Source organism: Malania oleifera, chromosome 10 (assembly GCF_029873635.1).
Source record: "Malania oleifera isolate guangnan ecotype guangnan chromosome 10, ASM2987363v1, whole genome shotgun sequence".
NCBI classification, from domain to species: Eukaryota; Viridiplantae; Streptophyta; class Magnoliopsida; order Santalales; family Ximeniaceae; genus Malania; species Malania oleifera.
Genome location: NC_080426.1, coordinates 40,499,446 through 40,643,624, shown reverse-complemented (window position 1 = coordinate 40,643,624; position 144,179 = coordinate 40,499,446). Strand labels below are relative to the sequence as shown.

Below are 144,179 nucleotides of genomic sequence, written 5' to 3'. Positions count from 1 at the left end.
AATTATTTTAAACCTATTTTACCGAGTTAACCACGGTAAAAAAATAAGTCCAACCCGAAAGCACCGGTCGACTAGGTCAAGTTTGGTCAACTCAAGTTCTTGGGGTTTGGTCAACCGGGCCAAAAATGAACTGCCCATTCGGTCGACCAGACATATATGTCTGAGGCAATTTTTCAATATTTTTGAGGTTTAGTCGACTAGGGTCAATGTGAACTAGACAGCTCGGTCGACCAGACCATTGGGTTCCCACACATGGGAACTCTGTCGACCAGGTTGGTGCAATACAAAAATCACTCGATCGACCAGGAGCTCAATAAAGTTGACTTCCTAGAGGTTCGGTCGACTAGGGTCAATTGAACTATAGAAGTTCGGTTGACCAGGCTGTGGTCAACTGGTTGACCTAAACCAGGTTCAGTCGATTGGGCTAAAAATATACTTGAAAGGTCAGTCGACCGAATGTGCACATTTTGTGCATTTTGGTCCTATTTCATTCAACAAGCACCCTATTCAAAAGTCTAGTACATACATGTGCAATAATAAGTGTCCTAGGGTCTTTTCTAGGTCTAGTTTCATTTAAGTTTCAGTTTAATCTTACCTATTAGACCATGCATGTGATGTGTGTGATTATTACAAACCAAAAACCCTAATTACTATTACAAACCCTTTACATAAATGAAATATATTACAACATAAAAAATTGGGTCTTCAATCTTCACTTTCTCTATGTGCATTATGATCTGTCAATTTAAGTTCCTACACATAACCTCAAACGCCCATTAGATATAATGAGTATTTGTCATTATCAAAATCGGGCGTGACCTATGAGGTCAATAGAATATTTTTTATGTTTTATGGCAAGCACTATTTTCAAACTAAACTTTGTATCTCTTGCCTTATTATTTTTAATATACATACATACATACATACATACATACATACATACATATATATATATATATATATATATATATGTTTTTAAATTCCATAACTGGTTCAATAACTACACATGAAAATACATACGAACTAGTTAGACTTTTTTATGCTCAAACCTTCTACCTGTTATCATATGTCGTATGTTTTAAAACCAAATCTTTTACGGGTCTTATGATATGATTTAAATTGTTATGATTTGTGGATAATTCTGGTCTAATCATGTTTGTTATGTCATTTTAAATTTGAATGACCAATTATACTATTTGTGTGCTCAATTGCCATTCTTTTCAAAAACAGTTATATTTTTTATATGCCCAAAACTCTTCTAAATAGGGGATGCTCTCTTAAGTTAAATATTTTTTCTAAATGCTCAAAATGTTTTACATAGCTTAACCCTTTTTACTGATGCCAAAAGGGAGAGAAATACACTTGCTAAAATTGGTATGCATATTCTTAGGGGGAGCTTTATTTGACCTATTTTCGCATTTGTATTTGTCATCATCAAAAAGAGGGAGAATGTTGACCTTATAAGTCATACCCTATTTTGATTATGACAAATACTTTGATATTCAATATCTATCAAGTTTGTGTACAGGTTCATATTAGCAAGATCGTATGATGACATATGTTATCTTGAGGCAAAAAAAATCGAGAAGATTTATTTGTTGTAATTTTATATTAAGTTTAATTCGGGTCTATAATAGTAAAGTAGGAATGGTCTGTAATAATTAATGTGCATCATGCATGTAGGAACTGATAAGCTCAAAGACCTTAAAAAGACCCTAAGTCCTTGCACTAGCACTTAGAAAAGTCCCCATTTTCGTATATGCTTTCAGGGGAAATCATTTTTTAAAAAACAGGACTTAGATGTCAAAATACTAAGGTTTCATACGATCGAACCTTGGCGTTGAAAACGTCTCGGTCGACTAAACATAGGGAAGTCAAATTGTTGACCTGACTTTGGGCGACTGAATCCAAATGAACGTAGTGTCCTCGGTTGACCGTGTTGACCCCATGGATCATACCCTGTTTTGATTATGACAAATACTCTGGTATTTATCTTTTGCCAAGTTTGTGTGCAAGACTATATAAGGAAGATCATATTGATGGCACATGGCAACTTGAGGAAAATGAAGGCCCGAAATGTTTTTTTTTAATTGTTGTAATCTATGTTTCATTTCACTAGGTCTGTAATAACAACTAGGTATATCGGTCTGTAATAATCTCTGCATGTCATGCATGTAGGTAATTATAAGCTCAACAAGACTGTAGTTTGACCATAGGAACTGAATGACCTTAGAGCAGGTCGACTGACGCCGAATTTTTTCGATGTCCTCATAAACCCTAGAAAGACCCTAGGTCCCAGCACTTAGCACATTATCCCCAAAATCACATATATTATCTGGGGAATTAATTGAAGTAAAATTGGGCAAAATTGCAAAAATTGAGAGAGGTCGGGCAACTGAACCCTAGGAGTTCAAAACTCCTTGGGGGCCTAAATTGCTGGAAAGTTAGTAGTTTGACTAGGCTTCGGGCGACCGAACCCAAAATGACCCTATCGCCCTCAAGCGCCGAACCCTTAGAAGGTTACTTTTCACCAACTCAGGCTGCCAAACCTTCGCATTCAAATCAAACCTCAGGCAACCGAATTGGTTAGTTCGGTTAACCAAACTTTACACCGGGCACCCGAACCTACGAACAAATGTTTCTGACTTTTGTTTGGGCTACCGAACCTTCACTCGGGCTGCCAAACTATTTTTAAAGGCTTTTTTAAATAAGTATGTTCGGGTGATCGAACCATGGTTCAGCCACCCGAACCTCACTGGGTTAAAATTATTTTAACTATGGTAAAATTGGGTTAATGAGGGTTAATAGTGCTTAAGCTTTTTGGAACTTTTCTAATAATTCCCTATGGGTCCTAAACGGTTATAATTTTACCCTAGCATATAAATATGAGTTCATTTGTATGGATTAGGGTGTGATTAGCAGAAAATTATTAACAAAAATCCTCTCAATTTCAAAATCCTATTCTTGCCCAAATACTCTCATAACTCTATTCCCTTGATATATTGTAGTAATGTGAGAGCATAATGGTTGTGCTAGTGTATATTAGGTATTGCTAATACTCCAATTGTTCTCGTTTGATTGATTGATTTTAGGGGAGTTTAGTTAAGTTTGTCTCATGGATTTCAACATCATAAATCGTGTGTTGGGATAAACTAACAAGCTTAAGGGTCTTTGCATTGTCATTGCAAGATTCCCTTAACTTTGATTTTGTTGTGCAAAAACATTTTCAACAAGCTATAATATTTTTCAAACTACTCTTAAGCTCATTACATTGAAGGAAAATATTTTGAGTTAAGTTTGAATATTTGATTAACATCTTTGAAACCCTGATTTTCTATTGAGATTTCATTTAACTTGTTTCAAAGATACAACTTGTTTAAAACACTCTTGAGCATATTAGCGATCATATCTTGTTAAGTGTGGCTTGCACAAAAATACACATCATTGAGCTTACATTTACCTACATTGTTGATGTGTATGTGATTGCGCGTATTGGGTACATATGTGCTTTACATGAAAGCATAATCACTGTACCAATCTTATTGAGAAAATACTGTTGTATTTCCAGACGTGGCCTGAGGGGGCTTGATCTATCCCAGAAGGATCAGGTTGGGGTCAGTCCTGTGAATTTGACCTAGGGCCTTCTCTGCCCTGCAAGGAGAATTTGTAAAGGTTGAGGTCAGCCCTGTGCTAATTGACCTGGTTGTATTAGGTGCCGCTCCACCCATTAAGTGAGCATTAGTGGAATCCTTGGGCTTGCGAGTTAGAGGCGGGGACGTAGGCACTGCTGGCCGAACCCCGATAACATATCGTGTATCTATTTATATTTTCGCGCTTTATATTTACCGGGCGTGTATGTTATAGTGTGAATGATGTGCATAATTTAAATTTTAGCATATTATATTTATCTGCGCACTTGGGATTACATAGAAAGACCCTAGGTTGTGATATTCTACTAACATCTGGTTTAACCTAGGAATAAGTTTCAAAATTCCAATTCACCCCCCTCTTGGGAATACACCAAAGCTAACATTTGGTATCAGAGCCTCGTAGCATTGACTTAAATGTTTTTGCTAAAAGATTGAGATGGATCACATTGGTGTATCCCCATTCGGTGAGGGACAGTCACCTTCTAGTCCTCCATTGTTTTGTGGTGTAAACTACACCCAGTGGAAAATTCGAATGAACATTTTTATAAAATCTATGAACTGGAGGGTCTGGCAGGTGATTGATAAAAGAATTTGTGTGCCAATAGAAAACAATATTAATTTAATGTATGCAAATTCACATGCCATGGACTTATTGTACTGTGCTTTAGATATTGATATTCTTCATGAAATTATGGCATGTCATAGTGCACAGGAAATCTGGGATGAACTAGAAAAGAAATATGGAGAATCCCAGGAGAAGGAGATCGTAACTCCTCCGAATGCTCCAAGCTCAAATGATTAGGAGGAGGTAAATCATGAGTTAGAAATCAACGAGGAGGTATATGATTCTCACTCTAACTCGTTTGATGATTCTTGTGATGAATGTTGTGATGTGTCATATACTGAATCATATGTTGATAATATTCTAGATGATTCATGCGATGTTTACTGTGAAAAATCTTGTGATGAATCATCTGATTGCTCATGTGATGTTTTGGCTAAAAATTCATGCACTAATTCATATGATAATCCTTGTGTCAAATTGTGTGATGAATTATGTGCTAATTTGATTAATGAAAGCATCCCCTCGTATGAAAAGCTAGATAAAACTTTATTGAAAATGAATAAATTTCTAGCGAAGTTATCTAAGCAAAAATCCATTTTGAAAAAGGAAAATAAAAGCATGGCAAAGCAATTAAGAAAAATAAAAGATTATTATGCCATCTTACAAAAGAGAAAGATTAAGAAGATCTTGAAATTTATCTGCTTAGAAAAAGAAATGGATGATTATTCTAGAGCTACACTCGAAGTTAAAAATGAAAAGAATAATCATAATAAACCCTTAAGAATTAAAAAGAAAAACATTTTCAAGAAGGGTTCAACCTTTAAATCCAAAAGCTATTTTTGTGCCTCATCGAGCAAAAATAAGAGCAATAAGCATAATCTTTCACGTATTTACAAAACCTGCTTACACTGTAAAAGAAAATGGCACATTCTATCTTCATGTCCATCTAGTTGTGCCAGAGGCCTGGATAAGAAAATGAATTGGAATATCATGATGGTGAATCTCTCGAGATCTAAGGAAGATCGAATTCCAATAGAAATTGTATAAATATTTTAATCTTCCCTTAGTTCCTAGGTTTAGGGATTGTGATGACTGTCGGCTTAGGAAGTGGTTTGTGCTTAAAATGAAAATTCTTAATATATGTATTCACTATATACTTTTTCCATTCTAAGAAATTGAATAAACTTCACTTCCATAGGTAAATATTTCCAAATGCTTAACCCATGATTAAATATAGTACTTTAGGTTAAGCCACTATTGTCCATTGCACAAAATTGAGTGTTAGAGTTCCATCTTATATCATATATCACTATACCCTAAAACTCACTTATAAATATGAAAAGCCTAAATCAAAATCAAGTCATCACTTTAAGCTTAAAGCACTATTGATCATAAATGACTAATATATATTGAATGCTTCTCATAGCTATAACCAAATTAGGGGCATCCTCTAAGGGAATTGAGTTTTCATCTAGATATCATAAAACTTTTCCCTTTGAGTTTAAATCATAAATCCTCTAATTCTGGCTTATCCCATCCACAAGAAATCTCTACCACTTTATGATCATATCTGGTAAAGTATTATCCATCCATGGGCTCGTATCCTTAACTTAACTGGTCAATTATGCTTCAACGAATACCCTCCAGCTATGGTTGATTTGAAATTATCAAAGAGCATCATTCTTTAAATATTCATACACTCTATACTGCTCTTTTCTAAAACTAGTTAGGACATATTGGTTGGCGTGCTCATCATTCATATTGTCCCACTACTACCTAAATACTCTTCTGAACTTATTTAACTGTTAAGAGTATTTATTGTTTTCTTCGTCTCATAAGCTCTCAAAACGTTAAGTCATATCCTTTAGAGCTTCATATCCTTAGAAATAAGTTAAATGGCTAACATGATTGGTTTAGGTTTCAACATATATGAAGATGCAAAATTTCAAGAAACCTATGCACGATTCTTAAAGTTTAACGCCATTTGAACTTGTGCCTCTCACATTTTGAAGATCATAAGAAAAGAGGTAGTTATAGACTTTATTCACTGAAGAAAATATTGATTGTGACTCTTTGGTCCTTTAAAGCCTATGCATCTACCGCCAAGATATAAATTGAAATCTTAAAACACTTGGTTAAAGAATTTGAAAAATAGAAAAGGCATGATTTAGTTGTGTGCATAACTCAGGGGGGGCGTTTATCCTTCATATCTATGTAAATTAAAATGCTCTCTGTATCTCGTAACATTTATGTCCATATGCCTTAATGAATAACAATACTATAATAAACTCATAACTATCCATTGTTGTTTATTGTTCATATTATATCTTGATGAATAGTGATTTGTAATTTTTTAGTATTGTGAATTGTTATTGAATATATTATTTGATAATACTGGATTGCATGGAACGCCAACTGTAATGACCTAAAGAATAATGGCATTTATTTAATAAAGAGAAAGGGAAATGGAGATAGAAACAGAAGGAGGCAGCAGACTTCATTGACGAACGCGACGACATTGCACTTTGGGAGTATTAACCGAGAGAATTCATCAGGTCCTCATCGACGAACATAGGGGATTTGTTGATGAGGGTACAAGAGGGCCTCGTCAACGAAGATGAGTTTCGTTGATGAGAAGTTACCGAGAGAGGGTTTTGGGGAAAGTCTGAAATTCGTCGATGAGGTGACGTGTCTTGCCGACAAATCTAACCCTATAAATAGCTGAAAATCGGATTTTTATCGTAAAAAAACAAAGAAATCTCTTTCTCTCTCTCTCTCTCTCTCTCTCTCTCTCTCTCTCTCTCTCTCTCTCCCTACGATTTCTCTTTCCTCTCTATTCGATTTCGGCTCCGTTGTTTTTCGGATCGACAATCTGAGGCCACCACAACGCTCATAGGGATGTTCTCTCTAAATCTGTCGGAGCGAATCGTTGGTGGAAGCAAGTTGAAATTCGTCCCCGAATCAAGGTAAGACTTTTTATGCCGAATTTGGTCCTACTGCAGTTATAAGAAATGATATTCACGTGAAAATACTGAAGTTTAGTACTGGGAGTTTTCATTTTCAGGGTATTGATCAGGAAATCCTACGGGTGTGAGTCCAGGAATTCATAGGGGCTTTTTAGTTGCCAAGTAAGGGAATAAAATAAAGCGGTGATTTTCCACACGTATTATTATTAATCAGTAAATTAATTTTTAAGGAAGCATGCATGATATTTGAATATTGTTGAGAAAATGTATGTTATTGGAAAAATATTGCTATTATACGGAAAATGTAATTTTAGAATGAAATGTACGGAATTATGCAACTTTGTGTGGCATGAATGTTATTTTTCATGAAAAGTAATGATATGACAAATTTTACGAATAAAGCATGTTTTCAGGAGTTATGAAAAGATATAGTATATTATGATGATTTTGATAAGTACATGATAATTGATTTATTTTCAGAATGATATGTATGAAATGATTTCGGCGCGAGGCTGTATATATATGAAATGATTTCGACGCAAGGCCGTATTTATGATGTAACGACCTGCTTAATAAATTGATTTTTTTTTTATATTATGATTATCTACATGCTCTGATACCCTACTGAGATAAGCCCATCCATAAACCTAAACAGTAAAAAGCAGAAACTGAATAAAGACATCCATATACGTTATGTACAATACCAGAGTGCTAGTATGTAACCTCTGAATGCACATGTATCACTGTTCCCAAAATAACCTCAACTGGTAAGGGCTACACAAAAATGCTCTCAAAAATGATACTCACCCTACTGACAGGGCACTACAGACGCCCCCCTATTTGCAAGCCCGATCTGCTCGCCTACCTAGATCACCTGAAAAATATTTCAACACTGGAATGAGCCAATGCTCAGTAAGAAGAAATATGCTATTACTAGTATGTGGTAAATGAGCTACTATATATATATACATATATGTATATATATATATATATATATATATATCATGAAATCTGTTTCATATAAACATGAATAAGTGAGTACAACAGTACAGCGCAAATAATAAAGTACACCACCCCTTTGTCCCTATTGCTTGACATATCAGTATTATGGTTATAATTCAAAATACTTCTAATGTATATAAGTAGGATCCCCGTTTCTGTAAACCAATACGTAAGTAATAGTAACTGAAACTGTTCCCTGTGGCTATCTGTGTCATGACATGCCCCTCATGACGAGGTTGTGCGGCCCGTAGGCTGGATTTACCCTGGCTGGCCAACCAGGGATAAATCACTGAACACAGTCAGTCGACTTGCCCACCTCAACCCATATTTGGATTGGGAGCCTAACCTCTTCAAGGGCCTAGGTGGTCGACCTTACCACGTATTATCTGAATAAGTGGTTGCACTAAATAAGTAACATAGTATCTGTAGCAATGGTACCGTGCTCTGTAGCTGCAAGTCTAACAGGGTCTGATATCATATAATATTTTTCTATACATATTTATCTGATTTACCATGATTCTGAAGTAATCATAATAACCATGATGCTGCAAAACGTACTGAAATCTGAATAATCATAACATGGAACTGCATATTCGTAATACTGGAATTCGTATAATCATGGTACTGAGATTCACATAATCATAGTACTTAAATCTGTAAAATCATGGTACTGAAATTCATAAAAATCATGAAACTACAACTCGTAAAACATATCCCCGTACTACATACATATTCACAAGCCACATCATAATTAATACATAATTTTCGTAAATAAATACACTGTATAATGTTTAGAAATTTCCTAGCATAACATATTTCCCTTACCTTAACTTTGAAAAGCCCTTAGGGAATACAAGCCTAACACCCGCAGGGCCTTTTACAAAACACCCTGAAACCAATATTTACCAGAACTAAACATCAATATTTTTCTGCCTGTATCATTTCCTATAACTACCATAAGGCCAAAAGGAGACTAAAAGGCCTTACCCTGAATTTGGGATGATTTCCAACTCCAATTTCCCGACAATCCGCTCTGGTAGATGCGTGGAAAACTCCACCAGGAGCGTCGTAGTAGCTTCGAATCATCGATCCGGCAACCAGTGGGGCCGGAAATGAAGAGAGAAGGGAGAGGGAGTCGTAGGAGAGAGAGCGGCGAAAGAAATGAAGATTATTCCGGATTTCCACTATTTATAGAGCCAGGCTCGTCGATGAGACCCTGTGTTCGTCGACGAGCCCTTCACAAAATTCATCGACAAGGCCCTGTGTTCGTCGACGAAATTCTGAAGACCTTCATCGACGAAACCCTGTGTTCGTCGATGAAGCTTGGAAATTTCTGAAATTTTGATTATTTAATATTATCTCCAAAATGCAATGTCGTTGGCAAACGCTCCACGTTCGTTGATGAAGTCTACGGCCCCCTTCTGTTTCTGGTTCTATTTTCTCTCCCTCTAATATTTAAAATGCTATGATTCTTCGGGTCACTACATATGAAATGTTCGGCGCGAGGTCGAATATATGAAATGATTTTGGTGCGAGGCCGTATTTATGAAATGATTTTCAGCGCGAGACCGTATTTATGAAATGATGAAAAATGTTATAATATCATGTATTATATGTTATCAGAACCCGGATGTTAGTTTACTTCAGATCAAGAGCACGGTACCGTAGCTTATAGAACAGATATCTATGATCAGATTGGTGCTAACCACCCCACGAAGGGGTGGGAGATGGATAGTTGGTGTGGCTTTCAGTGTAGAGTGTAGACGTTCACCTAGGAGTCCGAACTAGGGTGTGGCGAGCCCATCATACTTACAGACATTTTTGACTCGGCAGTGGTCGACCAGCCATTGTTGGGTCCCGCCTTCGAGCTATACAACCCGTCATAGGAGGTAATACATGACACCAGCTAGCTATTCATCTTGGGTATGTTTTCAGTATTATCAGCTATAATAGACGTTTTATGAGCGATATGATATATTAGCAAATATGAAAGTATATGATTATTCAGTACGATATGATGAATGTTTACAGATATATATAAAATGTACTGTATATGTATAATTGCATTAAATGTTCGTGTTGCCACACAACTGTATTTAGTTTATTTTCCCTTACTAAGAAGTGTCTCAGCTCTCGAATTTAATTAATTTTTCAGGAGACCCTGAGAGACCGGCGGGTCGTGGCTGTCATTGAGTTTATTGAGTTACCCCACTAGGAGGGTAAGATTTTGTACTAGGATCAGGATTATTTTGTTGTGAGATCCTAGTTATATTTGGAATGTTATGGGAGATTGAAAATAAATGTATGATATTTTGGTGTAAATAGACTTTGGTATTATGATTTATGGTTGGATGGTTGTAATTTTATACTTACTGCTGCTTAGGTTTATGCTGTGAATGACAGGTGTCCCCATTACCTACGGGTTCGGGTTGACTATTTTATTTATTGTGTTTATATATATATATATATATATATATGTTAAGATAAGCAGGTCGTTACACCAACTGCATGGCTGATGCAGTATGTTGTGTATTGCATGCTAGTAGTGGATATAGGTTCTCGTGTGCCTTGAATTGAGTCATATATTGCTTATTTGAACCTATCAGGTATAGATTTTATGGGAAAATGACCGATTTATAAATGGCATGCTACCGAAATTTCGAAAGAAATTTTCCCAAAATAAAACCTTGTGCTAAAGATGATTATGATAAAATTAATGTTAAAACATTTTTGAAAGGATGAGTGAAACCAAATAGAAAATTAAATTTCATCATTGCATAATCATCGAATAATTAGGGGAGCCCAACTCCATCCCTATAGAAAGAACTCAAAGAATCCATATGCATCACTTTCATCCACTGTAATATTGAGGCTCTTCTGAAATCCCTAAACATTATATCTTGCTCTTAAAGCTTTGTGTTTTGATATGGAATGTTCGTGGGCCATGAACTCTATTGCATGCCTTAATATATATATTCTGATGCATCCATGGTCTATAGGGAAAACTATACAAATCAAGTGATAATATGTAATTGACAAATACTCTATATATTGTTTTTAAAGATTTGGATTAATGACTTATACTACTAGGCATAATAAAATAATTCTCTATCTAGTATAAGCAGCCTATTGTATCTAAGCATGAATTCCAAACGATAGGAGGAGCATCTAAAATTAAATATTCATTTTGTTTTGCTCACAAATATCTTTAGCTTAGATCTATTGTGAACTCATTGTGGCATGTGATTAAATGAAATGTTTTTATTGAAAATCATAATCTGAAGCATGTTTATATTTGCCACAGTTGTTTGTGTTTGCCATATGATCTTGCATGTGATTGTTGAATTTTTAAGATCATTATGGTTTTGGTTTTCTAGTTATATTATGAATTGTACTTAAATGCTAAAACCAGAAAAATGTTGCTTGCTTGTTTCAAAATTAAAGTTTCTTTTTCAACAAGCACACCCCTAGTATCTCTTGACAACATCCAAAAGGGGATATACATACATATATATATATATATATATATATGTTTTTAAAATTGCATAATTGGTTCAGTAACTTCACATGAAAATGCATGCAAACTAGTTAGACTGTTTTATGATCAAACCTTCTATTTAGTATCATATGTCGTGTGTTTTAAACTCAAATTTTTCACGGGTCTTATGATATGTTTGAATTGTAATGGTTTGTGTATGCTTATGGTCTAACCTTGTTTTCATGTCATTTAAATCATTTAAATGACCAGTTATATTATTTGTGTGCTTAATTGCTGAGGTTATCTGTGTCATTCTTTTTGCATTGTATGGCTATTATATTTCTTGAATGACTGAAAGTTATACCTTTATTTTATGTGATGAGAATACTGGACTGTTTGAGTGAGTAGTTGTGGATATATTGTCAATATATTACTCAATCAAATCACTTGTATACAAGTATTTTTGGGAAAAATGCTCTGTTTTCAAACGGCATGAGGCCGAATTTTCTAAAAACCTTTTCCCAAACATATCTTGTATTCAAATGATTATTTGCCTATATACGTAAATGTTTATTTAGGTCCTTTTTGTTGTTTCCAAAACGGGGAGAAGTAGGCAAGTATTTGTCATCATCAAAAAGAGGGAGATTGTTGACCCCATGGGTCATACCCTGTTTTGATAATGACAAATACTCTGGTATTTATCGTTTGCCAAGTTTGTGTGCATGACCATGTAAGGAAGATCAGATTGATGGCACATGGCAACTTCAGGAAAATGAAGGCCCGAAATGTTTTTTTTTTTAATTATTGTAATCTATGTTTCATTTCACTGGGTCTGTAATAGTGACTAGGTATATCGATCTGTAATAATCTCTGCATGTCATGCATGTAGGTAATTGTAAGCTCAACAAGACCATAGTTTGACCATAGGGACTGAATGACCTTAGGGCAGGTTGACTATGCCGAATTTTTTCGGTGTCCTCACAGACCCTAGAAAGACCCTAGGTCCCAACACTTAGTGCAAATTGTCCCCAAAATCACATATATTATCTGGGGAATTAATTGAAGTAAAATTGGGGCAAAATTGCAAAAATTGAGAGAGGTCGGGCGACTGAACCCTAGGAACTCAAAACTCCTTGAGCACCCGAACTGCTGGAAAGTCAGCAGTTTGAACAGGCTTCGGGTGACCAAACCCAAAATGATCCTATCGCCCTCGGGCGCCCGAACCCTTAGAAGGTTACTTTTCACCAACTCAGGCTACCGAACCTTCGCGTTCAAATCAGACATCGGGCGACCGAATTAGTCAGTTTGGTTAACTAAACTTTGCACCGAGCACCCGAACCTACGAATGAATGTTTCTGACTTTTGTTCAGGCTACCGAACCTTCACTTGGGCTGCCGAACTGTTTTTAAAGGCTTTTTTAAATAAGTCTGTTTAGGTGACCGAACCACGATTCAGCCACCCGAACCTTGCCGAGTTAAAATTATTTTAACTATGGTAAAATCGGGTTAATGAGGGTTAATAGTGCTTAAGCTTTTTGGAACTTTTCTAATAATTCCCTATAGATCCTAAACAGTTATAATTTTACTCTAGCCTATAAATATGAGTTCATTTGTGTGGATTAGGGTGTGATTAGCAGAAAATCATTAACAAAATCCTCTCAATTTCAAAATCCTATTCTTGCCCAAATACTCTCATAACTCTATTCCCTTGATATATTTTAGTATTATGAGAGCATATTGTATTAGGTATTGCTAATACTCCCATTGTTCTCATTTGATTGATTGATTTTAGGGGAGTTTAGTTAAGTTTTCCCACGGATTTCAACATCATAAATCGTGGGTTAGGATAAACTAACAAGCTTAGGGGCCTTTGCATTGTCATTGCAAGATTCCCTTAGCTTTGATTTTGTTGTTCAAAAACATTTTCAACAAGTTATAATATTTTTCAAACTACTCTTGAGCTCATTACATTGAAGGAAAATATTTTGAGTTAAGTTTGAATATTTGATTAACATATTTGAAACCCTGATTTGCTATTGAGATTTCATTTAGCTTGTTTCAAAGATACAGCTTGTTTGGAACACTCTTGAGTATATTAGTGATCATATCTTGTTGAGTGTGGCTTGCACAAAAATACACATCACTGAGCTTATATTTACCTACATTGTTAATGTGTATGTGATTGTGCGTATTAGGTACATATCTGCTTACATGAAAGCATAATCACTGTACCAATCTTATTGAGAAAATACTGTTGTATTTCTAGGCGTGGCCTGAGGGGGCTTGATCTAGCCCGAAAGGATCAAGTTGGGGTTAGCCTTATGAATTTGACCTAGGGCCTTCTTCGCCCCGTAAGAAGAATTTGTAAAGGTTGAAGTTAGCCCTTTGCTAATTGATCTGGTTGTATTAGGTACCGCTCCACCTGTTAAGTGAGCATTAGTGGAATCCTTGGACTTGCGAGCTAGAGGCAGGGACGTAGGCACAGCTGGCCGAACCCCGATAACATATCATGTATCTATTTATATTTTCGCACTTTATATTTACCGCACGTGTATGTTATAGTGTGAATGATGCGCATAATTTAAATTTTAGCATATTATATTTATCTACGCATTTGGGATTGCATAGAAAGACCCTAGGTTGTGATATTCTGCTAACATCTGGTTTAACTTAGGAATAAGTTTTAAAATTCCAATTCACCCCCCTCTTGGGAATACACCAAAGCTAACAGACCAAACCTTAGAGCGATCACTTTTCACCTTCCCCGGGCGCTCGAACTTCACGTTCAAAATACCCTCGAGCGACCGAACATGCAAGTTTAGCATACCAAAATTGAGACCAGGCAACCGAACCTTAGACAGAATGGAAAATTTCCTTGGTCAGTAGGCCGAACCCTCATTCAGGCACCCGAACATTCAAAATTTACTTTTTCTATTGTGTCTGTTTAAGCAACCAAACTTATGGCTCGGTCGACTGAAATTCTTAGGTTGACCAAAATTTTACCGTGATTAGTTGGGGTTAAACTAGGTTAGTTTAACTAAACTTATTTAAAACTAGTTTAATTATTCCCTATGTATCCCCAACGGTTATCATTTTAGCTATGCCTATATATATGGGTTCATTTGCTCAAGTTTGCAATGAATCAACAATTTGATTAGCAACAAAATCCTCTGAAATTTTTCAAAGCTCATTCTTTCATACAAAGTCTATGCACTCACATACTACTATTCTTTTGAGAAATCAAGCCTTGTAAGAATATCCTTGAGTGATTATTCATTGTTTGTTGTTACTAAAAACTCTTATTGCATTTATTGTTTGCTTGATTTTGAGGTTGAGAGTTGAGCATAGTTTTCCCCTAGATTTAAGATAATAAATCTTTTGTGTGAAAAAACTTAAAACTTGTGGGTCTTGGCATTCAAATTGCAAGACACCATAGCTTGCATTTTTGTTTGAGCAAAATCGTTTTTCACAAGCTTACTTTTGAATATCTCTTTGTGATTGAATATTGAGAAAATATTTTTGAGATATTTTGATTACACTTGGAGAAAATCTTTGAAACCCTAAACTGTGACTGAGATATACATCTTACGTAGTTTCAAAGATTAGCTTGTTGATACACTCATCACACTTGATTTAATATGTACTTTGAGTGTTAATTGCACACATATAGCACTAAGCTTATAGTTCTTACATTATTGGTGTGCATTAATTATACTGTGCTGAATTGTTGTACAAATCTGCTTGTTTTAGAAGCACTTCTCATTGAACGAAAAAGTTTATGTGTTGTATTCCAGGCGTGGCCTGAGGGGGTGTTAATCTAACTCGTAAGGATAGGTAGGACCTTTTCCACCCTGTAAGGAGAGTGTGTAAAGGTTTAGGTCAGCCCTAAAAATTTGACTTAATTATAACCGGTGTCGCTCTACCCGTTAAGTGAGCAATAGTGATAATCCTTGGGCTTGTGAGCTAAGGCGGGGATGTAGGCACAGTTGGACGAACCCCGAACAATATCGTGTGTGCACTTTACATTTTCATAATTTTTTTATTGCACGTGTATGTTATATCATGAATGTTGCGCATTATTTAATTTTCGCATCTTACATTTATCTGTGCATTTGGGTTTATGAGTATATAGACAGACCCTAGGTGGAGTATTACTGCTGCTGATTTGGACATACCTAGGAATATATTTTAAATACCAATTCACCCCCTCTTGGGAATACACCAAAGTTAACAATGACTGCTACGTGTATATGAAGAAACTTGATAATGGTTCTCTTATTTTCTTATTGTTATATGTTGATGACATGTTAATAGTTGCGAAGGATTTAACTAAGGTAAATCAATTAAAGGATTTGTTGCATAAAGGGTTTGGCATGAAGGATCTTGGTCCAACTAAGAAGATACTTGGGATGGAGATTCGTCGTGACAAAATTGTAGGGAGGTTGTGGCTATCTCAGGGCAGTTATGTGGAGAAGGTGTTGGAAAGGTTCAGCATGGCTGATGTTAAACTGATATGTACATCTCTAGCGAGTCACTTTAAATTTTCTACTATTGAATGTTCAAGTACGGATGATGATATCCTGGACATGTCCCCTATGCTAGCGGCGTGGGGAGTTTAATGTATGTCATGGTGTGTATAAGACTAGACTTAGCACTTGTTGTGAGTGTGGTGAGTAAGTTTCTCTCTAATCCAGGTAAACAACATTGGGAAACCTTCAAATGGATTTTTCAGATACTTACGATGTACTTCAAGTTATAACATCATGTTCGGCAAGCAATATGACAATCCATCAGTTGTGGGGTTTGTTGATACTGATTATGCAGGGGATATGGATGACAGAAAGTCTACAATGGGTTATGTATACTGTAGGAACCCGAACCCAGAAAATGTAATAAACATTAAAATATTAATTAAAGAATAAGAAAAGAATGATATCGGTTTGGCAGAGGACCAAACCATCGACGGTTTCGGAGAGTACAGGAAAATTGTTGATGATTTTCTAAAGGATCAAACTACCGAGAGCTTCTTACAAAGGAAGACGGTTTCAGGAAAATCGTTGACGGTTTCGAGAAAACCGTCGATGGTTTCGTGCAGGCCAACTTACTTATAAAAGGAACTTAAGTCATTTTTGTTTTAAAATTTTCTCTCCTCTCATCTCTCTCTCTAGGGTTTCACCCTCCCGGACGTTCCTCGCCTTCCTGCACGTCTCTCTCGTTCCCACGATTTCTTGGGTCTTCTGCGGTCCCTTCGATCATATCTCTCAGCTTGTCGGCAACCTTCTCCTCATCGTATCTAGGGTCGTGGAAATTGTTTCGGGGAACGGGATAAGCGGTTTTTGCAGGATCAGGTAAGGGGAATACATTAGTTTTTTAAAAGATTTTGAACTGATTAAATTTGAGTATATTATACGTATACGCCGTATTTGAAGTTTTGTATGATTTGGGCGTATGGAATGGTCATTTTTGGTATTTTACTTATTTGGGAATAATCAGAAAGATGGTTCGTGTGCCTCCATTTTAGGAAAATGGTACATTTCAATTAAATAGAATTTTGGGGGAAAACAATCGGATCAAATTTTAGAAATATGTGTTTTTCTAGTGGATTGCCTAAACGAGAGTTTTAACATACAATTGTGTGGCATGGGATTAACTAACAAATAAGTTTATATGTGGAACTATTGAGTTGTTATGGTATGTTATGGTGAGTATGCGACATAGTACTGGGTTAAGAATATATGTATATAGTGGGAATACTGTGAAATTATTTATATGTATATGGAGATGTTACTGTTCAATCCTATTGAATGAAAGGGTGATGCTCGGTATAGAAACGTTGTGTGAAGTCTATACCGATGCTAACTAACCCGTGTGGCCTATATGTATGTATATTGGGTGCTCTGTATAAAATGTTGTGCGAAGTTTATGCAGATGCGGACTAGCTTGTGTGGCTTATATGTATGTATTTTGGGTGCTCTATATAGAAACGTTGTGTGAAGTCTATACAAATGCGGACTAGCCTATGTGGCAAATATGTATGTATATTGGGTGTTCTATATAGAAACATTGTGTGAAGTCTATACAGATGCGGACTAACCTATGTGGCATATATGAATGTATATTGGGTACTCTGTATAGAAACGTTGCGTGAAGTCTATATAGATGCTGACTAGCTTGTTTGGCCTATATGTATGTTTATTAGGTGCTCTATATAGAAACGATGTGTGAAATCTATGCAGATGTGGACTAGCCTATGTGGCCTATCTATTATTAGGGTGTGTGTGCCTATATAGATGCTAAGGCGGATGGAATGACTATAAATTGTGGCGTTGTGTTACTTACTTTATCAACTGTTTGTAATTATTGCCTTATCAACCATCTTAATTTGCTATCTTATATACTATTTATATTTATTGTTCTATTAATTGTTTATTATTATCTGTTTATGCCGTAACCCTTATGTTAGTAGATTTACTAAAGCTGCATCATATTATCGATACCATGGGCATATTTATTTAGTAACAGTATAAGAAATTATCATAAATAAAAGTATAACACGATTCCTCTGCCACACACTGACAATAATGTTTTTCGTTTTACTGAGAGGTGTCTCACCCCATTACAAATGTGAACTTTTAGGACCCTCAGGGGGTCGAGCCTAGGAGCTCTAGTGCAAGAAAGTAGACGATCTCGTTGAGGGTGAGTGTGAGCGGGATGTTATTTCCTTATTTGGGTTTTTGTGTTGGTCGAGTTTTTATTGGGGTGGATATATGTATATATTCTAAAAACTCTAATTCCAGGCTGGGATAGTACTCTGGTAGTGTTAGTGGTAAAAATGTTTTTGTTTCTGCTGTGACTTTGTTCAACTATGAACAGTGATGTATGGACCCCACGTGTTGTTGATATCTTTTATGCATAGGAGGTATTCCTTTGGGAATGTTTGAATGTGGTATCATAGATGTACAAATGATGGTATTAATTTATTTAATTGTGAACATGATAGCACTCCAGGCCCTCGGGCTTGGGGCGTTACATATACACCCTTGTGGGAGGACCTATATGTTTGGAGGTCCATGGTACAATCCTTGGTGACATTGTTTACAACTGAATCTAAATATATGGTAGTTGCCAAATCTGCAAAGGAAGCCTTATGGCTTACTTGTTTGGTCAAGGAGCTGGGTATACAATAAGGTGGAGTTATGCTGCATTGTGACTATCAGAGTGTCATTTACTTTGCTAAGAATCAAGTATACCATGCTAGAACCAAGCATATTGATGTAAGGTTCCACAGTGTCCAAGAATTTATTACTTCGGGTGAACTTGTATTGGAAAATGTTCACACATCTGAAAACGCAATAGACATCTTGACAAAATCGGTTACTACTGATAAGTTCAAGCATTACTTGGACTTGCTTTATATCTCCAAGTGCTAAAAGGGAGACGGACCCAACCTAACGTTCTAAGGTCAAGGTGGAGCATCGGGCTATGTTTTTTGAGTTCTCCTAAGGGGTAAAAATTCGCCAAGGTGGAGATTGTTGTGTTTGGTGGCTCATTTCTTAAGTAGTTTACATACACAAGGAGGATAACATAGTTAATATCAGCAATCTAGGGGAAATGGTCGACAATTTCACTAAATCGTCGACGGTTTCACTAAACCATCGATGGTTTCACTAAACCGTCAATGGTTTGACTGAAATCTCAGAATTTCTGCTCTTGGTATCTGTTGGAATTGGTGTATTCCCAATGGGGTGAATTGGGTATTAAAAATTTCTTCATAGGTTCAATTCAAATTGTAGATAATATTACACAACTTAGGGTCTGTCTAAGCATTCATAATTCTCCCAAATAAATCAAGTATGCAAATATTTAAAACAAATAAGACAATTTAAATATTTGCATACGAACATCGCATCATATCTCATTTTAATTAAAGTGTGTATGTAAAGTAATTAAGCCATGTGTCCATACATACACATGCAACTAATCTCATTTAATTCAAATGTGTACATGCAAATGATTGTAAATAAGCAAGCATACTCATATTAAATTTAAGGTACATAAACTAAATGAGATAGGGAGAGAGACACACACAATATTTGTTATCGAGGTTTGGCCAAACCAGCCTACGTCCCCGCCTTGGGCATACCCCCCAAGGATTCTACTAACCCTGCTCACTTAAAGGGGCGAAGCAGAAGCCGTTACAACCTTTCCTTACAAGGCGAGGTAAACCCCAGCTCAATTACCAGGCTGAGCCCAACTGGTCTCCCTTACGAGGTGGAAACACCCTAGTTCAATTATCGAACTGAACTTAATTAGTCTTACTTACGGGATTGAGACTTCCCAGTTCAATTTACGGGCTGAACCCAACCGATCTCTTTTACGGGGCAGAGACTCCCCAGTTCAATTAATAGGATGAACCCAACCGATCTCTGAAAAATAATTTTTGTACATATTAAAAAGCTTCTAAATATAAGCATGGATGTACACATTAAAAACTCAAATACATGCACTCTCTTATGATATGATATAAGCTCAATAGAGTAAGGGTGTTTTTCTTAAAAATAATTTTTGCACATAAAAGTTCATATGATTTTGACTTCAAAAATGAAATATGCAATAAGTGTTTTCAAAGATCTAAAAATGAAAAAAATGTTCTCCAATAAAAATCTTGCAATAAAATGTTTGGAAAAGTTAGGAGTTAAGCTTAAAAAAGTTTGTGCAATGAATACTATTTGAGCATTTGAATCTTGCAATATAAGTGCAAAGATTCAAAGGCTACGAAAAGTTTTTCCACAAAATATTTATCAAAGAAATAATGTGGGAAGAACTCTAAACCTTCTCTTAAAAATAATTTTCAAACTGAAAGTTCAAGAGAGTAAGTGATTTTGAAAAAACGAAATGCCCAAACAAAAAAAAATGCTCCCCTTCAAGAGATTTTCAAAGAGTGATAAAGTGAGTTTAGTAGAGTATAAAATTTACCTCATAAATATTTTTGCAATGAAAAAGTAGTTGGGGGAACTTTGATTAACAAGAGATTAAAAATATTTGAGAGAAAATTATTTGTTAATCAAAGTTGCTAATCTAAGATTATGAAGGGGTATTTATAGAATTTCAAGAAAATATGACCATTGGAGATATGCTTGGTATTATTAGAAAAGTTCAATTAATTTTAATCGCATTTTTAACATTTAAAAATGCTGGAACTTGAGAGCTTCAGTCGACCAAGGGCAAGGGATGGTCGACTACTTTTATAAGTTCGGTCGACCAATGCTATTTTGAACTACAAGGATGGTCAATTATCTCAGGGTGATTCTGAACCCTTCGTGGGTTCGGTCGACCAAGGTAAAAGGCCTGATTGATCATTTATGAAATTCGGTCTACCATGGTATTTTTGAATTGTAAGTTCGGTCGACTAAGTAGTTAGAAAAGTAGATTTTTATAGTTCGATCAATCGAGGAAGGTTAGTTCAAAACAGGTAGGTCAACCAAGGCAAGTCAAACTGTTGACTTTCTCCCTGTTCGATCAACCAAGGCATTCAACACACCTAGAGATCGATCAACCGAGCATTGGTCAACATTTTGACTCCAAGCAAGTTCGGTCGATCGAGCTGATTAAAACTCGAACTAGTTGGTCAACCGAGGGCATTAACAATTAATATTTTGCCCAAAAAATCCAATGTCAGTTGATCATTTGTCAAAATCATTTTAGTCCTAATTTTTTACCTTAATTTATTTTGAAAATCTTTGTGTGATTTAGGCAATTTTGAAAAAGGTTTTATGTGAATGGCTAGGTCCCTAAGGTCAATCAAAGGTCGTCCGAATAATCAATTCATATCATGTAGATGCATGGATTATTACAAACCAAATAATAAAAGAACTTAAATGCAATACAAATAAAAATGAATGTCTTCGTCTTTTTGCTCTTCAATTTTCATGGAATATGCCAGAATGATGATAAGTTTGAAGTTCCTCCTGGCTTTCAGACCTATTCAATCACTAAATGCACACATAAGCGACTTGAACTTTGTTAGCATCAAAATAGGGATCCAATTTAAAAAGTCAACAGTATCTTCTTGTCGAAAAAACTGTCGATGGGTCTCTGAAACCGTCGTTGGTTTTGTTATGGGCAACGAGTCTGAATTCAAATTTTGAATATGAACATTAAGTTGGTTGGGATATGGAAGGAAACTTTCGAAGGGAACTTTATTTATACACTAGTTTGAGTGTATTTTGTCAAGAAGATCATTGTAAAAGTATTGTATTGTGTTTTTGTGTCACTTATATAATGAAAACTTTGCCGATTGCTCCTGTGGATGTAAGCATTAACCACATAAATCTTTGCATTGTTATTCTTGCTTTCAGATATACTGCGTGTATGTGTTCCATATTTGTTCTTCATTGGTTGTTGTGTTTAATTTCTACCGTGCAAATCTGAGGAGAGAAAATCCAAGCACAACTATCAAAGATTTGAGTATTCTACCATCAAATATGATACTTAAAAAAACAAAATTAACTAGCGTTATTTGTATAAAAGGATTTTTCAATTGAGAAAAATATACTTACACCCCTTGGATTAACAATTCATTAAAAATGCTTCTTTAAACTTTTAAAAGTGACACTTATACCTCCTAAACTATCAAAGGAATAATAAAGTTACATCTTTTAATAAAAGTAATAAAAACATTTTTATACATTTCGTTTTAATTTCACTCCATTTAATTTGGTAATAACTTCTCGACATTAAGAATCTTACATAAATGTCAACTTTGTTGGAAAGTTTTAAATATCATTTATATTCACTATATGTATAAAATACATTAAATTTTATGAATAAATAAAAATATTTAATTTATTATGTATAATTATTTATTAAAATAAGTTTTTTTGATAGTATAATGTATTTTGGTCATTTGGAAGCTCATATTAAATTTAGGGTGTGCAATGGAAGGTAGCCATCTTTCATTCCATCTCTCTTCCATCCCTCCCAAATCTAACACTTCCAATAGGGTGTCTCAAGTTTTGACGACTAGATATCCTATAGGAAATTTTGTAATAGTATAATGTAATTTCATAAAATATAAGTTATATGAATATGTAATATACCATATATAAAAAATATAATTTTATTAGTACTATGCTACTCATGTTATGCCGATATATTTTATTGAATTAATTATTTAATTCCTTTAAATTTTACCCCTTTTTTATTCTTACAAAAGTTCAATTAAATTTTTAATTTTAAATATTTATTTGTTTTATTTTTTCAGTGTCCGAGTCCAAAATTATTTATTGTCTTCTCCACCCCTCGCCGGCTCGCCTACCCCTATAACCCAAAACCCCGACCTGGGCCCCGGCCAGCGCAGAGCGGGCACACACCCTACAGGCAGCAGCCATGGCTTTCAGATCCTCTACGAAGCGCCTATTCTACACACTCTGCACCGATCCCTTACTCTTCCCTACCACCACGTCGTCGTCGTCGTCCCTCGCTGTCCTTCTCCTCAGGCGGCGGCTGTTTTCCGCTGGAAACGCCGCGCGAGTAAAGGAGGAGAGAGAATTATGGTCGAAGGAGTCCATGGAGAAGCTCCGAAATATCGGAATCTCGGCGCATATAGACTCCGGCAAGACGACGCTCACGGAAAGAGTATTGTATTACACGGGACGAATTCACGAGATACATGAGGTCAGAGGGAAGGATGGTGTTGGTGCGAAGATGGATTCCATGGATTTAGAGAGAGAGAAGGGTATCACCATTCAGTCTGCTGCTACTTACTGCACTTGGAAAGGTTATCAGGTGACATGACAACTTCTTTTCTGCTTGGTTGACGACAGAATTTAGGGAAATAAAGAAGAGAGTAATTTCTTGGATATTTTGTTTGGTTTGAAGGAAAAGAAAGGAAAATGAAGATTTGAATGCTATGTTTTATAAGGAATCAGTGAGGTCAACTATCCGTAGTATCTTGAATTTTAATTACATTTTCATCATCTATTTGGTTATTGATATTCTGAAAGAGTTTGGTCAGAAAAGGTGAAATTTGGAAGATATATGATCTGTTGGCTGATGAGAAAATGGGAAACGGAAAAATGAGGATTCAATTCATATGCTTTTAGATGGAAATTTGGTTAAATTAACTTAAGAGATTGTTTGAAAGCGATTTAGAAGCATTTTGAGTTTTTTTATTGCTAGAAGCAAAAATTGCTTTGATTTTTTTTTTCTCTCTTTAGTATAATGAAGTTCCAAAATGCCTTCCATTTACCACGAGTGTTAATTTATGAGTTCTTATATATTTAGACATGTGGTGTTGCAGGTTAATATAATTGACACTCCAGGTCATGTTGATTTTACCATTGAAGTTGAAAGAGCCTTGCGTGTTCTTGATGGTGCCATTCTTGTACTTTGTAGTGTGGGTGGTGTGCAAAGTCAGTCAATTACGGTTGATAGGCAAATGAGAAGATATGAGGTGCCAAGACTTGCATTCATTAACAAACTTGATCGAATGGGAGCAGATCCTTGGAAAGTGATCAACCAGGTAACTTTCTATAACTAAAAGTAAAAAAAATTAAAAATCTATTTTCTAATTTAATTTGCTGGTATTGAATAATAAATTTGGTACATTACATCTGAGGGAAGGCATTGCGCATGACTAATGTATGCATTGTTTATGGTGCACAAGTTGTTAATTAGGAGCAGGAACTGTTTAGTTCATCTTAACTTCAGTGTCACAGGCCTGCATCATGTGAATTAATAATTAATTTCACGCTTGCACACAATCTAGAATAGTGTTTTCCTGTGCAAAATGTGCATTGATGCAATTATGCAAATCTTTGTCTGAATCATATATTATCCTGTGTCTGTGTTCGCAAGAAAAGAAGATCATCCTTCTTGAAATGATGGATGCCTTTATCGGTGTTTGCTATTTAGGAAAATATATAATAAAGTGAAACAGGACTTATTAAATTTATTTATCTCTATTGATGCAAGACACATGGCATTATCAAATCATACAAGTTTAGGAAAAATGAAATTTACAATGAACTAGAGTGCTTTTTCTGTTTTATGATGGAACGTTATCCTGTTAGTTTCAACTTTCAAGAGATCATATTGAACTCTGGTTTTTAACTTTCTACCTGAGTACATTTTGTAGGCAAGGTCTAAGCTTCGGCATCACAGTGCTGCTGTGCAAGTTCCAATTGGGTTGGAAGAAGATTTTCAGGGTCTTGTTGACCTTGTGCAGTTAAAAGCTTATTATTTTCATGGTTCCAGTGGGTGTGTTTCATGAGACAGATGGGCTGTTGATTTTCTATTCATCTTTTAAGTACTTGTAGATAGAATATCTTTTGCTAATAACTTTATTTCCACTTGCAGGGAAAAGATTGTAACTGCAGATGTTCCTGCCAATATGGAGGCATTAGTTGCAGAAAAGCGACGTGAACTAGTAGAAATGGTTTCTGAGGTTGATGATAAACTTGCTGAGGCTTTTCTCAGTGATGAGCCTATATCCTCTGCTGATCTTGAGGTATGTTGAGGAAAATGGAAGTTCTTTGTTTTCAAAAGGGTTGTAGAGATGATTTTAAAATTAATACCATTCAGGCCAGCAATTCATGCTAGTGCGTTGATGAAAATGGAAGTTCTTTGTTTTCAAAAAGGTTGTAGAAATAATTAAAATTTTTACCATACAGAGCAGCGGTTCATACCAGCCTGCTTTTGTAAACTCTTTCTTTTCATTTTTCTTTTGATAAGAAAAGAATAGGATTCAATAAATAGAAGGGTATATGCAAACTAGAGGTTAAGAGGTCCTCCCAATGCAAATTACAGAACAAAAGAAATTGAACAAAATCACAATAATGAAGCCTCAGAAACCCTCTGGAAATCTGAGAAAAATGTTCTTTTGAAGCAACAAACGGCATAAGCCCAAAGAGAAGCCATAACTTCGATCGTATTCCAAAGCAATGATATAGGCATCTTCTTTCTGCTGAGGATACGTGCATCCTGTTCCAGCCATAATCCCCACAAAACAGCCAAGAAAAAAAAAAAACTGCACACATCCATGACAAATATACTTGCATCTCTATTGCTTCACAACTCAAAAGCCTCTAAAGGAAATAGATATTAATCTTCCATGGATTCCAGGCAAATCCAATTCTCATCCAACGACCCAAGCAATCTATTCCATGCACCCTCAAGCAAATTTACAGTCTAAAAAGATTATGGGAGCTTGACTTAAAAATAATCAAAGCATAAAGTGCGCATATCTAGGGATAATGCCTTACAGAAGGACCCTTACTCTGCAATAGAATGTGGGTGCTAACTCTATTAAACACAACTAATGCAGTTAAAGATTTAACTTTGAAGGTTTAGGCTTCTAAATACAGCAGCAAAGTGGAAAAAGACATTAGGGCGAATTAAATGATCAAAGAAACATTCAACCTCCCCCCTCGCCCCCTGGCGTGCCCTTACCATGGTTGTTAAAATTATGATCCAGAGATCCTACATTACTAAAATGATGCTGATCCTACCTAGAATCGCAAATTGGTAGGATCGTTGTAGGATTGGTGGGATTGGTAGGATTGTAAGATCCTACATTATTTCATATTCTATCTTTACTAAAATACTTTTGACATAAGTCTGGTTTTTTGTCGTGTATAACTTAGACATGAAATGGACAACTTAGAAAGTGAAGTTAGTTTATACATTATACATTAACAAAATTACAACTAAAAAATTTACTTTTTGCTTCACTGGTGATTATTAAGTGGTGCAAACATTAAACATGAAGAATAAAGACAGGTAATAACATGTTGATGCGTTTAATAATAATAATGTTAAATAATAATGTTAATGATAGTGATGATTTTTATGATGGCCTTGATTAAGTCATTAATGATAGTCTTTAAGGATATCAATGAGACAAATGGTGACTTGGATGCTGACATTTAAGGTAGAACACTATTTTTTTTTTTTATGCAGGAGGCAGTACGCAGGGCTACAGTAGCTCGGAAATTTGTACCTGTATTTATGGGCAGTGCATTCAAAAACAAGGTGCTTTGAGATTTCTCTTTTTGATGGAATATGTGTTTTTAGTAGTATTTTAGTTCCTATATCTTACACTGGACACCAGTTTGACGGCTGCTTCTCGATCTCTTAAACTCTCTTAACTTGTGTAACTTCAGACATTAGTTGGGAGGGCCATAGGTTTTTGTTTGGTGAAGTTTGTGTGCATACCATCTCCCTCTCTCTCATTTTGTTTCCTTTCTTGTGCATGTTATGGTGGGTACATTCTTATTTAAAAGAAAATTCAACCAGAAAATTATCAAGAGATGAGTGAGGCGTACAGGCCAATGGGGAGCATCCTGTGTGAGTGTGAGAGTAACCAAAACCAATCTTTCTTCTCTTCTTTCTTCTGCTACCTTTCTCTTATCTTTAGTTGTGTTAGAGTACCACTTTAGCTAAAAGCTTAAGCTATTAGGTTGTGGGCCAATAATGTACATTAGGCTTTAACACTCCCCTGCATATGCAGCCCAACAGCACGTGGAGAGATAAACACATAATAAATAACACCAGTGATAGGGAACCCAATAATATTTTTTAAATACACAGTAAATGCAGGCAACAAGACTAGAACCCAAGACCTCCTGGTAACCAGCTCTAATACCATGTTAGAGTACCACTTTACCTAAAAGCTTAAGCTATTAGGTTGTGGGCCGACAATGTATATCAGGATTTAACAAGTTCTTTGCAGTTGAGGAATTAAAAACAACCATCTAGTCGAAACCTCATGGAAAAGTCATAGTATTTGTACTTATGGCACCACCCACACAAAGAAATGATTAAGAAATATAAATAAAGAATTAAGATGATTAGTTTAATCACTCCAAATTTTTTATTATTATATAAGGCATGTTGTCATTGGTTCTGTACTTTAAATAGCCTTGAGAGTATGTAAGAGGTAGAGCATTCCCCACATAGAATCCTGCTCTTCATGTGTGAGATGACTACTAGAAGAATATGATTAGTCTCATTTGCGTAGCAGCTCTCCATATTTTTAAATCAGTTCAGATTTTTTTAATAATTATTCTATATCTCATTTTGTCATTGATTTCTGTATTTTAGATATCCCGGAGAGGTTGTTGGAGGAAGAGATCCTCACTCTATGTGTAGAATCCTTTTCATTTTACATGAGTGACTGCTGAGATTATTATTAATTTATTATCAAACTTCTATGTGAAAATTGTAGTCCTTTTTAGTTTTTAAATATTCATAGTGTAGTGTGGCTGTTCCATGCAAAATGATGGAAGTTAGGACCTATGCTGCCAACCCACACCCAGACCATGCTTTACTGGACCAACATTGGGATATTAGCCATTAGCAAAAGATCTGGGCCCCACAGGGTGTGGGTGGAGGTTGAATGTGTTGTGGTTTCTTTGGTCCTTGTATTGCTGCTAGTTAACCATGCATTCCATTGTATTGCTTAGAATAATGTTCTTCTAATGTTGACAAAACATACATCATTCGTTTGTGGGACCATAAGATGCCAATTTTCCTTATTGTTCTTTGCTATTTCTGGATTACAGGGAGTACAGCCGCTTCTGGATGGTGTTCTCAGTTATTTGCCGCATCCAACTGAAGTTAGTAACTATGCTCTTGATCAAACCAAGGGCGAGGAGAAGGTGATGATCTGAGACAATATGACTTGGAAAGTTATTATTTTTTGCATAGAATATGAATGAATCTCTAAAATTTATAGTTCCTACTGTTAGGTTTTGTTGTCTGGAACTCCAGTTGGACCTCTTGTTGCCCTGGCTTTTAAATTGGAAGAAGGGCGCTTTGGTCAGTTGACATATTTAAGGTATGTCTAATATTCAGTTATTTTCTGTGGTAATGCCCATGCAAATTGTCTCATATATGCTTTTATATCTTGTGCTGTAAGAGAATAAACAATGTATTGATTAACATTATTGATTTTGCTTTTCTGTTAATGTAGAGTTTATGAGGGTGTCATTCGGAAGGGTGATTTTATAGTAAACATAAACACAGGCAAGAAGATTAAGGTAAGTTCATGATCTGGTGTATAATGTTTTGAGTTGATGTTTTATTAGTTTAATTTGCGTTTAATCTCCTGTTAGCTGCCCATTCATTGTTTATCTTCCTTGTATCAAGGAATCACTCTCTTTAAATTTGCTAACTTTCTTCAATGATGTGAAATGAAGAATGGCAAGCAAATCCATGGGAAGTTTTATTTCGTAAAGTTATCCACTGAAATCATTTAAAAAGATACTCTTTAATGAGAATTTTTTTTTAATGATTAATTCCAGTCCATCCCAATGCAAAAGTCAATAGTCTGCCAAACTAGGCATATGGAGCCTTTGTATTTCAGTATTTCTATGCATGGAAGGATATCCTGGTACTTAGCTCTACGCAGCCAATTTTAGAGCATAAGATCATCCTGTTTTTCTAATTGCTGGCGAGATTACTTGAAAATGACCCTATAATTTTTTTACTCTAATTTGTAAAATCATGTGCTCTCTGAACTGAACAATCACAACGATGTGAAGCAGCTGCATTATCTATTTATTTACTTATAATTTTTTATATAGGTCCCTCGTTTGGTGCGGATGCATTCTAATGAGATGGAGGTTAGTTTTTGCTTCGCATCCATAATTTCGTCTTACTTATTTGTATCTTTATGTTATTATTTTATCTCTATTTGGGGGTGGAGGGGGACAGCCATCAAAATCAAACAATGTTTAGATTTCTTGTATTGGATGATTTGATAACCCTTACATATTTTGTCAAGGTTACAAATTGCTCCTAAAATATTCTATTAATATGTTGTGAAGAAAAGAATATTTTGTATTTTTTATTTTACAGGACATTCAAGAGGCACATGCTGGGCAAATTGTTGCTGTATTTGGTGTAGATTGTGCTTCAGGTACCACCTCAATTTTGTGTGCTTACGCAATGACAGGATTTTATATTTTTGCATTATTTTCTTTAGTTGTGCAAACAGCAAAACCACATGAGTGATGAGCAAATGTATGTTTATGGCTTTAGCAAGGATTCAAGTTTTAAAACATTTGCAACTTGGAGCTGGATTAATATGAGGCCGCAGACATTGGCGATTGGATTCTGTAACTGATAATTGTGATGTACTGTTCAAGTTGTTTTTGCTGCTTTTGATTCATTTTCTGTAATTAATGTAGATAGTTGATGTTACCAGGAGATACGTTCACTGATGGGTCAATCCGATACACCATGACTTCTATGAATGTTCCTGAACCAGTGATGTCTTTGGCTGTTTCACCAGTATCCAAAGATTCTGGAGGTCAAGTGAGTGATTTAATCAAGCTTAAACATGCGTGCAACATACATTGATTGCTCAATTTGATGGTGATCATCCTGTTTCCATTTTTGCAGTTTTCAAAAGCTTTGAATCGTTTTCAAAGGGAAGATCCTACTTTCCGTGTTGGTTTGGATGCTGAGAGTGGACAGGTGTGATTTTTCAGTCTTTTTTGTCACTTTATTTATTAAAAAAAATTTGGCTTGCCTCAACTGTTCCCATACAGCAAATTGCTTTCATGAGCAGACAATCATTTCTGGAATGGGGGAGCTGCATCTAGACATTTATGTTGAACGCATTCGGAGAGAATACAAGGTGCCCAACTCTTTTTGTCCTTTAATGCATATTAATTTTGTTGCTAATTGACAAGCATTTTCTGTTTATTTAAGTAGCTCTTTTTTTCCCTTTTTGTTTGCCATGTGCAGGTTGATGCAACTGTTGGAAAGCCTCGTGTTAATTTTAGAGAAACCATTACACAGCGTGCTGAATTTGATTATCTGCATAAGAAGCAAAGTGGAGGGCAAGGTCAATATGGAAGAGTGTGTGGGTAAGTATAGATGATCCTCTTTTCATGAGTAGATTGTCTTGTAATGTGTTTTCTGGCTAGCCCAAAAGAAATATAAATCCTACATGTTTGTCAAATGGTTTGCTAAAATTTATTGAATATATTTTTGAACCATTTGCTTTGAAGTAGATTCTTTTTCTTCTTTTTTTCTCAAAAAATTTGACAGGAAATTTCTTTAGCGAATGCATGTTTTCTTATTTTTAATATTTGGAAGCCAACATGCATATTTAAGAGAGGAAACTAGTCAGAAGAAGAAACCTAGGTAGTTTTGCCAATTTTTCTATTTCATCTCATCATAAGAGGCTGGATTCATTTGATATTTTAGAAAATGCTTGTGTTCATGACCTATGTTGAGTAATTTGGTAAAATGGAAGACCTAACCTCAATGATAGGTCTCTCCCTCTATTTATAATATATGTAAGTTCAATTGGAATGACCATAATACCCTTACTAACTCACACTTATTACTAACAAAACTTTGACACAATAATAATAACAATGCTAAAAGACTAAATAACCATTAACACTCCCCTTCAAGCTAGGAGCATATATATCATATGCTCCTAGCTTGTTACAAATGAATTTAACACGAGCACCTCCCAAGGTTTTAGTGAACAAACCAGCAAGCTGAAACTCGAACTTCACATAAATGGTCGTAATGAGGCTTTGTACAAGTTTCTCTCGAATAAAGTGGCAATCAACTTCAATGTGTTTTGTTCGCTCATGGAAGACAGGGTTGGAGGCAATATGAATAGCAGCTCAATTATCACACATCAACCCCATAAGCTGAGAATGTGGAAACCCCAATTCTTTCAACATGTTCTTCAGCCAAACAAGTTCACATGTAGTGTGTGCCATGGCCCTATACTTTGACTCGGCACTCCACATCACAACCACAATTTGTTTTACTCTTCCAAGACACCAAATTACCATCAACAAAGATGCAATACCCGGTTGTGGATCTTTGATCGGAAGGTGATCTGACCCAATCTGCATCTGTATATCCTTGAATATAAGCGTGACCCCGATCTTGATATAAGAGACCCCTCCCCGGTGCACCTTTGAGATATCTCAAAATGCAAATTACTGCATCCCAGTGACTTGTTTTTGGGGTATTGAGAAACTGACTCAAAACATGTTGCGAAGGATATATTTGGTTTTAGTGACCGTGAGATCAACTTTCCAACAAGCCTCCGCCACTAACCTGGGTTAGGCAACAAGTCACTCATATCTGGTATTAACTTACTATTGGGATGCATGGATGAATCAACAGGTTTGGATCCCAATAACCTCGCCTCGTCTAAAAAGATCAAGAACATACTTTCTCTGTGACAAGACAGTTTCCGTACGAGATCGTGATACTTCTAGACCCAAGTAGTACTTCAATGGTCCCAAGTCTTTGATCTGAAGCTTACTCTGTAGAAAAGACTTTAGGTCCTAGATGCCATGATCATCATCACCAATGGATCACAATGTCATCCACATTTACAATAAGCAAAATATTGTTGATGGAGTACGACGATAAAATACAGAGTGATCTGTTGCACATTAATGAAGACCAAACTCAAGTACTACAACACTAAAATGGCCAAACCATGCTCTTGGAGATCTTTTTAATCCATCAATGACTTCTTGAGCCGACATACTAAGCCCGACTCCCCCTGAGCAACAAACCCTGGGGGTTGCTCTATATATACCTCCTTATGAAGATCACCATGTAGAAAAACATTCTTCACATCTAACTGATGTAGAGGCTAATGACAAGTTATGGCTAAAGAAATGAACAAACGTACTGAGGCAAGTTTAGCAATCGAGGAGAATGTGTGAATAATCCAAACCATACACTTGAATGTACCCCTTAGCAACAAGGCGGGCCTTCAAACGAGCCACAGAATCATTAGGATTGACTTTCACAGTGTACACCTAGCAACAACCAACCACAGATTTATCAGGAGGAAGAGGTGCCAAATCCCAAGTATCATTATTATGTAGTGGACGCATCTCTTCAACCATTGTCGTCGTCCACCTTGAATGGGATAGGGCTTCAAAAATAGATCTTGGAAGAGCAACAGAATACAGAGTTCTAACAAAACAGTAATAAGAGGGTGAAAAGAAATCATAACAACAAAATTAGAGATCGGATGTTGGGTACAAGTGTGTTTACCTTTTTGAAGAGCTATTGGAGGATCAACATCATGAGATATAAGATCATTTGACGAGGGAACTAAGAAGCTGGAGGACACTTCCCCCTTGAGTTGCCATGTGTATACCTACAAATTGGGATGATTTAAGCAACGAGAAGGACTCAAAACTGGATGAAGATGTAGGAGGATTGGACATAGATACTAGGTTTGGATTTGGATGGTGAGGCAGAGGAAGAGACTCATCAAGGTCAACAGAACTCAAGGAATCAGAGTAGTATGGTGTAGACTCCAAAAAGGTGACATTAGTAGAGACAAAGAATCAATGTAAAATAGGACTATAACATTGATATCCCTTTTGAGTATAGGAATAGCCCAGAAAAATACATTTGATAGCACGGGGATCCAACTTATCCATTCTTGGAGATAACTGATGAACAAAGGACACATAATCAAATATGCGAGGAGGAAGGGAGAACAAAGGAGCCTTAGGAAAAATAATTGAATATGAGATTTTACCACTAAGGAGAGAGGATGGCGTTTTATTGATGAGGGAGCAAGCTGTGAGCACAACATCACTCCAAAAGACTTTGGTCACATTCATTTGATACAATATGGTATGAGTGACTTCAAGAATATGTTTGTTTTTCCGCTCTGCAACTCCATTTTGTTGTGGAGTGTGGGCACAAGAGGACTGATGGATCATGCTTGAGTTAGTCATATAAGTACTGAATTGAGTACTGAAGTACTCTTTAGCATCATCACTATGAAGTATCTTGATTGGCATATCAAATTGAGTCTTTATTTGGCAATATAAAGCACAAAATATATAAAACAACTTGAAATGATCTTTCATTAAATATAACCAAATCATCCTAGAGTAGTCATCAACATATGTTACAAAGTACCGAAACCCCAACTTTGATGTTACATGACTAGAACCCCAAATATCAGATGGACAAGCATGAAAGGACCAACCGCCCGTTTGTCAACCTGGGGAGCAAGGGGAACACGATGATGCTTGCCCAATTGACAGGACTCACACTCAAGATTAGACACATAACTCAATCTAGGAACTAGCTGTTTCAACTTGTCCAAGGACGGATGACCAAGGTGACAATGGATTTGAAGTGGTGTAGCTATGCCTGAATAGGCAATGGGCGGAGAAGGCGATTCAAAGTAGTAAAGTCCACGAGCCTCACGCCCTGTGCCAATTGTCTTTCTCATCTTCAGATCCTGATTAACCACATAATCAGGAAGGGATGTGACAAAACAATTTACTGACTGGCATAAGATTGAAAGGAGATTTAGGAATGTATAAAGCAGATGAATGTGAGATAGAAGGAGTAGGATTTACTGTTCCTATTCCCTTAACAGCAATAGTGGAATCATCAACAAGGGTAACTTGAGGGAGATATTTAGGATATTGGAGATCAGAATAGAAGTTGGTTGCACTTGTTATATGGTCAGTGGCAGCAGAATCGATAATCCAACCACTAGTAGGAAGGATACTAGATGACATGCAGACTGTAAGACTATCTTCCGGGGCAAAAGAACCAATGTGATAAGATGCTTGTTGAGACAATTAATACTGTAGAAACCTTGAGTACTCCTCTGGTGTAATCACAGTACGCAGTTCACTCAAACAAGTGACTAATGAAGGAATCATACTTTTTTGGGATGGCAAACACCATCCCCACATTCACAAATCACCAATGTCATAAGAAACTCACACGCAGCCCCAAGAAAGCAACACTCAGCACTGGAACAATTGGAGAGGTGAACCACCGAAACTACCATGAACAAATCACCAACAACCTCAGATGCAGCCCCAAGAAAGTAATACTGCCACAGCCTCACACGAAAAAAAAAAAGAACAGCTTATGAGCACTGCCACTGCCCAAAAAGGTCACCAATGACACGAGTGCCTTGTCACAACAAAGATTGGATCTTGGAGCAAAAACACATGCCCAACAGCTTGACATTTTGTTTTATAGAAGGAATTAGAATAGTGAATCAAAATACACAGCAAATCCCACTGTTTCAAACCCAATAAACTCAATAACAATTGATAAACAGCTCCATAAAGCATCAAACAACCATTCCTTGGGTGCCACACTGCCACAGACGAGGTAAACAACTCACCGACGGAGATAGCACTGCCACATGAATGCTGCCACAGCTCGAAAAAAGTCACAAAGAAGCCTTGACAAGCCTTGAACAGGCTTTAACAGAATGCTGCGAGTGCATAGTCAGAAAAGGTTGAATTTTTTAGCAAAAAACTGACCTAACATCTTGATCATATAGGCTAGAGAAGGAATCAGAGCATGGCAGAGGAAAAAAAAAAGAAAAAGGTGGCCGGAAATTTACTCACATGTTGGTGTGTGGGGTTGGCCCTTCTGGAATTTGGCCGGCGCGTGGGGGCGCATGGGAGGCCCTTTGGCGATGGGGTTTTGTGGGGTGAGTCGTCGGGTGGGGGGTGTCTGTTATGGGTGTATGATTGATTTTGTGAAATAATATGGGATGGAGGTGAATCTAGGAAGGACAGCTGAGGGAATGGTCTTTTCTGGCGACAGCTGAGAGTAGGGTTTAGTTTGGATCACGCTCTAATACCATGTTTAGTAATTGTGTAAAATGGAAGACCTAAACTCAATGATAGGTCTCTCCCTCTATTTATAATATATGTAAGTACAATGAGAATGACCCTAATACCCTTGCTAACTCACATATATTACTACCAAACTCTAACACATAATTATAATAATGCTAAAAGACTAAATAACTATTAACAACCTGTACTGCAGTTCACCTAAAATTGTTTCAATGGCTTTTAAGATTTTACAAAAATGTGCTATAAAAAAAGGATCTTAGAGAAGTGATTTACACCTCCTTCGGAGCATAGTTGTTAGAACTGTATGATTCTTGATAAGAATCATATGATTCATGTTGATTAAGTCTCAAATCGATTTGACTCTCATGTTTGACTCACAGAATGCTCTGAATCATAGGCGAATCAAACTATTCACTCACTGATCACACGAACCATGCGAATCACTTCTATCAGGTCACGTCCTTGATCTAGTCAGATCTGACAGCTTTAAAACCTGATCCTTCAGAACATCCTTGCCTTGCTCTTTTTTTTTTTTTTTTAATTTTTCACAATGTCATTCCACTTCCTGTATACTCAATTGTCCTGCAGGCTGCAGGAGAGAAGAAAAAGAAAGGGGGCAACTATGCGTTGTTCGATACCCAAAAAACTTTAGATAGAATTATGCACATTTCTTTACTATTACATGAGAATAAAGCAATAACCTAGGCTGCTAGGCTAGTGACTGGCTGTTATGGAAGCTTGTGAATTATTGCCTAAGCTTGTGTAGACATTTTTACAATTGTTCAGTTATTAATTTATGTACTGTTGCTTAATTTTATTTCTATCCTTCAATGCTGAAGTACTATACTTTTTTCAGTTCTATTATTAGATCTGTCTGGCATTTTTTTTTCTTTGCTTACTTTAAATTGTTTGTATGTCTTTATTGGCAGGTATATTGAACCACTCCCACCAGGGTCCCCAACTAAGTTCGAATTTGAAAATGTGATTGTAGGCCAAGCTATACCATCAGGCTTTATCCCAGCTATTGAAAAAGGTTTTAAAGAAGCAGCAAATTCGTAAGTAATGGAATAGAAATTTATACATGAAGCCTTCATCTGCACATATATGTGTACATACTACAATATAGTTTTAATACGAGAACTATAATATACTGTTCTCATCATCTTTGTACTAAGGTCCTGTTGGTTGTAAATGTACACAGGGGTTCATTAATTGGGCATCCAGTTGAAAATATTCGCGTTGTTTTGACTGATGGTGCATCCCATGCTGTGGATTCTAGTGAACTTGCATTTAAGTTAGCTGCAATATATGCTTTTAGACAGGTCCTTCCCAATCCTAAATCCAGGGTCAAAGTTCCTGTGTAGTAGTAACAAAAATTGTTTAATGTATTTGTATTGGGGTTTGTAGGGGCTATGCTCTCTTGGTATTTCCCCACTTTTACTGCATGATTTTAATCCTATGGATCTTCACTTTTCTGATGCATGAAACAGTCCTATGGGGCAGCAAAACCTGTGATATTGGAACCTGTCATGCTGGTGGAGTTGAAAGCCCCAACGGAGTTTCAGGGCACTGTTACTGGTGATATCAATAGGTCTGTTCTTGTGCACGTTTTTTTTATAATTCATTATGTTTTCCAAATTTTAGGACTAAAATGTTCACTTGTATAATAATTTAGGAGAAAAGGTATGATCGTTGGAAATGACCAGGATGGAGAAGACTGTGTAATTACTGCCCAGGTAAGCTTCGTATTTAAATATTTTTCCAACTTGACTTCACAGTATAGTTTCCAATGCGGTAAATATAATTTTTAATCACTGAACGAAAATATATTTGATTTGTGTTTACAATTTCTATGAACTATTGAATGCTGGAATCAAATTGTGACTTTTTTCTGTTCCATGTGCATGCTAGATATCTACAGCATAATTTTAAATGGCAAGTTTTGTTGTGGTGATGGTACTGGCTGTAATTGATGTTGTGTAGTGCACTGCAGTAACCAGAACCTTGTATTATTTTTTTGGAACTGCAAACTTAAACGACTCGTTTGGAACTTGAATAATATTGGGGAAGGGAAAGGAAAATAGGAAGGATTCCACTTTTTCATGTTTGGTTATCAAGGAAAGTGAGGAAGAAAATTTTTGGATAGACTAAATTAATGAACATAATTTTAATTTTATACATCCTTAACATTTTGTTTTCCTTAATTCTTAATCAAATCATATTAGATCAGTTTATTTTTAATGGTATGTGATATAGAGAGAAAGTATCATGGAAAATGAATTTCCTTCTTATTTTCCTTTCCTTTCTCCAAGCCAAAACCTTGATCCAAACTTGAATAATATTGGGGAAGGGGAAGGAAAATAGGAAGGATTCCGCTTTTTCTTGTTTGGTTATCAAGGAAAGTGAGGAAGAAAATTTTGAATAGACCAAATTAATGAACATAATTTTAATTTTATACATCCTTAAGATTTTGTTTTCCTTAATTCTTAATCAAATCATATTAGATCAATTTATTTTTAATGGTATGTGATATAGAGAGAAAGTATCATGGAAAATGAATTTCCTTCTTATTTTCCTTTCCTTTCTCCAAGCCAAAACCTTGATCCAAACTGGCCCTAAAAGATGTGCTTAAAAAATTATTTGTACATTTCTTATCTCAAAATCCCACATATTATCTGTTAAATAATATTTAGGGATTTTCCCCTAAATCTATAAATGGTTCAGTATTTAAGTTGCCATTGGCAGGAAAGACAATAATAAAATATCTCCCTCTATAGTCTGTATGCTTACATGAAACAGAAAAGATCATCAGAAATTTTATGCTCGCCTCAATAAAATCCTAACTTGAAGAGGAGGGAGATGTAGGGTAAACCAACACGGCCTAGTAACGACCTAACACAGAAAAGAAGCCTAGTCAATAGATAAATAAACACAAGAATGGGAATGGCTGTTTAAGATAATTTCCATAGAATATAGGCAGGAGAAAGTAATTTTATAAAATTATGGGAAAATTTTTTTCCATGAGATTGAAGGGAGTGGTGGAGAGTGTGAGGCTTTCAGATTGCTTGTCAAAGGGCTACAAATCCTTGATGCAGCTTTAATTGCTAGCTACTAACAAAGTTGTGGATAGCAAGGAGAAAGAAGCAATATGTTTATATGAAACTGGATATGAAGAAGGCCTACGATCATGTATATTGGAACTTTCTCATGTATATGTGTAGAAGATGAGAGTTTGGTGTCCACGGAGAATATGGATCTAGAGTTGCATTTCTGCATCTGCATATTCCATCATTGTCACAGCTGCCTACAGACCTTTGCACATTCCTCTTGGGGCATAAGGCAAGGGGATTTTCAATTTCCTTTTGTTTTCATTTTGATAGTGGAGGCAGTAGGTTAATGTAGAATAGAGCAGTGGAACATGGACTGCTATCCGGCGTTTTGAAGTTTGAACAAAACCTTTAGTCCCTATTGGGAACTTGGAAAACATTAGGTTAAGGAAAGAAAAATATGAAGGAAAGGAAAGGAGGGGATTGGGTGGACGCATCTCATCAATAGTTTGTGGATGATGCTACCTTGTTCCTTGAAAATAATGCTGTGAAATTCTTTAAGGTTCTAACTTTGCTTAGGATCTTTGAGAAGAGCTTGGGGCCGAAGATAAATTTGTCTAAGAGTGGTATAGCTGGTATTAATTTGAGTAGTAGGGAGCTTGAGATTTTAGATTTTTAGCAGGTTGTGAGTGTTTGTCATGGACTTGGTCTTATCTTGGTCTTCCTTTAGGAGGTAACCCTTTATCAGATGTCTTTTGGGAAATGGCAATTGAGAGAACGGGGAAAAGTTTAGAGGGGTGGAAGAGGGCTTGTCTTTTGCTAAGGAGTAGAATAACTCTCATTTCTGTCGCTTTAGTTAATATTCCTACTTATTTTCTATCCCTTCTCAAAAACCCCTCTAGGGTGCTGGGAAGCTGGAGAAGATTATGAGAGATTTCCTGTGGTGGGTATTGGTGAGAATAAAGAGAGATCGTTTAGTTAGTTGGGATTTTGTTAAAAGGCCTAAATAAGAGGAGGGGTTTGGGGCTTGGTAATGTGGTTTCTAAGAACATATCCTGATTAGGGGAATGGTTTTGGCTGTTTCTCTCAGATTCTAATTCCCTATGGCACAAGGTAATAAAGAGTAAATATGGAATACATAAGAATAGATGGGATTCCAAAAGGAGTAGTAATGCCGTCCATGCAAGTCCTTAGGAGTTTTTTTTTCCAGGTTGCTAGTCTTTTCTTTTTCTTCACTTGTTTTAAATCAAGTATTGGGGATAAAATTCAATTCTGGGAGGACTTTGGGTTGGTGAGTCTTCATTGGAGCTGTTGGTGCTGCATCTGTATAGACTTTCTGCTGTTCTCAATGCCCCAATTTCAACTTCTTCTTTTTTTCAACTTTTAAGAGGGGAACTCTCTTTCTTGAGATTTTCATTTCTTTAGAAGTCTCAATAAAAAGAGATGTTGGTGAGTTAGCCCTTCTATTGTATGTTGGATCTTTCGTGCCAAATTTGTAGGTCCTCAAGGCTTTGGATTGGGGTCACTCTAGGGTCTTTCCCTTCAAAGTCTTCCTTTACCAATTTCATAAAATCCACATATCCTAGCCCTTTCCTCTTACACAAAGGTTTGAAAAGCAAAGATTCCTTTTAAAATCTGGGCCTTCATTTGGATACACAAAGTTGTTTGAAAAGCAAAGAGACCGTTTGGTATCACTATCAAAATTAGAGAAACAAAAATAAAAAACTAGAAATAGAAACTAAAAACCAGAAACAAGCAACCTATTTGGTTAATATTTATAAAACTCAAATAAATTCAAAACTTAATTAAAAAAATGCTCATTTTTGTCTTTAAATCAAATAATATTATAACAATATGATTAAAATAATAAAATTGCAAAATAATACACATTAAAAAAAATACTATAATAAAAATAAAAATTATTATAATTAATTTACTTAATTGTTATACGTACAAAATTTACTTTACAATAAAAAATTTTATTGTTCATAACAATTGAAAATAGTAGAGATATTTTGTAATTGGATTTTTTTATTATTTTTTTGAAATTTATGAATATTATTATTTCAATTATATTTGCATTCGTTTGATCATTTTATTTTAATTTTAATTTAAAAGTGTATAAAATGATTTATTTAATTCCAAAGAGCTATTTCTAGACATTAAAATTTCTAGAAACATGTTATCAAAAGAACTGAAAACCATAAAATCTTGTTTTCAGTTTTTTCGCAAATAGCATAAATCGACAATAGAGACAAAAAACTGACAATATAAACAAACGCGCTTTTATAATTTTTTTTTTCATTCTGTAGAAACAGAAACAACAATGATACCAAACAGGCCCAAAGATTCCTTTTAAAATCCAGGCCTTCATTTGGACTTTGATTCTTAACAAGATCATCACAAATGATATGCTACAAAAAAGGAGGCTTAAAAACTGTCGAAGGTGCAAGGCGCAAGGCGCACAAAGGCACAAAGGGTACTTGGAGTCCTTACATAGTAGTCAAAGGCGCAAGGGGCACCGAGGCGCAAAGGGTACAAAAATAGTATCAAGTATGAACACATTTTGTGTACAATGCCCTATTTTATTTGTAATTGATCTACGAACAGACGAGCTGTACTGCTAAAGTTTAAAATACCAAAAATATCCAATACTAGAACATAAATGCATAGAAATTAAGACCACCAAGCACCAAGTTTCATGCGAACAAGGATAGTACGACATAAGCACACAAGAGTTCAAGCTTCAAACCACAAAGGAAATGAAATTGCCTAGCCTAAGGCACAAAAGTATCGACAACATAGTTAAATATCAAAAGAAAAGAGTAAAATAAAAATTCCAAAGTCTAGGACCCAAAAATCCTCCTCAGTCATCATCATCTAGGTTTGCTAAGATATCATTATCATCTTCTTCATCATTAGAATTTTCTTCTCCAACATCTTCTTCCTCTTCAGCATATTCTGCATTATACACTTGGATCGCATCCTTCATCTACAGGTTTCAATACTGTAGCCCTGCTCCTAGCAGCGATGAAGCTCTTCGTCTAGAAGATGATGACACATACACACTTATTCTTTACCTAGTGCAATGTGGGGGTTCATTTACTCTGGCAGCTTTGGCAACAAAAAACCCATTTCAAATGATCATCTTCAAACACTCGTTCATCATCCTCATTGGAATCACTATCCATCCTACCAATCAACTGTTCATTACTATCATCAATGTCCTTGGGATCAATGGTATCACGCTTGTTGTATCTACACTTCAAAGTTTGATTATATTTCACAAACACCAAATAATTCCAGCATTGCTGGGCTAGCCTATTTCTCCTTTTTCTATAATGCTACAAGAAGTTTAAAGTAATGTAGTAAATGATGATTCTAAGAAGTAGTAAGTTCTTTAATCCAAGATGTCCTAATGACTTAAATGTTGGAATATGCTCCAATTTATTTTGCAGCTGGTAGCACCACATGCAAGGCTAAGAATTTTCACAGCCAACTTTTGCAAGTTTGGAGCTGATGATCCAAATGACATCCACTATTGCACTGTTATTAAATAAATTTCAAATGAATTCCTACTAGCAAACTAGCTAAAATAATTTTAAAGAGAAAAAAGAAGTAAAAATGCACATAAGACTAAGTTAGCGAAATGTAAAACCAAAGTAGGTAAAAGCCATTTTACCCGGTGCTTTTTTCTTCCTTTTTCTCAGTCATATCAATTCCAAAAGGCCACCAGCAATACTGTAACTTTCCAACTCATTGGAAATTTTATCTTGTAATTCAGCAGATGGCACCAACCTTGCAATGCATTTGTACAAACCCAACATGATTTCTTCATCTTGCAAAATGTAGGGGTTTGAATAATAAAATTCTGGGTTCAAGTGGTTTGTAGCTGCATGCAAAGGTTGATGAAGCTGGCATCCCCACCTCAGATCAATAATATTTCAAATGCTTCCTTGAATTTATCCTCTCTTTCATGAAAGGCTCAGCTATGCTCACTTAGCTCTACTCTTAGCTTTATAAATATATCCCATTGTAGGCTTCTTTTCCCCATCAACCAAACGAGTCGCAGACAAGTAGGCCTGTCAATTTAAGAGCACAAAAAATGGTACTCCAAAAGTTAGGCATCAATACTAACTGCTCTTTTGCTAATTGCCTCCTTCACCCATTTACTAGTATTCTAATCCTCAAAAGTAAACACCTTCCTCAAGTTGTTCTCTTGAAGGTGTATTGAACAAAGAGTGATGAAGACCATTGCGAATCTTGTAACTGCAGGCCCTAGTAACTCTTTTCCTCCTGTGAATTGCCTCATTGAGTTCACCACACCAACACGGTTACAAATATAACCATTCAAAAATATTGCCATTTTCAAAGTTGTATGAATTGTAGGCGTCTTCCAAATATCCTCCAATATCAAATCAAGGCAAGGGGCAGCACAATCTCCAATGTTAACTCTTTGCTTCCAACAATCTTCCTGTTCAAAAATCAAGTAGTTAAGTCATTAACATATATAAATAATATATACCTTATAGAATATAGTTTTAGGAATAAGTTCTTACCTGCTGCAACATAATTTGAGGCATTATTAGTCACTATTTGAATCACATTTGATTCTCATCAAGTAATCTATACGTTCTATCAGCATTCTTGACAAATATTGGAAGCATCAATAGACTTGATGAACTCCGATCCCTTTGGAGAATTCACTTAGAAGTTTATTATGTCCTTATTGGCAACTGAATCCCTCCAACCATAAGACATTATCAAGCATCCATATTTCGCCCATTCCTCCTTATGGACATTCATCAACTCTTTCGTTAAACTAACTTCCTTTTCATCAACTCTTTTAAGGGTTAAGAGCTTAAAACATGTGAATTAACCAATACACATAAGATTGTGAGTGTTTGGAAAAAAAATTCACAATTATTACTCCTATTTCCTTATGCGTCATCCGCTATTCCTGCTTCCAACTACAATTGTTACAATTACACTACAATCCCGCCATCGCTATTTAAAACCATGTTCCAACTTGCTGATTTATTCACCAAAGCCTTTAGGAGTGCTCCTGTTAAGTTTATTTGGGACAAGCTGGGACTATATGATATCTATGCCTTGAGGGGTAGTATTAATGGTTGCTAGTCATTTTGCATTATTTCTATGTATTGTTGCTATTTAGTAGGTGTAGCTAGTATGGGTATTGTTGTAACCAATTGGCGCTCTGATACCAAATGTTGTTCCCGAGTGTGCGCAGTGGAAGACCTCACACAAACTCACTAAACAATCAATGGAACAAGCAAGGCAAACACTCAATGATGAACTATACTAAAGAAGCAATCACTCAACAATGGGACTAAGGAAAGCAAACAAATCAAAGACACAAGAATTTACATGGTTCGGCAATTTGCCTACGTCCACTAGAGCAGCGTCTGTTTTTCACCATCACAATAAAGCTTACACCAAGCTTATCAAACTAGTGTTACATAATATGATTAAATACTAATCATATGCGTACAAAAGACTTCTACTATATCTAAAACACTTCTGTAGCGATCCCCGGAGGAAAATCCTCCAAAAACTCCCAATCTATTGATCTCCGATTCGAAAATCCGTGACGTCCGCGAGCATAACCGTTGACGGTATGAAGCCGAGAAGAATTCCCTGCAGCATTGCCTGAAACCGTTGATGGTTACACCCAAACCGTCGACGGTTTACCTCCTGCATCCTTCTCTCTTTATTCCTCGCTTCACGATGCTTTCCCCCGAAGCATGCGTTCCACTCAAAATATGAGCCATATCCCCAACAATCTCCACCTTGGCGAATATTCATCACTTATAAGAAATCCGAAAGCATAACTCCGCTACTCCACTCGGGCTAGTAGATTGGAACGGCTCCCCGTCTAACACATGGAGACGTAAGCCAAGTCCAAGCGACACTTGAACTTGTCCGTCGTAACAGGAACTCCACCTAGCTGAACACCCAACTCCTTGAACGATCTTTAAACCACAATGCTACCTTAACAACCTTAGCCACTGTCAAGAACTTCAATGCAGTTGTAACCAGTGCGACCTGAGACTGTACCCTGGACTTCCAACAATTAGGCCTTCTCACAACACACCCTGTTGTAGGCCTCCTGTCAACCAAGTCTCCTGTGTAATCTCCATCCACGAATCTCACAACTAACGGATCACTCTGTGAAGTACCCCATTGCAGTGGCGTAGGAAACCTTTGACACGTCCCGAACATCACCGTCCGTCTTTGAGTACTGAGTGGTAGACTATTTACTTTGATTCGCCAACAATGTACCGGTGACCGGTTTAACATTAATTATGCTAAACCTCTCCAACACCTGATCCACAAGACCATGCTGAGATAACCACAATCTCTCTGTAGTTTTGTCTACACAGCCAACCTAAGATAATCTCAATCTCCCTACAATTTTATCCTTGCAAATCTCAAACCCAAGAGTCCTCTTGGCAGCACCCAAAATCTTCATGTCAACTTCCTTTCTCAACAGAATCTCCGATTGATTTACCTCAGTCGGAACCTTCCTAGCAATTAGCTTGTCACTCGCATAAAACAATAGGATAATTGTTCGCTTACATCCTATCTCCCTCTCCCCCTCTGGGAGCTCCACCAACCCCCACGTCTGATTCTTATACAATTGGCTTCTCTTGGCCGTGCACTGCCTCTTGAAAGGTAGTAGGATCCTTCCTGATAGTAATGGATGCATAAGACATCAGATCATAAGATTTATGCCTGGGCGGTGGCCTAATTGTGCCTCTGAGCCCATTGTGATTCCGCTGGTCTCCTGTGCTGAAACTCCCTACATCATGACCAATGTCATCTCTGCCCTGAGTTTGTAATTCCACTTGCATCACAATCTCCTTTCTGCTCCAATTTATACTATGATACTACAAGTCTGCTGAGTTATAACTCCCTGCACTGTTGCCCTAAATCTCCAACTCCACTTGCACGTCATGTTCATTGCTGCTGCAGCTTTTTGGCTCCTGTTTCTATTCATCTACCCGAGTACGTTATCCTATGACTTTAACACCTAAAACCATGTCTCCACCAATCGTCACTCTGTTTGCCATTGGATTACCTAGCTTGAACCCATCTTTCTTATACCCTAGAAAAATGTACCGTCTGGATATCACACCAAACTTAAATCCCATCTCACTAGAAACGTGCATGGCTAGACCTCCAAACTCTCTCAAATTAGAGAAGTCTACCGCATAACCTATCTAAGCCTCTCCTGCAACTCTCCCATATAGTGATACCTTTGGCGATAGATTAATTGAGAAACCCGTCATACTCGCTGACTTTACCAAAAAGTTTCTTGCAAGCCCTACATACACCATGCCATGCTCATAAAATGCCTTGAACACTAGCGTACTTAGCTCCAATATCTTATTTGAGGAACTCTCTCCCGATTTGGTACTCCACCTCAGCCACAAGTTACACCTGGCAAACATCTCCAACTTCTGCCGCATGAGATACCCACAAACCTTTCGTGATATCCTCATGAAATACTCATGTCCAACCCTTGATGCTACCCTCATCGATCCCTAAATATCCAAAACAATGTAGTTAAGAATGCCCTTTATTTTGTGTGTGGTTTTGTTACACAAAACGGTATTTATCTGACTCAGAATTCTCAATTGTAGCTCCACCTACAACTGTGTTACCCTGCAGTGTATAGAGATTCCCTGCTATCCTATATCCCTTCATCACCATAAAGATGCCTTCACACACCTTCATTGCCCCACCTTCAGACTTGTAACTATACCCCCTACAATCCAAAGTGTCCAATGATATCACATTCTTTCATAGATCAAGTACATGTCTTACACCACATGATGTCCTTACCACACCATCATACATCTTGATCCTGATATCCCCCATTTCGATAACTTTGCAGACTACATTATTTCCTACCAGAACTCACCAATCTATAAGTGGTGAACCAGACTTTGTTGGGCGTCATGTGAAAAGAACATCACAAGTCTAGGATCCAAGAATCCGTGGAGCGTTCTGAACCTGACCAAACAGAAAGCATCTCACAATCACTGCTCCTTGAGTCTCCTTCTTCCATTACATTAGCAGATTTTAACAAACCCTCTTGAGTTTTTGTTTTCCCCTTCTCCCACTTCGGACATTCTGGTTTTATGTGCCCTATTTTCCTGCACTTAAAACAGCGAACGTCCTTCCTCCTAAACAGCGATTGAATTTTATTATCACTCGATCCGGGCTAGGACTTGCCTCTTCCATGATCCTGATTATCCTTTGCTTTGTAAGTAGGGAATTCAGCAGCATCAACGTTTTAACCTCTTCCTCGAACTTCACATCAACTCACCCCAGATTACTAATGATCTGATTAAATGTGTTGATGTGATAAGTTAAGTCCAAACCCTCTGTCATCTTAAGCCAATATAATGTTTTCTTAAAATACAACTTGTTCGTCAATGACTTGGACATGTACTGGCGCTCCAGTTTCAATCAAACCTCTGTCGGCGATTCCTCTTTCATGACGTGATACAACACATCATCAGCCAAACATAACCTAATAGTGGGCACAACTCTCGCTTCCAACTCTTTCCAATTCATGTCGTCCATGCCTTCTGGCTTCTTTCTGTATAGACCCTTCACCATCCTTTGCTACACCACTCCTTCACCCTCTTCTGCCAAAGTCCAAAGTTCCCCGTTCTATCCAACTTACCATCCTCGAACCTTGCAGAAAAAATCCCAGTCATTGCAAACCAATAGCTCTGACACCAATTGCTGTAATCAATTGGCACTATGATACCAATTGTTGTTCCTGAGTGTGCGTAGCGGAAGGTCTCACACAAACTCACTAAACAATCAATAAAACAAGCAAGGCAAGCACTCAATGATGAACTATACTAAAGAAGCAATCACTCAACAATGAGAATAAGGAAAGCTAATAAATCAAAGACACAAGAATTTACATGGTTCGGCAATTTGCCCATGTCCACAGGAGCAGCGGCTGTTTTTCACTATCACAATGAAGCTTGCACCAAGCTTATCAAACTAGGGTTACATAATATGATTAAATACAAATCATATGCATACAAAAGACTTCTACTATATCTAAAACACTTCTATAGCGATCCCTCAGAGGAAAATTCTCCAAAAACTCCCAATCTATTGATCTCCGATTCGAAAATCTATGATGTTCGAGAGCGTACCCGTCGACAATTTGAAGTCGAGAAGAATTCCCTGCAGCACTACCTAAAACCGTCGACGATTACACCCAAACCGTCAACGGTTTAACCCTTGCATCCTTCTCTCTTTGTTCCTCGCTTCACAGTGCTTTCCCCCGGTACATGCATTCCACTCAAAATGTGAGCCACATCCCCAACAGGGTATTATGGTCACTAAATGTACTTGACATATATTATAATCATAGAGGCAGAGAACAATCATTATGATTATAGGTCTTCCAATTTATTATGTACTTAAAACACAGAGGAACGACGATAAGAGGTTTATGCTGGTGAAGTTTGAGCTTCTTGTCATAAGCAGTTCAGCCATTTAGATTTTTAAATTTACAAGGGTGAAGAAAATGTTGGGTTAAAAAATGGGGTGATGTGTCGGATGAAGATAGTGATATTGACAGTGGGTTCGATTGTGATTGTGTTTTACTGATGGACAAAGTTGGGTGGAATGTGGTAGTTTATCGTCCATAGATAAAGGATCACTTGTGTTTTCAAGTAATGATGATATTAAGAGGTGCAAATGGAGGGAAGTGCTTGTAAAGGATAGAGTTTTTAACCAACTCCTAATTATCCGGAGGCTGAGTTGGATGATAAGAGTAATGAAGTTTAAGATCTCTAGGCTGGGATGGGATTGAGGTTAAGGGCTTCTGGAGGTGTCATAAATTTAGATTGAAGTGTGGCTAGAACAAAAAGTGGGTTTAGAGGGAAATAGGTAATTTAATGTTTTCTTGAAATTATGAGAGAAGGGTTGGAAGAGGGGTTCTTTTCAATTAGTAATGTTTTTCTTTTTGCATGAATGAGTTCAACGAGTGGCTGGTTTTAGGGTTTAGGTTTTTGTGTTAAAATCTCCCAGGTCAGATATGGGTGATTAAGGAGAGAGGAATGCTTTTCCATGCACAGCTGTATGGAAGACAAACACTCTCACTAAAGTCTTGAGGGAATGGGTAGTTTAAAGTCTTCTAGAAATTAGGAAGGGGGAGGATTTGTGGAGGAGTCTTTTTGAATTAGTAGTTCTTTTTTTGTTTTGTTTTTTTTGACACAAATGAGCTCAAAGAGTGGCTGGTTTAATACGAAAACCATTTTATAGGTCATTGATAGAGGTTATCGAGGAGAGTTCTTTTCCATACGTGGCTATACAGACGACAAATGCTCTCACTACTAGGAAATGGGTAATTTGAGGTCTTCTAGAAATTATGAGGGGAGGGTTTGAAGTGGGTTTTCTGAATTAGTAGTGTGATTCTTTTGACTCGGATGCATTCAAAGAGTGGCTGGTTTAGTGTCAAAATCATTTTCCTGGTCACTGATAGAGGTGATTAAGGAGAGGTGAGTGCTTTTCCATGCAAAGCACTATGTATGGGGTTTAATCAGTTCAATTCGGTTCGGGTTTGTCCACAACAAACACCGAATGAAACTCATCAGTTCGTAGTTTTACAAAACTGAAAACTGATGGTGTAATTACAAATTGTAGATTGATTTATTGGTTTGGTTTGGTTTTTACCACTTGGGTTAAAATATTTTATAACTTAGGTCCACATGACAACTGTAACGATCTAGAAGCCATGATAAAGGAACAAAAATGAATAGGCCCAAGTGCCATCAGACCCATCACAAAGTTGGCAAAGACTCGTGGTTTTGGAGGAAAACTTTGGCTGGGCGGGTTTTTTAATGAGGGAGAGGGGCCCCCCGTCTAGAATATATTTAGTGTGGGACAACAACTCACAAGGAAGTGCTTGCTCCTGACAGACAGTGACAGCATGGCAGTGGGGTCCCCCGTCTAGAATATATTTAGTGTGGGACAACAACTCACAAGGAAGTGCTTGCTCCTGACAGACAGTGACAGCATGGCAGTGGGGGTGGCAGTGCGGTACTTTTGCATGCTGACTCACTGAGAATTGAGAAAACATATTTGAAGGGGTTTTTCTCATCCACATCATTTTTGGAGCAAGGGTTGGCCCTTTTCCTCTTCTAGAAATGCTTCCATCCCTCTTATCACAAAGTTGAATGGAATTCCTTTTTTCAGTTAGATCATTAACATACATATATTTTTGAAATTAAAAAAATTGTCATTTAGATATAAAATACATAATATTTAAAATATAAAGAATAAAATTGTAATTCGATTTTTCAGTTCAGTTTGCTTGTACAACCGGAACCAAACAGAAAACTGATTTTAAAGAATACAAAAAAGCTGAAACTAAAAATCATAACCAGCCCGGTTTTCAGTTTTTCATAGTTTTTTGTACACCCCTAGCTATATGGAAAAACAAATGCTCACACTGAAGCCTTTTTTTTTTTTTGCTACAAGAAGGGGAATCATGCTGGTTAATAGGTGCTACCTATGTAAAAGTGGGGCAGGAGGTTGTGTACCATCTGCTTGTTGGTTGTGATGAGAGCAGTGAGAAGCGTATGAGAAGTGTGCGATATATGATGGGTGTTCAATGGGTTGCAACACATTTTGTCCTGGGAGAATTGTGGGCTTGGAGGGGAATTCAAATTTCAAACAGACAAATGAAGAAAATTATTGAGCTGATTCCCCTGACCATTTTTTGGATTTGGATTATAGGCAAGTGGATTGCTGTAAAGGTTACATGATCATTTTTTTGTATTTTTTTTGTTCTCTTGTATTTTTTTTGTTTTTGTTTTTGTTTTTTGTTTTTACTTCTTTGGGTTCAACAAGCTGCTGCCATATTGTTGGCACTGTTTTGTTGTAACTTCTACTTCTGTACTTAGGTTGCATTCTCTCAGTGCCCTTGGTATTTGCTTTAAGCACATGAAAATAAATAAAAATCTTCAGGCGTTTAAGTTGATACCTCAACTTTTCTGGATCATTGCGTTCTGTTTATCAATTGATGATTGATCATTCTTATGTTTGTATTCAATTCAAATAAGGTTTGTCATCTCACATGCATCTTCCTTCTTGCCTGTGTTCACATTCAGCCCATGTTGAATTGCTTGATGGACTACATTAAATTACCAAAATTTGGAAATTAGTCTGCCTAGTTTAATTTGACAGCATTTATGTTTGAAAACGGTCTCTTATATATACTGAGCTTCTTAAGAATCATTTTATGGCTTTTCAGGTGCCCCTGAACAATATGTTCGGATATTCCACATCTCTTCGTTCAATGACACAGGTAAGCAAATCATTTTATTGTTGCAAAATGTTTTATTTATTGTGATACTCGTTCAGCAATATATTTAGATGCATCTAGTTGATCCTTCTTCCATACAGGGAAAAGGTGAATTCACAATGGAATACAAAGAGCATTCACCGGTTCCTCAAGATTTGCAGATGCAACTGGTTAACACTTACAAGGCTAGCAAGGGGGTCGAATAATTTGGTTTCGCATTGGAGTTGTGCCATCGTATTCTTTGGGAGAGCCCATGCACCATTTGTTTTTTTCCCTGGCACTTTTATTGAGATTTGGGAGTGAGTTTTCTGCTCATTGTGCTCAAATAAATTTTGTTTTCTTTTTTCTTAGTCTACATTTATGTAATTCTTTTTCTTGAGGAAAAGAGGAAGAAATAGAGAAGCAGAAGGGGGACTGGGGACGGAAGGCTGCCAGGGATATCCATTGTGTGAGAGCGGACTATATATATAGATATCTGTAACTAGTCACCTGTTTTACGCTGCCATAATTTATATCTTTACAGGGTTTTCTTGTGTCATTTTTTACCTGGACAAACTGGCTTGGAAAGCAGAATGCATACTTCTTTTCTTAGTGCGATTTGAAATGTCGGACTATTTCAAGATTCTCGTGGTCTTGGGATATGAAGTGCAGCCAATTTCTGATCAATTTCAAAATTTTTAAAAGTCCTCGATAGTTCTAGATTTGATCAATTTGCTGATTTTCAATCGCACTAACTAAATAATGGGAAGAATATTAGAACAAAATAAATAGCACCAAAGATATCGAAGTAAGTGTAGTGAAAAAAATCAAGCTATTAACAGACTTTTTAGCAAATTTTAAGCTTAGATTGAGATAAACAAGCTACGTTCAAGTTAAAATACTTGGCTTGCCCATTTAAAGAGTTTGTTCATTTTATAAACCTGCAGGCTGCTCGCTTATAAGCTCAAAGGAACTTGTTTAATAGGTTCATGAATCATACAGCATAACGCTGAAATTTTGTCTCATGGAGAGATCAATTGTAATTCCAGTTTAAGAATTTAAGATTCATTTTAAAGTGTCATTCTTTCACACATTTTCTATAACTCTATGCTTGGATAACCTTTCAATTTGTATTGAATTTAGAAAACGTAACATAAAATTATATTAAAATTTGTTCAAATTCATCCAAATCAAATTCAAGTTCAAAATCCATACTTTCAAACGCAACATAAATACATTTGATCTCAACTCGTTTGATTAATGAATCAAACTCAAAACTCCATGCTAAAGCTTGTTTATTAAATAAGTCGAGTCTGAACATGTAAAAACTCGACCCAACGTGATTATAACTTTTTTGGAAGACTACAAATCTGCAAAATGTTTTGTAAACTCAAAACCCACTTTCACCATAGCAAAAAGAAATTTCTCTCCATTTGCATTTTTCCTTTCTCGGACCTCCAAGAACACAGAATACATTATACATTTTCATCCCCAACTACAAAAATGCTTCCCGCTGTTTCGTGGGTAGCTCTAGTTCAGGTTCAGATACACTCAGGGGAGAAAAATATTGATCCACCATGTCACTGGACACTTGTTCCAAGCTAGGAGGGTCCCACTGTACACCTCAGAAACCAAGATAACACTAATTAAAAACAGTTAATTATACAGAAAATATAGATTTAATATTGCTGCCATAGACTTTGACAAGCTAATGAACAGAGTAATGAGGAACCCTGAAATTTGATTTGCAAAATGAAATAAGATTAAAATGAAATAGTTACTGCTTTATAAAGGAAATTTTGGTGTTATTTCAAGACAAAAAGGTATGCGATTATTTTAACTAGTATAGAATAATAGAGGAATAGATAAATTTGAGAATGATCATTCCTTGTCTTGATAGATTAAGCTGGATAATCTATAGATTAAAGTGGATAATCAAGATATTAATAGTATTGATAGATTTAGATATCTTGAATTTATTATGTAAGATGAAGGAGAAATTGAAGATGTAGTACATAAAATTAAGACAAGTTGATTAAAATAGAGTGCGTTGGGTGTGTTATATGATCATAGAATACCTTCAAAATTAAAAAGAAAGTTTTATAAGATGACTATAAGGTCATCTATGCTTTATGGTTCAAAATGTCGAGCAACTAAGCATGTACAAAAAATGGAAGTTGTTGAATTGTGCATGTTAATGTGGATGCGTGATTTAACATTAAAAAATAAAGTAAGAAATTAGCATATGTACAATAATTTAGGTATAACACCGGTTGAAAACAAGATAAGGGAGGGGCAACTTAGATGGTTTTGACATCTGGAATGTAGGCTTAATAGAACACTTGTAAGAAGTGAGTTAGTTATTATTTCTGACATTAAAAGGGGTAAGGGTAGGATTAAAATAACTTAAAATGAGGTAGTGAAAAAGGATTTAATAGGCCTTAGTTTAATAGAAGAAAACACTCTGGATCGGATAAATTGGCGAGAAAGGATTCATGTAGCCGACATCACCAAGTGAGACTTATGGCTTCTTCTTGTTATTGTTATCATTCCTCATCTATTCTATATTCGTTAGAATTACACGTTCTTGTCTGATAATTTTCTTGATACAACTGATTTTATATTCCTTTCCTATTCTATTTTGTGAACCAAATACTATGGAGCTCTTCGCAACGAATGAGAAGATTGTTCATTAGATCACCGAAAGCTATAACAACAATACTATCGAAACTCCAAGAATCAGAAGGATAATGTAAATTGCTAAAACCTTTGGAGCAAAGTCCCTGTCCACCATTCGTGCCCGAACCCCCTGACAAGGAATATGTAGAAACAAACAATGATACAGATCAAGAAAAACATGTCTTTTAACAAGTTAAGCAGCTTATACAAACCTCACAGAAGTCCATCGAAACCTGTCCAGACATCCCTTGAAGGGACATTCTATACTCACGAGTCAGACACTGATCTAGAGTTTGGAATCTACCATCTCGTATCTGAATCATCGTAGTCAATAATCAAATGATGATGCAAAGCATATTATAGAACAGCAGCAACCAAAACAAGTAGAAATGACTCACAGATCTCAAGGAAACCTTCAAGCCCAATGGTGAGGCTTCTTTTAATTTTTGAAGTACTGAAGTGCACCAAGCATCACATGTTCGACCTGCCTCCATCTCCTGAGCAAATATGTTGTTGGAACCATGATCACAATTTTTTACACTACTTTTTTCAATTTCTGCTTTATTGCATTCTACAACAAAATTAACAAATTCCTTTCAACCCCAAATAAAGCTTATCATTTGGAAGAGGAGAGGGCTAATTTTTTTTTTTTGCAACATATGTAATAAACTAAAAAATAAAAATAAAAACAAAATTTGAAAAATGCTGTTAAACCCTCTGTGAAATACCTACTAACAACAAAATTATAATAATAACCCTCTGTGAAGTATCTAATAACAATAATAATAATTTTTATTATTATAATAATAATAATAATTATAATAACAATAATAATAGTAATTATTATTATTATTATCATTATTACTACTATTATTATTAATAAGTTCCATCATTGGTAATAAACTTGCTTATTCAACAAGGACATTTCAAAACCAAGGCATCAAACCTCCTTTAAAGATTAAAATCTCAAATGAAATTGAGTATTACTGAAGTCAAAAGTAAAGGATTCAAAAGCTAAAAGGCTTAAGACTTTAGGGGAGCTCATGAGTCTCCAAATGAACTTTAACTTACCTCTGATGTTACTGATTTAACCAAGTAGAATGTTATCTTCTTGATACAGGAAAACTTTCTGAGCTGGAGAATGCAGCACAACGGCATGATTTCACTTCTTTTATTTTCCATGTTGCAATATCTAGTTTTATTCATCCACTTATTAGCTATATCTATTTATTTTGCAACTTTTTTCTTTGTTGTACTAGAGTTGTATTAAAAAAATTACATGAAGTGAGAAATATCTTGTTTAATTATGGCATAAACATCAAAATTTCATGATATTCACAAAATATATTTAGTGAGAACATGTTTAAAAGCATATGCAATTGGATTTCTCTTTCAAAGTATGAGGAAATATAGAAACATCAGCTTACCAAAGCATCAATGATTTCTTCAACTGTGTCAAGGCCAAAACATTTATCAAGTGTTTCAATCCTAAACAAATAAGAGAAAAAGGGCATATCTAGTTAGGATCATTATGTCAACTAAACGAGTAATTATGTAGAGCTCCACTCAGGTAAAGGCCTACAAGGTGAACACATATAGAGCCTAAAGTTCAAAACAAAAGGTATTGTGGGAACCAGAAGAACCAAAAATTAATGCAACCATGTGATCAAATACTTCAAATCATACACAGCCTCTGGAAAGTACATAGTGTGAAACATAATGCAATGAATTAGATCTACCCCAACTGGGTTATGGACACTGAAATATAAATAGGAGTAAACCACTCAATTTTTAAGAATGGTCAGACTTAATGAAGTCAAATTACATCATACCAAGAACTAAAGGCAACGTGAGGAAGGAAGGTGGCCTTCCATATCTCAACATCTTCTATTTTGACTCATTATTTTTCCCATCTATTTGGTGCAATAAAATTAGATATAACAATCAAGCATTAGGACTGTAGGAAGGAATCTAGAGATTTTCCAATCACAATAGGTGTTCATCAAGGTTCTACTTTGAGTCTATCCTTTCACTTTAATAGTTGATAAACTTACTAGGAATATCCAAATGAGATCCCTTGGTGTATGTTGTTTGCAGATGATATCATGTTGATTGATGAAATTAGGAGTAGAGTGGAATCTAAGCTAGAACTTTGGCGAGCTACATTAGAGTCTAAAGGGCTTAAGATAAGTAGAAATAAGACAAAATATATGAAATGTAATCTCAGTAATATAAGGAGTAGCAATGGAGTGAAGATTAAATTTAATAATCAAGAGATTAATAGCACTAATAGATTTAGATATTTTGGATCTATTATGCAAACTAAAGGGGAAATTAAAGATGAAGGGCATAAAATTTAAACAGGTTGGATAAAATGGAGGAGTGCATCATGTGTGTTGTGTGATCATAGAATACTCCTAAAATTAAAAGGAAAGTTTTATAAGACGACTATAAGGTCAGTTATGCTTTATGGTCCAGAATGCTAGGCAACTATGAAACAACATGTACAAAAAGTAAAAGTTGCTAAAATGCGAACGTTAAGGTCAATGAGTGTTATTAAAAGAAAAAGTAAAAAACGGGCATATACACAATAATTTAGGTATAGCCCCAATTGAAAACAAAATAAGGGAGGGGCAACTTAGATGGTTTGGGCATTTGAGAAGTAGGGCTAGTGGAGCACCTGTGAGGAGGAGTGAGTGAGTTATTATTTATAGCATGAAAAAGGGTAGGAGTAGACTTAAAATAACTTGGAATGAGGTAGTGAGGAAGGATTTAATAACCCTTAATCTGAAGAAGAAAAATGCTCTTGATTGGGTGAATTGGTAGAAAAGGATTCATGAAGTCGAACTCACCTAGTGAGACTTACGTTTGTTGTCATGGTTGTTGTTGTTGTATTTGGCACAACAACCAATGTGAAAATTATTGAAAGGAATAATTTTTAATTATAATGGACTTCCATTGGCGGCTACAATGAGTGCAGATCATTTTGCATGACTTATGCGTGTAAATTAAGCAGCAGGTCCCAAACTGCATGCATGGATATAAATCTAGGACATTGCATGTCGTGCCATGAAACTTTCCACTAAGGCATTATATTTTGGATTTCTACTTTGTATATACTAGCAGTGTAGGCATGGGTTAATGAGGCGCTTTTTATAACTTATTTATTTTATTGTTTCATTATTGAAGTCGTGAGGATGAAGACTGTCCATATGTTATAAAAGTACTTATTCTCTGCAGATCATTTTGCATTTTGTATGGCTAATGTGGGTAAATTGAGCAGCAGCTCCCAAAGTGCATGCATGGATACAAATCCAGGACATTGCATGTCGTGCCATGAAACTTTACGCCAAGGCATTATATTTTGGATTTCTACTTTATATATACTAACAGTGTAGGCATGGGTTAATGAGGTACTTTTTATAACTTATTTATTTTTTTTGTTTCATTGAGTTGTGAGGATGAAGAATGTCCATATGTTATAAAAGGACTTAATTATTATCATTATTAAAAGTTATGAAACAAAACCACCAAGGGAACCTGCTATAAATTTCATGCGCTTATCTCTCAATCTACCCTTTAAGGAGTCTTTTGGACATGCAATCATTGCCATGAGAATGAAACCATTTGCACTCCTTTAGTCCTTTTGGGGGAGAAGTGGGAGAAAAGAAATGGTTTCTCTGTGGTTCTCTCGTCTGGTTTACATAAGGAGGAGAAAAGACAAATGGGGAGCACAATGGCCACTTTGTTTCTCTCCAAGACCAGGAAGAAATGGAACTACTCAAACAAAAGACTTGAATTCCCATAGACATTCAAAAAAAGCCTCTTTTTTTGGTCCATTGACAGGGTTTTATCTACGCAATGGGTCCCTGACCCCTTCCCACTCAAAATAATATAGGTCCATGGGATATATTATTGTAAATGATGTTTGACTTTTCTCTTCTGTTGAACCAAACAAATATGAGAAACTACTTTCTTTTCTCTCCTCTCCTCTCTAAGCTTCTTGCCTCTTTTTCTCCACTCCCATCCATCCAAAAGCATTGTTAATCATTTGATCTTTAGCCCACTCTCCACCCAAATGGGGTGTTAATCATGGTTTTAAAAATCAACCACTACCATTACATAGAGCATTGTTGTGCCCAAAGATGATATCTCAGAAGTGCTACAATTCACATTCATACTGTCTACTATGGTCTACTACAGTATTGTGACAGCTTTCAGTCTGTTACAGGCCATCATGGCCCAATACATTGCTATTCCCGCTATTTTTTGTGTTTTTAAAAATCAGTATTTTAACCTTGAGGATAGAAATTTTGAACTATTTTCTATCAAATAATGGAGCTCAAAATTAGGATTAAATTAAGTGAAGCAATTAATTTGTTAAGTGGACGAGTAAAATCATAATTTGAAAGTTTTTTCTTTATTATACTTGTAACATACAACTACATCCTTCCATTGCTAAATAAATCAGTTTAAGGTAGTCTTTAGTCTTTGATCCAGTATGTTTATCCTCAGATTAAATGTTTGCGCATTATGTGATTATGCCATAAATTATGAAATATAGATATGTTTCCTTGTTTATGGTTCATTATTTTAGAACTTCTTAGTTTACACTACATTTATCCTCAATAAAATAGGGAACAAGAACAAATATAAGGCCTTCTGGTGCAGGATCGATAGACACAAGAGGGATGCAAGAAAATAATAGGAAAATAAACAGGAAATAAAAGAGAGAATAAATTCAATATTCCAATCTGCTCCTCATGGCTATCATAGTTGTCTAATTGAGATTCGAATCGTGAACTGGAATTCCAATTTTGGGAATCGAGGATCGAGAATTGAATCGAATCGAATCAAATCGTAAGATTCAATACAAATTTCCAAAATCAATTCTAAATGACACGCATATATTGATATACAAACAACAAGCAAAATGATCAAACACATTTAAATTTTGAGAATTAAAATACCATGTGTATGCTTTCCTTAAACAAATGAGAAGTAAGAGAAATTAAAATAGTGAACTTTATGCTGTTTACAGGAAGGAATCAAGAAACAATAAAATAAATAAATAAATAAATAAAATTTTTTTGTTTATCAACAATTTAAAAAATAATAATAATATTTCGTGCATATTCTTTCTTGGATTAAAAAAAAGGAGCTTAAAAAAAAAGATAATTGAACGAACTACTAAAAATCTAACTTTTGAATCTTAACAACACAGCGAAATATGAGTACCACCTTAGCCGGTGAGTGTTCTGCGCCTTCTCAATGATAGAACACTATACCACTGCTAAAGTGAAGAATGTTTTGTGAAGGCAACATAAGATCTAAAGTTCTATTTTCTCTTCTTTTTAAGCACAAAATTGATGTAGACAAGGAATAGAATCTAATCATGTAAAAATAAAAGCAATAAAAAAGAAAGAAATGTTTTTTTTTTACTTTGGGTTTTAAACTAGTCAAGTTTGTCAAGATATGATAGGTTTTGAATCGTGTGAATCAATAGATTCGGATCAATTCGATAGATTCACAAGGTGAATCGATAGATTCGGCTATGATTACGTTGTTTTTATATTCGCTAGTAAGATTTGGCTTGGGATTGATACAAATCGTATGAATTGAATCATGAATCGATTGATTCTAACAACTATGATGGCTATATATCAAGTCTTTATAAGCTTTCTCCAAACACTAAAAAAGTAAACAGTCAATAAGAATTAATATCAAATCCTAATTAATGAATCATAATATCAAATCCCTAAAAATTAAAAACCAACACATAAATGTAAAATCTTTATATCATAAAGGCACTAGATAATCCACTAGATGATTAGCTTAAAATCCTACTATAAAAATGCTAAAATCCTAAAAATAATAAACTAGACGATTGCCAAAAAAATCCTAAACATGCAAACATTAACACTGCAGATCTTGAAGGTCATACTGCATCACATTTTTCCTTCAGCAACAAAAACACAAAATACATTCAATGTGTTTAGTTTATGTAATGGACACATGGATATAGCCATTTAAATTTTCACAAGAATGAAGAATCATGTAATACATTAGTATGTAAGATTTTGGAATCAAAACATGTGAATCTATAAGTTTTGAACAACTTTGCTAATGCAATAAACAAATTAAAGAATGTAGAGTCCATTAGGTGTAACTGTTAAACTGTGACCCTTATTGTTACTTGGACCATCATCATTTTTTAATTAAACATTACTAATTTGAGAGGCAAAGTCATCCACTCATAATCTAGAATGGAGTTATCACCAAACAAATATATATATATATATATATATAGAGAGAGAGAGAGAGAGAGAGAGAGAGAGAGAGAAAGAGAGAGAGTAAATGACGATAACGAAAAATGAGAATAGTATACTTCCATGTTCATAAATATACACTATGAAAATACAGTTTTCTCTTTGATAGTTCAATACCCGACAGCCCCTCAAATAATCACATGCTGCAAAACCAAGTGAAACTAGAGTTACCTAACATGCAACCTTTGAAATATATTTTCCCACTGATTAAACAAACTAGTACAGATATTTAATATCATATGTAACATAGTACATAGTTTAATTATAACTTCAATATATTTACCACAATTATCAACAGAAAATTTCAACATATCATATTTTTAAATTATTATTTAATATTTTTGAAATTTTTTATTATTTTAATAGTTTTCTTATTTTATTATCTAATTCTGATCTTTCTATATATTTCTACATTATACACATTCGATTTCCAATAGTGTTGCTGATTGGGATTATAAGCCCATGATATGAAAAGAAGGGAATTTCTTAAACTGGGTCAAGCATTTAATGTTCTGAATAGAGATTCTCAAAACAAAACGCACCTGTGAAGTGCACTCATCTTATCTGGAAGGACAAGGTCAGCATATTGTTCTAGAGAAGTTTCAATTACAGAAGGATCATCGGTAACCAATTTTCCTAACCGTTCTTCAATTAAAGGAACCTTCTGCAAGGTAAAAAAAAAGGAAAATATATTGGTCTGTAGCCCAGAAAAACATATATAGAAAATTAATTTAAACCAAAAAATTATCCAGTAGAACAAACTTCACTGAGTGCATAATGTGTAGCTAGCCCACAAGCAACCATTTCTGCTCCACTGAGTTTGTCTCCCGCCAGAGCCAAGTACTCCCCTGAAAACAGAGTTCCCCTAATGCATGAACCACAATACCACATTTGAAAAATAAAAGATTGCACATCAATTTCATTAATGGCCCAACCAACCAACCTATTAAATACCATCCACTGTTACTCATTCACATATTTTTAAATAAATGTGCAAGATAGTTTAATGTGCAAAATGGGCCAATAACAAGTGCTCCGAATATACATCAAACTATGGAAAACAAAATTCAAGTAGTAATCCATTTGATGCCTTGTATGCTTCCCAGAACAACCTCTAGGGGCATGCAGCACTGCAACTGCTCTTAGTCCAAGTGGGCACCAATTCAATAAAGTCATATCTAATGTGGGCCGTACATTTGTTTGATACCTTGTACATAATAAGGACACTCACAGTCATCCATTTCTCCCATATTGGCATAACAATTAACATTATTTCTAGAAGATGAGTTTTCAAGATCAACTCATATTAGGATGTTCCTTTCATACAAACATGCAGTTAAAATTTAGTAGCCAAATCCAACTTGAGATTTTCATACCCAAAATGCATAAACCTCAACATAAAATATGCAAAAGGTGTGCCTTTCATACAAATGCACAATCCTCAATGTTTATTGCATTGGCCTTTTCAGAATCAGGTAATTTAGACTAAGCATCAAGACAAATGTCGGTTGAGCCTTTCAAAACATTGAGCTTATCTAATAGTATATATATAAAGCTGAAGCATAAGCTGATTGTTCTACCTTAAGCCATGGCATGTTGCTTGACATTCCCTGCAATGCCATAAATACACACACACACATACATAGATACATACATATATATATTTATGCACATACATTAACAACAGCAGCAGCTCTTCCTATACTTGCTTAATTAATTCACTTTTGGGAGATCAATTAACAAATAAATAGTCCTTTGCAATGGATTTAATTGAGAATGCTACACATTTAAAATTTTCAATCAATATTGTCATATAATTTTGATTTACCCCGCAGATCTCAAAATTATTGTTATCCCTATACATTGTGAGACATTGTGAGGACAAAAAATGAGGATAAAATCTAGCAACACCACCTGAGTTTTCTGGATATGATATTCAACCCCCTGAGTTTACGACAACTACCAAAAAAACTCCCCAAGGTTTAATATTATTGAGAAAATGAAACTTATGTTAGTTGATCTTTAGTCAACCGTTAAGTCTAGTGAAAAAAAAAAAACAACCCTTAATAAAATGACAATTTACCCTTTCGCTCAATTTTGATAAGATAAATTAAGAAAATTGCATTAATTTAGTACATTAAGTAGGGAAAATTGGTTAGTTAAGTACAATATGTTTTGAAATTTGAACTTATAAATGAATTGAACACCCAACTAATAGTTTGGGTCAACCAGTTGACATGAGCATGACAATGTAATTAAACTATTATTTAAAAAAAATTAAAAATATATGAAAAATAAATAATTAATACTAATAATTCAGAAAGAATACTTAAGATAATTATCTTGTTCTAAAATATTTGTTATATACATTTCATACAAATTATATGACTTAAAGTCTAAAAATGTCTTTAAAAAAATAAATAAAATATGGTTTAAAAATCAGCTCAGATTTACCGGTTCATCAAATTCCAGCTAGTTTTCCAAGTCTGGTTGAATATTATATTTAATAACATAGAAACTTGAATAAAATCAAGAAAAATCTGTTAATTGTCTCAAACAAATGTCAACCAATTATAAATTTGAGTTTTCTTTATCCACTTAGTATTCAAATTATACACGCAAAAGAACTAACATTCAATTTTATAGTTTTAATTTATAAAGTAAGAATTTTGAAATTTTCACTTACGTGTTTTTTTTCCAAACTCTACGTTTGATAGGTTACTTGAATTTTAAAATATTGAACTATGTTTTATTTGTTTTATGATGTGTTTGGCTCTTACAAAAACTACATCTAACAAACATTTTGTAGTATTATAATTACTAGGTATTTTTATGATGTATTAGTAATTTTTATTTTTTCATAATTTTTTTTAAAAAATTGCAATAAAATAATAGAATTTTTTCGTTATGCTGATGTCAATTGGTTGATCCAAAGTGACTGGACTAGCTAGACCAGTCAATTCATGAATCAATTAGGTCTTCAATTCGCTTAGTCAATTTTCAAGATATTATATTGACCAATTTTCTCAATTTAATTTATTAAATTGTTGTCATTTTAAAATATCATTTTCTTATGGATAAAATTCTTTTCTTTTTTACATATACATAACGATTAACTAATAGTCAACTAATGAATGGTCATTTTGTCAATAAAACTAAACCTCAAGAGGTTTTTTGTAAATTTTAAAAAACTCAAGGGGTGGAGTGTTATATTCGAAAAACTCTGGGGGTGTTGCTGGATTTTACTCAACAAAAAAAAAATGAAAATAGCATTATAAATGACATTACCAATCGCATAGGCAGGTACCTTTGTTAGAGGTAATTATGTGTGAACAAAAGTCCAGCGGTATACATAAAAAGTGTAAAAACATTGATAATTGTGGATCCAAGATCACATCCTAGTTATGGATTAAAAATGTGGCTAGAATCAACTTCAAGGTCATCACTTTCTCCTTGCAAATTAGAATTCACAATGCAATGTACTTGTAAGTTATACGAAGAATCGTCATGCAATTTGCTTAGAGACCAGTGTTTAAAGTGAACCAAATGACCATTTAAAATAGAGTAAAAACAAAAGAACAGATACAAAAAATTATCTACTTGTAAGATAAGCTAAAAAAGAGCCAACATAAAGCTCAAAGAAACTAGGAACCAAAAACCCATTTCGATGGCCATTCAATTTATTCTTTCTGGGAGTTGTTTCTAATCACAACCAAAAAAATTAAGATGTATAAAAATACATTTTGTAAGCAAAAGCATGCACATGTATGTGCGACAACAATGCTGCAAGTACTGCAACAAAATAATCTTGCTTATCATACAAGTAAATGAACCAGAAGAAATAAACAAAAAACTTCCCCTTTTAGACACACTAAATGAATTATAAATGGCTTTTCCATTTAATATGCAACTGTCATTAGCCACTAAAATAAGCTGTCGACTTACCAAGGTGACCAGGTAGATGTGACAGGTAAAAGGATGCACCAGCATCTGGATGGAAACCTATTAATGTTTCAGGTGTGGCAAAAACCTGCACTCGGCAAGGACAAAAAAGTAAACATGAAGCAAAAACACAATAGGAAACTGAAACAGATGCAAAATTCATCATTATTTCCACCAGTATATGGAGGGAACAAACAAGTAATATAATCATTGTTGACCCTTAACATTGAATCCAGCCTTTGGATGGGGTACTGCAAGTACAAGGAGAAAATAATTTGAACAAACCCTTTTGCATCATTGGTATAAGTGAGGTTCAGTAAAGTTCAGGCATCCCATCCATCCAAATGAAATTCTTCAGTGTACAATGAGAAAATTAATTAATATATTAAGGCATGCATTGGAAGTGATGGGCAAACCAAAAAGCCACAGCGACACATAAACATATCTATCATATACATAAATAATTGCATGACAAAAACGAAAACATTCAAAAATCATCCCTGCCACACAGGAACTTGAGGGAAAATGCTTCTATAAAGAATTTATTTCTTTTTCTTGCACAGCCTCTACGGCTTCCAAATAGTCAACTTTGAGGGAGTTGATCACATAGCTAATAAAATCTACAGCTTCCAAATGGCAACTTTGAGTCAGTTGAAATCAGGCTGCGCAAAGCTACAACCTGTTCTACATAAGCAATCATTACATAAAGGAACAAGGTGTCCTTTGGTACCATCACGTAGGTGATGCCTTTGAAAGTGCAACATCAAAGGCAGTGGTCATGTACCTCAAAAGAAGGCAACAAAAAAATTGTCTTCAGACTTCAAAAGTAAGTCTTATGCCCCCTTCAATGGGAGTATGCATCATGGTGGTGAAGGACAAGACTGCAGGATGCAAGACTATCAAGCTGACTCCAATAGATATTATGCCCCAAGTTCTATTTTATTTATTTATTTATTTATTTATTTATGCATTTTTACCTTAAGTTTAAATCTATGTGCAACTAACTTCCAAAACACATTAATATGTATGCAGCACTTTGTTGAGTGAAAGGAAATTTTTTACAAAGTTGCAGGGCTAGTCACTTGATTCACAAGTGAGCTTTTCACCTCCTCACCTGAGGTGGGAAGCACTTTTGTCCTCCTCATTATTTATAAATAAAATTCCTACAACATTTTGTTTATTGACATCCTAATTTATACTGGCTTCAAAATATTTAGGCTTATGTCTTGCCAGATCAAGCCCAAATGCCTTGGCTATATCTGAGCTTTGTCAAACACTGCATGACATGGAAATAGACAATAGCTCAAATATTGAATAAAAAAGTAGATATTTTTAAACTTGGAGTGGAAAGAAACCTGGCGGCTGTCCAGGCTCCAGGTTGGCTGGTCTGGCCAGTTTGGAATGGATGGTTCAACCATGATGTAAACAATGGTGTTTCAGACTTCACTTTCTACGCATACTTAGAGATGTAACTTACACAAAACAAGCAGACAAGATGAAGTGAATACCCATCTAGATTTTTCCAAGTGTGGTCATTTGGTTTCTACACCCTCTCATGATTTTAATCTCCACTGACACATCAATTGAACTGCTCCTGTTTAAATCTTCAGATCTATCTTCTTCTTCTTCTTTTACACTCAACTTCTTCATGCAAATGTTCTCTTAGTTGCAAACAAGCCAATAATGATGAATTGTACTCCAAAACTAAATTAGCATATTGGTAAGTCATCCTCTCTCTCTCTCTCTCTCTTTCCCTTGATCACCGTATCTAAAATAGCTGCACCACCATTCTTCTCTACTTAGAGATTTTCCTGATCGAATCTATGTTTATTTCTTCAAAACTGGTTTTGGTTTTTGTACAATTAAAAATTTGTGCTTAACATCGACAAGAAAAGGGACCAGTTCCCACTCCGATCAGTGGCCCATAAAAACATCGAGTGAAACTTGACAGGATCTTGTGAGGTCATTGAAGGCATTGTCAAAAACACTACCAAAAATAAAGAATAAACAATAAGGTAAAATAAATGAACAAGAAGACAGTAAAATACGATGACAAGTGCTTTAGTCCTTGTTACATACAGTTTTGTTGGTTGCAAGGCGGAATGTCCCCGGAATTGAAACCCCAGCCCCACCACCCATGGTAATGCCGTCCAAAATAGCTACCTGTGTAAAGGTAATTAATGCGGTACAATTATATGCATGTTGTGCCCCCAACAATCTTGAAATACACACATAATAGAAAGCAAGTAGATATCACACTTACAAAGGCATGCTAAAAGGGCATATCAAACAACATGACAATATAATTCAAGAAAATCAAGAAAATTTAAAAGAATAACATTGACCACAATCTGGCTTTCAGATTAAATGTATAAATAAGGAAATTGAATGACTTGTTTACATAAAGCAAAATACACGAGAGAATTCACCATAGTCTTACTACATGCATTTAATTACTGCTTAATTGTAACAGTATGGTACGGTGCTACAAAATCGCAGAGTGGTGCCTTCCACCTTCGCAATTGGACACATGTTTTTTTAGAATAAAAAAGCATGCTCTTGAGCAAATTCACTGGTTGAATACTTGAGCACAACATCAGGAGATACAAAATGGTAAACAATCTTAAACCTCCTGTAGTTATGTGTTTGGTGCAGTAAACAAGAAAACTCAATTTATTGATCATTTCATATAATTAATTAGAATATCAACAAGAAAAAGGTTAGCTAAAGACACAGTTTCAGCAGGCAACATTGATACAACACAGTTAGAATCAGGTGCAAGAGAACACCAACATCATGCCTCTCCCTCTCTGACATTATTTGATAGGGTACTGAAAAACAAAAATAGAAATACAAAAATATGAGAAATTTCAAACATGCATAACAATTTTAATTGGTTTAGTGCTGCTACTTGAGAAATGTATGTGAAAAATAAGTTATGTAGGTCATGACACTTGTATCATAATCCCATGGAAACTATGAATTCTTTTGGTTGGTTTAGCTTAGTGTCATGGGCCAAACACTTCACACCTTGTGAAGGGCCATGTGGCACTAGCTGAAGCACTATTGTTTAACTAGTTAGCCGTAGTTTACCACAATCTACCAAACATAGTTGAATGAAAAGTAAGCGAAAGCAGTAAGCAATTCATGTAAGCAAACGAAAAGTGCGTGGTAAACATTGAAGCAACATAATTCATTAACACCACCTCTATAGGCAACATAGCGAGGGGGCAAGGGGGCTAAACATGTTTAACACATGTTAGTGGATTTAACAAGACTGATGAACAATCATTGTCCCCTAAAGAGTTTTATATGCTATTTTTGTTCTGGCACTAGGAAACATCAAAATGGCCAAGTAGGCATACTCCCTTCTACACTAAGGCAGTGACATTGATATTTACTTGATGGTACCCCATATCATGCACGCAAGACAAGCTGTCACGGGCAATATACAAACCTAGCTAGTGACATTCTCTCCCACTTATATGGTTAACGTCATCGTAAACTTTGATGCTAGATACTATTCAACTTTGTCCGTGAATGGTTGCAAATCTTCCTAATGTCTAGCTGATTTCTTCGTCTTCAAGACCTCTCCATTCCACTAAAAACTAGTGTCGCCTCTTCCTTGATGATGTGAACTCTCTGTCTACAATGATAATTAAAAACTAAGGTGTAGTCTCAAGAGGGGGGTGAATTGGGTTTTTAAAAATTTCTTTTAAGTCCTTTTTTACAAATTTACAACCTTTAGTAAATTCAGCAAACATACAAGAGTTGTTTAATTTTAATTCTTAATTTGATCAACCCAAAATTCAATATCAACACAATTCAATGACAATCAACCAACCAAATAATCAATTAATCAACCAATCAAAATACCAATGTATAAGTTGCAGCACTTTGCAATATTCAGCGTTTGCAAAAGCTCAAAGTAGAGTTTGAATGAAAGCCCTGAATTGATTTTGATTAAAGCCCTATTTAAAATTTTGTTTGCTTCCTTTTAACTAAGATTTTCGCAAACGATTAATCAACGTACTCCTTTTAAGGTTCCGCAAAAGATTAATCAATGTACTCCCCTAAATTAAAAGTCTTCTCAATCTCAGCTTTTAGCTTCCTGCACTTAAATACACCCCACACAATTTATATATACATAAATTTAAAGAGAAAGGGTAGAGAGTGAGACCGAGATTTTTACAAGGTTCGGCTTATACCTAACCTACGTCCTCGCCTTAGGCAAGACCACCTAAGGATTCCACTACACCGTTCCTTTCCGGGCAGAACAAACCGTTTACAATCCCTCCTTTAGGGTGGAGCCCCCTCTCCAAGCGATACCCCACGCTCGGTACAACGATCCAGCCAACCTTGAACCGTCAAAAAACTAAAAGAACAAGAACAAATTCTTGGTATACAAAGACACTCTCAAAACAGAGCTGATTAGTACAAGTTAGAGCATTAATATACTTCAAATCAAATATCAAATAAAGAAGACATGAAGCTCAAGAAAGTTTATCACCGGAGGTTCTTTCTTAGAATTTTGAAACACAATAGAAAATCAAGAACCGTAGGCTTTTGATCAACATAATATTAGTAGTATTCTTTAGCAAGAGTTTGAACAAGAGAGAGCTTTAGAAGAGTTTTTAATATGAATGCTTGAATGCTGATTGTATTGCTTGGTGTGTAAAAATCCTTGGGTTTAGGAAGTATTTATAGAGTTTTAGAAAGTAATTCCTTGTTTCCCATGTTTCTTGGAGTGTTTCCTAAATTTTTATAACATTTAGAATTCAAAAATTTATTTTTGAAAATTTCCAGTTGCTGTTTAAAATTTAAAATTTCCGCAGGTCAGTCGACTGGGCCTATTCTGCTTGGGGTTAGTCGGTTGGGTTAGTCAACTGAGTCCATTCTGTCTGTGTAGAAAATTAGAATTAAAAATGTCAGTCAATTGGACTTGTTGGGTCAGTCAGCTGAGCTATCAAATTTTCACAATTTTCAATTCTTCAATACCTTGAACCTTTAATTTTTGAAAAACTCAAATGTGACTTTAAAAATCATTTTTCGGGGTTTTCAAAAATTGGTCTCTAAGTCTATAATGTATCCTAAAGAGCTTCATATATCCATATTGATTGAATGAAGTACTTACATGAGACTTAAACTTAAATGCTCTAAGCACTAAGTCTTCATGCTTTTTCATTTCTTTGAGTCCATCTTGACTTCATGTCTCAATACGCTTCAAGCTTCATTAGTGTTGTTTAAGCTTCAATATTCATTTAGCTTTCATCTCTCTTTAATTCCAAGCTTCAATATCAGGCAAGCTTTCATTTGATTGTCTTTGGAGTATAAGTCTTCTCCTTTGATAAGCCTTGTGAGCATTGTCAACACTCAATCTTGAACTTATATGTTTGTTTCCCGAAACAATATTCACTTTAACCAACACATGTTAAATTCCCTTGATTTTTTATCATCAAAATAAGATTCGTAAGCTTTGCTAGACCAAAAATCTCTCCCTTTTTTATGATGACAAATAAGGAGCAAAAAGTGAGTGAACCTTGATAAGGCTCCCCCTTACAAGAAGCATATTTTTAACACAAAAAAAATATACCCCATATTATATCTCATATCAGCATATCAGAATATATCTCAATGTTACATTCATTTTTGCTCAAGACTTTTCTCCCCCTTTTGACATCAATCAAAAAAAGTAAGATATCAAGAAAAAATATACAAATGCTAAGGCAAAGAGCAACCATAAGCAAAATTATATATCAAGTGAAAGCACAAAACAAAAACTTTGCATTCATTATGCATAAAAAGATAGACAATAAGTCTCCAAAATAACATGATAAAATACAAGCAATTTTATATCAGATTTTTCCGTAATTTCCATGAGTCATGATATCATTACATAACAAATCTAACTCCCCCTGAATGAAATATATTTCATATTCAATAAATTTATAATTTCATTCATGAAGTATAAACTATGTGTTCATGAAGGTGTCAGGATTATCAATCATGCTTTTGAATTTATCATGCCATGCTCATGCTCATGCTCAGTTTGCTTACGTTCAGTTTTCCTAAATTTTCTCCCCCTTTTTATATCAACAAAAAAAAAATAAGCCAAAAGAAATATCATGCAAAAGTACTAAAGACCAAAAAAAAATTCCGATTTAGATTACAGTAACAAGGTCCATAAGTCGGCATATATTTCAATCAAAACATGGTCATCCATTATTCATCATGCCATGCGCATGCTTTCTTCAAAGATTTATCCTTATTCCTTATTTGAATTCTTATGCAATAAGCTCAATTTGCTTCAGATTTTCTTTCTTTTGATTTCAGATAATTCTTTTACATATGAATACCAAAATTTATATGACTTTTCAAATCTCAATACCTTTTAAGTTAAGCCTTGTACAATCCAAGCTTTCTTGATTTGTGGCCAACAATGTCATTTTTGTATTCATTTGTTTCAATGTTATAGTCGTCAATAAGCTTATGAGTTTTTCTTTAAGTTTTCTTCATTTCAACTAGTTCAATATTCTTGTATTAAATTGAATTAAGTGGTTTTCTTATTTTCTAAAAAGTGAATGGCTAATCCTAATATCTTTGAAGTCCTTAGTTTGTGAACTAGGCCTTTTATCTAGGTACCTATACTTTCTGGGGTCTAAATGGTTTAGCAAGCGATGTTTCTTTTATTCTCCAGACTTGTCTAGTTTTCATTCCCTTCCTCTTTAATGGACATTCAAACTTAATGTGTCATTTCTTCTTACATAGAAAACATGTGATATGTGTGTAAGCATTTAAAGAGATGCTAGCATAATCTTTGGAGGCTTTTGCAAAGTACCCCATGTAGAGATTCTTTTTCCTCATATTCTCAACTCTATTGAATCCTATACCTTCTTTATTCAAGAACATTCTTTGTGCGCCAATCATTTTATCAAGATTTTCTTTTCCTTTAGTGAAATTGTAGATGATTTTGGCTTGATCCTCAATTTTACTTTTAAGATCACATAATTCTAAGTCTTGTGTATGTTTACCCTTTTCTTGTAGTTTTACTTGATCTTGAGACATCTTGCTGATTTTTTTTTTAGTTCAAAAATATATAGATTTTTCTCATTATCAATGGAAGTTTGGGATTTTAGATCTTCTAATTCTTTTATCACCCTTTCATTCTTACTTTCTAATCTCTTGGATTTTAAATCTTTTTCTCTTTCAGCAAGTTTTTGAGATTCCAATTCTTTCATTATAGCTTTATTCTTATTTTTCAATGATGTGTATCTTGTAGTCATATTAACTAGAATCTTATGAACCTTGAATAGTTCACTTTGTAATTCTTCATAAGATGGCATACTCTTATAATTGGATTCATCAGATGAATCATCACAAGAATCATTAAATGATTTGGATGAGGAGCTTTGTTCTTCATCATTGTCCCATGCCATAAAGCAAGCAACCTCTTGGTCACTTGATTCACCATCTAAACTACTTGTACTTATATTATCTCATGTAGTGGCCTTCATTGCCTTTTTCTTTTTCTTCTTGGAATCCTTCTTAAGCTGTGAACAATCCGGTTTTATGTGTCCAACTTTCTTACAATTATAACATGCTGGAAATTCAACCTTTGTTTTCTTCTTATTGATTTCCTTTTCTTCATCTTCATCTGATTTTGAGTTCCGGATTTTTCTTGTAAATTTATTCTTCTTTCTAAGAATTTTTGCAAGTTTCTTGGTTATGAAGGTTATTTCATTTACATCCATCTCTTCTTCATCTTTATCACTAGAGCTTTCGTTTGAGGCTTTAAATGCAATGGATTCTTGGGCTTTAGATTTTCCACTTCTTTCGTTAATTGTCATCTCATAGGTGAGAAGGGATCCAATCAGTTCATCTAGTGAGGTATTCTTGAGATTTCTTCCTTCCGTAATTGCTGTAGCTTTAGGTTCCCAAATGGGTGGAAGACCTCTAAGGATTTTTTGAATCATCTCATAAGTAGAATAAATTTTCCCTAAGGCATTTAGAGAGTTTATGATATGAGTGAACCTAGTATACATATTTGTTATAGATTCATCTACATTCATCCTAAAAACTTCATATTCACTAGTCAACATGTCAATTCTATTGTCTCTTACATCAATGGTACTTTCATAGGTTACCTCTAGTTTGTACCAAATTTCTTTTGTTGTTCTGCAAGCCATGACCCTATTAAATTCACTTCTATCAAGAGCACAATATAAGGCCTTTATAGCACTTGAGTTGACTTGTAACATCTTATGGTCATTTTCGGTCACGTCTTTTTCTTCTTTAGGTACTTCTTTTCCATCTACAAGCTTGGTAGGGATAAAATCATCATGTGTGACAACCCTCCATGCTTTCCAATCCATGGTTTGAAGGTAAATCCTCATTCTTTGTTTCTAGAATGTATAGTTAAGTCCACAAAAGATCAGAGGTCTGGTTGAGGATTGATCCTCTCCAAAGGGAGCGACGCCTATGTGTGCCATTTAGATCTTTTTATAGCTTCTATTTAAGATTTGCTATAACATGGCTCTGATACCAATTGAAAACTAAGGTATAGTCTCAAGAGGGGGGGTAAATTGGGTTTATAAAATTTTCTTTTAAGTTTATTTTTACAAATTTACAACCTTTAGTAAATTCAGCAAACATACAAGAGTTGTTTAATTTTAATTCTTAATTTGATCAACTCAAAATTCAATTTCAACACAATTCAATGACAATCAACCAACCAAACAATCAATTAATCAACCAACCAAATAATCAATTAATCAACCAATCAAAATACCAATGTATAAGCTGCAGCACTTTACAATATTCAGCGTCTGCAAAAGCTCAAAGTAGAGTTTGAATGAAAGCCCTGTATTGATTTTTATTAAAGCCCTATTTAAAATTTTGTTTGCTTCCTTTTAACGAAGGTTTCCGCAAATAATTAATCAACGTACACTCTTTAAGATTTCCGCAAAAGATTAATCAACGTACTCTCGTAAATTAAAAGTCTTCTCAATCTCAGCTTTTAACTTCCTGCCCTTAAATACACACCACACAATTTATTTATGCAAAAATTTAAAGAGAAAGTGTAGAGAGTGAGATCAAGATTTTTACAAGGTTCGGCTTATACATAGCCTACGTCCTCGCCTTAGGCAAGACCACCTAAGGATTCCACTATGTCGTTCCTTTCCGAGCAGAACAAACAGTTTACAATCCCTCCTTTAGGGTGGAACCCCCTCTCCAAGCGATACCCCACACTTGGTACAACGATCCAGCCAACCTTGAACCGTCAAAAAACTACAAGAACAAGAACAAATTCTTGGTGTACAAAGACACTCTCAAAACAGAGTTGATTAGTATAAGTTAGAGCACTAACATACTTCAAATCAAATATCAAATAAAGAAGATATGAAGCTCAAGAAAGTTTATCACTGGAGGTTCTTTCTTAGAATTTTGAAACGTAGTAGAAAATCAAGAACTGTAGGCTTTTGATCAGCTGAATATCAGTAGTATTTTTCAACAAGAGTTTGAACAAGAGAGAGCTTTAGAAGAGTTTTTAATATGAATGCTTGAATGCTGATTGTATTGCTTGGTGTGTAAAAATCCTTGGGTTTAGGAAGTATTTATAGAGTTTTAGAAAGTAATTCCTTGTTTCCCACATTTCTTGGAGAGTTTCCAAGTTTTTATAACGTATAGAATTCAAAAACTTATTTTTGGAAATTTCCCATTGCTATTTAAAATTTAAAATTTCGGCAAGCAACTGGGCCTATTCTGTTTGGGGTCAGTCGGCTAGGTCAGTCGACTGAGTCCATTCTGTTTGAGCAGAAAATTAGAATTAAAAATGTCAGTCGACTGGGCTTGTTGGGTCAGTCGGCTGAGCCGTCAAATTTTCACAATTTTCAATTCTTCAAATACTTTGAACCTTTAATTTTTGAAAAACTCAAATGTGACTTAAAAAATCATTTTCCGGGGTTTTCAAAAATTGATCTCTAAGTATATAATGTATCCTAAAGAGCTTCATATATCCGTATTGATATTGAATGAAGTACTTACATGAGACTTCTTAAACTTAAATGCTCTAAGCACTATGTCTTCATGCTTTTCCATTTCTTTGAGTCCATCTAGACTTCATGTCTCAATATGCTTCAAGCTTCATTAGTGTTGTCTATGCTTCAATATTCATTTAGCTTTCATCTCTCTTTAACTCCAAGCTTCAATCTCCGGTAAGCTTTCATTTGATTGTCTTTGGAGTATAAGCCTTCTCCTTTGATAAGCCTTGTGAGCATTTTAAACAATCAATCTTGAACTTATATGTTTGTTTCCTAAAACAATTTTCACTTTAACCAACACGTGTTAAATTCCCTTGATTTGTTATCATCAAAATAAGATTCGTTAGCCTTGCTAGGCCAACAATAATTTCAACTTCTCTTCTATCAGGCTATGCTGTCTTTAGTGGTGCTTTGGTTGATTGACTTATGCTTAGGTCTTCAATGTCGACATTGAATGGCTAGAGGTAGCTAACATGAAACATAAGATGCACTTTAATACAAGCTAGAGGATCTACCATATAAAAGGCCATCCCGACTTTAGCCAAGATGGGAACTGTTCCTTTATATTCATGAAGTAGTCTCCTATCTCGAACTCGTAATGACCTGATTCATTCTAGATGGAGCTCAACAAGCAACAAGTCTTCTATGTTGAAGTGCTACGGTCTTCTCCCTTGATCCATCCACTTCTACATATGCTTGGAAGCTTCTTCCAGGTAAGCTCGGGCAATCTCTACATTTTGTATCCATTCTTTGGTGAAGATGTATGCTCTCAGACTCTATCCTCTATACAACTTATCCACTATGTGAGGTAAAAACGGTTGCTGGCCTATAATAAGCTCAAAAAGACTCTTGTTGGTTGTTGATCTCTTTTGAGCATTGAAACAGAACTAAGCCATGTTGAGGAGCTACACCCAATTCTTCTTATTGGTGTTGACGAAATGGTGCAAGTACTCCTTTACTAACCCATTGAACCTCTCCATCTATCCATCTCTAGGTGGTAGCTGGAAGAGATGTCAAGCTTCAAACCAAGGATTTTGAAAAGTTCTATCTAAAATTTGCCTATGAATCTTGAGTCATAGTCACTAACAATGTCTTGGGGAACACCACAATATTTAACCACATGTTTGAAAAAAAAAAAAGTGGGTTGTCTCCTCTGATGAACAATACTTCGGTGCAGATATAAATGTACCGTACTTCCAAAATTTGTCTATAACCACGATTATAGACCCAACTCTCGACAAGTTGGTGATGAAGTCAAGTGAGACATTCTCTTACGGTCTATAGGTACTAGAAAGGACTCTAGCAGCCATACAATCTCCTTTCGCTCCACCTTCTCATGCTGGCAAGTGAGACAAGTTAAGGTATACTCGACCACCTCATCATGCATGTATAGCCAATAATACCTCTCTTCAACAATGGAAAGAGAAGTGCCATCTCAGATAGCCTACCACATCGTGTCATGATACTCAGCAATGTCTTCCTCAGATCTCCAACTTAATGCACAAAGATCCGGTTACCATGCGTCATCAGCAATCCATCTTCTAACCAAAACGGGCACGCTTTGCCCTATTCTGCTAACTTCATGAGGTCTTAAGCAACTCAATCTTGAGCAAGGTTCTCCTTGATGCACTCCCTACATTGTCATGGGAACCTTATTGTCAAGTGAGTTATCATTTGTAAGGTCATAAACTTTGCCTTTTTGCTCAATGCATCTATGACTTGGTTCATCTACCCCGCCTTGTGCTCAAATAAAGATATCAAAATCCACCAAGATTTCCTGCCAACAAGTTTGCTTGGGTGATAACTTTGGTTGTGCAAAGAAGTGACTGACAACTAAGTAATCTGTTTTCACCATGAACTTCAAGCTAGGTAGGTAATGTCGCCATAGATGAAGGGAATGTGTGAGGACTAGCATCTCCTTCTCTTGATTTGTGTACTTCTACTCTACTTCACCAAGCTTACGACTCTCATGTGCTATTGATGGCCATTTTGTAATAAGACTCCACCAACGGCATAGTCCAATGTACCTCAAAGGGCTTCATGATGTCCAAAAGAGCAAGGACCGGATCTCACATCATGGCTTCCTTCAAGTCATCAAATCCTCCTTGGCACTTCTCTGTCTAGTTCCACCTATGACCCTTCTTCAGTAGTTCTATTAACAGGGCAATTCTCCTCAAATACCTTATACCCTCCACAAACTTATGATAGTAGTTGGCTAGTCTAGAAAAGGAAAGCAACTCCTTCACTATTATTGGATCTTCCAATCATGAATAGCTCTCACCTTCTCCATATCAATACGAGTACAACCTTGCTCGATCACATGACCAAGGAATTTGATGCTACGTTAAGCGAAAGAACACTTTTCTTCTTCACATAAAGGTTGTTCTCCTTCAATCTATCAAACATCTTCCATAAATGCACTTCATGTTCCTCCAAAGTAGAACTGTAGACAACATGTCATCCAAGTATACCACGACAAACTTGTCGAAGTATTCATGAAATACTTGGTTTATCAATGTACAAAATGTCACTGGCGCATTCATCAACTTGAAGGGCATCACCAATTCATATGCCCCATACTGTGTCAAAGAAGTAGCATTTGGTTCATCACCATTTGCAATCCTCACCTGATAATAGTCTAACCACAAGTCAAGTTTGGTAAAGTACTCGGCATGACTTAAGTACTCAAACAAATCAGCAACCAATGGAATGGGATACTTATTGCGCATAGTCACCCTATTGAGCGCACGATAGTCCACACACATCTGCATACTCCTCATTATGTTTCCTCTGAAGCAATACTGGTGCTCCGAACGGTGCTTTGGAAGGACATATATAGTCCGCTTCCAATAACTCATCAAGTTGCTTCCCCAACTCTGCTAACTCTGGAAGCATCATCCAATATAGCCCTTTAGCAAGCAGCAATTCATGAAAGCAAATGACAAGCAAGTGATAAAAATTAAATCAAAGTAATTCATTAACAAACATTTCCTTAAGTAACATGTGTTTTGCGAGGGAGGCAAACAAGCTAACCATGTATAACAATGCTAGTAAGTTTTACAAGACTGATCAACACTTACTCTGCCCCAAAAAGCTTTATATGTTATTTTAGCTCTAGCACTAGGAAATATCAAACTGTCCGAGTAGTCATACTTCCATTCTACACTAAGGCATAAACGCATTCAAAGCATAAAACCTATACTAATATTTATACGATGGCAACCCATCTCATGCATACAAGACAAGCGGTCAAAGGCAAGCATAATTTACTAAACAAGCTTAACTTGTACAACTTGGCATAACTTAACTGATCAAACAAATCATTAATCAATAGAATGAGGTAATTGTTGCACATAGTCACCCTATTAAGCAAACAGTAGTCCACATACATAGCATGCTCCCATTATGTTTCCTCTGAAACAACACCAATGCTCCAAAAAGTGATTTGGAAGGATGTATATAGCCCGCTTCCAATGACTCATCAAGTTGCTCCCTTAATATCTTGCTAACTTTGGAAGCACCAGCCAATATGGCTCTTTAGCAAGCGGCTTCACCCTTGGTAACAACTCAATCTCATGTTCTACAACCCATCATGGAGACAAGTTGTGAGGTAACTTGTCTGGCATCACAACCTTGTATTTATCCAATACAACTTGGGTGGCAGCAGACATACGCTTGGGCTACGTCTTCATCTACCACTACCATGGCAAGATATGTCTATTCACCCCTCCTCAATCCCTTATTGAGCATAATTGTAGAGAGGAACTTTTGATCATCTCCTTTCTTCGCAACGGCTTGCACCATGAAAGGATGGTCTCCCATTAGACAAAGGGAACTAGCAAGCGCATCGGTAAAACCTTAGTTTCCCTCAAGAATTCCATTCCAAATATCACATGGAATCATTTATTAGCATAGCTGTGAAATTCACGTGTCTCTTATTATCCATGCTTCTCAGTTACTTGCTTTAACCACGTTCATGCGTCTTGAGTCCTCAAAATTTGAAGTTGAGTCTTTACTCTTCTACCCGTGAGACAAAGTTATAGATAGCCCTAGTATCCACCATAACGCAGGAGTTCTTCCCATTAATCTTCAGGTCCACAAACATTAAACCTTTTGCTCGGATAACTTTAGGTTCTTTCTTCTACCTCTTCAATGCATCAAGTAACCGTATGCACCCATCCTCGGGGTTTCCTACTCATCCTCACCATCTTCTAGTGCCTCTTTTGCAGTGGAAGCTTGCAAGACATTAAGTGATCACTTGTGAGAACAATCAGCAACTCTATAAGGGCCTTAAGATAAGAAACATGTCATCTTAACCTTACCACTAGATGTGCTAAACAATCAAGATGACAAAACTTCTTTTGAAGTTGATGCCTTAGTGTTGACTCTCGTACTTTTAGGTTTGCCCTCCATGAAAGGCTTCCCGTTGTTTCCACCCCTAGCGCTCTTTTTGGACATTGTGAATCTCTTTCAAGCATAGTCAATCAAGCATTTTGCAACAGCCTATGCGGAAGGCAAATCTTGAACTCTTTGTCAATTAAGTTATGCCCTTGCTCACGATTTCAACCCCTTAAGAAAATAGTTTTCTAATTTGTCCCTCTCCAACATCAAAGCAAAGATTTTGTTTCACATACTCCTTGATTGTTCCAATGTGCTTAAGGTCTTGTAGTTTATGACAAGCATTGTACTCAACATTCTCAGGAAAGAATTAGGCATTGAGCTCTCTCTTCAAGTTTGCCCCACAATCAATTACACATTGTTCATTTTGTATCTCTTCAAACTTGGCATGCCACCACACCTTAGCATCACCACTCAAGTACATAGTAGCCATGGATAATTTTGCCTCCTCTAACTCATTCCTCATTGTTCAAAATTATTGCTCCATGTCAAATAAAAAGTTCTCCAACTCCTTGGCATCACGGGCACCCCTATACGCTTTGGGTTTTGACACCTTTTTTCTTCCATACCCTATCCCCATAAAGTTGGAGTTTTCTATAGCACAAACCATCAAGTTCATCTTGGCATTGAAATCCCCTAACCGGATCTATAATGCTTCTTTAGTAGTGTTGAAGTCCTCTAACATCACCATGGAACCATGTTGATGTTTTTACGATCCCTCCAATACATCAATACATTCAATAAGTTTAGCTATCTCCACGGCTAAATGGTTGGCTGAATCACTTTGCACATCTAGTGCCTTAATTCTTTCGATATTGGCTAGCATGGTCTCTTACCAATGCTTAACACAAACCCACAATATGAAGGAAACTAAATTCACATAACAATTAATCGGGCTCTGATACCAACTGTCACTGGCCAAACACTTCATACGTTGTGAAGGGTCATGCGACACTTTAGCATTCTTGCTTAACTAGTTAGCCAAAATAGACTGTGATTTACCACAAATTCATAGCAATTGATCGAAAAGTGGAAGTAGCAAGCATTTTATGTATGCAAATGACAAGCACGTGGTAAACATTGAAGAAAAATTCATTTAACACCATCTCTATAAGCCTCGTGTGTTTAGCGAGGGAGGCAAGTAGGCTAAACACATTTAGCTTTACAAGACTGATAAACACTCGCCCTCCCCTAAGGAGCTTTATATGCTATTTTAACTCTAACACTAAGAAACATCAAAATGACCAAGAAGTCATACTCCCATTCTACACTAAGGCATTGACACTCAATTAACAAAATTTGTACTACTATTTACACAATGATAACCCATCACATGCACACAAGAAAAGCAATCACAAGAAAGCATAATGCCTTGAAGAAATTTGGCTCATGACATTTCATTAAGAATCACATTTCGAAGATTGAAGATTTTATTTCTTTTAAACATATATATAAGATTTTAATTGTCGCATTTCAACCTTTTTGTCATCATCTTTTTTTCATTTTATTTTTTGGAATTTGAATTGAAAATTTCTCTTCATCTTATCAAAACATGTTTTTTAAAAACAAACAGTTAAGCTTTTCTACTTGAGCTTCAATGAAGGTCCACAATTACCATTGCTTGTTTTATATTTTAGTTTGATCTATATGCAAAATAACGAGTGTCCGAGTGAGAACCACCCCAATACCCTCACCCAACTCCCAATCCAGCCTCTGAGCAGTTAGAAAATTACTTTATCATCCATATATACAGCACTCCAGCCAGATATTATTCACAAACTATTGACGTTCTCCAATTATTCACAAATTTAGTTTTTGCCCTAAAAAGTTTTAAGTTTTTAACTAACTGCATATCAAACAACCAAAGAGCTGATTGTATATCAAAACCTTAATCAAAAAATAAGTACTTTCTCATAATTCCAAGGTATTCCTTGTTAGGGAACTTCATTAGTTCATTCATAAGAATTTTTTTGAGTTTTAGAAGCACATACAAAAAAGATCAATAGAAAAGATCCCTTTAAACTCAGGTTGTACGACTCATCAATATCAATAGGGGTGGCAAAACGGGTCGAAACCCAACAGGTGACCCGTGACTTGCCCGTTTAAACCGGGTTTGGGTTTAATATAAGCTGGCCCGTTTATAAACGAGTCAACCTGAACCTGACCCGTTTATTAAACATATTTGGTCGGTTTGGGTCGAGTACCCACCAGGTGACCCATTTAAATTATTTTATATATATACATACACATTATACAATGAAACCCTATTGGCTACCCATCTCCGGATCTCCCTCACTCTCAGCCTCAGGAGTCAGGACGCAGTCCTCACGCATGGCCTCCCTGCCTCACAGACTCCTGGATAGTGGCTACCCATCTCCGAATCTCCCTCACTCTCAGCCTCAGGACAGGACCCTCACGGTAGATTTAGAAATATGCATATATGGTAGTTCACCATAACTAAACGAAGATATCCCAAGAGAGAGAGAGAGAGACAGTGAGAGAGAGTGAGAGAGAGAGAGAGAGAGAGAGAGAGAGAGAGAGACCTAGCTTCAAGGGTGGAGATATCGAGAGACATGGCTCATCAACTCAGCATTCGCATTTGCAACAGCGTAGATGTGGAAGAGCGGAGCTTGCAGAAATGGCGATTCAATGATGTATTCAACGAAAGAGAAGTGAGGTTGCTTCTCTGAGGAGCAAAGCAGATTGCAGCGGATAAGCACTGCATAGTGTATGTCTTATCAATCAGTAAACATGAATATGATAATCCCTTATTACTTGAATATTGGCATTGTAGTGGGAAGGACCAAATCATTTTTTCAAAAATAATTAGTTGTGCAGAGAGAGAGAGAGAGAGAGAGGAGTGCTCTTTTTAATATATATATATATATATATGTTAAAAAATAATAAATTATATTTTTAAATGGTTGACCCATTTATTAAATGGGCGGGTTTTGGGCTTACCTATTAGTCACCCGTTAATAAACAAGTCAACCCAAACTTGTTTAACCCCGACCCGTTTATAACCCGCCCGAATCCAACCCGTCAACCCGTTTTGCCACCCCTAAATATCAGAGCCATAAGATTCTTTAAGAAGCCATTACTCTGCAGCCCCTCCTCCAACTATCATCTTACTATGCAAGGTTCTGGGAGGGCAATCTGGGTACAGCTAGCACTATTGCATGAAGTGGCCAGTCTCAGGACTTGAAAACACACACCTGTGCTCAACAGCCCAACTTTTTGACTGTTGCGCTAGGAACAACCAGCAAAAGATCATTTCAATTCTAAAAATATAGTACAGCTCAACCAATTCAACAAGTTCATATGCCAATAATTCAGAGTATGATACACATCCTTTTTCATCCTTTAAACTATATTGCCACACCTTCAGTTAGATCTAGATAAATGGTCAACAAAAGAATTGAAAATTTCAAGATCTATGCTTATAAGAGTTTTGGGCAAGGTTTTACATTTGATGCTCACCTATAGGCTACACAATCATCCTATTTTTTCAGCAATAGGGACTGATGAGTGACGGACAAGATACATGATATAAATGAAGTTCAGAGTTGATAAGTCATATTCTTAGAGTTGAAAGTAAAACTGAAACCTAAAATCACGTTTGTAGAAGCCAGTTAATAATGCTTCCTCCCAAGGTGATTTTAGATCAATGATGATCACTTACAATCAAATTGTTCTACAAAATCACTTTTACACCAAAGCTGTATCAAACAATGCCTTACATAGGACAATCAACGCAATAATTATTACAACAATTTTCCTGAAAAAATTATTATTGTGAATAGTAGAATAAAGCAAGCCAACTACATATTTTAAGCTTCAATGTTTTTAAACAAATTAGTACTCACATGTGGCTTCAAACATGTACCTAGAAGGTAAATAAAACTATATATTGTCCTGAAAAATTCCTTACAGTCTTCTAGCTGTCCTGCATAAAATTAATCAATAATTACAAGAGATTGATTAGAAAAATGCATTAACTCAAATGATTGAAATAAACAAAATCATTACAACGTTATTTTGTTTTTAGCTACAAAAATAAATTTATTAACCCTATGTTTGGATTTGTGTGGGTTTGGACAAAATTGTATCAAATTTTATCCAAATCCACCCAACTTTAAATCCAAGGTCCGAAATCCATGCTCCCAAACACAGCGTAAGAAAGAGAGAAAGACGCGAGCCAGACAACAAGATGTCCCCCAACAAATACAAAGGAAACAACAGCTACAAAAGAGATGCCCAAATCTCTTTTAAATCATTCAAAGACACCCCAGAAAATTCAAGCCAAAGTCCAAAAGGAAATTAGAAAAGCCACTCTATCCCATAAAATTATAACATTATTGAATAGGAGACTAATCAAAAAGTTAGGAATTTGCACATGGTTTTCTTGACCTAGAGAAAGCCTGTCATAGGAAGTAGAAATTATTGTTGCTCTGGGACCACACAGGTGATCATATAAAAGAAGAAATAGTAAGTGAATCTGAAATTATCATTGTCATGGATTATTCGTAGGAAAATGAAATTATCATTGCCATGGATTATTAGTGGGAAAATGAAGGCACCATTGACTAGGTAGATATTAGATCACAAAATCCCATCCTTGAAGAACAATTGCAAGGTTTGTGTAATATTGCATTATTATATTTCAAAATATTAAAAATTTTATTGCTAAACATATTATATAGACTTATTTATAACAATGTATTCTGCTATGAAAATAAATTTTTATATTATTTGTATAATTTTATTATGTTATTATTAGCATATAAAATTAGTAGGGTAAAAGATACAATATCATATATGCAATATTATCAGTTACAAATAACTTTTATGTATTGTACATACCCTATTTTGACAGGGCCTACTTAAGGCATGCTATATGTTCAGCGTGTCTTGGGCTCTCGTTTAATTGGATTTATTTCTGTTGTTGTAGGATTGAATTCTTTTCTTGATTTTAGATCATTAATAGAATTGCAATTAATTTGAGTCAATAATATAATGCAGAAAAATAGATAAACGATTGCAGTCCAGTCTGAGTTACACAGTCCGTTGACACTGAAATTATGATTTGAGTAGAAAAGTAAAAAATTCAAATTTAATTCAAAGCCAGTCTCGGTTTTCAGGATCTCATGCCCCTCTCCAAGCTCGATTCTAGGCACTGACAACCCCACCCATGCAAGAACATAGAAACAAATTTCAGTCACAAAGGGCAAGGATCAAAAGATCAAGAATGCATCCCATCAATGCATCAAATCTGCAGTTTTAGGGAAACTGAAGCAAGAGAGAGTTAAGGAAAATTTGAAACATTAATTGCTTGTCCCCAATCCCAGTACTGTATATTGACAAACTTTGGGGGGGAGGGGGGGAGGAGGAGGAATCTTGGATACAGCAGCTGAGTTCGGAGAAAGGGAAGCAACTGGCAAGGGAAATAGGCGGAAAGCAGAAGCAATACACAGCCATGAGAGGGAGAAAAAAGGATAGAGCCTGGAGGATGATTCTCAATTGAAAATTCCCACACATCTATGCATGCATCTAATTTGGTATATTAATCCCAATTCTGAATCAATCAACTATAGCACACTGTAGTTCAGATGCTAAATGCCACGGAGTATTTACTTGGTGCCTGGGAAGAAGAAAACAAAAGAAAGGGAAGAAAGAAGATAGATGAGGTTTCGAGCACTAAGCCGGAGAAAGAAATATAGAGCCTGGAGGATGATTCTCGATTGAAAATTCCCACACATCTATGCGTGCATCTAATTTGGAATATTAATCCCAATTCTGAAACAATCAACTATAGCACACTATAGTTCAGATGCTAAATACCATGGAGTATTTACTTGGTGCCTGAGGAGCAGAAAACAAAAGAAAGGAAAGAAAGAAGATAGATGAGGTTTCAGGCACTAAGCCTTTTTCAGAAAATCCAAGAGGTAAAAAAAAAAAATGAGGGGATTTTCTCTAGTTTATTTCTTGGGAAGATTCAAGAAAATGGAGAAGTAAAGGAAAATAAAGACAAAATGGAGAGGGAAAGTGCTTGCTAAACAGAAGGTAAAAGAAATGTTGTTGGCCCCAGGTGGCGACAGCATCTGCAGTCCATCTCTCTCCCTATGTCCGTTCACGAGAGAGAGAGAGAGAATCAAGGTACTTGTTTGATGCCATTGATGCTGTCTCACCATGCTAATCTCATAAAGGAGGCAGAGCGCATCCAGGTCACTGCACAAGGGGGTTTCCCAGCTGTTTGTTTGAAGAGAAAAAGAGATGGGGGGGGGGGTCAAATGAACCTCACTCCCCCTCCCAATCCTTTTTGTTTATGGCAATGATCATTTTGACTGGACACTTGTTTTAACTAACAGTTCCTTCAAAACTAGAGAATAGCTCATGTTTCCTTGTTAAGGGGAGAGCCCAGTGTTTATTTGTGGCAATTTTGGGCTTCAATTCCATATTTTGTGGGTTGGAGGCCAATTTGGCAAGATTACTTGAGTATGCTTAGTCTATTCTAAGCACTCCTTGCTTAGAATAAGGTAAAATCAGTGACCAAACACTGTCTACGACAAGGAAGGAAGCTCCTTCGTCTTTAAGGAGTATTTTTAGAAATATATGGTTTTATGGCAAACCCTAGCCAATCTTCATAAATAGAAGCTACAGGAGCATTAGGGAGACAAGCAAGAGTAGGCGGAAGAACTCACGTTCACTTTTGTAAAGGAGAACTGGGAGGAATCCCACATTGAGTTTGAGAGAGGAGAAAATTCACGTATCACGTTGTGTTTGAGGGAGGAGACTCATGTAAGAAAACAGCCTAACCAACGCGCAATAGCTAGGGTTTTTGGGAGATTAGAAGCAAAGACTCAAAGCATAAGGTTTCTTGATTTCTTATTGGTGCATGAACTTAATCTTTTAAGAAGGTAACACCCATCTACAAATCTTTGCTTTGATAATTCATTAGCATGCTAATTTATGTATTTCAAAGATAGGGTTTTGTGATGAGATGAGCATGTTCACTGTTTATGGTTTGTTGGGATTTCATATGAGATTATGAATTCTTGATTTGGTTTATCAAAAGGTGTGTTCTTTATCCATTCTCATACTTGTATGAATGATGAACTTGCTTTGTTTTCTTCGATGATGCATGTACGGTTAGCGTTTCAATGCCATGAAAATCAATCTCTTCGTGATAGGTCAAGTGTGGTAACAACCACCACAGAAACACATCACTGCTGCCATAGCCAGTTGCAGGGAAGAGTGATAGAGAGCTAGAGTTAGAGAGAGAAAATTAGAGAAAGAGATCACCCTTGACAACCCCGGCAATGGATGTCCATCTGAGTTCCGGGGTAGTATGGGCAAGGTCATGCTGGGTTTTGCATGCAATAAAAGGATTGAGAGAGAGAGAGAGAGAGAGAGAGAGAGAGAGAGAGAGAGAGAATAAGAGGGGAGAAGAGAGAGGGATTGAGTTTCTCAACAACCCAGTGTGGCCAGTGGTGGCATGCACAGCTGCACGGAAGCATGGCTGCATGCACCCTTCTTGTAATGAAGAAGAAGTGGGGATTTCTCCATTGAGTTCACTGGTTGACAAGGTCACCAGACGAAGGTCAGAGAACGACAGAGGCCGGGCAGAGCGGTAGGTAGCTGCATGGTGCAGTAGTGGCGGATGCAACAGCCAGGAGGGTAGGGTTTGTGAGACTCGTTCGCAGGGAAGAAGACAATGCAGGGGGGGGGGGGTGGCACGTGATTTTTAAAATCTGAATCAATCACCTGGTTCTTCGGTCTTTTCTCTTCTTCTTCTTTTTTTTAATATTTTTAAAATGAAATGAAATCCAAAAAATCATAAAAATGCCAAAAAATCCAAAAAGTAGAAAATAATAAAACTCAATAGGGTGTTTTAGTTCTTTTTATTATGAATACTATTACTTATTATAGTTTAGTTAATTCAATAACTATTTTTATATTATAAAACACAAAGTTAAAGCAAGTTGGGTAAAATGAAGGAGCGCTTCAGGCATGCTGTGTGATGGTGGATAACCCCTAAAATTAAAAGGAAAGTTTTATAGGACAGCTATAAGACCAGCCATGCTATATGAATTAAAATGTTGAGCAACTAAGAAACAATATATCCAAAAAGTAAATGTTGCCAAAATGCAAATTTTAAGGCGAATGAGTAGCATACTTTAAAGCATAAATCAAAGGATTCATATAGCCGACCACACCTAATGGGACTTGAGGCTTCTTCTTCTTCTTCTTCTTCTTCTTCTTCTTACCACTATTATTGTTGGCTAATAACTTAGGCCTTTTTTTTGTTTCATTTTATTTACTTATTTATTAATGTTTTTTTGTAATAAAATAATAATAACAATTGCCAAAAAAACCCTCAAAAAATCCTAGAAAATGCAGAAAATATAGAAAATAGGAAACATCTTAGAAACCAAAAAAAAAAAAAAAAAGCATGCTTGAAGTATTTTTTAGGATTTTGTGCTTAGGATTTCTTATTTTCTTTTTTCTCAAATTTTTTTTCCAATATTCAATGACTATGCCCTAAGATGTTTTTGAAAGCTCTATCATTTTTCAAGAATCATGTCTTGTTCAAATCAGTATGCAAATCCAATATTTTCAAAAATTTTCCTCTTTCAAACATTGACATTCAAATTCGAGTTCTTTCCGTATCCATTATTTTGCATATAATGACCTTCCCCTTTTGTCATTTCAAAACTTTAAATTAGGATCTTGAGGCTCGAGGCTTCTTTCCCACCCTTTTTTTTTTTTAACTTCTTTCCTTCTAAAAGCCATATGGCTTCACAATAAAAGCCCTATGGGTCATCCCTTCAGTCACAAAATCACACCATTATTGGTATTTGGTTAGGGCACACAAAGGAATTATTCTTTCTTTCCTTTAGAACAAACCCCAGCCAATGACGGCATCCATTCCTAGAACAAATGTCATAAAGTGCCTAACACCTTCCTTACACATAACCAGACTCCCAAACACATCTCTCTTTTCATAGACTATTATGGTTTTCTTCATTTTCTTCCCAAAAGATGAAGTGGTGATTCTACTTTTATCTTTTCCTCATCCCTCCATCCTCATCCTCACCATGTCACAATCAAACGGAAATTGGCATCAATAGCTTGCTTTTGTAAACTTAGTTGAGTTTATTATTACCTTCTTTTTCTTCTTTTGTTAACTTAATTGCCTATTTAGTTATTCATGAAAAATTCCAAAAATAAAAGGTTTTTTAAAAATACTAAAAAATTCAAAAAGGGATTTGGTTTCCTTAAGTAATTCTTTTTTTGTTCACCTTTATGTACGTATTTCGTTATTATTTACTTCAAATTGCTCTTGTAGAAAAGATTTTAAAAATACATAAAATTCCTGAAAAATAGAGAAAACTTCTAGAAAAAAAAAAAAAAAAGAGTAGAGAAAATTAGACTTTTACTATTTATATTTTTTTTTTCTTTTTGGTATTTCTTCACTTCATAAAAAATTATAAAATGAACAAAATATCAAAATTTTTCAAGAAAATCTAAAAAAACAATTGAGAAAATATTTGATGGTTTTTTAGCACAAAATAGCATTATAAGGCATTTAATAATGTTCTTCAATATGTTCCATATTATTATGCACACATGTTTGATACCATTGATTATTCTCATCCATCATTATTTGCTCATATTGCATTACCCCCTTGTGGGGTAGTGAGGATGTGGTGGCAACTCTCTTTGTGCTATCTCAGGGCAGAGTGCTTAAAGAGATAATATCCTTCAGTTTCAGCAGACACCCTGAGCTTGTAATTGTTGTACTATTATTGGTTCCTATTTCTATAAATCATGTAAAATTAATCTGATGACAAAGCTCAAGAGTGGTGTGACAACATGCTCTTGAGGTGAGACTCAATAGCACTTATTGAACCTATATGGTCATGAGATGATTCATGACAAAGATCAAGAGTATGTTAAACCGATGACAAAGGTAAAGAGTTGTGTGATGACATGCTCTTGAGATTTCTTGGGGAGGGAGAACCCTTATAGCACTTACGGAAAACATACGGTCATGAGGCAACTCAATAGTTATATGGAAAGTAATACTAAAATTTTGATGAGTAATTGCATGTTACACTTTGGTTTAACACTTTAACCTAATACAATCCAAAAATAATAAGGTATCATTTAGGGAACAAATGCGTCAGCCCTAATACCTTCCCCTCACATAGTTATATTCTTGAACTCAGCTCTAACTATGCAGATCAAGACTCTTCTCTCTCTCTTTTTACCCCCATAGACCTAGCCTTAGCTTATTACTCATTTAATATGGTATTCAACAACCTAACCACACCTACAAAAAAAATAAAAGGTTAATAGCAACTATATTAAACAATAAGTTACAATATAACTAAAGGTAATGGAGTCACCACTAACATTTTTTTTATCCTATATGTGATTAGGCTACATAATATGATTATTATCATTTTAAACGAATAGTAAAGATATAATCATATGAAGGGAAGGTATTAGTGTGGAACCTACTGTTTGACAAGTGGCACTTTTTTTTGGATAAGAAAAATTATATTAAAAGACGGGTTTTTTTTTTGGGGGGGGGGGGGGGGATTATGATGAAGAAATATTAGAAGAGAAACAAAAAAAGTACAAAGAAAGGGGGACAAGACATCCTCCAAAAATCCTATAAAATAATTAAACAATAATTCTACCCTCCAAGTCTAACCAAAATATGACATGTGATGTACACATCAGAATTTCAAGATTACCTTCCATAAGTTACCTCAGCTTAAGAAATCTCAAGTGAATGTTATGGCACTACTATTGAACTCTGTTGTCAGACTCATTAGATGATTTATACAAATATAAATAAGTTGATGCAACAATCAATAGCTCAGAATGTCTATTAAAACATTGAAGGGATCTTGAGAGTCCTTCTTAAACACTCGGACTCTCAAATAATGCAAGGACAGTTATTACCAAATTCTCTACTACCCATCATGGTGACTAGACAATATGGTTAAATAATAATGAATAAGAATAATCAAAGGTGTCAAACATGTGCATAATAATATGGGACATATTCAGCATAAATGATTAAATGCCAAAAAATACTATTTTTATGCTCAAAAGATCATGGAAGGTTCTCTTAAAATTTTATTGGTTTATTCTTTTTTTTTGGAATTTTATACTTTTTTTATGAATTTTTAAGAATTCTTTTACAAAGTAAATAAATGCAAAAACAAAAATAAATAAATAATACAAACTCTCTACCTGAATTTTCTAAAAATATCTTGATCATTTCTGAAATTTCTTTAAATCTTTATGCATTTTTAAAAGAAATTTTAAAAAATAATAATAGAATAAATAAATAAATAAGAGGGAAAAAAGATTAAAATTCCCTAAGAAAACAATTTCCTTTTTGAAATTTTTTTGGCATTTTTAGAGCTTTTTGAAAAAATTTAGTAACTAAATAAGCAATTGAGTTAAATAAAAGAAGAAAAATAATAATTACGTACTTGATTCAACCCAATTTATACAAGCAAACAAAAGGATTTTGGTCTTTTCTTTTATTTATTTATTTATTTATTTTTTGGGGGGTGGGGGTTGCTCATCTGACTCCCTACCTATTCTGCAGAGCTAGGGAAACCCCTTTGCACAGTGACCTAGACTCCGCCTACCCCACTGTGTGAGGCTGCCATGGTTGGCCATTGAAACGACTTCAAACAAGCTCTCCCTCTCTCTCTAAAAAGCACACACGCACGCACGCATACAAACACAGGGAGAAAGGTGGACAGTGTATGTTCATTTTATTCCTCTCTCTCTCTCTCTCTCTCTCTCTCTCTCTCTCTCTCTCTCACACACACACACACACACACACACACACATACACAAACATAGGGATGGAGGTAGACCGCATAAGTTCTTTTTATTCCAGTCTGGTCTAAATTATATTTCCATTCAATTCCATTAAGCAAACCAAATGTCGCATTAGAGTTATAAAATCAAACCAACATTCTTATTCCAACTACATTAATGTTTTAAATGTGCTACCCAACATCCCAAGCCAAATAATATATAATTGATTTTATAGCCATTCTCTAAAATTTTAAATTTCTTTCAATAGAGATATTTTTACAACCACACAACAAGACAAATGCATTTCTTCATTTAACCTAACATGTGTTAACTTTTAACCCTATGTATCACATCAATTTCCCCCTCATGCATAATATATCCAAGGTGAGAAATCTACTATTCCCAAGATTTTCTTCAATATTAAATTTAGCATTTCCTTCAATGTTCCTCCTAGAAATAATAAAATTCCATTTGATGTGTTCTGTTATATTTCTACTTTTCTTTAAACTTCTAGTTTCTAAAGCTTCATCCCATAATTTTAACTTAAATTTTACTCCAACTTTGATTTCATCTATCAAAAGAATATCAATATGCAAAAAATAAGCACCATAACCTCATATTGGACATGTTTAGTAAGTTCATAATTAGAACAAAAAAGTAAGAACTCAAAATAGACCTTTGCTATATACATATTGTGATTGGAAATTCTCCCCAGATCCTACCGCTGCTAGTTATGCTGCTATATATATCCTCGCATTGTATATATCTTTAATGACATCTATATACCCACTACATACTCCCTTCATTTCAATACCCAACTATAAAACTTCCCTAGATACCCTGTCATGGACAGCTGAAATGACACAAACTATGCTGTAAAATTGAATGATAAAAAAGAAAAGTAACAATTAGATATTTTCCTGATATTGGAGCACAGCCCTAATGTGGTTAGATATGTTTGATCCTATTTGGAGACACCATCCCAAGGGCAAGAAGTGCAACTGAGCCGCTTTTGTAATTAGATAATTAATTATTTTATCTTTTGGGATTTTTTTTTTAGATTACATTAATTATAAATTTGAGGATTTTAATTGTAAATGTCTAGTCAAAAAAAATTTTCATATTTATTATTTTTCCATAGTTCGTCATGATGTGATAGGGTTTAAGAGGCTTGAAATTAATGAAATGAGCAGACCGTGTGTTTTGTCCCAATTCCTTTTTCCTTCTTCGCTTTCCCTGCTTCTCCATGAAAAACTTCCGCATTTCCTTTTCTGAAACATGAAAAAATAAATATCTTGTATAAATATGAATAAATAAAAGTGCAGCCTAAGTGGAAAGTGGAAGAGCATGTGCAGATTATGTTATTAGAATTGATAAAGATCCTACACCCATTCTTCCAGAATTCTAATGAGAAGATTCAGAACTATTATTTTCTCAACAATGAACACCTTAGATTTCGCAGGCAATGCCTTTTGTCAAATCATACACAAACATCCTTTTTTTCATCACCTCAAATCCAAGTTCTTTTTCCCCTTTTCTTGTCACTTTAGAAACACAGACTTGAATCAGCTCATCCTCACTTAGCAGGGCTGTCATAGTTATTTTTTACACATGATGAATCATACTTAATCAGCATTGAATGCATTTATTCTATAGCCATGCTGTATCTTACCTACTGATCATTTTGTATCAGAGGACACACCTAGCAAGCCTTGTAGTTGTCTTATAAAATTTTCCCTTTGGCTCTATAATCTTATCAGAATTCAACTTACATGACGTAGCACCCTAGAATCCAGATTAATCCTGCCTGCAGTAATTCTTCAAATTACATTCTCCGCAATCTCCTCTTCTCATCCATCAGAGAGCCAAAATGGCAAAATGCTCCTTGTGAGAAATAATAACTGGTACAGAGTTCAGACTTTAAATCATTCAAATCCATGTTTAATTGTGTTGAGATTTTGATTAATTGAATGACCTAACTTGAAGATAGGTCTCTCCCTCTATTTATAATACAAATCAAATAGATTTTGATGACAATAATACCCTTACTAACCCTCACTAATTAACATACTAACAAACTTAATAATAATAATAATAATACAATAAGACATAAATAACCTCTAACACTCCCCCTCGAGCTAGAGCATAAATATCATATGCTCCTAGCTTGTTACAAATAAATTTAACACGAGCACCCCCTAAAGCTTTGGTAAACAAATCAGCAAGTTGCATGTCAAACTTCACATAAGCATGAGTTTCTACACAACTTTCTCCTGACCAAAATGGCAATCAACTTCAATGTGTTTCGCCCGCTCATGAAAGACAAGGTTGGAGGCAATATGAAGAGCATCTTGATTATCACACATCAACTTCACAGGTTGAGAATGTAAAAAATCTCAATTCTTCCAACATCTTCTTCAACTAGACAAGTTCACAAGTAGTGTGAGTCATAGCTCTATATTTTGGTTTGGCACTTGACCTGGCCACCACAGTTTGTTTCTTACTCTTCCAAGAAACCAAATTACCACCAACCAAGATACAATACCTGATGGTGAATCTCTGACTAGAAGGCGATCCAGTCCAATCTGCATCTGTATATCCATGGATATAAGTGTGACCCTGATCACAATATAAAATACCTCTCCTAGGTGCACCTTTGAGATATCTCAAGATGCGAATTGTTGCATCACAATGACCTGTCCTCAAAGAATCTAGAAATTGACTCACAACACTTGTTGCAAAAGATATATCCAGTTGAGTGATTGTGAAATAATTCAACTTTTCAACAAGTCTCCGATATTGTCCGAGACTAGGCAGCAAATCACCCATATCTGGCACTAACTTGTTGTTCGGATCCATGGGTGTACCAACCAATTTGGATCCCAACAATCAAGTTTCATCCAACAGATCAAGAACATACTTCCTCTATGAGATCTAGATACTATACCCACGAAGTATTTCGACAATCCCAAATCTTTGGTTTGAAACTTAGTCTATAGAAGAAGTTTTAGACTTTGAATACCTTTATCATCGTCACCTATAATAACGATCATCCACATACACAACAAGAAGGATCCTAGCTAATAAAGTATGACAATAAAACACAGGATGATCCACTGCACACAGTCAAAGACCAAACTCAAGTATTACAGCACTGAAATAACCAAAAATGCTCTGGGAGACTATTTTAAACCTTATAGTGTCTTCTTGAGCCAACACACTAAGTCTAACTCCCCCTGAGCAACAAACTCAGGTGATTGCTCCATATAGACCTCCTCCTCAAGATCACCATGCAAGAAGGCATTCCTCACATCTAACTGATGCAAAGGTCGGTAACAAGTAGTAGCCAAGGAGATGAACAGACGTACTGATGTAAGTTGGCAACCGGAGAGAAAGTGTCAGAATGATCCAAACCATACACTTGAGTCTACCCCTTAGCAACAAGACGAGCCACAGAACCATTAAGGTTGACTTTCACAATGTATACCTAGCAACAACCAATCAAAGACTTTTCAGAGGAAGAGATACCAAGTCCTAAGTGTCATTGTTATGTAAAGCATTCATCTCTTGAACCATAGCATTCCTTCACCCAGAGTGGGCTAAAGCTTCTGAAACAAATTTAGGAAGGGAAGTAGATGATAAAGCATTAACAAAACAGTAATAAGACATAAGAAACATATTTAGAAATGGGATGTTGGGTACATGTGCATTTACCTTTCCAAACAACAATGGAAGGATCAACATCATGGGAAATATGACCATCAGACGAGGAAGCCAAAGGTGTGGTAGTAGAAGTTAAAGGAGACTCTCTTCCTTGGAGCCGCCGTCGTGAATACACCTGCAAATTAGGGTGATCGAAACGATGAGAAGGACTCGAACTACATGGAGACTCAAATAGTTGATTGGGCAAGGGCAGCAAACTAGAATCTAGAAGATTAGGCAAAGGAAGGAAAAGGCTCATTGAGCTCAGAAGCACTCAGAGATTGGGTGTAGTAAGGTGTAGATTCAAATAAGGTAACATATGTAGAAACAAAGAAGCAATGCAACACAGGACTATAACAACGAAATCCCTTTTGAGTATATAAGTAGCCCCAAAAGACACATTTTATAGCACGAGGATCCAACTTATCCACCCCAGGAGTTAGTTGATGAACAAAGGACATACACCTGAATATACGAGGAGGGAGAGAGAATAAAGGTGAATTAGGAAAGCGAGTGGAGTAGGGAATTTTACAACTAAGAACAGAGGATAGCATCTTATTGATCAGATAGCAAGCAGTAAGTACAGCATCACTCCAAAACATTTTAGGTGCATGCATTTGATAAAGTATGGTGCGAGTGATTTCAAGGATATGTCTATTTTTCCTCTCTACAACCCCGTTTTGTTGAGAAGTATGGGCACAAGATGATTGATGGATAATACCAAACTGAGTCATATAAGTAATGAATTGTAAATTGAAATACTCTTTCGCATTATCATTTCGAAGCATTCAAACTAGCAAAGCAAATTGAGTCTTTATTTCAGAACAAAAGGCACAAAATATATGAAATAACTCATAACGATCTTTTATTAAATATAGCCAAGTCATTCTTGAATAATCATCCACAAAGGCTACAAAGTACCAAAAATCCAACTTGGACACAACTCTACTAGAACCCCAGACATCATAATGGACTAATATGAAAGGGCTTGCAACCTGTTTATTGACTCGGGAAGCAAAAGAAACACAATGGTATTTTCCCAACTAACAAGACTCACAATCAAGATTAGACACAGAACTCAAATCAGGAATAAAACGTTTCAACTTTTCTAGTGAAGGATGACCAAGATGACCATGACTTTGGGGAGGTATGGCAGCAACAATGCAGGCGGTAGAAGGAGATAGTGTGGCTCAAAGTGATAAAGTCCACCAGCTTCATGCCCTCCACCAATCATCTTCCTCGTCTTCAAATCCTCAATAACCACATAATCGAGGAAGAATGATGCTGAACAACGGATTTAGTAATCTTGCTAACAAACATAAGATTGAAAGGAAACTTGGTAATATATAAAACCAAAGGAAGAGAAATAGAAGAAATGGGACTTACAGTCCCAATTCCATTGACTATAGTGGTGGATCCATCAGCAAGAGTAACACAAGGTAAATTTGCAGGATACTGAAGAGTAAAGAAAAAAATAAGTATACCTGTGACATGATTAGCGACAGCAGAACCCAAGGACAAGGACGAGAAGTACTAGATAGCAGGCATATTATGGGATTACTTGTTTGGACAAGAGATGCAATGGGAAGAGAAGCTTGTTGTGACACTTGATACTGCTGGAACTTAGAATACTCTTCCTCCAACATGGATACAATACGTTGCCCCCAACTCAGCCCCAAAGGTGTGGAGTCAATGGTGGCTACATTGGCTGCCCCTAAAGGTGTGCCAAGGTGGGAAGTTGGCGGTGGCTGCATTGGCAACACAAGAAGGTCTACCCTGGAGATCCCAACACAACTCAATAGTATGATTACCTCGCCCACGGCCCCACAATGAGTGCACTTGAGAGGAGTGCCTCTACCTCATCCAAATCTACCACCACAATTACTCAAACTACCTCAATAACTTTTGCGATTATTCAGTAAAGAACTAAAATCACCTTGTGCGCTAAAGGAAGCACGAAGGACACAAGAGCAAACATCAGCAAATGATGGCAACTTTGCACTACTAAGTATCTGGGACCAGACTACCTCAAAGTCAGGCCTCAAGTTTGCTAGAATTGCACTGCTGAGTGTTTGGGACTAGACTGCCTCAAACTTGGGCCTCAAGCCTGTTAGAACCCAAAGAACCGTCACCTACTCCCTATACTTCTGCATCTCACAAATGTCGGCAGTTATAGGTTGTCCGACATTAAGCTCCTCATGAATACGTTTCATCTTTCCAAAATAATCTACAATGCTCCTATCTCCTTATTGTAGCTGAAAGTACTCCTGAGATAAATCATACATACGTGAGTATAGAAGCTTGGCATATTCCCAATCTCCTTGCACGTATCTAGATGCATGCACATCCATGCAATTTGTGGCTCCATCAAATCCACAAAAGGGAACAATCAAGGCAGCTTCTTGAATCCAAACTTCTTTTCTCTTCTCATCAGAAGGATCAAATTCGAGCAAGTGGTCATATTTTCCTAATCTTACTAAATAAATCAGAACAGCTTTAGACCATTGCACATAATTCTTTCCGTCCAACTTTTGAGTTGTTATATGTGACGGTGGTGAAGGAAACATGTTTTTGGGATTCATAGACTCCATCCAACACTCACAAACTTGCAACCACACCAATGTCAAACAAGAAGAACAATCAAAATTAATTGAGAAAATTGCGAACTATGTGAAGCACTAACACAACAACGGACGAGGTGAATGACTTACCACCTAATATAGGAATGCCACAGCAACACAACTGAACTTATGAACAATCCCACTACTCCAAGAAACTCACAAAGAAGCCTTTACGAACAACAACTAACAGATTACCATATGTGCATGGTCAAAAAATGTTGGATCTTTGAGCAAAAGACATGCCCAATAGCTTGATAATATGGTCTAGAGAAGGAATTGAAACATGACAGAGGAAAAAGAAAAAGAAAAAGAAAAAGGTGACCGGAAACTCTCTCACATGTAGGCACGTGGGGCCGGCACGGCCAACAATTGGCCGGTGCATGGAGGCACATAGGACACTTGTCAGCAGATGGGATTTTGGGGAGGTAGGCTTTAGAGGGTTCTGCTTTTTGCTATATGGTTGGTTTTGTAAAATAATGAAGGGTGGAGGTGGATCTAAGAAGGGCAGTGGTAGGAAGGTGTTTTCCAGCGATGATTGAGTATAATAGGGTTTAGGTTGGATCACGCTTCAATACCACATTGAGATTTTGATTAAATGAATGACCTAAATTGAAGATAGGTCTCTCGTCTATTCATAATACAAATCAAATACATTCTAATGATACATAAATAACCTCTAACAAATTGGTAGGTCAAAATTTTACATTGTTTGGAAAAATTGCACAGATTGTGTACTAACAGAGAGTACACTTAACATGAATCACCCATCCCCCCCCCCGCGGCGGGGAAAAAAGAAAAAGTAATAATAAAATAATAAATATATAAATAAAAAGAGAGAAAGAACACTAACAACAGCACATCCAAATTATAACCACAGAAAGTCTGCCAATCAAACTCTTATAAACTTCAGCTCAAGATCAAATTACCATAAAAACTTTATGCCTATTTTTAAAGCCATCAAGCAAAGTCCTAGTAATTGATAACTACATATCAGAAAATGAATCATACATCCTAATTTCCAACAAGACGACCCAAATTCCCCATTAAAAAAAAAACTCTAAACAGAAACCAGTGAAATATAAAATTTGAGATAAAAATTCCAACATTTTGGTCAACAATTTTCACATCCTTCATTTCTATGAGCTTTTTTATAAATAAAAGAAAAGGAAAAAGAAAAATAAAAAATCCATCACTTCTATTCTATTTTCACTAGTGCTGCTTTGCCTAATTTTTCATTTTTTAAATCATTTTTCAAACCTTTCCCTTCCTCATTTTACGACTAAAAGCATAAAAAAAAAGCTCAGTCATCTCATAAAGCAATTCTCCAGTAAACTATCGGATGTAGTAAGAAATTTTGTTAACTCGGTCCAAATAGAAAAGGTGTATGTATCCTTTTTTTTTTCTTTTTTTGCTAAGTCTGTCACATACCTCTCTTTAAAAATCGATAAAGTGCAACAATATCTCCACCGGCACAAAATGCCCTTCCAGTGCCCTTAAAAAAAATTCAAGATGCTGTATAAGTTATTTAACATAAATAATCGCAATAAGATAAAGACACAATTTAACAATTACCTAAAAACATGAATGAAATCAACAGTAGAAAGAGAACAAAAGTATTACCTTCAATGTGATAAAACCAATGTCTGGATTTTCTTCCCAAGATTTATACAATTTTTGCAACCTAGCCCCCTGAACACGCAGTAGATAATTAAATAAATAACTAACTAAAATAGCCACCGACAGTCATCAATCAAATACAAGAAGAACAGAAATGAAAGCAATATAAGGAATTTTCAATAGCAAATTGGAGAATAAAGACAGACAAATAGGCAGTTATTTGCGGTGGATGTTAACCCAAGTACCCAAAGAACACAAACCAAAACAATTGATGGAACCAAATCAAAGTGCATGGGGCTTTTGTAAAAGACCAGTTCGATTCAAGCAACAAATATAAAGAAAGGGGCAGAAAGAAAAACACCATTGAAGTGTTGATGGCATTGAGAACAGACGGCCTGTTGAGAATCGCGGTTCGGGAACTAGCATTGCCTTCAACAAGAACCTGTTTGAGAGAGACGAACAGAGAACTCAGTAACTCATGCTCAGTAAATAGGAAACGAAATGGGTACAGTGCGCAAACACTCACTTCGGAGTCAGTATCATCGGCAATAGAGTTGCTGGGGAAAGAACAGAAGCTTCCGGGTGGAGGCAGGCGACAACTCTGAACACACCGCCTGATGAAGGAGGTTGCCTTGAAGCTCTGCATCTCTCTCTTCCTCCCGACCAGCTTCAAGAGGCACACCAGCAGTGCACGCCCAACTCCTAGTCGAAGTTTGAAATCGGAGACGGATAAATCTTGTCGAGTGATCGTTCGGCAGAAGTGATTTTATAACAAAGGTGATCAATTTAGAGCCGTGCTGGTTATGGCCTAGCTTCTCCCCAAGCTTAAAAAGTGCTTTCAAAAAATACCGGAGGAAAAGAAATTTATTAATATTATTTTAAGATGTGGGATGACGTATTTAATTTATTTTTTCCCTATTAACTTTTTTTTAAAAATATATTAAATAATACCCAGAATGACTCTGACGTAGGAGTTGCAATATTTCCTTTTAAGAGACGATGCTCATGTGGACGCGTGACAAATTTCATTACTCCAAGTAGCGAGATTTTTTGGTAATAAAGCATGCTAACCTGGACGCGTGGTAAATATCGTTGGTTCATCCAGCGAGATTTGCTTCGGATACTTAATGTCCAACCAGTCAGCCTTCGACGCATGACAAATCTCACTGGTTCATCCAGTGAGATTTGCTTCGAATATTTAATGTCCATCCAGCCGGCATTCGACGCGTGGCAAATCTCGGTGGATGAACCAGCGAGATTTGCTTCAACCATTACACAGCCCTTCCTCCTTCCTTTGTCTTTGCGAACGGAGGGGAGTGTGCATCCTTTGCAGAGAGATGTTGGAGGAGCAGAGCAATAGGTTACCATTGAAGGAGACAGGGGCCGGACGTGTTGCACAGGTGACTGTTGCTAGGTGAGGCTGCCTAATCGTTGATGGCGTGCATATATAAACTCGAGGAGACGCAGGGTAAGACACATTCTGAATTTACTTTGCTCATAGATTTTAAATTAATTTATTTGATTGAAGAGTTGGTTTGATAATCAGAAGTGAGTTTAGTGTGTTGTTCAGAAGGCTTCGTTCAGAAACGCCTTTCTTTAAGGTTAGGGTTTTTTTTGTATTTGAATTATATTTTTTATGATACTTTCCAAACAAAAACATGCATGAAATTTTTTTATTTGAATTATATAATTGTTTTTGCATTTCTATGTTATTTAGCATGTTTGTTTGATATAGTAAAAATTAAAATTCTGAATGCATATTGTTTATATGATTGTGATATGTGGCTTGTATATATATAAAAGAATTCCATGCAGTGGCTTCAAATAAATCCACGCTAGGCAAAGTTTGTTGCCTATGCCTGAATTTTAAAAGGATAACTAAATTGGAAAAATGTATTGAGAAAAGAAAACAAAATCTTGATTGCCCTCTGACAAAAATTATTTGTGTTATTTAGCTAACAAATAATTAGTTAACTTCAATGAAATGCATGTTGTTTATTAAGTTTGTAGAATGAAATGCATGTTATTTTTCATGCCTTATACATGAATCCCATTGTTTCTCAATGAAATGTATGTTGTTTATTAAGTTTGTAGAATGAAATGCATGTTGTTTATACATGTATTATACATGCCTTATATAAATAATTAGTTAGCTTCAATGAAATGCATGTTGTTTATTAAGTTTGTAGAATGAATTGCATGTTGTTTCTCATGCCTTATACATGAATCTCATTGGATTTTTATGCTCCCTTATAACATAATATAAATCAAGAAAAATAAAAATAATAATATTACCATATAATAATAACATAAAATTATTATGCAGATAAAATTATTAAAATTTTAGCTTCAACTTGTATGACATATATAGACAAAGATTTTGATGAAATTTGAATAATATAATCATCAAAATTAAATCATTTCAAAAGTATTAAACTAACAAAACTTTTAGGCTTGTGGTATGCTTTATGGATAAAATAAATTAAGAAAATTGGGAATAATTATTATTATCTTTTCTAGCTAATTGAGAGGCTTGATAAAAAAATATAAAAGAAGCTTAGTGCTTATTATGATAAAAATTATTTTTGGTATCATTAAAAAATTATGAAAATTAAAAATTAAAATGAAAAAGTATGAATTGAGAACCAATGACATGCTTAGTTAATATTTTTAAAACTAAAATAAATAAATAAATAAACTTGATTGAATAAATGTTGGGTTTTGGCTATGAATCAAACAATAATCAAAATCATATGACTACAATAATAAAATTATAATATAACACAACTTGAAAATATTATGATAAAAATAAATATTATTTAGTTTGTTTTACGTAATTATGACATGATAATTGAGAAAAATAAATATACTTTTAGATGACTTTTATCATTTTGAGTTTTTTTTTTTAAAAAAATTTATGAATGCTTTATTTTAACTACATTTTAGATTTATGTGATATTTTCATTCAATTTTAATTAAAATTATGTTTCAAATCGTGGATATTAAAGTATCTTAACAGTAGGTTGTTTAAACATCTGAAACTATAAATTTAATTTTTATTTTTTTCAATAAATAACTAAAAAACCAACAATATGAATAAATAATTTTCATAATATGTTTATTTAGCGTACAAAAACGAATATAAAGAACAAACAAACGAATCAAAACTAGGGCTACAAATAAGTGAAGCTATGGCTAGTAAGCTTGGTTTGTTTATTAAAAAATGAGTTCAAGTTTGACTTGAGCATAACGTTTTCTATTTGAGCTCGGTTTGTTTCATATATATAACTTAAACTCAAATCAACTAAAACTTATTTCGCTTTAATGAACGAGTCAAGTTCAAGCGCAAGCTTGAACTCAAATTCAACTAAAGTGAAACTCATTTTAAATTGATAAATGGATTAAGTTATCAAACTAATTAAATTAATTAATAATTAATAAATTATCAATTTATTTAGGAAAAGTTTCGGGAATAGAAGAAAAATTTGCATATGGTTTTTATTTATCTAAATAAAGCTATAAGATAGTTTAATGATCATAATATAGTTATAACATGATTAAACTTCGTGAAATTAATTCTTGATTACTATAAGCAACACATATCACCTATACATACAATTTTGTTTTGTGTAAGTCTTTTTTATTTCCCAATCGCCGATCTAAATGGTAGGAAGCTCAAACAGTGCTCCGGTCATGGTATTGTTGTATATAGGGGGGACATCATAACTAGAGCAGATGGTGTTTGTTATAGTAGTCCACTAATTCAATCAATTCGAATTGGCCATGGGTGCAAATTAAATAAATTATATATGAAGATATATAAATCTTTACATATTTATCCAGATCAATATGCATTGTTGGTGACCGCAAGATACCCTTTGCGAGGGTTCAATAATACAGTCCTCTACAAGGCTGTTCCCATATCTGATGATTATGGTCTGTGCATTGTGTTGGACGCACACTGCGTACAAAAGTACGGAGTGTCAATCTCAAGCGAATGGCTGAGCGAGCAGGAATGGAGCATCAGGTGAGAAAATTTGATATGTGGATGGAGAGGATATTCGATGAGGGTGGGGAGCCAGTGAAGTAATTCTTCGATCAGATCCCTCCTCATATGTGGATTCAGTGCCACGATGGTGGAAAAAGGTATGGGAACATGACCACTAACCTGGTTAAATGTTTCAATGCCGTTCTGAAAGGCGCTCGTAGCCTTCCCATCATGGCTCTTGTGCAACTAACATTTTATCGCGTCGTACATTATTTCAATAGCCAACGGGAGGCTACTCGTAATGCAATATTTGGAGGAAATGCAGTCACTCCGCATATATTGTTATCGATGGAAAAAAAGAAGCTGAAGGCGACCAGACATCGAGTCACGACATTCAACCAGTCGAGGGGTAGTTTTAGCATCACAACTGCGTAGTTGGGTCCACATTAAGGGAATAATGTTCAAACTTTGAGCATCTAGAGGCGCAAATGCTCGTGCGAGAAGTGGCAAACTTTACACTTTCCCTGCTCCCATCTTCTTGCCGCCTATGCGGAGACACGGCTAAACGCAGACCAGTATGTTGAGTCATGTTGGAGCACAGCCGAGCACTATACGACATATACTGCGGATTTTCATCCGATTATGCACGAGGCATATTGGTCAGCATCCTTGTTGCCGAATTTGCAAGCAAATCCTATATATGCTCGACATAAAGGTCGGCCTAAGAGCTCATGTATACACAATGATATGGATGCACAAGAAGGTGGGAAGAATGTCACGTACAACATATGTCGTCAATAAGGCTATAACCGCACGAGGTGTCCGAAAAGGACACAACTCGAGGATGCAGCTGAACCTTCCCACTGACCTATCACTTATAGGTTAATGTAAAGTCCTATTATTACCTTTAATTGCCATAAGAAGGGCGAAGGAATGATTTGGGGTGCTGCCACATGTCCAGACTTCATGCCTTGTTGCATCCCACATATTGGCCCCATTCAAAAAAAATAAAAATAAAAAAAAATGAAGATTCTGATATGGACACATAATCTGAAACTCAGTAATTTCTCTAAGTTCCCTCCTGTCCCTATTATTGTTATAGTGACTATTTAACAATGCTGCCTTTTTGCAGGATCGATCTAGGGTTGTTTGATTCTAGCATATTGACGATGGGCGATCGTCACCGGTCCAGTCGGGCGTGGACCGATTCGCATGCTGATGTCTTATATTGCCAAGGGGGCACACAGGTCGTACACGATAGGATAGGCGCAGAACCCTGCATTGTTGATTAGAAATAAGAGGCGGGGTTTTATGGGATATACCAGATTGGCCATATCCAGTTGGATTGGCATCTTGTGACCGCCTTGGTGGAGCGATGGAGGCCGAAGACACACACGTTCCACCTATCGCACGGAGAGGCGACTATCACCCTCCAGGATGTGGCGGTGTTGTTCGGGCTGCCGATTAATGGGAGGCCCGTCACTGGTCGTACTGCTGGACTAGTATAGGAGGGGGGGTGTCGGTTAGGGGCATTGCGCCGCATGTGCGAGAGATTATTAGGGGTGGTGCCTCCTAAGGGTAAGATGGTTGGTGCCCGCATCCTCATGTGGTTTCTTGAGGGCGAGATGTTTTGCCAGCTCCCGGCAGCTGCAAATGATCATACAGTAGCGTGCCACGTACGTAAAAATGTTTAATATTAGGTTACTAGTAGTGCAGCTACTGCTTCTACACCTAAAAATGTTGCTTGAAATAAACCAATTAGTCTTTCACATGGCTAGCCTTGTCATTTGACATCATTCCATTTGGGGCTTAGTGGTGCATATACAAACATCAGGCATAAATATGTGCATATATACACACAAAGACATATTCACAAAAACATATATACATAAGTATATATATATATTGCACTAGAATAATCATTTAGAATGAAATAAAAGGTGCATACTCCAAAGGAACATCTCCTATGCGCATCCAGTCCCCCTCCTTATCTTCATAAGTGAGCACAAATTCGGATGATCCATTTAAAAGCTTGGAGGCCTTTCTTTCTTGCTCACTCTCTCCACTCGAACCTAGTTACACAATCATAATTACATTTTAAAATTAGAACAGAATTATTTATGCAACTCATTACTGTCCTAGTCCTACTAATTTGACTTTGAGGTCAAAATGTTTATGCCATCTTAAACCACTTGGTTCAAAAAGCTAGTCGTTAGATTGAGGTGCAACAATGTTTTAACAATAGTCTCACATCAAAACTTTTAAGATCGAATTGATAGACAATGTAAATTACACATTACTGATAAAAAATATAGAAAATAAAGAATACACTCATGAATGAAAGTGATGCCCGTGATTGGATTAACAAACATGTCCTCCAATGCTTGGGCTAAAGTCTCATAGCAAGCGTGAGCATTTAGATGCACTTTCCTCCCTATTGGCAATCCATCCATGTTAACCTTAACAAACCCAAGATGTCCTTTTTCCATAGCAGCAGTATTGTTCTTATTGCTACCATTATACACTTTTTTTCTTTGAAGTATCTTTCAATTTATCATCCTCGCATGTCTCATCTTCTTCAGAGGTCAGACTATTTGCCTGGTTAGCCAAGTTGTTCATCCTATAAGCCCTTATAGGCAGCCATCCCACAACCTGACTGCTCCCAAGGAACAAAATTAATTATAGTAATGACTAATGAGTAATATATTAGTTAAGACATGGAGAGAGAGAATAAACAGTGATATGAAGCAACAATTATCCCAATCTTTCAGTTTCAGCCATGATCCCAATCTTTTAACAATCCAAATTAATGGAGGTAGATCCTCATGAGTTACCCTTCTCAAAGTTAACTAAATTTGAATGGATTCACGGTAGCAAGAAAGAGACGGTGTAGGAGAGAGGGACAATTTCTCAATTACACGAAACTCCAAAGAAAAAATAATTCTAGAGGATGAGTTGATATATGTTTCGGCTGGTTGCCGAGAAGATTAATTTTGCAATAAAAATGGATTAATATTTTAATAAATGTGTTTTTCTTTGCAAGTTTTGAAATCCGGGAAAATTAGAAACTTTACTTCAATATTTTACATATGAAAATAATCAATATTTTATTCTCTACTCTTCATCATTTCAACTTTTTCTACAATTTATAAAAGGACGGTTAACCCTTAATAGAAGAAAATCGAAACACCCATATTAGCAAAATAAAAATGACATTACAATTTATAGGGAAAATGGTGGAACAGAAATAGAGAGAGAGAGAGAGAGAGAGAGAGAGAGAGAGAGAGAGAGAGAGAGAGAGAGGAACAAACCCAAAATAGAAAATGCCAGAAATGTGGAAATTAAAATCCTAACTCCATCAAAGGGAACATTATCACTAAAACTCATTGTCAGAGAAAAACAAATTAATAATTGTAAAAGAAAATATGAGAACAAAAAAGAGAACTGAAAGAGAATAAAAGAAACGTTATGCTTCTATAAATATCTATGCTGACAACGCCAGCAGCAACAACAACTTCTTGGGCAACAGAATCAGCGGCTCTCTTTGTGCTAGAGATAGCGGCAACAAAAGAAGCAGAAACTCTGTTTGGAACATGTTAAATTATTTAAATATTAATTATTTTCATATAATATTTAAATATTTCCTACTCAATAAAATAATAGAAGATTTCCCTATTCTATGGGATATAATTAGTGTATATTTATAGTGTATGACTGTTATATTAATTTTTGATAAAAAAATATTTTCAACAAAATTACGAACTGTAATTTATTATATGTAAAAATTTAAATTAATAACTAATTCTTGCCTCCAATAATTCAAAAAATAATTTAATTAATCAATAAATAAATAATAAAGGGAAACCCAATAAATAGGTGCACAGAAAATCTTACTACTCCGGATAGCGAGATTTAAAAAATATCACTACTTGGAGTAGCGATATTTAAGCAAATCTAGATACCCGGAGTAGTGAGATTTAAATGCTAGACCCAATTTGGGACAGACGCATGGCAACCAAATCTCGCTACTCCAAGTAGCGAGATTTGCATAAGCTCATATGAATAAATCTCGCTACTCCGAGTAGCAAGATTTTCCACTTGTATGAGATTACATCAGAGTCCTTTTGGGAAATACTTCCCCGAATGGGGTATTATTTAATATATTTAAAAAAAAAAGTTAATCCAGGAAAAAAACTCTAATTTATGCAGAGCTATTAGAGCTGGAATCGACTTTTTGGGAACATGAGTCAAAGCAATAATAATAATAATATTTTTAATGAAACATCTTTCACAATCCCATAAAAAATAATTTACTAATAAATTAAGCGATAAATAGTTCGAATCATTCTCATCTAAATCATAAATGTTTAGAATTCATATTATGCAATGAGAATTTACTTTTACTAATTTGAATTGAATGATGATATAAAATTGGTCTGTTTATCCATAGTTAGAACATTCATCAGTTCCAACTCTGTATCAAGGTCATATTGATATTATCAATAAATAAATATAAAAAAAAACTTATTATCTAGGAACTTGTTCAAAAATACTATAATGAAATGAGTATAAGAGTTTGTCATTAGGTATTTAACCAAATAGGAACACTCAATTTTGAAAAAAACCTATCACTAAAATACCTACAAGAAGATAGGGCTAAGCGAAGCAAAAAGAGTTTTTCATGAGATGGAAAATTAAAACTATCAGTCTACCATGAAATTTGTGGATAAGTGATTGTCTAAAAATGAGTAAGAAATATTCATATTTTTGCTAAAAATAAGATGTATTGAACTTATAATTTATTAGATACTTTTTATGAATGTTAACTACGTATCGTAAGTAAAATTTTCAATTGTTTAATCATTTGATAATCAAAGTTATTCTTTGATAAATGATCATTATAAGTTAGACACAATAAAATTTGATCAGTTATTTTATATATTTTAAAGTTAAGGTGGCGAACTAAACCAAAAAATCTCTTTCTTCATCTCAATTGAATCACTATTCTCGACCTAAGATTCTATTATATCGTCAATCTAATCACCTCTATACGTTTTTTTTTTTTCTTTTTCTCATCACTGAATAGCTCTCTATACTTATATAACTTAGATATCTTATATTTCTTGAAAAAGTGATTCAATCAATGGGATTTGATACAATACTTAATTTCCTCTAGCTCTTGAGAAAGACATTACACAAACAAAATTAAAAAGGTCAATCATTTTAAAATTAGAATTCATTTATTGTCATAAATATTCACTTGTAGCACACCATTTTTAATGGATTGACGTAATTTTTTTCCTACACGAGCCGGTCCAAAGGGTTTGGTTAAGATATGTCAGATTCCACCAAGTATACAAATGGAACCACACGTCCACCGGTTATATCTTCCAAATCATCCACAATAACAATCCATCATTCTCCCCCAAGTTTTGACTCGCACGAAAAGCATAACAATCTGGACATTATCTCAAAGAGAGGTTCAATGAAATAAATATATATGTGAAGATGCAAATTCCTTGCATGTGGCTAGAAAGACCCTATATGATTTCATTGTTCTCTAAGATTAGCTTGTATACTAAAATGGGACAAAAAAAAAGAAAGAAAAAAAGAATTGACCAATGAGCCATATAAGGTGAAAATCTCATGTATGGTTGAATGTTTGGTAAAACAAATTAAAAGGTACCTAAAAGTATTTAAAACTTTAAAATGACTAAAATATATTTATACTTTTGAAAATATAATTAATGCTTGATAATTTTGTAATATTTGAAAAAAAAAATTAAGGATAACAATGAAATAGAATATTTTATTGGAGAAAAAACTAACTTTTAACTTTTTAAAACTTCACATTTTTAGCTTTTTAAAACTCCCAAAAAAGTCTAAAAGCTAATTTTTAGAAATTGAAAAAGTTGATTACAAATCATGTTAAATTCAAAAAAAAGGAGCAAAGCTCATTCTAAAATTCTCAAAATGTTAGTTGCAAACAAGTCAAACCATTCATCATACAAAAGTAAATTACGAGTTTAGTTCGGCAAGAGTTTATTTAAAATTCAATTTTTAAATATAATTAAATAAATAAATATAAATTTAAAATCCTAATTTTATTTTTTGAAATGCAAGGTGATGACATTTTGGTCGCGTGCAATATGTGTGAGCATAAGTTTGCATCTTTACAATCAACTCCCACCATTGCATGTGATAATGCCATTGATGATCAAGGAAATGTTCAATCGTTGATCCAGAATTGTGCATAGTAATTGTGACCTTTACTCTAAACTGTTGGATGATGTTGGCTAAATGCTAATGATTGTAAACATCAAATTATAAAATAAGAAATCTATCTATTTCTCAGTTTGATGTTTCTGTAAATTAGATTTTGGACATGGCATAGATTATGCGAGTTTTTCTGCCCATTATTCCTATTCAACATATCAAATACCAAGTGGTATCGTATATAAGATTTCGACTGCTTTTAAGGTTTGGTTAAGATATGTTAGTATACAAATGAAACCTAACCACACATGTCCTCCGATTATATCTTCTAAATCACCCATGCTGACAATCTATCATTCTCCCCCAAGTTTTGACCCACACGAAAGGCGTAACAATATGTACATTATCTCAGAGAGAGGTTCGATGAAATAAATATATCTTTGAAGATGCAGATTCTTTGCATGTTGATAGAAAGACCCTATAAAACTTTATTGTTCTCTAAGATTAGCTTGTATGCTAAAATGTGACAAAAAAACAAAAAAAGAATTGACCAATAAGCCGTATGGGGTGAAAACCTCATGTCGGGTTAAATGTTTGGTAAAAAAAATTAAAAGGTGCCAAAAAGTATTTAAAACGACTAAAATAGATAGATACTTTTGAAAATATAATTAATGCTTGATAGTTTTGTAGTATTTGAAAGAAAATTAAGGATAACAATGGAATAAAATATTTTTTGGAGAAAAAGCTAACTTTTAACTTTTAAAAACTTTACACTTTTAACATTTAAAATGTTAGTTCCAAACAAATCAAGTCACTCACCGTACACAAGAAAATTAAGAGTTTAGTTCGGCAAGAGTTCATTTAAACTCATTCATTATATAAATAAGCGGTCAAAGTATAATTTTACGACTAATTTAATAAACAAGTTGAACCTAAACATGAATGGGTTTGACTCCTTTTGACTCTTAAGCAGTTCAAATTCGATTTGGGCTCCCTTAATAGACTTAGATTATGATCATTTTTTGGCTAATTTAATAAGATCAAATTGAAGTTGATAGATTGTAAAGGGTTTAAAAGTCCCTTTTCACCATTAACATAATAAAGCCCTAAAAGTATCTCATGTCTTAGGGTAAGAGGTTCTAAAAAACCCAAACCATTGTCAGAATTTGATGGTTCAATTCGGTCAGGGTTCATGAATCATTGCATAATAAACAAGTTTGATCAAGTATATTAAAGCTCAGTATAAGCTCAACTCAAACTTGAACTCGGTTAAAAATTTAATAAACAAGTTTGAGTATGATAAAATTCAGCTCGACTCATGAGGCTTAACTTATTTGCAGTTGTAGATCATAATTTCTAGTATTTGTTTATTTAATTTGAATTTAAAAAGTATTCATAAGGATTTGTCAATTTTTCTACTCTTTCACTACAATTATATATTGTTTTAACATTACTTTGCTTATAAACATAATCCCGATGGCTTACTGAGTAAGGTGAGTGCTCTAATAGTTGTAATGGTATTAGAGCAGAGGGAAGGTACGTGTATGGGAGTGTAATCTTCCCTATCCTCGAGAACTTTCACTTATAAATAATTGTGTGTATGTGTGTGAGATCATGGGCTAAGAATGATTTTATAACTGTGTTTAAATAACAACTGATGATATTTTGTATAGACTAAACTCATGACGGCCACACACTGGTATTAATCTATTCCATTTTACTGAGATGTGTCTCATCCCTTATACAATTCATCTTTTTCAGGACCTCCGCATTATCGAACTTAACGAGCTCGGGGCTGGGTTTGTTGGCATAGTATTTTTGTGAGAGGGTACAAATCTTGGAAGTATTTTTGGGTTTATGTTTTATTTAGTTTTCTAAGATGAATATATGGATACTAGATGTTGGGAAATTCTTTTTGGAATGTTTATACAGAACTTTGGTATATTATTGAGGATGTTTATTTATTTTTCCACTGCGCGATTGAGATTATGGTATCAAACACAGGTGATTGAATCACATCACACCTCGAGCCCCACTTAGCGGGTTCAGGGCGTGACACTGTGTGTTAGCACCTGAAATTGAAAGAGAAGGCACAATGACATGGGAAGAGGAAGAAAAGGGAAAAACACACTCATCAAAGACCATATGCCTAGACATGTAGATACGAAATGTATAGAAATCCGAACCTGAAAAATAAAAGAAAATAAATAAGGAAGAGAGAAATAAAGGAAAAGAAAGGAAAAAGAAGGAAATTTGTTTGGCAGGACCCAATCCGTCGACACTTTAATAGAGCTTGAGAAAAACCGTCATGGGTTTCAGTCAACCGGGCGGGTCAACTGCCAAACCGCCGACAATTTTATGAGGGCAGGGAAAATTGTCAACGGTTTTCCTACGAGTTTACTTACCTAAGGGCTAAGGAAGGTATATTTTTTCATAACTTCAAAATTCTCTCTCTCTCTCTCTCTCTCTCTCTCTCTCATAGGGTTTTTGGACTCTCTCTCTTTACTCTCACTCTCTCGTGACCCTCTCTCTCCCATAGGCTCACCTGGAGCCCATGCTCGGTCTTTGATCACTTTCCTTTTTTTTCTTGGCTTGCTGGTTCGTTTTCGGTGGCGGGATCGAAAAGCTAGGGTTTTTTTTTTTTTTTTTAACGGAATCAGTTTCTTTTTCAAGAACAGGTAAGGGGATTTAGTTAAGTCAAATTTTTATTAAGTTTGAACCGATTATATTTCTTTATATATATATATATATATATATATGTATTTATACTATGATTTCAAACGTTATTTCGAAAACCAACCGTTCAAAATGGACTTTACAAACATAGGATATATGATACGGTATTTTGAATAAAATGAACGGTGGAAAGCTTGGTTTTATCATACGAACTTCATATACAGTGTTTCTTGGTTGTTTAAATGACTATGTTCAAATACGAAAATCATGTGGCAGGTGAATAATCGGTATGGTTTATTGTATAACCGAATTTGGGTATGGTTGTTAAAACACTAAACTGTTTGGAAAACATACTGGAATTGCCTTTACAAAATACTGGGATTTGATATAATGGCCGGGGGCTGGGTTTTATTTAACGACTGTGATCCGGGTTTTATTTAACGGTTGTGAGCCAAGTTATATTTAACGGTTGTGAGCCGGATTATATTTAACGACTGTGGGTAGAATTTTATTAAATGGCATGTTTTATACGAAATGGGTTTATATAACAATTTTTATTACTTAAATTGTATGATATGGTTTAAGAACCCTAAGGACCAGTTGTATTATGAGCATGGTACCATTGCTAAGGAATTACTATTTGGCCATGTGCGCCCACACTGTACTGAGAGGTGTAAGGTGGTTTCATCCGATTGGCCTACGTAGAGGTTGTACCTTCCCTAAGGTCCAGACTAGGAAGTGGTAAGGCAATCAGACTTGCAACTGGGTTATGGATGCTTGCGAACGTATTTAGTAGATGGTTACTTTTACTTTGTTTGGGTTGATCCCCCATGGCTTAGTTTAGCCTTCGGGCCGCACAACCCATCATGGGGGTTAAGCATGTCGTTAGTCTCAAGGAGTGTCTTTTACGCATATATGCTAATTTATGTAAATGGTGTTATTATTTATTGAACTGGTTTATACTGAGGAAGTAAATACATATTTTTCAACTATAAAGGTGTGAGTATGAATGTTTATGAATTAAAATGCATGAATGTTTATGGCAAAGTAAAACTCTCTACTCGAGGGCTTACTGAGTAAGGTGAGTGCCCTGGTAAGTATCAGTTGTAGTCTCACCCAATTAAAAAGGGCAAGGTTACCAACAGTATCAGAGTGAAGGGGCATTACATGTATGAGCATGTAATGTCCCCAATCCTTGGGAACTCTCGCTTATAAATGTTTATGTGGGTGTAAATATAGTCTGCATGTGTTTTCTCAATTGATGTTGATTTACAAATAGTTATATTTTGTATACATTAAAACTTATGTTGGCCACACATTGATATTAACTTAATCTACCTTATTGAGAAATGTCTCACCCCAACATACAAATCATTTTTTCAGGACCATCTCGAGATCGAGCTTAGCAAGTTCCAAGGCGGGGTGATAGCTAGTTTCAATTTTTGTAAGTGTTTGCAAGAACTCTAATGTGTTTCCATTATGTCTGATGTCCCCGGATATGTATTATGGTTGTATGAACTGAGTTAATTTTTTTCTTTTGTTGAGTTGTAATATGGATATTTGGAGACCTTTATGTATAGAGGTAGTTTAGAACTCTGGTAATGTTTTGGAGAATGTATCATTTATTTCTACTGCATTTGTATAATGAATATAGTATCAGGTACACAGATGTCACTAAAGTAGCACCCTGGGCTCCACGTGGCGGGTTGGAGTGTTACAGGTGGTATTAGAGCCTAGGTTTGCTAGGTTCCGCAGACTTTGATAGTGGATGATTACTAGAGTATAGGTTGAGATAAGATAAGGATAAAAGTAGGTAGATTAGGCGAGTCTTGGTCTGGAAGCTTAGAGACGGTGATCCTTTGACGGTCTTCTGTATTTTTCCCGGAATGACGATTTCAGGAAAATCATAGTAAATCCATCGATGGTTTTGTTTCTGGGTGGAGAGACTAAAACTTGGGAATTTAAGTTGGAACATTAGGTCGGGTGAGTATGTGTTTGTCTCGATGTTGTGATTAGAGGTCGATACTTTGGTTTGACTAAGTTTATACAAGCAATAGAGGGTAGTTGGTTTGCAGGAGGCAAACAGTTTCCTGGGAGAAATATAAAATCGTCACCGGTTTTCTTCAAAAGAGGTTACCTGTAATTCAGGTTTTCCATTGACAATTTTGGAACCCTCTAGAAAAACTGTTAGCAGTTTTGTGGCAAGATTGTGTAAATGATTCTTTTTAACTATGAGCTCATATATTATACTATTTTCTCAATTTTCCTATCCCAATGATTGCAATGGGAGGCATTGAGCTCTTCGGAGTATGATATGCCCTGATTTTGAGGGAACATCTATATAGTACTTGTTTTGTGCATTTTCTTTACTATTTTGAAAGGGAATAATTTCAAAGGCTTACTATATTGATTTATGGGATATTTTTCAATTAATTTGGTACCGTTCATGTAATAACCTGGATAATTATTGGAATCGAATAATAAAGAAAAGATAAGAGGAAAAGAATTTTAAAAAGGGGTATAGTAGGGCCTCGTCGACGAAAGTGGAGCGTTCATCGACGAATCATCTGCTTGAGCTCTTCGACATGGACGCGTGTCTCATCGATGAGAAATTACCAAGAGACTATTTTCCAAGGTCTGAAATTTGTCAACGAGGGCACCGTATTTGTCGACGAACTTCCTTCATTGACTCGTCGACAAGGTGACGTGGCTCGTCGATGAGGTCACGTGGCTAACCACCTATAAATATGCAAAAACGGGTTTTTCAGCAGAAATTTCTTTCTCTCCTTCATTTTCTCTCTCTAGAAAACGCACTCTCTCCATTCTCTCTTGATTTTTGGCTCCGATTTTCCTCGATTCGACGATCATAAGCTACTACGATGATCCCGGGGAGATTCTCTACAGCCTAATTGGAGCAGAAATTCAATTTGAGCAGTTTGGGAATCATCCCAAAATTAGGGTAAGTAGAATTTTAGATATTTTCAATATTACCAGTATTATTTGAGGCCAAATTTTGTATACTATGAGAATATATTGGTGTTTTTTGGAATAAATTTGGGGTGTCATATTTTTAAGAATAAGGTGTTTTGGGCCCCTATAGTCATGGGTTGAGAACCCCAGCAAATATCTGTTCGGAAACCCAAGTAAATTATGGGTTAAGAGATTTATGAATAGGCAATTTTAGGAATTATGGGTGTATTGAATTACTGGAGAATATGTGTATACAAATGCAGGTTTTTGAGGTTGGTACACTGGGGGTGCGAAAGTAGAGTGTTGAGTGGAAGTCAACCTCTCAATCACATAGGTAAGGGAAATATGCTATGCTAGGGATTTTAGAAAACATATCGAAAGATTATGTATATATGTATATTTATATCAGCTTATTATTCAATTTTTTCCCAGAATGTTATTATTATTATAATTACAACAGAAGTTACAGATTTTAGAGCATGAGAATCTAACTGCTTAAATGTGTGGCATGAGTTTATAACAGTTTAGTAAAGTATTAATACAACTTTATAAATATCATATTCTACAGTATACTAATAGAAGCTATCAGTATGCAGTTCCCAGAAAATATAATTTATAGTATTTTTCAGCATGCCATGACTACAGAACCATAACACTCAGTTATTCAGTTACTTAGTTATTCAGTTATTCAGCCAGATATACAGATTATGCAAATCAATTTTGAAATGTTATGGTTATTTCAATATCATGATAAAAAAATTAATATATATATATATATATATATATATATATATATATATATATATGTATCAGTACTTGTTAGAATTGGTGTATTCCCAAGAGGGGGGGTGAATTGGAAATTTAAACTTTTTCTCCTAGGTTAATCTATCCAACAACAATATATGTACAACCTTGGGCCTGTCTATGCAATTTCCAAATGTGTAGATAAATATAATGTGGAAATTAAGTCATACGCATCATTCACATAGTAACATACACGTGTGGTAAATATAAAGTGCGAAAATATAAACAAACACACGATATGTTATCGGGGTTCGGCCAACTGTACCTACGTCCCCGCCTTTAGCTCACAAACTAAAGGATTCCACTAAAGGCTCACTTAAGGGTGGAGCGACACCGTTTACAACCAGGTCAAATTAACACAGGGCTGACCTCAACCTACACCAGGTCAATTAGCGAGGCTGACCTCAACCTACACACCTTAACAGGACGACGCACCTAGCTTTCCTAACCGGATCTAAGCCAATCCGGGACTATTCTAGGGCTAGTCTCCCTCTTCAGGCCCATGCCTGGAAATACAACAGTTTTTGAAATACAATCAAATGGTACAATGAATAAACTTTCAAGTAAAGCAGATGTGTACCCAAATACGCGCAATTACAAATACCACAGTATGATTCAATATGTAAGCTCGATGTGGTCTAGATGGTTTAACTCTCAAAGTATATTCTATCAGTGTAATGCGTTCGTGAGAGTGACAAATAGTATGATCTTTGTATCACAAGATATTCAGGTAAGATGTTCAAAAAAAGATATTATCCAAACTTCATATATTTCAATCAACAAGTTTTCTCAATATATATATGTATATGAAGCTCTAGCAACGTATAAGTTTGGTTTGCAAAAGGATATTCAATCTTTGTATTCAGTAAGGGATATATGAGTTAACGAATATAGCAACAAAGATTTTATCACACAAGCAAATATCTCATCAAATATTTTCAACATAAATACACAGTAGATATTTGAAAATGTTTTTGCAAACAAAATACAAATACCAACTTCTTAAGATATTGCAATGAATATGCAATACTCAGAAGTTTTATATAAGTCTTCTTAGGAGAGACTTATTAACAAAGTCCCCTAAGAATACTTAAGGTTTAGCTCTCAAAATAAGTCAAACAATCCAAAGATGGGAAAGCAAACCAATCAAGACAAGCACTCAAAACCAACTTACAAATGATGTAGGCAATATGGGAAGGTAAGATTGAGTGTGTGGAGCTTGGAAATGAGTATTATAGGGTTTTGGTTTTTCAAAGAATTTTCCCTAATCAAAGTTGCTAATCACTCTTAATCTTTGCAAATGAACACATATATATAGTCATGGAAGGAAATATGACTGTTGGGGACCTATTGGGTATTATTAGAAAAGTTTAATGACGTTTAAGGCATTTTAACCCTGTTTAAAAAATATTAACTGCGGTAAAAAATCAGGGCAACCCGAAAGGTCCGGTCAACCAGAAATGGTTTGGTCAACCAGGACTCAAGTGGTACGGTCGACCAGAGGTATTTTGAACTGAGTGGTCGGTCGACCAAGGCAAGGCGATTTTCCAAATTTCTGAGGTTCGGTTGACCGAACCTTTTTGAACTGCATGGTTTGGTCAACCATACCGCTGGGAATTCTCCCGAGGACCCACCAGTCGACCAAGTAGTTGGAGTACAAAGTTGGTTGATCGACCGGGAGGTTAAAATGTTGACTCTCAGGTGGTTCGGTCGACCGAGGTCAAATGAACTACAGGATCTCGGTCGACCGGGAACTAGGTCAACGGTTGACCCAGGGATGGCACGGTCGACCAGGCCAAAATGAACTGATTTGGCCGGTCGACCGAAAGTGCACCAAGTGTGCATTTCAGTCCCGTCTTAATACAATGAAGCCCTATTTAAGTGCCAAACAAGTATATGTGAAAGAGTGAGTGTCCTAGAGGCACTTGGGTCCATAATAGAGACACTGAAAGAATCCGGTGTCGGTCGACGGGTACACCTTAGGGTTTTTCTAAGGTCCTTTCTCATTCATGATTTGGTTTGAGCTTACATAGTAAATCATACATGTGATGTGTGTGAGTTTATTACAAACCAAATACTACTTACTACAGACCAATTAAATATATTACATTATGAAATAAAACTTTGGTCTTCGGGCTTTTCTTGACTTTGTGCACATCTTTGTCTTAACACCTTTAGTTCCTGCACAAAACCTCAAACACTCATTAGATACAATGAGTATTTGTCATAATCAAAATCGGGCGTGGCCAATAAGGTCAACAGTACTAAATAGTATTAGACCCTATGGAAATATTCAGTCAAATTCAGACAACAGAGCATGGTACCATTGCTATTTTATATCAGAGTGCAATCATATATCTCAGATAGTGTGTGGATTCCGTTTAACCATGTCAGGAGTGATTGCAGTCTACTCAGAAGACTGGGTTGAGGTGTCTGGTTTGACTAAGTAGAGTAGTAGCGTGCCCGGAGAGACTGCAGTGGGCTAGATTGTTGATTGATAGAGATTCAAGTTGACTTACCTGGTAGGCCAACTAGAGTAAGTCCCGCCTACGGGCCGCACAACCCTGTCATGAGGGGTTAAATCATGACATTCAGTTCCCAGGGTATTATCACAAATGTTTCTATATAAATAAAGCTACACTGTATATCTGTATATATATACAGATATAAAATGTAGCAGTAGTTTTATTATAATATTAGAATTATGTGTGACTAGAAAACTCAGATATCCAGTTGTATTTTAAGCTATAATAAATGTGATCTGTATAGTATACTAGACTAGCAACTTTACAATTTCAGTACTATATTAGTAGATTAAATGTGTAACTCAGTTGCCACACACTAGTAATAGCATATTTCCTCTTACTGAGCGTTGTCTCATCCTAGTGACTTAACATTTTCAGGTGATCCAGTTAGGCGAGCAGATCAAGCTCGCGGGTAAAGAAGTTCTTGCGCTACCCTTTCTGGAAGGGTGAGTGTTTCTGGGGTGTTGGTTGTTTAGGGTAGATCTCATGGTTTTGATGGATGTCATTGGGTATTTTGTGATGTATAGTTTGGGACTTTTTAGATTTATGGTATTGTAAATATTGTTTATAGTTTTATGTTCACCGCTGCTTAGTAATGTATTGTGTACAGAGTTTTCCTCAATGCTCCCTTAGGCTTGAGATGTTTTCAGCAGGTAATACAGAGAGATTGGCTATATTATATATATATATATATATATATATATATATATGTATGTATTTAGGGGGGGAAATGGCTTTTAAAAGTAGGTCATTACAGTTCGTAAGAACGGGCACGTAGGGGGTGCTAATACCTTCCCCTCACATAACCAAACTCCCGAACCTGACTCTGGTGATGCAGACCTATTCTACCCTTAATTGGGTAGTAATCAAGTGTTTTAACCATACTTCAAAAAGTTAGTGGTAACTCCATACATCATATTTTCCACGAAAATCATTTTCAAAATCCACCTTTTCCAGTTTGCGTACCCCAGGGCAACACACTTGGTGGTGTTCCCGCCCCGCACAGGAGGATGTCGCAACATACCAAATATATATAATTTCATAGGCAAGTTATGAAATTTTAATTATTATATAAATTGTGTGACATGAGTTATTTTATTGCATAATTGAGCAAATTTGGAATTTATGGTATTATATTTATTACATGATTTATGGCAAATATTGAGGCAATTTTATTACAAATTGTTTGTTGAGAAATGATGAAATTATGATACTGTTTTATTGCATAAATTTCAATTATATGTTTTGAGAACCCTGATGAGCCGAATGTGATGGATGCTCAGTATCGTAGCTACAAAGGAATATTAGTGCAGTCACACTATTGTGGAAGTGTTGGTCGTGGATAGTCAGTTTTGCCTGAGTAGGGTTGTACCCACCTATTTTCGGACTAGGATGTGGTATGCAAATTGATTTTACAGACATAAACTTTTGACTTAGCTTTAGTTGACCAACCAGTGCTAAGTCCAGTTTTCTAACCGCACAACCATCATGGGGACTAAACATGACATGCATCGGTCAGAAGTTGTTCTTTTATACATATTTGTGTATTTACGTGACTTTGACCATTAAAGTGGCCTATATGTTGTTTTGGAGAAGAGTATGTGTATTTATTTAAATATGTGATTCAAAGTTTATAAATGCAATTTCTAGTGTAGTAAAGTTATTTAAAATTATTATTAAATTATTTCTACACTAAAGCTCATTTTAGTCACACACTGATAATAATCTAATCCTTACTTACTGAGAGGTATCTCACCCCAATAATTAATTCATATTCCAAGACGTACCAGAGAACAAGCCTAGTGAGCTTCGGAGCGAGATTAGAAAATATAGTATGGAGTAAGAGTTTGTGTAATATCTGTTAATTATGTTTTTATGTTTCACGTTATGTAAATATTGCTGCTTGGAGATACTCATGTAATTATGGTGGTGTAGTACTCTGGTATGATATTTGAGATTTTAGATTATTTCCACTGCCTGTATTGATTTTATTTATGGAAAGTGGCACCCTGGACCCCACAGGGTTTGAGGTGTCATATCTAGAGCTCTCCAATTTAGATTGGCTTGATTTCAAGTTTACTCTACCTTATTTATCTTTGTAAATTTCTCAGTTTATATTGGTACTGTATAATTTTTGTTACTTGTAGGGCACAACTTGTGCTCCCCCACCCTTTTGTTTCTCTAATAAATTTTTTTTACCTTTTAAAAAAAAGATTATCATTTGAAATAGTTCTATGTATTAAGATGCTTGATTTAATTGTTCCACCAAGATTACATTAATGTTATTTTAATGATATATTGACTTTGAGATCAATAAATTTCTTAAAATGAAAAGGTCTCTTTTGGAACAAATTTGTTCAAAATAATCATGCATGTCCATTGCCTTTTGAGCTTTCAAAATCTAAATTTGAAATTAATTTGTCTTAAAGTTCATGACAAGTAGGTGGTTACTGCATACTGATATTTTAGGGTATTCTCTACATAATCAATGAAGTCCTTAATGAGAATAAACCATATTTGTGCAAGAAATTGAATTTAAGAGCTAAGATTTTGAGAAAAGGGAACCCTTAAGAACTATCATTCAATTGAGTTACTAACTCATTCACATTTGAAAACCATCTATGGAAGTTTTTAAAACTTCCTTTCAGTACTTTTAATTTTTTTTATAAGGAAAACATAGAAGTTCCATTGATAATGATATTTCAGGAATCATCTACTAAATTAATAAACTCCTCATTCTTGACCCAACAATTCAAAAATCTGAATCAATTCTTTGAGTTCTTCAAACTAGACTCCAAATGAAGCTGAATCAATAGTGTAAGGCATTGATAAGATATACCAGGTAATAGAAATCAACCTTCATATATATATATATATATATATATATATATACATGCAATTTAGGCTTTATGATGATTAAACCCAATTAAGTTTTCTTACTACTATCCCCTTATCCCTTTTATTTGTCCATGTTGTTGACTTTGGTGCAATCCCAAGAGGGGGCAAATTGGAGATTTAAAAAATTCTTCCTAAGTTCAACTAATCCAACAACAGTATTACACAACCTAGGGGCAATCTAAATGTGTATGAAATTGTAAAGATGATATACCTATTAATTTTTAGCACATGTAAAGCAATTCCAGTATCTCTCAACAAAAAACAAACGTGTCAACTAGATATGCAGTATATTCAGTAAGGAAATTAAACCAAGCACAAAGCATAATATAAAGTAAGGAAAGTAAAGGTGACACCAAATATGTTATCGGAGTTCGGCCAATACTGCCTATGTATCCGTCTCAGCTCGCAAGCCCGAGGATTCCACTAATGCTCACTTAACGAGTGGAGCGGCACTAGATACAATACCAAGTCAAATTACAAAAGCTGGCCTCAACCTTTACAATTGATCCTTACGGGCTAGATCAACACCCCCTTAGGCCACGCCTAGAATACAACCAGATAATATAAAATTTGTCTACAATCAAGATGCTTCTCACACTAAGCAGATATGATACAATCAATGCACTCAAATACGATGAGAGTTAATGCTCAAGTGAGTATATCAAATATGTCTCTCAATCAAATAAATTATATGATAATGTGAGAGATGCTAATGTGAAGTTATATGTCAACTCTCAAGAATGTGTGTGTGTGTGTGTGTGTGTATGAGAGTGAGACCTTTGATTCAATATAGTATATTCAATAAATGAATAATCAAAGGTGGTTTATAAAAATTTTATCAAATACCCGGCACAATAGATATTAGGGTTTAAGATTGCAAAAATATTTTTATCAAGAACACAAATCAAGCTTTTGAACCTGGCAATAAGGATGCCAAGATTCACAAGTAAGGAAGAGTTCTTCCCGAATAATATTTATTAATAAAATATAATGGGAAAACCTTTAGCTTACTCTCAAAAATCAAGATCAAACAATGCAAGTATGTGAGAGTAGTTAGCTTAATTAGAATGTATAAATGCCCACAAGATATAAGTGTTCACTCAATCCTCAAGTTACAATAACTTTGCAAATGAAGATGACGAACACAATGCACTCTTTCTAAAATATGTAATCAATAGAGTATGAAAAAGTGTTAACAATGAGCTTAAGAAAATGTGGGAGTATGAAAGATTTTAGCACAATAAAATTTTCAGAGGATTTTTGGCTAATCACTTTGCTAATCTCTCTCTAATTATGACAAATGAGGGGGTATATATAGAATTGAGCAAAAATATAACCGTTGGGGACATCAAGGTTATTTTAAAAATTGTTTAATAGAGTATAATGAAAGTTAACCCTGATTTACTGCAATAAAAAATTTACCAACCCAAGAGGTTTCGGTCAATCATATTTGAGGTTAGGTCAACCATATTATTGAGTTCGGTAGACCGTGACCATTTTGAACTAGAGATTTGGTCGACCATATCAAGGCAATTTCGAACCCTTTGAGGTTCAGTCGACCAAGGCAGGTTCGATTGACCATTTTCTAAAGTTCGGTCGACCAAATCAATTTTGAACTAGTGGTTCGGTCAACCAAGTTGTTAGGAGTCAGCCATGTGTTAGTTCGGTTGACTGTGTGATGCACGTTCATTTCAGAGCTGTAACAACCTCGACCCGCCACATGGGCCTGGGGTGCTACTTTAGTGACATCTGTGTGCCTGATACCTTATTCACCATATATGAACATACATACGCAACGGAAAGAAAATAAAAAATCCTCAAATACATTACCAGAGTTCTAACTATCTTTATACACAAATATATCCATTTTCACATAATTACATCTCATAAAACTAAATAAAAAAAAAATCTCTATCTACATAAAATTTACACCACTAGCCTGGCTCCTCTAGCCTACTAGATCAGATCTCTAGGATTTCCTAAAAAGACATTTTGTAAAGTAAGGGTGAGGCACAACTCAATAAGGGAAAAAGTAAGTTAATGTTAGTGTGTGGCCAGCATGCATTTAGTGTGAAGAAATTAATCAATTCACTAAGTAGATAAACACATTTATGAAAACATTCTTATTTTACACTCACACACACAATTAGCTGAGGATAGGAAAGATTACTTGCCCATACAAGTAGCTTCCCTCTGCTCTAGTACCATTACTACTACTAGGGCACTCGCCTTTCTCAGCAAGCTCTCAAAATTATCTTATTAATTATTTGTATTCACATAAATTAATAGATATGCATATAAGACACTCCTTATGACAAACACTCCAATTATTTCCCCATGGCACGAGTTGTGCGGCCTGAAAGCTGGACTAATGTCCTGGGGGATCCACCTAGACAATAGTCATCTATACTCTCCGCTAACATACTCCGAGAGTATACGCAACTCCAATTGCTGGTCTGATTGCCCTCAGCCAGGGGGTGCATTCACCTCACGTAGGCAAATCAGACAAGGTCACTCTACACCTCTCAACACAGGTGTGGGCGCACACGACCACATAACAAATCTCTAGCAACGGTACCATACTCACAATACATTGGTCCCCAGGGTTCCTAAAGCATATCATGCAATTTAGATAATAGAAAACACCATTTAAAACATTAATTCACATATATTTTCTGTTATTCCAAAACCTGGTTCCTGGCCACAAAATATAACCTGGTTCAAAGCCGTTTAACAAAATCTCGACCCTCAGCCGTCAAATCAAAGTCTTGCATTTTCACAAGCAGTTCCAGTATTTTTCACAACAATTCCAATATTTCTCAAACAATTCAGTATTTCAAAATCTCAATCCAAATATACAATAATTTATACAAATTTAATCATCTGCCACACAATTTTCCACATTTTAACATATCCATATAAACAAACAAGCTTTCCACCGTTCATTTCTATTCAAAATTCCATACCATATATCCCAAGTTTGTAAAATCCATTTCGAACGGTTGATTTTCAAAATAACCTTCAAATTCTTAAATAAATAAATAAATAAATTTAATAAGTTCAAATTAAATAAAATTCCTAACTTAACTTAATCCCCTTACCTGATTCCTGAAAAGCTCGCTAACACCCCGGCCTACGCCCTATGACATTCAAAATCCCTGAAATCCCGAAATTCAAACTTCACTACATTACTCATCACAATCCCTAGAGTAATTTTTCCTAAAATTCTCCTAGGCTCTAAATACCCTAAATAGTCTAATAAAACCTAAATTATTAAACTTACCCCCGATTTAGGATTGGTACCCCGGAGCTCCAATTCAAAAACTCGCTCTGACTAGATTGTAGAGAATCTCCCCACAAATCTCTTGACAATTTCCGTTCGTTAATTGAGCTTATAATTTAAGAGAAAGTGAGGTAAGTTTAAGAATTGGTCTTACCCCAAGAGATATGCCTACGCCGCTCCCATGACAGATCCACTCCAGTAGAAGTGTCAATGGCGGTGAACAGAGTCCAACGGTATTTTCGGATTTTCGATCGCTCGAATATCGGAGAAGAAATTGAGGAGAGTGGGTAAGAGGGGACGGAGGAGACGTAGAGGCGCCCTCTGTTCCTTTTCTTCTTCCTAAAGGATCTCAGGATCCCTTAGGTTCATATATATATATATATATATATATATCATTATAATAATATATTATATTATTTAATTAATAATAATTTATTTATTTATTTATTTTAAATTTTAAATTTAATTTTAATTAATATTTATTTATTTATTTATTTTATTTATTTGTTTTTTTTAGAATCACTATAAGGACGGTCGACCAAGAAATCAACATGTTGACTCTGGTAAGTTTGGTCGACCGAAACTTCTATATAGCTTTGGGTTCGATCAACCGAGACCACTTAAAATGTGCACTTAAGTCTTGTTTTGGTCTGAGAGCTTCATCAACCCAATGCAATTAAGCATGAGACATTTTAGGTTATATGGGTGATGATTCCTATGGTCATTCTAAGGCCTCTTGAGCATACACACCCTATCATGCATGATATGCAAATATTACAAACCATTATTATAGACCTAGAAACTAAATGCAATTACAATAAAAACAAATGTCTTTAGTCTTCTTGCTCTTCACTTTATGGAGTAAGTCAGGTATATGTGTATTATCCGTCTTGGCCTCTATTCTCCTTGTCCCTTATGTGTGATCTCAATTATGGACCTGTTCACATGCTAAATACACACATAAGTTTACTGTGTTTCGTCAGTATCAAAATAGAGATTGGACTCAGAAAGTCAACACATGTAAATACAAGTCCAATGAAAGGAAAGTCATCAAGACCTATATTGAATAAAAACTCCTTGAAATCCTGTATACTTGGTAGATTTCCAATTGGAGTAGAGTTGCTACTTTTAGATAGCTCTTTGATAGCATATATTGAAATCACCAAGCATCTACAATGGATAGAATTGCAAAGTTTGGTGTTGACTTTTTTAGTCCGTCTCCTATTTTGATTATAATAAACCACAATATCTCATCTGTGTGCTAAGTGTACGAATAGGTTTAACTTTCTAAGCACGAATGCAAATGAGAAATGAAAGTTGAAAAGTATTTGAATGCGCACACCATTCAACGCAATCCATGAAATTACAAAGGAGCAGAGCATGAAGTTTCTTGTTTGTTTCAAGTTGTATTGTATTTCATTCTATTTTTATTTGGGTCTGTAATAATCCTTGGTCTATAATAATTAATGCTCTGTAATAATCCTTGGTCTATAATAATTAATGCATGACATGCATGGTAGGACTATAAGCCCAAATGACCATAGGGAAATCAGTGACCAGAGAAAAGAGGTTGACCGACACTAGGGTTTTTAGGCTAAATTAAAAAGCTTAGGTCGTAAACTAACCCTACGTCCCTACACATCACTTGCACGAATCCCATTTTTCTTACAAATCATACCATGTGTATCAGGGGTAAACTCTAGCAAGAGTCTGGACTTAAATAAAATTTCAAAGGGTTTCGGTACCGAACCTATGTAATAGCCCGAAAAATTTTACACAGGGCCTCGTCGACGAGGAGATACCGAGAAAGGGTTTAAGGTTGACTGAAACTCATCGACGAGGGAGCAGGTCCATTGACGAAATTTCTAAAGGACTCGTTGACGAGGTGATGTGTCTCATCGATGAATCCGACCCTATAAATAGTTGAAACCCAAATTTTTTCATGAAAATTCAATGCAAACTCTCTCTCTCTCTCTCTCTCTCTCTCTCTCTCTCTAAAACGCCTCTCCCTCCTTCTCTCTTCGATCCTAGCCCCATTTCTCACTAGATTGAAGATCTGAGGCCACCACGACGCTCCTGACGAAGTTCTCTGCCAGTCTGTTGGAGCTGATCGTGGGAGAAGTTGGGTTGGAATTCATCCCAAATCCAGGGTAAGGCATTTTATTTAGATTATGCTTTCCTCGTAGTTATAAGAAATGTTGTAGGTAAGAAAATACTGATGTTTTGTTCTGGGGGATGTTGTTTTCAGGATGTTGAGTGGAGAACCTTGTGGGTGTAGGGCTAGAGGTCAGTGAGAGGCTTTTTAGGTTTAAGGTAAGGGAAATATGTTATGCTAGGAGATTTACTTATGTTATCAGAAATTTCATATATATATATATATATATATATATATATATATATATATGCATGTATACCAGATATTATACAGGACATGAATTTTTTAAAGTATGTGTGGCCTGAGTACATGATATTGATATGGAGTTTTATGCAGTTTTTCAGTATTTCAAGTTATACAAATATAGTTAGATAATTGCAGATTTTATGCAGACAGAACATGTATATATATAGTTTTATTCAGATGATTGCACAAACAGATATATATAACAGTATACAGATATTTATTCAGAACAGCATATGCAGTGTATATAGAAAGTTATGTTTTCCTAAATGCTATAACACTTATATTATACAGAAAGAAAGTACAGACAGATTAAACAGTTATAGCATCAAGATGCTACAAATATTATAGTATTTACAGTACAGAAATATAGTGTTATGGTTATTTTGAAAATATAATGAAAATAGTATAAAGAGTATAGTATGTATATATATAGTATCAGATCCCTGTGGAAAGATTACAGACAGATATAGTATAGATATAGAATATAGAGCATGGTACCGTTGCTAATACAGATAGAGTGCAACCACATATCTCAGATAGTGTGTAGGTACCGTCAAACTGTGCTCTAAGAGGATGCAGCTCCCCAATACGTTGGGTTGAGGGGGCCAGTTTGACCAGGTAGCAGCCAGTCCCGAGCTTAGGAGTGGATGCAGTTTGGCCTGATTGAGGTAGTGTAGAGTATGATGACTTACCTGGAGGGCCGACCAGGTTAAGTCCTACCTACGGGCTGCACAACCCTGTCATGAGGGGTCAAATCATGACATACAGACTAAGGAAAGAGCACAGTTATGTATATGTATACAGTTTTACAGCTTTTATCATATATAGTATGATATAGTAGTATGAATGATAGAAAGTTCAGATGATACAAATGTTTTAAGCTACTATGCATGTGTTTTATAGATTTTCGAGATCATGTAGTTCTATATATTAACGTTATAGTTTTACGACTCGGTCGCCACACACTAGTAATAGCATATTTCCACTTACTAAGCGTTGTCTCACCCTATTACTTTACCATTTTTTAGGTGAGCTAGCTAGGCGGGCAGAGTAGGCTCGCAGATAGAGTGACTACTTTGGTTCCCTAGTTGTAGGGTAAGTTTTGCACAGAGATGTATTTTTGAGATAAATGATATCAGAGGGAAATGTTTTATGGTTATAGTCTATATGTACAGAATTTTGGTATTGTATAGTATGTGTGGTTGTATGACTTATATTTCTGCTATTTAGGTATGGTTATATAGATACAAAAAAAATGGAGAAATTTTGAGGATGTTACATTTTGGTATCAAAGCCTAAATTGCTAAGTCCTGCAGACTCTAGAGTACAGCAGGAAATAATACCAGAATATAGGAAAAAATATTTGAGGTTTTGTTCTATGGTTTAGATACAGGATTTTTGTGGTGGTTTCTATGTTTTTCCTGGGTTGACGATTTTAGGAAAACCATAGTAAACTATCAACGAGTCATGTGTTTGGGTTGCAGGATTGGATTTTGGGGTTAGGATCGGGAGGGATGGTTAATAGAGAATTTGCCGTTTTAGTTAAATGGAATAAGTTAGTTCTGTATGAGAAATAGGATTCTGAAATGGTGTTTTCTATATTTGCAGGATAGACCTAGGAGGCAGTAGTGCTCGCGCTAGTGGGGATGATGGTGTCGGGCCTTCTGATGTAGAAGGTGCGGATTCAGATGCTGTGTTATGTAGTGTGGCTCAACAAGTTATGGCTTAGATAGCGCGGAGCTCTAAAGAGCAAGGAGGTCCATCTCCAGTTCAGGGATGCACCTTAGAGAAATTCATGATGATGAATCCACCAGCTTTTTCTAGGGCGACTGACCTTGTAGTTGCTGAGAACTGGATGTAGGACGTAGAGAAGATTCTGTCAATACTTCACTGCACCAATGAGCAAAGAGTCTTATACGCTACGTATAGACTGGTAAGGGAGGCTGAGAGATAGTGGACGACCACTAGACTATTGGAGGAGCAGAGGATGACTCTAGTGTCAATGACCTGGGCCCATTTTAGGGATATATTCCTTGATACATACTATCCTGCCTCAGTCTGAGAGGCTCGAGTATAGGACTTTATGAGTCTGTCCTAGGGGTTGATGACAGTCCAGCAGTACGCGGCGAGATTTATCGAGCTTTCGCGTTTCTGCCCATATATCATCCCTGATGAAGTAAAGAAGGCCAGAATGTTTGAGATGAACTTGAAGCGAGATATTTACAGACAGATGGCAGTACTGAGGATCTAGGATATTGCAGAGTTGGTTGATAGAGCCATTATAGCAGAGGAGAGTCTACCAAAAAAAGACTGAGACACAGAGTCATAAGAAGAGGACCGTACCCTTGAGCTTTTAGGTGGGTCCCAGCTGAGGCCCTTGGAGAGGAGGTAGATCTGGCGGAGGTCAAAGACAGATGGTAGAGCAGGGTGGATTTCAAGGTGGTCAGCCTCCCACCATTTGTACCAGATGTGGACGGAGACACCCAGGTGAATGTCAGCTGGGAGAGAATGTTTGCTACCACTGCGGGAGACCCGGTCATCTAGCTCGATCCTGTTAGATGAAACCAAGTTATGTACCGGCTCCTAGGCCATTTCGAGAAGGATACCAGGTGCCCTGCGAAGGTCAGCAGAGAAATACTGCGCCAGTGAGGGTTTATGTGTTGACATCGGGAGATGCCGAGATAGCTGGAGATGTGGTTACGGGTATCCTTACTGCTTTACCATATATAATTATTGTTTTGTTTGATACAGGTGCCACTCATTCCTTTATATCGGCAAGATATATGAAGATAGCTGGAATAAAGACATAACCATTAGATATAGAACTGTTTGTGGGTACGCCGATGGGGTCTGTGGTGAGATGCAGGAGGATACTTTAGAATTTTCCAGTAAGTATTCAGGAGAGGGTATTATCAGTTGATCTAGTGGTTCTAGATATGCAGGGGTTTGATGTAATATTGGGTATGGACTGGCTAGCTACTCATCATGTCAGTATAAATTGCCACTAGAAAGAAGTTACTTTCAGACCCCCGGGCGAGTAGGAATACAAATTTGTGGGTTCACGTGTACGTGCCTCACCACAACTAGTGTCGACTATTCAGATGAGGAGACTGCTATAGGGTGGTTGCCAAGTGTATGTCGCATACATAAAAGAATTTCCAAAAGAAGAATTGAGACAAACTGACATACCAGTAGTGAGGGAATTCCCAGATGTATTTCCCGAAGAATTGCCTAGTTTTCCGCCTAACCATGAGATTGAGTTTATTGTCGATCTGTTGCTGGGATCTGCATCAATATCGAAAGCATCATACCGTATGGCCCTAGTAGATTTAAAAGAATTGAAAGAACAGTTACAGGAATTGTTGGATAAAGGTTTCATCAGGCCTAATGTGTCACCTTGGGATGCACCAATTTTGTTCGTGAAAAAGAAAGATGGAACCATGAGATTGTGCATCGATTATAGGGAGATAAACAAACTGACAGTCAAGAATAAATATCCTCTCCCTAAGATCGATGATTTATTTGATCAGCTTCAGGGGACCCAGGTTTACTCTAAAATTAACCTGCGGTCGGGTTACCATAAGGTGAAAGTTAGAGCAGAGGATATTTCGAAAACTGCATTTTGCACTAGGTATGGGCATTACGAATTCTTAGTGATGCCGTTTGGGTTGACTAATGCACCAGCAGATTTATGGATTTGATGAATTGGGTGTTCCATCAGTATTTGGACCAGTTTGTGGTTGTATTGATTAATGATATATTAGTCTATTCGAGAAGTTTTGAGGAGCATGAGCATCATTTGAGGCTAGTGTTGCAGATATTGAGAGAAAGGAAATTGTAATGCAAAATTAAAGAAATGTGAGTTCTAGCTCAAGCAGGTTACTTTTCTCGGCCATGTGATCTCTGAAGCAGGTGTATCAGTTGATCTGAGTAAAATAGAGGCAGTGGTGAGTTGGGAAAGGCCGAGAAGTATTTAAGAAGTCAAGAGTTTTCTGGGATTAACAAGCTACTACCGACGTTTCGTAGATGGATTCTCCAGTTTATCAAGTCCGTTGACGTGACTCAAGAGGAAAAATGTAAAATTTGAATGGACTGATAACTGTGAGCAGAGTTTTCAAGAGTTAAAGCGGCGGTTAGTTTTAGCTCTAGTATTAGCTATTCCATTAGGGGAGTACGAGTTTGTAATATACAGTAATGCCTCTTTGAAGGGTCTTGGATGCATGTTGATGCAGCATGGTAGGGTTATTGCACATGCGTCTAGGCAGCTTAAAGAATATGAGAAGAATTATCCTGTCTATGATTTAGAGCTTATTGCGATGGTGTATGCTCTTAAGATTTGGAGGCATTACCTATATGGTGGAAAGTGCGAGATTTTCAAGGATCACAAGAGCCTGAAATATTTCTTCACTAGAAAGAGTTGAATATGAGGCAAAGAAGGTGGCTAGAGTTTATTAAAGACTATGATTGCATAATTAGTTACCAAACAGGAAAAGCGAATGTAGTGGCAGATGCTTTGAGCATGAAATCAGGGGGACCTGTCTTGGCAGTTATGGAGATTCAGCACTCAATTCTGATGGATTTGGAGAGACTCAACATAGAATTGGTAGAGAAGAGTCCTCAGGCAGTTATTGCCAGTCTAGTGGTTTAGCCTACGCTATACGAGAGGATCAAAGCAGCTCAGGGTGATGATGCGGAGTTGGCCGAGGGGATGGCTAGAGTGCGAGATGGTTAGGGAGAGGATTTCAGCATATCAGATGACGGAGCCCTGCGATTCCATACTAGGCTATGTGTTCCTGTAGAAACTGAGATCAGGAGAACTATATTGGAGGAGGCTCACAGATCCCTATACACGGTTCATCTTGGCAGTACTAAAATGTACAGGGATCTGTGAGAGTATTTCTGGTGGAATGGAATGAAAAGGGAGATAGCTGAGTTTGTTCAGCAATGTTTGATGTGTTAACAGGTTAAAACTGAGCACCAGAGACCAGCAAAGCAGTTGCAGCCGTTGTTTATTCCAGAGTGGAACTGGGATCATGTTTCTATGGATTTTGTTACTGGGGTTACCACCAGTGCAACAAGGGTTGAATGTGATTTGGGTTGTTGTTGATTGTTTAATGAAGACAGCTCATTTCATCCCTATTAAAGTTGGTTATTCGTTAGACCAGTTGGCGGAGATTTATGTTCAAGAGATAGTTTGTGTTCATGGTGTGCCGGTATCCATAGTCTCTGACCGAGATCCTTAGTTCACTTCACAATTTTGGATGAGTTTTCAGGAGGCTATATGTAAGAACCCGAACCGTGATAAATGAGTTTAAATAAATAAGAGAGGGGTAAAATTGGTATTTGAACAGGCTTCGTCAACGAAGCTAGACTTCGTCGACGAAGGCTATGCATCTCTCGTCGACGAAGTTTAGAGGCTCGTCGACAAGGGGAAGCCGAGGAGTTTTAGAAAACCGATGATATCAGGATTCATCGACAAATCCCCCGTCTCGTCGACGAGAAGACCATAGAGCCTCGTCGACGAGGACACCATCTCGTCAACAGGTTTGCTCGAGTCAAAGGGCTATAAATATCCGTTTCATTACTTAACCATTAAGAAACTTCAAATATCTACTCTCTCTCTCTCTCTCTCTCTCTCTAGAACTCTCCTTACTCTCTATCTCTCTAGATTTCTTCGATGTTTGTTGCTGGAATCATGAATCTAAAGTTGCCACGTGGATCGTGGAAGGATTCTCTACAAGTTCTACGGATCGGAATCCCATTTCGGAGATTTTCAAGTTTTGGCAAAAAATCAAGGTAAGGCTCGATTTTCAATTCTGATCCGGTAGTTTTGTAGGGAACAGTCTTGTGAGTATGTTTTGTACTGTTGATTGTAGGTTTTGGAATTCGGTTCGCTATTTAAGGGCCTTAGAGTTTGGGATTTGCTATTCGGCGAAAAAGTAAGGGGAATTGTGTTTATATCGGTTATTTTTTAAATCGAACTCGGTAGAACTGTGGTTCATGGTCCCGTGTGTGTTTTGGCTACTCATTTGGGGGGATCTAATGGGGAAAAACAATGGGTTTTTCATGATTACAATTTTGGGAAAAGGGGGCGACGGGCTGCATCCCTAGTTTTGTTGAAAACTGAATGTATATGTTGATTTATACTGTGTTATACGGATGGTCTTGCCTTGACTTATTTAAACTATATTTGTTTGAAAAACCATGATTTTAAATTACCAAATAGGTGTAGTTTGTTTGGTTATATGAGCATGCATGTGTGTGTGATTTGTTGAAATGCTAGTAGGAACGCGGTTCCAAATTATTCCAGCTCTGAGAGTGTTTGGCTCTATATCCGAGGGCATATGAAATCGCTGGCCATAGATTGGCAGAGTGTCCGACTTTATATCCAAGGGCGTGAGCCTATTCCGGTAGATCAGGCCAAAAGGTGTGGATCCACCAGTTTAGCGCGCGTATGATGCCATGGGAGTTAGGGACTAGCCATGTGTTGGTGGCGCTGTGTTACGCGGGTTGGCTACAGGCCAACGTCGTATGTCGCGGGCCGGCTTCGGGCCGATGGGTGTGACGACACCGGGATTGTTGATCATGTGTGTGTGTGCGTGTTTGCACTGTTGTGAATTAGTACTGGAACTGCATTTAATTGTGTGTATGTTGCATCATGATAACACTCAAATGCCATACACCGATATAACCTGTGTTCTTCCTTACTGAGAGGTGTCTAACCCCTACTGTACGTACATTTTTGTAGGTCCTTAGAGTAACCGGAACTAGCGACCTGGTGTGGAGAGCGTAGTGGTCGGTGTACTGCGGTTAGCGCTTGGGTAAGTGCTAGGACTGTATTTTGGTGGGTTGCCATTTTGAGATGTATTGGGCACCCGTTTGTACAATGTATGATAGAGCCTATGTTTGCTCTTGTATAGATTATGGTATGGTACTGTATGTATATAGAATGACCTTATTCCGCTGCATACATTTTGTTATGTTTGGATGTGTATAGGGTTCCTAGGAACCCCACGGGGTCGGACCCTCATCCTTTGTTCTATATCTTGGATGTTTTGTATGATACAGGGACTGGTTGGTTTACATTTTCACCCTTGGGTCCCATTTCCAAGTTCGGGGCGTGACAACTTGGTATCAGAGCTAACCAGGTTGTTAGGTCTTAGATGTGAGTACATACCAGAGTATAGGATGTTGGATATGGGTAGAGTTGGTTGAGGGTTGTTTGGTTACTAGATTGGGAATTGTCAACGGTATTCCATGTTTTTCCTAAGATGACGATTCCAATAAAAGTAGGGCAGATCATTGATGACTTTCGTGCCGGTGTGATAGGACAGACCTGGACCTGGTAGGGAGTGGTTAACACAATTAGTGATACATTGTTGTGTTAACTATATGTGTTGTAGGGATACTGATAGATTCCTATTGTAATACAGAATGGAGCCCAAGGATAATGACTTGGGAAGTGGCTTCGAGGAGACTGCGAGTGATGAGTCTCCCTCTGTGCCTCGAGGTTTGACGAGGCAGGTGTTACGAGAGATCGGGCGGAGTGTAAGGAAACGCGAGTGCTCTCCTATTGCTGTAGGGTGCACCATTGAGAGGTTCACACGCATGCATCCTCCGACGTTCTCTGGAGGAACTGACCCGACGATAGCAAAGGATTGGGTAGAGAAGACTGAGAGGATCTTGGAGATCCTGCATTGTAGAGATAAGCAGCGAGTCCTTTATGCCACTTTCCAGCTATCTAGGGAGGCGGGTAGATGGTGGACTACAGTGAGTCTGCTGGAGAAGCAGAGGGATTTTCCAGAGGAGAAGTTGTGGAGCCATTTCAAGGAGGTGTTCTTTAACAGATACTTATTGGCTTCAGTACGTGATGCGAAGGCAGATGAGTTTTCTGCTCTAACTCAAGAGAGTATTACGGTGCGGGGGTATGCGACTCGGTATATAGAGTTGTCCCGGTTCGCGCAGTGTTTGATCTCGAGTAAGTATGAGAAGACTCGGAGGTTCGAGAAAGGCCTGAGGAAGGATATCCGCAGACTAGTGGGAATGCTTCAGATCCATGAGTTCTCGGTTTTGGTGGATAAAGCCACGGTGATTGAGATCGATATCCGAGAGGACGAGGTGGATTATGAATCGAGGAAGAGGACAGTATCTTCTAGTTCTCAGACAGGATCTCGTTAGGGATCGTGGAAGAATAGAGCAAGGGCTCGGGCTACCGTCAGAATACCGAGCACTAGGGTTCTCAAGGGAGCTAGACTAGAAATCGTTTTATCAGATGCCATAGATGGCACGAGGGTGAGTGCCTGTCATTTGAGGGTAACTGTTACAACTGTGGCCAGCCAGGTCACATGTTTCGTGATCATCGTGCGCCGAAGCGAGATGTGCCTACATCTAGTGTGAACCAAAGGAGTAATGAGATACCTCAGGGAACCGTTCAGATGAATACAGCTCCGACCAGAGTATTTTCTCTTACTCTAGCGGACGTTGAGCATGCAGGGAACGTGGTGACAGGTACCTTATTATTGCTTTCAAATAAGGCTTTTGTATTGTTTGATTCAGGTGCAACCCATTCTTTTATATCTGTGAATTTTGTTGGACAGTGTGGGTTTGAGACCTAAGTCATGAGCAGGGTGTTATCAGTGACTACGCCATCTGGGAGTGTATCTTTTTGTGGGAAGATGTTGGTAGACTGCCCAGTGATAATTCAGAGAAAGCTGCTACCGACGAATCTTGTTGTATACGACATGTTAGGGTTCGATGTCATTCTGAGGATGGATTGGTTATTCTCCAGTTATGCGGTGATCGACTGTTATAGGAAGGTAGTAGTTTTCAAACCTCCTAGGGAGCAGGAGTATGAATTCGTGGGATCGTGTGTGCGTCCAGTGCCACAGATTCTATCAGCATTACAGGCGAGGAGATTACTCTTGGACGGGTGTCAGGGGTACCTAGCTTGTGTAGAGGAACTGCCACGGGATGAGTTGAGACTCGAGGATATTTAGGTAGTCAGTGAGTTCCCGGATGTGTTTTCAAATGATTTACACGGTTTACCTCCGAATCGTGAGGTGGAGTTTGGGATAGAGTTGCTGCCTGGCAAAACACCGATTTCTAAAGCTCCATACCAGATGGCTCGAGCAGAACTTCAAGAGTTGAAGGAGCAGTTGCAGGAATTATTAGATAGGGGATTCATTCGACCGAGTGTTTCGCCTTGGGGAGCTCCAGTATTGTTTATGAAGAAGAAGGATGGGTCAATGCGCATGTGCATTGATTATTGTGAGATTAACAAGGTAACTGTGAAGAATCGCTATCCTTTACTTCGTATCGATGATCTCTTTGACCAGTTGCAGGGAACGCGGTCTTTTCAAAGGTCGACTTGCGGTCAGGATATCATCAGGTGAGGGTTAGAGCTGAGGATGTGGCGAAGACTGCTTTCCGAACTAGATATGGCCACTACGAGTTCTTGGTTATGCCGTTTGGTTTAACGAATGCTCCGGCGGTGTTTATGGATTTGATGAACAGGGTTTTCCATGAGTACCTGGACCGGTTTGTGGTGGTGTTCATTGAAGACATTCTGGTATACTCAAGGAGTACGGAAGAGCACGAGAACCATTTGAGGTTAGTATTACAGATTCTGTGGGAGAAGAAGTTGTATATTAAACTGAAGACGTGTGAATTCTGGTTGAGTCAGATTGCATTCTTAGGCCATGTGGTGACTGGTGATGGTATATCAATTGATCCTAGCAAGTTTGAAGCTATGGTCAACTGGGTGAGGCCGAAGAATGTGCAGGAGGTTTGGAGTTTTCTAGGACTAGCGGGTTATTATCGTTGGTTCGTGGAGGGGTTCTCTAAACTTTCTGGGCCTCTGACTCGATTAACCAGGAAGGGTGTGCAGTTTAAGTAGACCAGTGATTGCGAGCAGTGTTTTCAAGAGTTGAAGCACCGGCTGATTACCGCTCCAGTGTTGACCATTCCTTCGGGGGATAGTGAGTTTGTGATTTATAGCGACGCATCTCTGAAGGGTTTGGGATGTGTGCTTATGCATTAGGGTAAGGTAGTGGCTTATGCTTCTCGGCAATTGAAAGAGTACGAGAAGAATTATCCTATGCATGATCTAGAGTTGGCTGTTGTTGTATATGCACTGAAGATTTGGCGATACTATTTGTATGGTGTGCAGTGTGAGATCTTCACTAATCATAAGAGCCTTAGGTATTTCTTCACGCAGAAGAAGTTGAATATAAGGCAAAGACGGTCACTAGAATTGATTAAGGACTACGATTGCACGATTAGTTATCACCCCGGGAAGGCCAATGTGGTGGCTGATGCATTGAGTCAGAAGTTGGGACCTACAACTGTATTTGCAGTTGTAACTCAGTATCGCATCAGACGGGATCTGGAAAGCCTTGGCGTAGAGTTGGTGTTTGGTGATCATCAGGCTTTCATTTCTAACTTGGTGATCCAGCCAACCTTGTTTGAGTGTATAAAAGCCGCGCAGGCTAGTGATGCAGAGTTGGCAGAGGTTATGGAAAAGGTACAGCAGGGATTGGCTATAGAGTTTAATATCTCTTAGGGAGGTGTGCTGAGATTTGGGACCAGGTTGTATGTTCCGAACGATGATGAGATTAGAAGGACGATTCTAGAGGAGGCGCATCGTTCTTTGTATACGGTACATCCTGGTAGTATAAAGATGTATCGAGACTTGCGCGAGACATTCTGGTGGATGGGTATGAAGAGGTAGATTGCTCAGTTCATGGAACAATGTCTGACGTGTCAGCAAGTGAAAGCGGAACATCAAAGGCCGGCAAGACCGTTGTAGCCTTTGTTTATACCAGTGTGGAAATGGGAGCATATTTCCATGGATTTTGTGACCGGGTTGCCGCCAGCACTTCACGGACAGAATGCTATTTGGGTGATCATGGAAAGATTGACAAAATCTGCTCATTCCATACTGATGAAAGTTGGCTATCCTTTGAGTAGGCTAGCATATATGTATGTGCATGAGATTGTGAGAATGCACGGAGTACCGGTGTCCATTGTGTCAGATCGAGATCCAAGGTTTACTTCTCGATTCTGGATGAGCTTATAGGAAGCATTGGGGACGAAGCTTACTTTCAGTACAACGTTCCACCCCCAGATGGATGGACAGTCAGAGAGGACGATACAGATCTTGGAGGATATGTTGCGAGCTTGTGTGTTAGACTTTGGTGGTAACTGGATACAGTTTATGCCACTAGTAGAGTTTGCTTATAATAACAGCTTCCAGGCTAGTATTGGGATGGCACCGTTCGAGGCTTTATATGGTTGGAGGTGTCAGTCTCCCTTATGTTGGGATGAGGTTGCTGAATGTCAGGTGTTAGGACCTGAACTCGTGCAGCGAGCGTCTAAGAAGGTGGGCTTGATCCGGGAGAGGATTAAATCAGCTCAGAGTCGGCAGAAAAGTTACGTAAATGTTCGCCGCCACGATTTAGAGTTCAAGGTGGGGGGTAAGGTATTTCTGTGTGTCGCTCCGATGAAAGGGGTGATGAGATTTGGCAGGAAGGGCAAGCTAAACCCGAGGTATATCGGACCATTGGAGGTACTTGAACGAGTGGGTCTGGTAGCCTATAGGATTGCACTACCCCCAGCACTCTCGAGGGTCCATGATGTGTTTCACATATCCATGTTGAGAAGGTACATGCTAGATCCATCACATGTTATCAGTTATGATGAGTTGGAAATTGGGGATACTTTAGCGTATGAGGAGATACCTGTTCAGGTTCTGGACCGTAAAGTTCAGAAGTTTCGTACTAAAGAGATACCGTTAGTGAAGGTATTGTGGCGGAACCACGAGATTGAGGAAGCTTCTTGGGAATTGAAAACGGAAATACGCCAGAAGTATCCACAGTTGTTTTGAGCACTTGTACATTATCCTACTTTGGGTTGGGATAGGTGGTTAGTCATCGGGAGTGTGTGTATTGTGAACTGTTGAGACGGTTGTATATGAACCACAATATTCCTCCGCCATAAGTAAGGATATGTATGTGTATGTGTATGATGGGGCTACGCTGTAGTAGTTGCCAGTGTTATGTGTATGTGTATGATGGGGCTGCGCTGTAGTAGTCACCAGTGTTCTTTCTAGAATTGCGTGTATGTATTCAGATGTATGAGTTTGTGAATGAGAGATGACAAATTTCTAGGACAAAATTTTTGTAAGGAGGAGAGGTTGTAAGAACCCGAACCGTGATAAATGGGTTTAAATAAATAAGAGAGGGGTAAAATTGGTATTTGAACAAGCTTTGTAGACGAAGCCAGAGTTCTTCAACGAAGGCCATGCATCTCTCGTCAATGAAGTTCAGAAGCTCATCGACGAGGGGAAGCCAAGGAGTTTCAAGAAACCAGTGATATCAGGATTCGTCGACGAATCCACCGTTTCATCGACGACTTTGCCCGAGTCAAAGGGCTATAAATATCAGTTTCATTGCTTAACCATTAAGAAACTTCAAATATCTTCTCTTCCTCTCTCTCTAGAACTCTCCCTACTCTTTATCTCTCTAAATTTCTTCGCTGTTTGTCACAGGAATCATGAATCTGAAGTTACCACGCGGATCGTGGAAGGATTCTCTACAAGTTCTATGGATCGGAATCCCGTTTCGGAAATTTCAGGTTTTGGCAAAAAACCGAGGTAAGGCTTGGTTTTCAATTCTGATCTGGTAGTTTTGTTGGGAACAGTCTTGTGAGTATATTTTGTACTATTGATTGTAGGTTTTGGAACTCGGTTCGCTGTTTAGGGGCCTTAGAGTTTGGGATTTATTATTCGGGGAAAATGTAAAGGGATTTGTGTTTATATCTATTATTTTTGAAATTGAACTCGGTAGAATTGTGGTTCATGGTCCTGTGTGTGTTTTGCTTACTCATTTGGGGGATCTAACGGGGGAAAACAATGGGTTTTTCATGATTACAGTTTTGGGAAAAGGGGGCGACGGGTTGCATCCCTGGTTTTGTTGAAAATTGAACGTATATGTTGATTTATACTGTGTTATAGGGATGGTCGTGCCTTAACTTGTTTAAATTGTATTTGTTTGGAAAACCATGATTTAAGATTAGCAAATGGATGTGGTTTGTTTGGTTATATGAGCATGCATGTGTGTGTGATTTGTTGAAATGCTAGTAGGAACGCGGTTCCAAATTATTCCAGGTACTAAGAGTGTCCGGCTCTATATCTGAGAGCGTATGAAATTACTAGCCATAGATTGGCAGAGTGTCCGGCTCTATATCCGAGGGCATGAGCCCATTCCGGTAGATCAGGCCGAAGGGTGTGGATTTACTAGTTTAGCACCGGTACAATGCCATGGGAGTCGGGGACTAGCCATGTGCTGGTGGCGTCGTGTTACGCGGGTTGGCTATGGGCCAATGCCGTATGTCGCAGGCCAGCTTTGGGCCGATGGGTGTGACGACACCGAGATTACTGATCATGTGTGTGTGTGTGTACGTGTATGCACTGTTGTGAATTAGTACTGGAACTGCATTTAATTGCATGTATGTTGCATCATGGTAACACTCAAATGCCACACATTGATATAACATGTGTTCTTCCTTACTAAGAGGTGTTTCACCTCTACAGTAAGTACATTTTTACAGCTCCTTCAAGTAACCGGAACTAGCGTCCTGGTGTGGGGAGCATAATGGCCTGTGTATTGCGGTTAGCGCTTAGGTAAGTGCTAGGACGGTATTTTGGTGGGTTGCCATTTTGAGATGTATTAGGCACCCGTTTGTACGTTGTATGATAGAGCCTGTGTCTGCTCTTGTATAGACTCTAGTATGGTACTGTATGTATATATAATAACCTTATTCCGCTACGTACATTGTGTTATGTTTGGATGTGTATAGGGTGCCTGGGAACCCCACGGGGTCGGACTCTCATCCTTTGCTCTGTATCTTGGATGTTTTGTATGATACAGGGATTGGTTGGTTTACATTTTCACCCTTGGGTCCCATTTTCAGGTTCGGGGCGTAACACTATGGGTACACAGTTAGCATTTAGCACTACTTTCCATCCCCAGACAGATGGACAAACCGAGAGAACAATCTAGACACTAAAAGATATGCTTCGTGCTTGTGTGCTTGACTTTGGAGGTGGCTGGACTCAGTTTATGTCATTAGTCGAATTTGCCTACAATAACAACTACCAGGCTAGTATTGGCATGGCTCCATACGATGCATTTTATGGTAGGAGATGTTGTTCTCCTCTCTTCTAGGATGAGGTAGGTGAAAGGCAAGTTTTGGGTCTAGAGATAGTACAACAGGCTTTTGATAAGGTCCGACTAATTAAAGAAAGAATCAGTACAGCACAGAATCGGCAAAAAAGCTACGCAGATACTCGCCGCTGAGAGTTAGAGTTTGATGTGGGAGATCGAGTATTTTTTAAGATAGCTCCTCCGAAAGGAGTTATGAGGTTTGGAAAAAAGGACAAGTTGAGTCCTAGGTATATTGACCCTTTTGAGATACTAGAGAGAATAGGGTCAGTTGCCTATAAGCTAACTTTGCCGCCAGTTTTGGCTCGAATTCATGACGTGTTTCATGTTGCTATGTTAAGAAAATATGTCCCAAACCCATCCTACATAATCAGCTATGTAGAGATAGAACTCAAGGATTCACTAGCTTATGAAGAAACACTAGTACAAATTGTAGACAGAAAGACATAGGAACTGTGTACTAAAGAAATTCAGCTAGTGAAGATTTTGTGGAGGAACCATGCTATGGAAGAAGCCTCATGGGAACTCGAGGATGAAATTAAAAAGAAATACCCACATTTGTTCCAAGAGTAATAAGATAATGTAAATAGTTAGGTAATGTTTCTTTTGCAGATACATGTACTATTTAGATAGTAAGTAGTTTTAATTTTATTTGTGTAATCTCCCAGAACATAGAATGTAACCACAGTATTCCTCCGCCATAAGTGAGCGCAGGTAATAAAATAAGTAGACCTTTTTTTTTCCCTTTACGGAATGATGGATTGTATAATGGTGTTCAATCCAGATAGTAAATTTCGAGGACGAAATTTTATAAAGAGGGGAGAATGTAATAGCCTGAAAAATTTTACACAGGGCCTCGTCAACGAACACAGGGAATTCATCGACGAGGGCATAAGGAGGCCTCATTGACGAAGCCACGTCTTGTCGATGAGGAGATATCGAGAAAGGGTTTAAGGCTAATTGAAACTCGTCAATGAGGGAGCAGGTTCGTCGATGAAATTTCTACAGGACTCGTCGATGAGGTAACGTGTCTCGTCGGCAAATCTGACCCTATAAATAGTTGAAACCCGAATTTTTTGATGAAAATACAATGCAAACTCTCTCTCTCTTTCTCTCTCTCTCTCTCTCTCTCTCTAAAACGCCTCTCCCTCATTCTCTATTTGATCGTAGCCCCATTTCTCGCCGGATTGAAGATCTGAGGCCACCACAACGCTCCTGATGAAGTTCTCTGCAAGTCTGCCGGAGCTGATCGTGGGAGAAGTTGGGTTGGAATTCATCCCAAATTCAGGGTAAGACATTTTATTCAGATTATGCCTTCCTTGTAGTTAAAAGAAATGTTGTAGGTAAGAAAATGCTGATGTTTTGTTCTGGGGGATGTTTTTTTCAAGGTGTTGAGTGGAGAACCCTACGGGTGTAAGGCTAGAGGTCAGTGAGAGGCTTTTCAGATTTATGATAAGGGACATATGCTATGGTAGGAGATTTACTTACGTTATCAGAAATTTCATATATATATATATATATATATATATATATGCATGTATACCAGATATTATACAGGATATGAATTTTTTAAAGTATGTGTGGCCTGAGTACATGATATTGATATGGAGTTTTATGCAGTTTTTTAGTATTTCAAGTTATACAGATATAGTTAGATAATTGCAGATTTTATACAGACAAAATATGTATACATATATAGTTTTATTCAGATGATTACACAGACAGCTATATATAACAGTATATAGATATTTATTCAGAACAACATATGCAGTGTATATAGAAAGCTATGTTTTCCTAAATGCCATAACACTCATACTATACAGAAAGAAAGTACAGACAGATTAAACAGTTATAGCATCAAGATGCTATAGATATTACAGTATTTACAGTACAGAAATATAGTGTTATGCTTATTTTGGAAATATAATGAAAATAGTATAAAGAGTATAGCATGTATATATATAGTATCAGATCCCTATGGAAAGATTACAGACAAATATAGTACAGATACATAATACATAGTACGGTACCGTTGCTAATACAGATAGAGTGCAACCACATATCTTAGATAGTGTGTGGGTACCGTCAAACTGTGCTCGGAAAGGATGCAGATCCTCAGTATGCTGGGTTGAGGGGGCCAGTTTGATGAGGTAGGAGTCAGTCCCGAGCTTAGGAGTGGATGCAGTTTGGTCGGGTTGAGGTAGTGTAGAGTATGATGACTTACCTGGAGGGCCGACCAGGTTAAGTCCCGCCTACGGGCCGCACAACCCTGTCATGAGGGGTCAAATCATGACATACAGAGTCACAGGGAAAGAGCACAATTATGTATATGTATACAGTTTTACAGCTTTTGTCGTATATAGTATGATATAGTAGTATGAATGATAGAAAGTTCAGACGATGCAAATGTTTTAAGCTACTATGCATGTGTTTTACAAATTTGTCAGATCATGTAGTTCTACATATTAACGTTATAGTTTTACAACTCAGTCGCCACACACTAGTAATAGCATATTTCCACTTACTAAGCGTTGTCTCACCCTATTACTTTACCATTTTTCAGGTGAGCCAGTTAGGCGGGCAGAGCAGGCTCGCACATAGAGTGACTACTTTGTTGCCCTAGTTGTAGGGTAAGTTTTGCACAGAGATGTATTTTTGAGATAGATGATATCGAAGGGAAATGTTTTATGGTTATAGTCTGTATGTACAGAATTTTGGTATTGAATAGTATATGTGGTTGTGTGACTTATATTTTCGCTGTTTAGGTATGATTATATAGATACAAAAAAAAAAATGGAGAAATTTTGAGGATGTTACAACCCAACTGTGTATATTCAGCTCAGTTGATCGAACCACTCAAGGGTCAACAGTTTGACCATGGTTCAACTGACCGAACGGTTTTGAACATATCTTCCCCAGTTGACCGAACTAACTCGTGTATAACACCTAATCGTTTAGCTGACCGAACCTCCAGTTCATTTTTGACTAGGTTAATTGAATTATATGATCAACAGACCGAACTTAACATATAGTTGACCGAACCTCAAACGCTTTCAAAATCGCCTAAATTCAACCGACTATATGTGTAGTTCAAAGTGTCTTAGTCGACTGAACTTGGCAATTGGGTCGACCGAACTTAAAATATAGTCGGCCGAAACTCTCGGGTTGCCATAAATTTTAACCACAATAACTGAGGTTAATTAAGGGTAAATTGAATTAAAAGCTTGTTAAATAAATTTAATGACTCCCTCTATGTCCCAACAATCATTTTTTTTATAGAGTCTATATATATACCCTCATTTGCAAATATTAGGGATTATTTAGCACTTTGATTAAGAAAATATTCTCTGAAATATTTTTGAGCTACACATTCTATACAAACCCATAAACCTCACCTTTTACTTATTCCCTTGCAAAATCATATAGAGTGAGAGTATCTTTAGATTACCTACATTTCCATTGCAAGCTAATACTCTCTTGTGTGTGATTGTTTGTTGATTTTTAAAGAGAGTTAAGTTCAAAAGGTTTTCCCCATAGATTTAATTCATAAATCCATTTCGTGGGAAAACTTTTATTAGCTTGTGAGTCTTTGCATTTTTATTGCAAGACTCTTGAGCTTGTCTTGTGTTTTCTTTGAAGAAAATATTTTTAGACAAGCTTGTGTTCTAAATATCTCTTGTGCTTGATTTTCTGGAAATCATTTTGAGATAATTGATTATTCTGTTGAAATCTTTGAAACCCTATTTGTGATCGATATACTTATACATATTGTTTTAAAGATATTATCATAGCACACTCTCACACTTTGATTGCCACACTGACATTTTTCTAAGAGTTGCAATATTGTCTTCACTGAGCTTATAGATCTTATCATATTGAAGTGCATTGGTTATTGTTTGTGCGTATTGGTACAAATTTATTTTTGTTAGAAGTATCTTTATTTGTACACAAAAATTTTTATTAATCTGTTGTATTCTAGGTGTGGCCTAAGAGGGTGCTGATCTATCACGTAAGGATCAGGTTGTAAAGGTTGAGGTCAGCCCTAGTAATTTGACTTGATGTTGTAACTGGTACCGCTCCACCCGTTAAGTGAGCATTAGTGGAATTTTCGGGCTTACGAGCTGAGGCAGGGACATAGGCAGTATTGGCCGAACCCCGATAACATATCGTGTGTCTACTTTAATTTCTAGCACTTTATATTCTTACACATGTATGTTATATTTAATATATTGTGAATGTTGCGCATGATTTAATTTCTGCATATCATTATTTGCACAATTGGTATATGATTAGAAAGACCCTAGGTTG

The 144,179-nt window shown here is 36.3% G+C and overlaps 3 protein-coding genes across 3 annotated transcripts; 1 reads left to right on the top strand and 2 right to left on the bottom strand.

The window, feature by feature from the left end:
* The first annotated feature begins 22,900 nt into the window (after positions 1-22,900).
* On the top strand, positions 22,901-51,263 carry LOC131165987 (elongation factor G-1, mitochondrial-like). The gene is made up of 20 exons (XM_058124190.1): positions 22,901-23,447; positions 23,962-24,183; positions 24,799-24,920; positions 25,020-25,170; positions 26,622-26,693; positions 28,226-28,321; positions 28,412-28,500; positions 28,636-28,702; positions 29,249-29,287; positions 29,523-29,583; positions 29,872-29,981; positions 30,069-30,143; positions 30,238-30,306; positions 30,417-30,538; positions 36,238-36,363; positions 36,510-36,630; positions 36,799-36,899; positions 36,984-37,044; positions 50,675-50,728; positions 50,827-51,263. Exons 1-20 carry the CDS (start codon positions 23,049-23,051, stop codon positions 50,929-50,931), a joined length of 2,262 nt encoding a protein of 753 aa, XP_057980173.1. The 5' UTR covers positions 22,901-23,048; the 3' UTR covers positions 50,932-51,263.
* A 721-nt stretch (positions 51,264-51,984) lies between these two features.
* On the bottom strand, positions 51,985-98,728 carry LOC131165986 (3-hydroxyisobutyryl-CoA hydrolase-like protein 1, mitochondrial). Its single transcript, XM_058124189.1, has 14 exons — positions 98,415-98,728; positions 98,250-98,330; positions 97,892-97,960; positions 97,700-97,763; positions 81,959-82,038; positions 65,734-65,817; positions 63,658-63,742; positions 60,475-60,560; positions 60,255-60,376; positions 54,811-54,871; positions 53,782-53,880; positions 53,596-53,697; positions 53,472-53,513; positions 51,985-52,319 (listed from the first exon to the last, which is right to left on the bottom strand). The coding sequence occupies exons 1-14, from the start codon at positions 98,532-98,534 to the stop codon at positions 52,200-52,202; spliced, it is 1,215 nt and encodes a 404-aa protein (XP_057980172.1). The 5' UTR covers positions 98,535-98,728; the 3' UTR covers positions 51,985-52,199.
* Positions 98,729-103,799: 5,071 nt separating this feature from the next.
* Positions 103,800-104,365, bottom strand: LOC131166636 (auxin-responsive protein IAA13-like). Its single transcript, XM_058125218.1, has 2 exons — positions 104,206-104,365; positions 103,800-103,948 (listed from the first exon to the last, which is right to left on the bottom strand). Exons 1-2 carry the CDS (start codon positions 104,363-104,365, stop codon positions 103,800-103,802), a joined length of 309 nt encoding a protein of 102 aa, XP_057981201.1.
* Positions 104,366-144,179: the final 39,814 nt, after the last annotated feature.

What these genes read in the sequence shown, in the direction of transcription:
- LOC131166636 (XM_058125218.1), bottom strand. Translation starts at nt 104,365, where the DNA reads ATGGAAAAAGGACATCTTGGGTTTGTTAAGGTTAACATGGATGGATTG. An exon ending in CATCACTTTCATTCATGAGT is followed by an intron (nt 103,949 to 104,205) that starts GTATTCTTTATT and finishes TTGTGTAACTAG; the next exon opens with GTTCGAGTGGAGAGAGTGAG.
- LOC131165987 (XM_058124190.1), top strand. Translation starts at nt 23,049, where the DNA reads ATGGCTTTCAGATCCTCTACGAAGCGCCTATTCTACACACTCTGCACC. An exon ending in GCAGTGCATTCAAAAACAAG is followed by an intron (nt 26,694 to 28,225) that starts GTGCTTTGAGAT and finishes TCTGGATTACAG; the next exon opens with GGAGTACAGCCGCTTCTGGA. An exon ending in CTCTTCGTTCAATGACACAG is followed by an intron (nt 50,729 to 50,826) that starts GTAAGCAAATCA and finishes TCTTCCATACAG; the next exon opens with GGAAAAGGTGAATTCACAAT.
- LOC131165986 (XM_058124189.1), bottom strand. Translation starts at nt 98,534, where the DNA reads ATGCAGAGCTTCAAGGCAACCTCCTTCATCAGGCGGTGTGTTCAGAGT. An exon ending in TTGGTTTTATCACATTGAAG is followed by an intron (nt 97,764 to 97,891) that starts GTAATACTTTTG and finishes ATTTTTTTTAAG; the next exon opens with GGCACTGGAAGGGCATTTTG. An exon ending in TTTCGATGGACTTCTGTGAG is followed by an intron (nt 53,514 to 53,595) that starts GTTTGTATAAGC and finishes ATTCCTTGTCAG; the next exon opens with GGGGTTCGGGCACGAATGGT.